The sequence below is a fragment of the Cottoperca gobio genome, chromosome 13 (genome assembly GCF_900634415.1).
Source record: "Cottoperca gobio chromosome 13, fCotGob3.1, whole genome shotgun sequence".
Classification (NCBI taxonomy): Eukaryota; Metazoa; Chordata; class Actinopteri; order Perciformes; family Bovichtidae; genus Cottoperca; species Cottoperca gobio.
In genome coordinates, this window is record NC_041367.1 from 11,347,090 (window position 1) to 11,491,268 (window position 144,179).

The 144,179-nt window shown below is 40.8% G+C and overlaps 8 protein-coding genes across 12 annotated transcripts; 3 read left to right on the forward strand and 5 right to left on the reverse strand.

Annotated features, from left to right (window-relative positions):
• Positions 1–7,990: 7,990 nt before the first annotated feature.
• gvin1l2 (GTPase, very large interferon inducible 1-like 2) lies at positions 7,991–11,769 on the forward strand. Its single transcript, XM_029446782.1, has 2 exons — positions 7,991–10,387; positions 10,521–11,769. The coding sequence occupies exons 1-2, from the start codon at positions 8,127–8,129 to the stop codon at positions 10,660–10,662; spliced, it is 2,403 nt and encodes an 800-aa protein (XP_029302642.1). The 5' UTR covers positions 7,991–8,126; the 3' UTR covers positions 10,663–11,769.
• An 8,691-nt stretch (positions 11,770–20,460) lies between these two features.
• LOC115017906 (prolactin-releasing peptide receptor) lies at positions 20,461–31,984 on the forward strand. 3 transcript variants are annotated; one of them, XM_029446625.1, is made up of 4 exons: positions 20,461–20,590; positions 28,778–29,256; positions 29,494–29,891; positions 30,601–31,984. In XM_029446625.1, exons 2-4 carry the CDS (start codon positions 28,794–28,796, stop codon positions 30,826–30,828), a joined length of 1,089 nt encoding a protein of 362 aa, XP_029302485.1. In that variant the 5' UTR covers positions 20,461–20,590; positions 28,778–28,793; the 3' UTR covers positions 30,829–31,984. The 3 variants fall into 3 exon arrangements, with proteins under 3 accessions (XP_029302485.1, XP_029302487.1, XP_029302486.1); XM_029446627.1 differs by lacking the exon at positions 20,461–20,590 and adding an exon at positions 27,093–27,117; XM_029446626.1 differs by lacking the exon at positions 20,461–20,590 and adding an exon at positions 28,274–28,387.
• Positions 31,985–36,389: 4,405 nt separating this feature from the next.
• Positions 36,390–41,042, reverse strand: gpr184 (G protein-coupled receptor 184). The gene is made up of 2 exons (XM_029447158.1): positions 40,754–41,042; positions 36,390–38,016 (listed from the first exon to the last, which is right to left on the reverse strand). The coding sequence occupies exon 2, from the start codon at positions 37,970–37,972 to the stop codon at positions 36,932–36,934; it is 1,041 nt and encodes a 346-aa protein (XP_029303018.1). The 5' UTR covers positions 37,973–38,016; positions 40,754–41,042; the 3' UTR covers positions 36,390–36,931.
• A 2,776-nt stretch (positions 41,043–43,818) lies between these two features.
• Positions 43,819–75,685, reverse strand: prkd2 (protein kinase D2). 2 transcript variants are annotated; one of them, XM_029447088.1, is made up of 19 exons: positions 74,669–75,685; positions 55,126–55,264; positions 54,642–54,773; positions 54,295–54,494; positions 53,447–53,630; positions 53,260–53,331; positions 53,054–53,071; positions 52,724–52,883; positions 52,518–52,629; positions 51,646–51,723; positions 51,245–51,563; positions 50,803–50,855; positions 50,630–50,702; positions 49,965–50,071; positions 48,586–48,747; positions 48,191–48,289; positions 47,737–48,004; positions 47,319–47,404; positions 43,819–46,600 (listed from the first exon to the last, which is right to left on the reverse strand). In XM_029447088.1, the coding sequence occupies exons 1-19, from the start codon at positions 74,993–74,995 to the stop codon at positions 46,379–46,381; spliced, it is 2,811 nt and encodes a 936-aa protein (XP_029302948.1). In that variant the 5' UTR covers positions 74,996–75,685; the 3' UTR covers positions 43,819–46,378. The 2 variants fall into 2 exon arrangements, with proteins under 2 accessions (XP_029302948.1, XP_029302949.1); XM_029447089.1 differs by lacking the exon at positions 74,669–75,685 and adding an exon at positions 63,694–63,712.
• Positions 75,686–80,040: 4,355 nt separating this feature from the next.
• strn4 (striatin, calmodulin binding protein 4) lies at positions 80,041–94,420 on the reverse strand. The gene is made up of 18 exons (XM_029447090.1): positions 93,955–94,420; positions 87,062–87,165; positions 86,818–86,894; positions 86,618–86,696; positions 86,244–86,429; positions 85,057–85,234; positions 84,766–84,922; positions 84,096–84,191; positions 83,637–83,755; positions 83,352–83,527; positions 83,155–83,202; positions 82,936–83,057; positions 82,654–82,821; positions 82,422–82,562; positions 82,204–82,302; positions 82,024–82,110; positions 81,319–81,507; positions 80,041–80,903 (listed from the first exon to the last, which is right to left on the reverse strand). The coding sequence occupies exons 1-17, from the start codon at positions 94,261–94,263 to the stop codon at positions 81,338–81,340; spliced, it is 2,316 nt and encodes a 771-aa protein (XP_029302950.1). The 5' UTR covers positions 94,264–94,420; the 3' UTR covers positions 80,041–80,903; positions 81,319–81,337.
• A 1,167-nt stretch (positions 94,421–95,587) lies between these two features.
• On the forward strand, positions 95,588–98,923 carry fkrp (fukutin related protein). The gene is made up of 2 exons (XM_029445557.1): positions 95,588–95,995; positions 96,302–98,923. Exon 2 carries the CDS (start codon positions 96,411–96,413, stop codon positions 98,007–98,009), a length of 1,599 nt encoding a protein of 532 aa, XP_029301417.1. The 5' UTR covers positions 95,588–95,995; positions 96,302–96,410; the 3' UTR covers positions 98,010–98,923.
• Positions 98,924–99,768: 845 nt separating this feature from the next.
• Positions 99,769–109,176, reverse strand: slc1a5 (solute carrier family 1 member 5). Its single transcript, XM_029446108.1, has 8 exons — positions 108,514–109,176; positions 104,250–104,292; positions 104,070–104,138; positions 103,784–103,950; positions 103,409–103,642; positions 103,053–103,247; positions 102,778–102,912; positions 99,769–102,317 (listed from the first exon to the last, which is right to left on the reverse strand). The coding sequence occupies exons 1-8, from the start codon at positions 109,047–109,049 to the stop codon at positions 102,083–102,085; spliced, it is 1,614 nt and encodes a 537-aa protein (XP_029301968.1). The 5' UTR covers positions 109,050–109,176; the 3' UTR covers positions 99,769–102,082.
• An 18,502-nt stretch (positions 109,177–127,678) lies between these two features.
• Positions 127,679–140,231, reverse strand: egln2 (egl-9 family hypoxia-inducible factor 2). 2 transcript variants are annotated; one of them, XM_029446412.1, is made up of 6 exons: positions 139,969–140,231; positions 137,935–139,428; positions 131,341–131,460; positions 130,716–130,852; positions 129,501–129,568; positions 127,679–129,331 (listed from the first exon to the last, which is right to left on the reverse strand). In XM_029446412.1, exons 2-6 carry the CDS (start codon positions 139,198–139,200, stop codon positions 129,279–129,281), a joined length of 1,644 nt encoding a protein of 547 aa, XP_029302272.1. In that variant the 5' UTR covers positions 139,201–139,428; positions 139,969–140,231; the 3' UTR covers positions 127,679–129,278. The 2 variants fall into 2 exon arrangements, with proteins under 2 accessions (XP_029302272.1, XP_029302274.1); XM_029446414.1 differs by lacking the exon at positions 139,969–140,231 and adding an exon at positions 139,805–139,916.
• Positions 140,232–144,179: the final 3,948 nt, after the last annotated feature.

Here is a 144,179-nt window from a genome sequence, read left to right on the forward strand (position 1 = left end):
AGCACTTTGAGGAACTCCTGAATCCGACTAACACGCCCTCTATGGTTGAGGCAGAGCTGGAAGCTGATGGGGGATCATCGTCAATTTGCCTGATGGAAGTCACTGAGGTAGTCAAACAACTCCACAGTGGCAAAGCCGCAGGGGTTGATGAGATCCGTCCAGAAATGCTGAAGGCTTTGGGTGTTGAGGGGCTGTCTTGGTTGACACGCCTCGTCAACATTGCGTAGAAGTCTGGGACAGTGCCTAGGGGTTGGCAGACCGGGGTGGTGGTTCCCCTATTTAAAAAGGGGGACCAGAGAGTGTGTGCCAACTACAGGGGTATCACACTTCTCAGCCTCCCTGGTAAAGTCTACTCCAAGGTACTGGAAAGGAGGGTTCGGTCGGTAGTCGAACCTCTGATTGAAGAGGAACAATGCGGATTCCGTCCTGGTCGTGGAACAACAGACCAACTCTTTACTCTTGCAAGGATCCTGGAGGGGGCCTGGGAGTACGCCCATCCGGTCTACATGTGTTTTGTGGATCTGGAGAAGGCGTATGACCGGGTCCCCCGGGTGATACTGTGGGAGGTGCTGCGGGAGTATGGGGTGAGGGGGTCACTTTTGAGGGCCATCCAATCCCTGTACGCCCAAAGCGAGAGTTGTGTCCGGATACTCGGCAGTAAGTCGGACTCGTTTCCCGTGAATGTTGGCCTCCGATAGGGCTGCGCTTTATCACCAATCCTGTTCGTGATTTTCATGGATAGGATATCGAGGTGTAGTCGTGGAGGAGAGGGGTTGCAGTTCGGTGACCTGAGGATCTCATCGCTGCTCTTTGCAGATGATGTGGTCCTTATGGCCTCATCGGTCTGTGACCTTCAACAGTCACTGGATCGGTTCGCAGCCGAGTGTGCAGCAGTTGGGATGAGGATCAGCACCTCCAAATCTGAGGCCATGGCTCTCAGCAGGAAACTGGTGGATTGCCTACTCCGGGTAGGGAATGAGCCATTACCCCAAGTGAAGGAGTTCAAGTACCTCGGGGTCTTGTTCGCGAGTGAGGGGACAATGGAGCGAGAGATTGGCCGGAGAATCGGAGCAGCGGGGGCGGTATTACAGTCACTTTACCAAACCGTTGTGACGAAAAGAGAGCTGAGCCAGAAGGCAAAGCTCTCAATATACCGGTCGATCTTCGTTCCTACCCTCACCTATGGTCATGAAGGCTGGGTCATGACCGAAAGAACGAGATCACGGGTACAAGCGGCCGAAATGGGTTTTCTCAGACGGGTGGCTGGCGTCTCCCTTAGAGATAGGGTGAGAAGCTCAGCCATCCGTGAGAGACTCGGAGTAGAGCCGCTGCTCCTTTACGTTGAAAGGAGCCAGTTGAGGTGGTTCGGGCATCTAGTAAGGATGCCACCTGGGCGCCTCCCTAGGGAGGTGTTCCAGGCACGTCCAGCTGGGAGGAGACCCCGGGGAAGACCCAGGACTCGGTGGAGAGATTATATCTCCTCACTGGCCTGGGAACGCCTCAGGATCCCCCAGTCGGAGCTGGAGGATGTGGCCCGGAGAAGGGAAGATTGGGGTTCCTTACTGGAGCTGCTTCCCCCGCGACCCGATCCCGGATAAGCGGTAGACGATGGATGGATGGATATATGCAATTTCTGTATTTTTGGTATGCCTTTGCCACTGATACCAGAAATAGTTTATACAGTATAAGAAGGGTGGAAAACTTGAAAGAAGGATTTCATCAGGTTTGAATCTATTTACAAACTGAAAACTATCATATCTGCAAAAGCCTTTGAGTTAAATCAAATGTTTCTTTTCACTCCAAATACATAAAAGGACATTTAAAATCATTATTTATTCATTTATTATTTGACATGGCTATCTATTGTAATTCATTGTATTGCCATGAGCTAGGAATAAAAAGGATCATCAGCAGCTGTGCATTGGTAGTAATCAGATAAACCTATATCTGAGAGATCACACATGACTAAAGGTTTGTGTGCGTCATTGTCTGGAGCCTAGCCTCTAACCCCTGCAGACCAATGATAATACCTTGGGCAGATGTCTGTGAATACATTTCACTAGGCCCTGCACTGTGAAAGAGACAGAAACTGCCTGCTGTTATCTGAGTATCATCAAGCCTGTCATGTAAGGACGTTTTACACAATGACCACCGTCACTTGTTTCCTCTTGTCTACGTTTGACTTGAGGAGTGCTGTGAGTCTGTGTGCGTGTGACTGATGTTCATTTTGTTTTTTTGGGATTAGATAGAAGTACAGGAATGTGTCTTATCACTGAACACACAGGTATAAGAGCTCTCCTGACAGAGAAACATAGCAACAGCGCTGGTGACAAAATGCGAAGGATTGCTTTCTTACCAAACAATTGTATGAGGAAGAAATAGGTAAGAACATTATGATTTTAAGTACAAATTCTACCAATGAACACTTAGTTGCAATAATACATTTGTTTTAGAAGAGACATTATAAACTGCATACTTGTTGCATATTTTATGTGCAGAAGGGTAGTTGTGTGCACATCCAACACTTCTGTATATTAAGGTCAAGTTGAGCTGATTCAGAAAGGCAAAGAAGCAGAGCGTACTATTCACACACTCCTGAAATGTACATGCAACTGGACAGGCAAGGTTCTTCTTCTTGCTCTTATTTCAGAAGAAATATAAATTGAACCTATGATTTATGTGCATTGGAAAATACAGGTAACTCTTTATAACAGACTGCGAACACGCGTATAATAATTATTTCCTAGATATATTAGAATGTGAAAACTGAACACTTGTGAATCCTGATGAAAATACAAAATCAGTAATTATTGATTTCTTACTGTGTTAATGAATTAATTAACTATAGTCAGACTAATTAATTATATGTATTACACACTTAGTGTTAATCTTCTTTTAATTCATGAATCACACAAGTCAAAACATTATTCAGATTACATTCACCTGCATGCCACCTTTTATTTAACCACCGGTGGAGAGGAACTACTTACTCTACTTAAGTACACATTTGTACTTGTGCTTTACTTGAGAATTTCAATTGTATGCTACTTTATACTTCTCTACATTTCAGAAATAAATATTTTACATTTAACTTCACTACATCCGTGTGACTGGAGTTACTAGTTACTTTTTACAGAGTCAAACGTTACATTGAGAAACATGATGGGATTATAAAATATGATGCATTAAAGATTAGATCAGTGGTTACCAAAACCTTTTTAATGTGACCTCTTATGACAAAATCAGTGTGTAGTAGTTTCTTCAGATGTCTATGAGTTGTTAGCAGTTTTCCCCTTTAAATTTCTCCCACTGTGTTACTTTAATTAATAGAAATTCAAATATTTCTCAAATATCTGAGAAAAGTCAAATAACATAATACAGTGTTGTGAATCAGAACTTTTCTTTTATCTCCCATTAATCATTGCACAACCATTTCAGATTGATCTTGTTATACTTTCCTGCATCAGTATTAACAATATAATATAGTAATATGTAACACTGTGAGCTGTTAAGTGTTAAAACTAAGAGGTAGTCGCCTAGACTCTAAAGTGGTATGCTTTATCTTTCTGTCTCCTGATCTGAGGAGTCACTTTATCAGCATATCATGTTCAGCCTGTCATGGTTCAGGTTTTATTGTAGTGAAAAAAAAATGAAACGGGGAGGAGAGTCTTGCTTCAGTGAAGCATTTCAGGAAGATAAAAGTCTGGACAAACCAGCCTCCTCCGTACTTTCCACAATGAGCAGTCCCCTCAGACAGCAGGCTATGACATAATCACCTATTGTAAGTAGGACAACAGAGCTTTTCACTTTTGGACAAAAGAAGCTTGCAGTTGCTTTGTGTTGCTTGCAGGTGTTATGCTGCCTTTTGTATGCCACTAATGTTTATTTTATGAATATTCATCACAGGTTTCCATTCAACACTCCAGATTATTTGTGATGTGGCTGACCAGAGAAGAAGTCATTTAAAACGGAGAGGAAAGACACTCAGCTGGATTCATCATGTCAGTCAAGCTTCCTAAACGGCTGAGCATCAAAAAGAAAAGTATGTTTCCTTCATGCTTTTCAGGGGTTGTGGTGTTATATATATATATATATATATATATATATATATATATATATATATATATATATATATATATATATATATATATATATATATATATATATATGCATTTTGAGGACTTTTTAATGTACCCAAATATGCTGTGGATTTATTAATTAAGATGAATTGAAAAAAAACCTAGCTAACAATTTTAAAGGGAGGCCTACAAGCAGAAATAAATGGCAAAACAAATTACTTTCTCATTATTTGACGTGTGGCAGTACAGTACAATTACGTTGAACAAAAGACTAACTATCCTAAGGGGCAATTTAAATCTGCTTTTTTGCCCTATTTTGATTTTAATGTGTGCCAGATTAACCATTTGCACCTTGTAGAGACACTGCCGCAGCAACCCAAGCCATAACATTGTTTTTCCCCTAAACCTCAGCTAATCCACAAATGCTTACATTCTATTGAAGTGAATGCTTTGGGTTAAATGCAAAATGTGTGCACAACAACCATGATATCAAATCATTTGATTAGCTGTAAATATTTTATTTTGGGAGATCTGTTCATGCCATTTAGGAAGGTAACAATGTATTTGGGCTGAACATCTTCCTCCTGTGACTGCTCTGGCTTTGGTAACACAATGAGGTAAAAGCTGCAGACCAGGAGGAGGGCTTTGCTTGGATAAAGTACAACATTGCTGAATGCTTTAATGTGTTTATCCATTAATAATAATTGGGTTGGCAGCAGCAAGTGTAGTAAATGTGGATGTTAATGGCACCACGGGTTGTTGTGTTTAAGGGGAACACTGTTGTTTTGTTTGCAGGTGTAGCTGAAACTCTGAGTTTAAATGTAATGACTAGTTAGCTACAGGGATATTGTGCCTTTTTTGTTTATAAAATGTTAAACACAGCAACTGTTCTCTGTTATATATAAAAGCTTATATGTAACAAATAATATGACAAGTATTATTAGTTTGATCATGAATTTTGAAATATTTTCAAAGTCTCTTGTCACTCTCGATAAAAATTAGTTTGAGCCAACAGCTGACAACTAGTGCACAAAGAACTCAGTACACATTTACATTCAAAGACATGCGTTACACATAATCTATATGCTATCCAAATCTAATTAAAAATATTCACATTTTTACATGTTTTCCACAAACACAAAATCTACTTTGATTAGTATAAAGGAAACATATTTAAATACTTAAACTTTGCTTGAGGATTTTCCACTATGAGCCTATTAAAAATACATTATTTAGCTTTTTTTCCAGATCATATGAAAGTTTATTCTACATTTAACTGAATAAAACTATATTACTATGAATGATTTAATAATGTAGTTTATCCACAGACTAAATTATTGATTCTTTTTTAACCCAGAACCTCTAAAGGACAATGCCCAGACAGAGGTCCTAAATAAGCTGGGTCTGAAGGCCTTCTGGACGACACCACTAGACCCAGCGTCTTTGTTGGACATCAACACTTGGAATCTGGAGAACCAAGCCCCTCTTGAGCCCAAGGATCTACCAAATGTTTTCCTCCAACGCTTGTGGCTGTTTAGCCCAGATGCCCGGAGTCCTTGCTGCAAACCTTTACATGATGTTCTGAACAATGCCAACAAATCACCCGAGGACATTATAAATGGTTTTGAAGGAGAAAACCAGTGTGCCATCAATCCCCTTGATCTAGTTACAGCTGTCTTTATGTCTGCCAACACTTTCCTTCAGCAAGAGATGACTGTGCGCATGTTGCAATGCCAGTTTGCTGTGCCCCTGGTCCTTCCAAACATAGATCCAGAAGAAGCCAGTCGCTTCCTTCTTTGGCCTTTGAGAGGTGCTGTGAGCCAATGGGGGTCTCACTTTCCAGATAATAACAGGAGGTTCCATGAGGGGGATTTGGCAAGTACATACATGCCAGTGGTTTCTTGTGTGAAGCTTGGTCACAGTGGTGTCTCTAAGTCACAGGTGCTAAACAATGTTATAAGTACACTCAGATCTCCGCGTGACACATTTCTCCACAGGGGGATGGATGGAGGACACCTGCCCCGAAGACTTTCCAATGGCCTGGTCGAGATTGGATGGTATCTACCCACTGGAGACAGTGCCAGAGATATTTTTCCTGTCCCTGTGGTCATCTCTAACCTCCGTGGTGACGCCAGTACACATGAGAAATCCCTCAGCCTTCTATGCCAAGCGTCTTCAGCTGTGGTAGTTTTCTGCGGGAATCTTAAGGAGAAAGAAAAACAACTTCTCGCCTCCTGCAAGTATATGGCACACAAGCTCATTTTGATTGACCTATCAGATACTGAGAAGAATGAGAACAGGGTTGTGGGGTTTGCTAGTCAGAACCTTGAAGAATGCATGGCCCTTCCCAGAGGATCAGTGCTGCAAGGGAGAGATTTGAGTGAGGAGGAACTGGCTAATATGCTGTGTTGCACCCTGAAAGATCTGCTACCAGATGAAATGAAACTTGTTAAACTTGAGGCAGCAGCAAAATTAGCAGAGGAGCTAGGCCTTAATGTAGATGAGGGAGCGGTCTGTAAAAAGTCAATGGCCACAGTGGAGAAAGTATTGAAAGGGTTAGATGAGGGATCTGCACAATTCAGGGAGAAACAGCTTCCGTTGCAGGGGCCTTTGTGGAGCAAACTTGCCGAAATAGAAAAGGAGGAGAGTAAACAGAGAAAAGAAGGAAAAGATATTGATCCCCAACTGCAAATAGAAAAGAAAGACATCCTGGTAGAGTTGAGTAGCTACAAAATGACCCCAGCGATGAAGATTTTCACCGATGCGCTTTTCGCAAAAGATAAAGTGGAGAGGACTTATTTCCTCAGTTGGATGAAGCTGAGGCTTCGATTGAATCAAATAAAAAAACTAAACAGTCCACAAGATCTATTCACAAACCTGCAGACAGAAAAGGAAGATGGCATGCCAGAAAATTATGATGACCTCCAGAATGGAGCCAATGACGACCTAGGAGACAGTGATAGTTTCTATACAGATTCAACATTTGAAGAGGAAAACACTGAAGAGCAGCCTGTAAATACTGAACTGCAAGTCTCCGAGGAGAAGTTTGAACCACATTCACAACAGAAAGAACATTTTGAGTCCACACACAATCCACACAGAGAGCAGCAGTTATATGAGACGTCAAATGAAACAGAGATTCAACAAATTTCAATTCCAGTCTTTGAGGACCAAAACCGTAATTGGGGGTATGGAGAAAATGGAACGTTCAACACCAAATGGAAACAGCCAGAGGAACCAGAGCTGGCACAAGCTAAGTCAGATTCAACTTCTTCTGCCGAACAACAAATGTGGCTGGATGTTTCCTTTGAACATCCGGTAGCCTCATGTACACAGTCTTTGGAACCTGATCTGTCCTCGCTGGGGCTTGAGCACTTTTTGCGTGAGATGGGCTTAATTTTTGAGCTAACACACACTAGCCCCGGCAGTGGGGGCCACAACGTGTTGCGTCTCCCTCGCTTAGCTACAGACCTTCTTCTATATGGGATTCCACTTGAACTAATGGATGGAGATGCCTCAAACATCCCCATCCGCTGGCTGAGCTGTGTCTTTGCAGAACTGAAACGCCGCCTACCTCAAGAACAGTGCAGGATGCGAGTGCTGACAAATCTTGCAGTACATCATGCTAGGAATGCTGAGATTCTTTCTGCATTATTTGGGGTTAAATTTCCTGAAGGAAGGAAAAGATCCACTAAAGGGGTGTACATGGTTGCCCTGTGTCTTCCTGATGAGCTCAGAAAGGACATGGAGTGTGATTTTCTGATGTTAATTGATGTAGAAGGTCTCTGCTCAACGTCTCTAGACAACAAAAGAAATTTGCTGATCCACGACAATGAGATGGCCACTGTTGCAATTGGATTGAGTGATGTTTTAATGCAGAACATCTCTTCACAAGTGGGTATTGAGTTTGAAACTAACCTCACTGTCATAGTCAATGCTCTACTGCGCATTAAAGAATGTGGCTCCGTGCCTATTTGTCAACTTCTGACCGAGGATGAAGGAATAAACAGCGTATTACAAGCATCACAGTTAAGACGAGTATCGGATATGGTTCAGAATGAGACTGGAGACAGAGGAACTAATAATACTGATAACCATTATGCAAAGACCACAAGCTGTATCACCTGTGTCAAAGGGCCTTGGTACAATATGTCCCTCTCTGAACCAATTGATACACAGTATAGTAAAACTGTGTTAAAGCTTAAGCAAAACCTGTTTGGGGCATTGAAGAAGTGTGCAGCAAAGTCTGAAACCACAGGTCTGCCTGAATTTATGAGCCGTTTGTGTGCTGTTTGGGATGCAGTGAAAGCAGAATCATTCTCCATTAGTCTGCAAAATACTGACATAGCTTTAGCCTTCTCTTTACTGTGCACAGAGCTATACCAGTGGGAGGGGAGTTTTCTGGAACACATGGAAAGCTGGCTTAAAGGGGCAACAAAGAAAATCTTTGACACAAAGGCAAAGGCTTTAGACCCTGCAATCCAAAATGGCCTTCTGAGCGAGCTGAAGGATGAAGCCAGAGAGGAAGTCAAAACAGAGGTGGACAAACTTAGATCAAAAGTAGAGTCATATTTGATGAAAGACAATGTTCTTAAAATGAACACATTCAAGCCAATCCTTATGAGCAATATGGATAACCTTCAGGAGCAAGTAACCAAAGAGATGGTACAAAGATTGGGGACAGTCAACGAGAGCCATTGTTTTTCAACACAGTTGGAAAGATTTGACACCGTACTGGAAAAAGAACAGGAATCCAAGCTACATGCACTGGTAGAGAACAGCAAGTCAACCAAAGTTCTCCTTCAAGATACAGAACTAGAAGAGGCATTTGAGGGTGAGTGGAGTAAGATATTGTCCAACTTTGACTTCAGGTCGTCAGAAACAGATGATATTACAGCAAGAGTGACCGATATTTTGAAAAACAATCTAATCAACTGTGGTCTCCAGAAACACATGAAAAAACTTGAATACATCAGCCAAAACCAGAAATCTAGCTTCCAAGTTAATGATGAGCACTTTGGATACCGCAGCAGATTAAAGCACATGTTTGAAGACAACAACAGACTGCAGAGGTTAGAAGCTCAACAGGTAGCATGCAATATCATAGAAGGATACAATCAGTTTGTAGCAGATACATCTAGCTTACCAGCAGATTTCTCTGACAGCTACATTACAAAACTGTTAGAAAATGTTGAAAAAGCTTTGAAAGAAAAACCTATGGAAATCAGATCAGCTTTTGAAGTGGATCTGAAAGTTTATCTCTGTAGCGCTGCATGCCAAGACTTCCAAAAGCTACATGACCGCTATGCCAAGGACAGCGAGCTTTTGAAAAATATTACTGCCACCAAGAGTACGTACATGGCAAAGTTTATCTACCAGTTCAGGAAGAGAGACCAGTGCCAGAGGGTTGCTCAAGCTTTTACCTCTATGGTTATCAGACCTACAGTGTTGGACTACATTTACAGACCACTGGGGATGCAGATTGTTAAAAGCATCCAAGATAAAGCCCAGCAGTATCAGTCCCCACATGCCTTTCATCAAAGTTTGCTGGAAGAGCTTGTAAAGGAGGACCACTTTGAAAGCTTCCTGGAATATTTGCTTAACTACGACAACTTCAGAGTGAAGAAGATCCAGGAGACAGTGGTGGATCACCTCTCTGAATCAACCAACTTGGATAAATGGAGGCAACAGAGACTTGGAGAAATAGTAGGGAAGATTGCGGCAGCAGTGAGCCAAACGGCAGAAGGTACTAATGGAGTGCTGAGTGATACAAAGCCGCTGCTGGAGAGAGTTTGCCTCATTTTAGAGAGAGATGGAGATGTGGATGTCCGGGCCAGGGCTTCTCTGGATAGACCTTTCTTCAGCATCACCACAGAATGGGATCGCTTTGTCACATGTCTAATGGAGTTACTGGCTGCAATGCGCTTGGAACTAGCCCAAGAGTTCTCCCAAAATGTGGAGATCACCCAACTTCTTCAGTGCCTTCCCATTCAGCCCCAAGACGCTCTCTTTAATAGAGTGAAAGGCTGTGACCAGCAATGTCCTATCTGCAGAGCCCCTTGTGAGCTGCAGGAGATAGGGCATAAGGTTCACAAGGCTCTGTTCCACAGACCCAAAGACATGTTGCCCCATGACTCCGGTTCTCTGTGCTGTATCAGAAACCCTGAAACCATGACCGAGGGAAACCCAGACATGAGCAAAGACACACAAGACATGTCTGTAGCATGCAGGGGCCTTCATTACCTCTACCCAGACTGGAGCATCTCTTCAGAGGACCCAGACAGCCAGATGCCCAGTGCTTATTGGAGGTACTGTGTGGTTTATTAATGCTTAAATAACATAAATGGATATATTTCTCTAACATAATATGTATGTTATGTACCACTATATATACACAATGCAAATGTTCCTGAAATTAGTTAAATATTCCATAATTTACAGGTATGTGTTGGCGAGGTTCAATGAGAGGTTTGCAAAGGAATACGAGCAGGAGCCATCAAAGATTCCTGAGGAGTGGAAGGAGATTACTGAGGAAGAGGCACTGTACAGTCTGAAGGAGGCCCTCCTCACTGGACAATGCTGATATTTGGAATGATCTGTCCTGTACGTCATTATTATATTATTATGTGACATTTTATTGATAAAGTTCAGTTTTTTTATCTGGTTTAGAAGTCTTTTAGATCCATCAAGGATGTTGATGTTGATGATAATGTGAATAGTGGACAGAAAAGTAATCAAATAGACCATTCATTCAAAAGACAGATTTCTTTTGTTATTTACCTTTACTTTTTTAACATTTCCATAATAAGATAGCGTTTTGTAAAATATGCCTTTAAAATATATTGTAAATGTTGACTCGTTATTATCTCACTTTCCTCCACTGCCTCCTGATCTGAAAAGACATCCTTATTATTGTGAACAATATGATATGGCACACTCTTAATGTAAAAAATGTTAGAATCAAATATGTTGTCTCATCTTTTCGACACTACATATCCAGCAGTGATTTACAGTATGCTAATTCCACATGTTCCGTGTTTTGAGGGTTAGCCTTTTGTTTTGTATACACAGACGACACATGTTCATATAATTGTGATGTGAATACATTATCACAAATGATAAAAAGTGTCTCACCTGCTAACATTTGCTCCACATTTCATACCAAAGCAGGTTATGTCTTTCTTGCTAACAAAGCTGAGGTCATTATGGCATTATAGGATAAAGCATGGACTCCAACAATCACATCAGAACACTAGCCATGATAAACGTTACACATTATAACTCTCCATCTATGAGCACAGACAGGATCCTCTAATGTCCTACATCAAACTGATTACTTGGCCAATCGGGACAAACTTAGCCTTTCCTATGGAACCAGCGCTACACTTTATTGACCCTACTCAGCATCAATGAAATGAAGGAGAAGAATGAGTAAAGTAGAGGGAAAAGTCAAATGCTGAAATCCACAAGAGTGCAATGTTGGATGAAGGAATCCTATGACAGCTCAACACTGAGATTTAAGAACAGGGTTAATTGGTTTCATACCAAACCTGACCTGCTGTACTATATCTATTCATTCATCTGTTCATCTATTCTTCTTGTACAGGAATTAATTAATGTATTAGTTGTTTAACTGTTTAATGTACAACAGCTAAATGTATATATGCTCATGTATATTATTCCTAATAAAACTGCCCTTTGGAAGATACAGTAAAATACATTGATTTACAGTACTGGACAGATCTCTGAAGGTCATAGCCTGGCAGCAAACATGGCGTGACATGGTCCCATTACATTACAATTTTATGTATATTAATTAATACAAACTGGGATTTCAATTTTCTGTCAGATGCATCTATCTATACATGTCTATTTATTAGGGTTGTCGAATTAACGCTCCTAGATGCCCCTGAAGTTTGCTCCGACAGCATGGCAGTGGCGGTTCTGGGGGGGGGGGCAACAGGGGCCCTGTAACCCTGTAACACTGAGCCTGGACCCACCTGTGGCCCCCCCTCCAAACGAAGATCAATTACATGGGAGGACAGACTAGGATCATACCATTATGTGAAAGAAGGAAGGGGGGCAGACGCTCCACACACAGCGAGTGTAGTGGTACAGGCCAGATACACACAGAGCGACAGAGAGACGGGGGATTTAAATGCAACAGGTCGGGAGAAAGTGAAGAAACTTTTAATAATAATAATAATAATAATAATAATAATAATAATAATAATAATAATAATAATAATAATAATAATAATAATAATAATAATAATAATAACTCAAAGACGCTTTTATCTAAAGTGTCATAATGTTAAGACTTTAGCCTTTATTTATTTGATCTGTTTGCTGTGGTTCTGTGTTAAATTGTTAATTTAAAGGATTTGATTAAATGTTAAACAACAGGAACTGTGTATAAAAATAAGGCTTTTATGAAAACACTGAATGAAAAATTGCTTACGAACACACAAACCATTTATAATTGCTAAATTAGGCTAAAATTAGAAGTCTCCGAGTGATACTAAATGAAGAGCCATTTGGGAGCCATAAGAGCCAAAAGAGCGGGACCTCCCATCACTAGTATGAACGGTCTGACTCGTTACCATGGGAACCTAAATAAAAACACACATGCCATGATTGATCACTGGAGAGATGCTGTAATCAGTCAGGAACATACCAATCATGGTATTGTTTTTGTTGTGTGCGATTATTTATACTTAACTAAAAATATTGAAGGCTTGAACACTGCTTCCTCTTTTGTCCCGGGTTGAATGTACCTCGGGTTGAATGTGCCCCTCTGACAAAACACTTGGCCCCAGCCATAATTTAATAAAAGAGCACCTGTTCAATGTGAAAAGTGAGTTGTATGTTCCAAAATGTATCCAAGATATGTTTGTTATTGTGAGTCTGATGGCTAATGTTTTAGTATGTTCTATTTGAATTTAGTATTTAATTCTATGGATATGGACTTGTTTTCAAAGTACCTTATGTATGTTATACCAGGACTACTTACTGTTAATGTGATGAATACTGTTTTACTATATTCATCTTTTTTTCCACATTAGTGGACAAGGACCTGTTGGGGAAACAACTCATGTCTCCTTGGTTTGAAGCCTTGTAGCCATAGCTTTCCTGCTTTTGTGTACGGACTGGTTGCTTTTTGCAATGAATTATGGTGATACAATTAAAGTGAAAAAAAAGTATTCACGTGACTAGTTCATTTCATGTATTAGTAACTATTAACACTTCTGTAAGTAAGAGTAATTTGAAGTGATTCATTGACAACGTATTGTGTGGCCCACAAACCGCCATTGATTTTCCTGTTTGGCTGAACAGCCCTGGTGTAACGCATCGTTTGGTAGAGGATTGTCTTCACTAGCTTTTAGTGGGAACCTCCATTTGTTATTGATATCCAACATACTGTACAATCACCACGGCCCCTGGTAGACCACCACACCAAGAAAAGTCTATTCCAACACTGTGTGCAATTATCAATGCTTGTGCAATATTCACTTTTTATTCACTTTTTTTATTCACTTTTTATAACTTTTGCTGTCAAGTGCAATATTCTCTTTTATAATAATCCTTTATTAATGATTTATTTATAATTGACAAACTTTTTCTGATGTCTTATTAGAAATGGAAAAACTCAAAACCCTTTATTAATAACTTACTAACATTTTTAACTTACTAGAAAGAGACTCATGAGCATTTATAAGATATTAGATTATTCTTATAAACCATTCATTAGGGGTGACTTATCACAAAGTAACTAGATCCCAAAAATGTTTGTTATGCTAATTCTTGTGGACTGAAATGACTGAACTGATGACTACGGATAATTGCTGCTGGTGGAACTGAGATAGGGAGGGTCGCTCTCAGTTTGGAAGAGGAGCAGGAGTTGGTGGTGAACGTGCAGGATGGGGAGGAGGAAGAAGCATCTCTGGTACACAGCTCTTGTAGAAGGAAAGTATCCTGACGGCCCTCGATCATCTTCTGGTAGATCTTAAGTCTGTGAAGTCCAACATGGTGAGGAGGAGGAGGAGGAGGAGGAGGAGAAGAAGAAGAAGAAGAAGAAGAAGAAGAAGAAGAAGAAGAAGAAGAAGAAGAAGAAGAAGAAGAAGAATGTCTGTGTGTGTGTCTGTGTGAGTGTGTGTATCTCCGATCCTCGCTGAGGTCTCCACAGAAGCTGGCCGTGCAAGTTGCCGGGAGAGGCTGTAGGTGGAGGTGCTCGCCAGACACCGCTGACATTCCTCTGCGGCAGCTGCTCCTCTTCCCAGATGGGTACATTTGTTTAAATAATTCTGTCACACTCAGTCACACCCTGCCATACTCTGCCATACTCTGGCACACTCTGCCAGATTCTGTCACACTCAGTCACACTCTGCCATACTCTGTCACACTCTGCCATACTCTGCCAGATTCTGTCAAACTCAGTCACACCCTGTCACACTCTGCCATACTCTGTCACATTCTGCCAGACTCTGTCACACAGAGCCACACAGAGCCATACAGAGCCACACAGAAGTCACACAGAGCCACACAGAGTCCCACAGAGTCCCACAGAGTCACACAGAGCCACACATAGTCCCACAGAGTCCCACAGAGTCCCACAGAGTCACACAGAGCCACACAGAGTCCCACAGAGTCCCACAGAGTCACACAGAGCCACACAGAGTCCCACAGAGTCCCACAGAGTGACACAGAGCCACACAGAGCCAGAGCCACACAAAAGTCACACAGATACGATCGAAGGTGCACACCAGCTCGTCTGCAGTGATACACTGAAGAAGAATTCTCGCACACACTCAGAGACTGTGTGCGAGAATTCTTTTTATGACATCACTTAACATTCTGGAATGGAATTGTGTCCATAGAATTCCATACAAGGCAATATACTTTAAAACTACTGTTTCCTGTTTTATTTTGAAATGTTCCCTTCCCCTTGTGTCATGTCTGGTTTACTTCCTGCCCTTGTGTTTTCTGCCTTTCTCTCCAGGTGTGTCTCGTTCCCTTCGTTAGTTTCCTCCTGTGTATTTGCCTTTCTCTCCCAGCTGTGTCTCGTTCCCTCGTTTCGTGTCCGTGTGTATATATCCCTGTCTGTCCCAGTGTTCCTTGTGAGTTCGTCATCTAAGTGTCAGCCCTGTTGTTGATGTCTCCGCGTGCGCCGCGTGCGCGTGCGCCGCGTGTGCCGCGTGTCTTCCTGGTTTGTGTTTTCAGTTTTATTTGTTGCTCTGTATTTTTACTAGCTTTTTATAAAATAAAGCTCTCTTTTTGTTAGAATCTTGTCCAGTGTACTGCATTTGGGTCCTCACCTTTTCCCCACCGTGACAACTCCATATTTATACGTTTTGTAGTCATTTTGTGTTCTGTTATGCTCCTTTTTCTTGTTATTTTGTGTCTTTTTGCAGTTGCTTTGCTTGTCTTTGTAGTCGTTTTATATTTCTTTAGTGATTTGTAAGTTACTTACTGACTTTAGTGATCCCATCAATTTACCCCTAGTGCCACCACAAGGTTTTTTGGGTTTTAATCAAATGTTGGACTATTATTGGATGGATTGCTATGAAATTGAACACAGTCATGTAATCGATATATGGGCATCCCATATACACTCTGGAGACCACCCCAGATGGTCACAGCATATATATATTGTTATATGCGACTAATCGCGATTAATTAATCACAAAGCTTGTAATTAATTAGATTAATTTTTTTTAAATCGCTTGACAGCCCTACTATTTATCTTTTTATACTCTTTGCTGAATACTGAATACTAATATTCAGCAAAGAGGCTATTAATAGCTGTACAAGTTTCAGTTTACAAACACATGCTGAAACACACTTTGATCTGTGCTTTTACCTGTTTTCTGCTGCAGTGTCACAGTTCAGGTATTGGAGTAAAAAGCCGTTTTAATGGTCAATAAACAGGCTTATAGTTAACAGTCAAATAGATGCAGAAGGGAGGGTTATAGGGCAGGATGCAGGTCAAGCACACAAATAATCAGACAGATAACTGGCAACGGCTTCAGGCGGGTGAGAATGGCTATAACATATACAGCATAATGAAAACAAATACAATCTGACCAAGGGTGACCTAAAGTCGCTCTCGTTTACACGAAGGTTTCATAATGAGAGCAGTGGGCACAGTATTTGCTCGGAATTCTCACCAAATCTACAGGAATCCTGCAGCAAATGAGATTTTCAGGATGTGTGTTGATGTTCCAACACTAAAGATTGTTGTAAGTACTGAAACAAAGACCAAACCTTGTTAATGCTAAAACACAACTGCCATAGAAATACTGATCTCCTTGAAATCCCGTTATTACAGTCCTGCAATAAATCCTTCAAGAATTTTATAATGTTCAGTTTTTGTTGGTTTTAGGGACTTTAGGGACTGATTCAACAGTTTGGTCATGTTTTTGTTTCTGTTTAGGCCATGATTGGTTTTCTGCATCGCTGCAAAGCAAAACACAAGAAAATCATGACACAAGCAATAAAATGAAAAGCAGCAAAGCTTGTCAGTATTGTATTTTGTTTAAATTGGAAGATAGTTGTCACTGGAGCTAATATTTGCTTCAGTAACAACTGTCTCCCATGATATACAGCTACACGTTTTCATCTAGCCAGTAAATACTGATGTTTATTCATTACTGGCAGCTCATTTGACTCATTTTATTATTTTATTGCCTCACACACAAAGACTGACAGGCAATGTACACATGCACAAACACACACAGATAATGGAAGTAGCACTGAGTGTACAATATGAACCACAGAGGAATTAATTCTGTCTAATCTATCATTTGTCTGCCGTGAAATGCACTACGAATTAATCATCTCACGAGTGACGACAATGGGAGAAAAAACAATGTTCATAAATGTGTCATTTGCATTTATGATTTATGTACGTTTAAAAATACACTAAACTGTTTACTGAATGGTTAGCTCTTCATTTATAGATCTCTATTTTATTTTACGATAAGCTGTACAGCATTTTAGTGCTTTTTAAACTCAGCAACAGGCAAGGCGTATCAGTGGAACTGAAAACAATGTTTTTCTGTAGCTTTCTGTAATTTTTTGTAGCAATGTAAAGCATACAGTAAATAATTGTTGTGCAGCTTGTGGCAGTGTGAGTCAGCCTTCTCTAAATGATACTGGTGAGCGGGTATTTATATACTCCAGCTGTGATATGGCCTATGATTTGAAATTGGACCACACTTCCGAACACACATTTTATAGGTTGGGATATTGCTACGATTTCTGCGATATTTTAAGTTGGAGAAAACTTGAAGTGCCTGCTAAACCAATGTTTCACCAGGCAGCAACATCTCCTTTCAACATGACCGACATAATAAGACATTACTTGTAGATGTCATGTAAATCAGAGATCTTCCAGCCAGCAGCTGCCATACCAGACAAGAACAAACCACAGCAAATAGTGCCTGAGCTAATCGATGCATTTGAAACCACAATAGTTCTCTATCACAATCAAACTATGCCCTGCTTCATTATGTCTGACCGGTCCCCGCTCATTGTGTCCCCAGCTGGCTCCAGCACCGACTTGTTGGATAAAAATGAGCAGCAAGTAGCTGCATCAGTTTATAGTGGATAAGCTCTCCGTGAACACAATGACAGGCAACATTCCCATTTGATTCAGTAAAACAACGTTATTATTATCTGTGAAAATCACCTAACAATTATTCAAAAGCATGTTTATTTTAGTCACAGTCAGAGAAATCTGTGCATTGTGAAAGTTGGTCATGGAAGAAATACTTATATATGAGCTAGAAAGCTCCCTCCCTCCCCCCTTTCGTGTTGTCGCCTACATACTGTATGTACTGCTCTGCTGCAATACTGTCATGCTTACCGCAGGGAGTGAAGAGTCACACTTTATTTGAATCAGCCATTTCACATTATCCTTCTGGTTTTTCCTGAGGTGGAAAAAAGTCTGCCAGCTATGGACTTTCACATCACTGAGCTGCTTTAATGAGGAGAGTGGCATCCAAGCATGAAATCAAAATACATTGAAACAGAATATTGACCTCTTGTAAAGCTCACTTTTAACTATAGGTTTGTTAGCTTCTCTTTCTCTCTCCCTCGTCTTTAAAAACATACACGCTTTTTTCAACCAAGTCTCCTGTATACGTATTATTATTATTGACTGCATCTTTTCAGTTCATGCTTTTTGCTAGAATCAATATATTTATCTTTTCTTTTCTACACTAAAAGCCCCACTTCTCTGCTTTCACTTCAACCACTAATCCTCTTAACATGGTCACCTCAGTTCTCCTTTCGCCTCCTTCCCCCGCTTCCATCTTTACAGCGTATATTTTCAAGGAGGGTGGCTTGTGTACGTACATACATGGAGGTCAGAACTAATGTGCCATGACTGCTTGTTACAAAATGTGTCCTTCAGAGGCATCAAATCAAAAATGTAGACGGACTGACATTTAGCAACACAAATTATTTTTTTTGTTACACCCTCAAAACATCAGAGGTCGGTGGTAATCAAACTCAAACATTCACCATGCTGGGAAATAACCTGGTTTAGTTATGCAACTGTAAATGTAAAAAGCAGTTTCCTTATTTACAAGTGCAACAAAGGCAAACACACTCACACCCAGTTATTTAATGCTTCCTTATACTTCTACTCCACTACATTAAATTATCATATTTGTCAAAACTTTTAAGATTGGAAAATTGTTTCACAAACTAAGAAGAATAAATAAAACAAAAATCCAGAGACAATTCCAAATTTAAAGCAGAACTTAGTTTTTCTTGTTTTCTGCCACATTAATCCGCTCAGATTGAGTCCCTTCCGGTAGGTGATCGATAGCTGCTGTGTGTGCGAGTTTACGTAATAGTTTAAATGCTTTTACATTTATTCAAACCTGTAATAACTGACTTTTTTGGCCACTTTGAGCTGCGAAAACAAGTTGTGAACACAACACCTTTTGGTTAATATGATAAACATTTTAGAAAACAGCTGCTTTTTTACATTTTCAGCAGTTATGGGTCACATTTCTGGCCACATGGTGACCGAAATTGACATTCTCTTTTAGTTCTGTTTTTAATTTCTACCGTCTCCTGAGGGAAACATCTGACTCATTTGCTGCTAAATGCTCCACCATGACTCTGTATGTGACTGTGTCTGTTTGCCACTGAGTGTAGTTGCAGCTGCCTGCTGTGGTCGAAAACAACCCCACCAGAGCGATGGGAGTGAACCAACAGTGAATTTGCGTGGCAGGAAACTCTGTAAATGATCATTGAGTGAGTGTGTGTGTGTGTATGTGTGTGTGTGTTTTGTTTTACCATTCAAGAAAGTGTTACTTTAAGTCCTGCAGCTGGAAATCTTCTAAATACCTCTGCCTTTTCAGTCACCTCTTATCTGCAAGCGTTCCACAGCGACAAGACAAACCAATTCAAAACATTCAGTTTTCTTTCAGGCTCCTACAAAAAGACCTGTCTGCTCAGAGCTCTCACGCATTTGGCAGAATGGTGCGTTTCATTGAGTGGTCCGTCTTGTATTGAATTGGGCCCCCAATTGATGTGCTGTAAAATGGTTGTGGTAGAATGGAGTAGATTTCTGAGTGTCAGATCCTCATCATAACATTCAACAATAGCGATACGGAGCAGCCTTTTCCAGAGAGAGAGGGAGAGAGAGATGGAGGAAGAGCTGAGAGTCTGAACATTATTTGTTGCTGCTTTCATTGTAACTGCTGTCGATGTGTCAGCAGGGGTTCCTCTGAGAGAGCATTGCATTACAAAGGGCAGTACAAAGAAACATTAGAAGAGGAGTGACGGCACAAGTGCCTGCTGTAGACACACTCAGAGCATCGTGCGTAAATTATTTTAAAACTGTGCTTGCAGATTTTGAATTTAGTAGATTTTACATAAGCTAATTAGATTAAAAAAAAATATCGATTGGTAAATAAGGGTTATTTGAGCGGAAGTCTTGTTTATTCATATGCGTATGCATCTGCAATTTGTTCTTATTTTCTAGTGTAAATAAAAATAATAACTCCCTCAGTCTTCTTCAGGTGTGGAAGAATCGGCAGGCAATCAAGGCAAAAATAATAGGTTGTCCTCTCCCACAAAGGAAAATAACAGGTTGCTGCACAGGTTCTCACGACATGCAGAAGTGTGCATTTTTGTGTGTTTATACGTGTTAAGTGTGAATGTGGATGCAGGCAAAGTAAAGGAGAATAGGTGGGAGGGGGCACCGTTTATGAGGATTTCTGGGAGAGAGGTTATGTGGGTCCCGTTTTTCAGTCAGTCTCACTCAGTGCAGAGTGAGACAACACCATATCCCTGCCTGCCTCACTCCTCATATCCCTGCATGCTTCTATGTAACCTACAGGAAAGCATTTCTGACCAGACATGTAAGATTTGTGACTAGAAAGTAAAGGAGTGAAGAAAAAAAGGAAAGGAGAAGAATATAAGCTCGTTTGCTGAACTGAGGTGACACACAGGGATATTCTCAGTCTCTCCAATTTTAATCATCTGCACAGGTAAGATACTTAATTTCTATCTGCTGAATTCATTGCATGAATTGACAAATAGATCTGCGTTAGGGGAGGAATTATAGATACACTTGAGTGTCGCGATATGTTTTGTAAAACTGTATAGATTTTCCAAAACTATCAATTTTTATTTAAGAGTTTTTCTAAAATGTGTAGAGTCTAATATATATATATATATATATATATATATATATATATATATATATATATATATATATATATATATATACATATACATACTGTGTATACATATGTTTGCATGTGTAACACTGTCTGTTTATACTGTTTATTTTACTTAATTAGTTTTTTACTGATCAAGGCATATATTAATTCCTTTGCTCAGATTGAGCAACACGATATGATGGTGCATGTTACAGGGACTATGATAAATGTTGTGATTGCATTAAGACAACTTGTTTTACTTAGATGTTATGCATATAGTGGTTTGGTCTTTATACTATAACAGTTTTTCTAAAATTAGATTTTTTTTAATCACAACATGTAATTTAATATGTAATTAAATCATTTTATTTGCAATCAGTTCATTTTTCAGGTCAATTACTCACAAGCATTATTAATGACGCCTTTTATAATCAACATACAGGGGCTGGACACACCTGATTGGTTCATTAGAATGAATGGCAATCAGTAGCATCTGTAGACTTTGAAGGAGGTCAGGCAATCTGCACTTTGATATGCAAGTTTTAAAAGAAGTAGCATTAAGCATTAAACTGCAGCTGTCCAATCAGTCCTGAAAGACAACAGCTTTCTTCAACATATGTTTTGTATGATAAGAAGTAGTTCATTACTTCATACGTGTCATGTATATATGACATATATGCACATACATACTAGAAATATGTGGTACTGCTCTATTTTATAATCATTTAAGACTAAACATAATATCAGGTAGAACGCACATAACATTTTACAACATATAAGACTTTTCTATGAATAATTCATATTTTATATTTTAAGGGAAATCTAGGGAGTACTATGAAAAATATAAACAAATAACAATGACAAACAGCAGTAACTGAATGAAACCAAGTCACAAAGACAGGACATAACATACACAGTGCAGCAGTGCTGGAAGAATTGTAGAAATACTGCAGTGTTAAAATACTCAGTTATAAGTAAAACTCCTGCATTTAAAATATTATATAAGTAAAAGTACTCATTATGCCTAATGGTCTAATTTAGAATCCTATATAATAAATGATTAGATTATAATTAGTATCATTTGGATTACTTTATATACTGCTGGATAGCTTAACCTATAATAATATATCATCATTTATTATTTGATCTAAATATGAATCTAAATATGTAAAGTATCTAGTAACTAAAGCTATAAAAATAAATGTGGAATAAAAATAATATTTGCCTTCAAAATGTTGAAGTAAAAGTATAAAGTAGCATAAAGTGAAAATACTCAAGTAAAGTAGGCCTACAAGTACCTCACATGTGTACTTGAGTAAATGTACTTAGTTACATACCACCACTGCACTGCGGTATCTTCTACATATTGAATGTATTTGGGAAGCTCACCCACTTCTCAAATCTTTTCTAAATGGTGCTTCTCAAAAGAAAAGTGTACTCTGCCAGAAGCACAATTACAGTTTTCTTTGGCATGCTTTGGCATCCTTTGACCCATTTCATACAAGGGATGTCATTTCAACAGTAAAAAGTAAAAAATAATTCTGGTAATCTGTGGCACTAAGCATCTGTGTGCAGCCTGTCAGCGTGAATGAAGACCAAAAGGCAGGGGTGGCAGAGCTGAATGCAACAGCTTGGTATTTATAAGCTCTGTTATTAGAAAATCACATCCAGAAGACAAACAAGAACACAGACATCAAGACAATAATAGCTGAAGCTTAATTAATATGGCAACAAAAATTATCTAGCAATTAGCAAAGCATTATTTTCCTATCGGGAAGGTAACGCATGAATGCACACTCCTACAGGCGTTCAATTTAACACAGCTAACCTTAAACCCTTATGCTTTGTTTCTTCGACTCACTGTGTACCAATCTGTTCCAAATGTGTACGTGTTTGTATGTCTTAAATTGTGATGGGTTGTTCCTTGGCAAAGCAGACGCTATTAGAGTGACTTTGACCTCTCTTAATGAAAGGGTCAGCAGAAGATAATTACATTAAGCCAGCAGTTGATCATTAGCCCTGCAGACTGGGATAAAACAAGCCTTGCTGCAGTGTGAAATGTCCAAAAAGCGCTGAGCATCTGGTTCAGACGGCAGACTGCAAATCATACAAAACATCTCAGTTGTGGAGAGTGTGCTCTACAGAGTGACACAAATGTTCCAATTCTCCAACGTCAAAGAGAACACAAACTATTTTCCGTTGTTATCTACTAAAATATCTGCACCGTCGTACCTTTCAATTCCCATCACTTGAGTATCACGATATTATGTTATTTGATACTATATCGATTCTCAAAAACACTATCGATTCCACCAATGCCATTATCAATTCTGCTCATCGGTCTGATTCCCTTTTTGATTCCTGACACACAAATCAGCTGATTAAATGGGGTTCAGAAGGGTCTCGCTACGCCAACTCGTAGATTTTATCATCTATTCACAAGGTTGATCACCGAAAGAAGGAATACTAAAAGGCGACACCGACCTCTAGCGAGCGTAGTAATTATGACGCGAGCACTGGCGGAATTCAGGTGACAAAGTATAAAGAATGACAAACTCCAAAATGGGCTGAGGTTGGGGCACAAAGCATAGAGCTTTCAACCAGGAGACCCGTGTTTGCGTCCCAAGCTGCCCAATAACATTTGATCTAGGGCCGTACAATAAATGTTTTGTTTTTTTAAATCGCATCACGATATCAACTTGTGGGTTAAACACAACGCGAAAGAGGGATTGTTTTATAGTTCTTTGAAAGTGGAAAACGACACTTTAAAGTGTAACGATCATTCTTTCTTATGTGTTCAGTTCAATGTTTAATTCATCAATGAAAGAATGTTGGAATATTTCCTTTCATGTTTCTTATTCAACAAGCAATGTGCTGTATTCTAGCTGTAGACTGGAAGCAGCAGAAAGGCAGAAATATTACTGTTATATAATAAATCCCACAACGTTATCTCATATTACATATGTTCCTCATATTGTGCAGCCCTAATTCAAACGTTTTAAAAATAGATTACGACCATTTTGTCCTCTTACTTTGTGAAAAGAAGCCACGCTTTGAATAGTTTCTTCCTCGCCGTTTCCAGCAGTGTAGACGCAGACTTTCATGTCATGGTGCTTGAGTTTTTGCAACGAACAACTCTCAGAAAAACATGCCAGCATAGATAAAAGGAATAGAACGAGTGTTTGATTCCCGTCCCTAACCATAATGTCAAATATAATTGAGAGTCAAAAGAAGCAGGTCTCCTACATTCCCAATTCAAATAATGAGGTGCACTATTAAGTCATCTCATCAAAAATACATATGATGAACTTTATTTGTCCATCCTCTGACCCCAGCTCTCTTTTGGATGGCTCAGAAGCCTCATAGTGATGGAAATGCAAAATTGATATAACGTGCTTGGGTTAGGAAATGTTAATGGAGTCAGAGAGAGCAAAAAAATGAACAGATGTAAATAGAGAGCAGAGAAAATAGAGGAGAGAGTCGACACGAGTTGTTCTTCCTGTTTTGCATTTTGAGGGCTCTCAATTCTCATCACGCTTCACAAATTAGTTGCAAGGTCTGGATGATTTCCACAAAGGCCATGGCAACAGCGTTACTAGGCAAAGATGGGTTTCTTCTAAGCTGTCAGATAATGTAGACGCCGTGAGACCAGATGGGATCAGAAAACATATTCCTGCTGTTAATCACGGACCTGTGCATAACAAATAAGAAACCAAAGACGGAATGCAGCCTGCCACTGAGAGAAGCTTTCACTAAAGTAGAGAGTGCTGCTGAGCAAGTAATGGTTACTAAAAGGGTTTGAAGTTCTGATATTGAATCACGGGAGTGGATCCATCTGCTAAAGATTTGATCAACTATGTGAATCATTTATTCACCAAATGACGCGGTGGGAAACCTTAGATGAACTCTCGCCACCAGATTTTTATCATAAGATGGTTTGTCGTGATTGTGGACTATAATTAAAACAACTTCAACTATAGTTTCGATAAACGCAGTCTTATTTCAATCATTAGCCGGCTTTCAGAAGAAAAACAATGTTTGTCAAAGTACCATTCTGAATGAAGGCCTACAAATCGTGTTCAAGAATTTGTCAAAAAACTTTGTTTGGTACAGATTCTCGCATAAAATCGCATCATTCTTATTTTAATATATTTTCAAATGAAAATAAGAACATGAAGAGAATATGAAATGTATGCAGCAGCCCGACTGGTCTTCAATCTATCCAAGTTCTCCTGCACTACACCGCTCCTCCGCTCCCTTCACTGGCTACCAGTGGTGGCCCGAATCTGCTTCAAGACTCTGGTGCTGGCATACCGTGCTGTGAATGGATCAGCCCCTTCCTACATCCAGGCCATGGTCGAATCATACACCCCAGCACGTTCACTTCGCTCTGCGTCGACCAATCGGCTCGCCGCTCCCTCACTGCGAGTGGGACCCAGATTCCCCTCAAATAAAACCCGCCTGTTTGCTATCCTGGCTCCAAAATGGTGGAACGACCTCCCCATTGATGTCAGGACAGTAGAAAGTCTTCACACGTTCCGTCGCAGACTGAAAACTCACCTGTTTCGACTGCACCTCGGCTAATTAATTTTATTTGTATTTTTTTATAAAGTTAAAGGATTGTACCTATTTGAAGCTAATGTACTTGCAAGATTCTTGCATCAGATGTTTAACTTCTACCAGGAGAGTTTGGTCAGGGAAAGATTACTTTGAAAACAAACAAGACAAAACAAATTAAGTTGATCCAGTTGCTTCCTTGCATAAGCAAGCAGGAATATTTATGACTCATTTGGGCTGCTGTTTCTGATTGTTACTGAGGAAAAACAAATCATGTTGTGTCCCTAATTCAAAAGACATAGGGAAGCTGACTCTTTGTCTTTAATGACTGCCCCCCGGGAGACGTTGCACTCAGTGTCCTCACTGAACTATGGAACTGGAACAGGTTATTTGGCTTTCACTCAGGTAACAATGTACGATGCACAGTCTGGGTCAGTTCTTCCTAATGAAGGCATGAAAGATCACAATTGGTGCATGTGCAATTTTCTGTTTTTAGCTTGTCAAATGTCAATGTTGCTTTCCAGTGTGTCTAAAACTATTTGAAAAGGTCTTGTAGGTGCTACTTCACCCAAATATCAAATAACGTGGGTGGAAAAGTTGGTTACCTTCGTACCAGATAACAGTAATGAGCAGTTTAAGTGACAATGATAAGAAAAATAAATAGAAACTTCTCATTGTCATTTCAGAAGAATAATCCACCTTTGTACTTTCCAACAATACTCACATTTACACCAGAGTTTGCTAAAAACGCTGCCTTAGTTTGGAATTATCACTTTCATTCAGAAATATGACATGGTTATAACCTACATTACAGTATGTCCCCGATGCCGTTGGTCAAATCAGCACATAAGTGACATAAGACACATGAGCACACGATCCGTTTCCGACAGTAATAATTGTGGGTTGGTCAACCCAAAGGGTTACAGGTTGCCAGTTGTTCACGTGCTGGTGGAAAGCTGCCACATCTGAGAGTAGAGGGGATGCAACATTACATCCAGGAACATTCTTGATACTGTTCAATCAATATCTACTTTCAACTGCAATTCCACACAGACCTTTAAAATGGAAAACAAATACAACAATCCCTTTAGGGGAGAGCAAATCTATTTGGTCATCTCTTTTTTTCAAAAGAAGGAGAAGTTGACATTAACAAAAAGATTAAAATACATCAGAGGATGGAGGCAGTCGTTTTCAGCATGAACTGCCAAAGCTAAAAGGCCACAGAATGGTGGAAAACAGCTAAATCAAGCCAACTGGATGAGAAGGTGGTTCGCAGGTGGCAGATAGAAAAGACAATTCTGCTCTGTAACAGATCCAACAAGCCAGCTGGGAGGCTGGTATTGTTTTCACCTTGTCAGTACTGTGTGTGTGTGTGTGTGTGTGTGTGTGTGTGTCATCATGGCAAAATGTGCTCCTGGAGACACTTACTGTAGCATGAACGACCACAGAAGCCATTTTGAGTACTTTGCTAAGGGCTTCATATTTCTGTCCGTCTGTGGACATATTTCATCACCGTGATAGCGTCACAACCGTGCAAGATGCAGTCACATAACTTCACAGATGTGTACTTCAGATGCCATTGCCCCCCCTACTTTGTGCCCCCACTTTAAGCCCCTGGCCCAATTTGGCGTCACAAAACTTTACAAATGTGTAGTTGAGATCAAAATGAAGGAGAGCAGGAAGTAGGGGGGGTAGTTGAGATGACATTGGCCCCCCTACTTCATGCCCACACATTTCCTGCTAGGAAGTTGAAATGCATAAAGTGGAAATATTTACCAGCCACGACAGCAACGCAGGTATTGTTTTCACCACACAGTACAACTGTAATAGTTTTAAAGTACTAGAACTTGAATTACCCTCAATTACAGAACAAGATCATTTTAGTGTTTAACATTCTGAGAAAAATATTGCACAAATATTTCATATTCTTGACAATTTAATACAGACCAAATCAGATTAAGAGTTCAAAGTAATCTCTTGGTGATATGTTTATGGCTGTGGACTCCTACCTCATATTTACAGAAAGTGGATTTAACAGCTATTTGAAGGAAAAGCCACCAGGGTGCATGATGGTCCAATGCATGATACATCACCACAAGGCATTGGGGTGCAAAATATGTCCATCATCTCTGATGACTGTTTAGACAAGTCAGTAAAATGTCAAAGCATTTCTCATGAGAAGTCATTTATTCTCAAACTCAGCTTTTCATCACATATTAGAAAACCGCCTGTACGATTCACCCCATCTCACAACAGTTTCACTGAACTAAAATAAGCAGTGACTGCAGAAGAATAAACATGATTCTGATTATATGAAATGAAGATCAGATCAGACATTTATCCTACACACTGAAGTTGTTTCATGGTTAAGTGCCTTAGTGGGTTCAAATCAAAATCAGTCTCTTTCATTGCAGTTTTGTGGTGGCTTTTGGATCAAAACAACATATTGCTGGCTGTGAGATATCATGGCTAGCTAACCGCTGTGAGATAGCTTAAGGGTCCAATGCCTTTTAGAGATTATAGTGATGCCAGTCTAAATCAAATCTGAACACACAGACTCAAACTACAACCTACTGTTAGATTCAGGGTCACTTACACTTCTCGAGGATATCACTATCTCCCATGTCCATCATGTCACGGTGTGATAAGGTGAGGACCCAAAAGCGCACACACACACACACACACACACACACACACACACACACACACACACACACACACACACACACACACACACACACACACACACACACACACACACACAGAGAGCTGGGGAGAAAGGCAGAAACACAAGGGCAGAGTAAATGGAGGAACACAGGAGGAACCAATCAACAATCACAGAAGGAAAACACACAGACAGGAAGTACAACTAGACATGACATAAGGGGGAGTGAACACTTCCAGACTGTGACACATGATGAAGAAACGATCATAAATCAGCTTAGAAATCACCAGAACTCCTTATAACTCCAGAACTTGATTGAGAATCGTCATGTTTTTAAATTTACTTCAGAATCAAAGTAATCCAGTGGTAGCTGTCTGTTCATCTGGGGATATTGCAAACTAGTAAGCTAATTTAACATACATGTGATGCCAATTTACCGAACAAATAAGCTAAACTAAAATCAATCGGGGCTCAAATTGTAGCCCACCGCCAAGTAGACTCAACATGACATCGCCATATTGTTAAATAGTCCTATTAAAAACCCCAGAATTAAGGGAGATTTTTGTGGGAGATTGACATATTGCTCTTGCCAATTAATTGTTGCTGTCCAAATTATTTAGAGCCATTGCACTTTAACGTGGTTGCCCGAGACCTCTTCAAAGTCCCAGTTACTTACCTCTTGTAGTAGGCCTATCAATTTTGTTTTTTAAACACGTTTTGAAATATCAGTCGCTGAGATTTCTTACTTCCTGTAGTACCTATTGATTTATTGTGCTCTCCGTTACTTTAAGGTTGGCCTCCAGCGACATGGATATCTTCACGGATGGGGATTTCAGTGCGTCTGATAACACAAGTTATGAAACAGGACGAGAAAGACTAGAAGGCAGCAAAAGCCAAGGACTCAACCACAGTGACCCCCTGGACATGTTTATAGGCATAGAGCTTCTTCAACGTTTCAAACCTCTCTTCCTGCCTCTCTACTGCCTTGTAGTGGTCGTGGCTGGTGTTGGAAACTCCTTCCTGTTGGCTTGCATCTTGTCTGACAAGAAACTCCACAATGCCACCAACATTTTCATCAGTAACTTAGCAGCTGGAGACCTGCTGATGTGTTTGACTTGTGTTCCACTGACTGTGTCCTATGCCTTCGACAGCCATGGCTGGGCTTTCGGCAGACCCCTCTGCCACCTGGTCCCCTTGCTGCAATGTGCCACAGTGTTTGTATCAGTGCTTTCACTCACTGCCATTGCTGTGGATCGCTATGTTGTTGTAGGTAAGGGACAATACATTCTTTTTTTAAACACACTATGTGTCGTATTTGAAAATGTGTTTCGTTGGAATCATACGGTACAACCCTTCCCCAGACGGACTGCAAATAAAAACTTTCGTCCTCAGAATATTTTGAAAGTTGTTAAAAAAGTTTAAAAAATCTAAACATGGTGGCTTTAATGTGAGCAATAATGTACTGTTCGTTATTTACTGTATGCTGTTCTTTTCCTTTCTGTCACAGCTCACCCAGTACGGAGGAGGATCTCTGTGTGGGGTTGCGGTGCAGTGAGTCTGGGTGTCTGGCTTTTATCTCTGGCGCTGGCTGCACCTCAATCTCTCTACATTCGCTATATGGACCTGCGACCCAATGGCATCGACCTTGTTGTGTGTGAAGAATTCTGGCCACATACTGGTAATCTGCGGCTGCTCTACTCCTGCTTCACTCTCATAGCCTCCTATATGATCCCACTGCTGTCGGTCAGTGTTTCCTATTGTGCCATCACTGTCAGCCTAAAACGCTATTCAGTACCTGGGGAGCCATCCAACAGCCAGCAGCGCTGGAGCCAAAGAAGAAGGAAGACCTTCTCTCTGCTCGTGGCCTCAGTGCTGGCTTTTGCCCTATGCTGGCTGCCCCTGCAGGTGAGTCTTGTATCCAGACAGTTAAATCCTAAAATAAAGCCAAACTGTGAGCCATTCTTAGCTTGTCTATCCTTCTTCCTTACTCCTTATATAACCTGTTTCATGGAATTTGATTATGATCTTGATTTAGGAGTAAGGCTTGGGAGGGAGATCAAGTACATTCTTCTGCAGGTACAGTATCTGCTAGAAAATCATAAACAGGACAGCAGTGAAGGGATAAAAAGAGTGAAGCTTTAACTGACCATGAGATGATTAAATCTCATACATCATCAACCACAGAACCAACATTATGTCCACAATGAGCCATGAAAAAAACTAACACATTAGGATTGCATCATCATATTCACAAATGGTGGCACAGCTGAATGTGTCATGCAAATTGGTGATACATTTGGGAGTCCTACAGAGCTGTAGGAGTGGTGAATACGACAATTGTTGTGATTGGTGAAAGGTGTGAGCTCGAGAAAAATGATCTTAAATGATAAATTGCAGCTTGTATGCTGCAAATTTGGTTTTGAAGGCTAACATGGAAGTCATTAGTATTAGCATATTGGCATTTACCAAAAATGTATTTCGTCTGATATTTTCTGAATTCTACACAACGTAGCTTTAAGTTGAGTATATTTTTTAAGAATTTACAACTGATTCAATGCAATTAACATACAGCCAGGATCGTAACACAGTTTTTCCATGTTACTGTGTTTTCCAGGTGCTGAACCTGCTGCTGGACCTGGACCCAGACTTTTATATCATAGGGAAGCGCTACATTAACGTCTTACAAATCTGCTGTCATTTAGTAGCTATGAGCTCTGCGTGTTACAACCCCTTCATTTACGCCTCACTGCACAGCAAGGTGCGCTTGCACCTAAAAGGCTACCTCTGTCCTTGTCGTAATCGTCAGAGTGAGATGGTGGAGAGGGCGATGTCCAGGAGCTGATTTCCATGCCCGATATGATACAACTGTTGTATAACAGCTCCTGACATCCAGAGTGCTGTTTTTACCCACCTGCACCCCTAACACCGATGTTAACACCTGAGGTGTCCAGGAGAAAAAACCTATTTACATTTAACTATAAAGCAAGGACTTTTTTGTCTGTCTGTCTGTCTGTCTGTCTGTCTGTCTGTCTGTCTGTCTGTCTGTCTGTCTGTCTGTCTTCATATAGCTTAAGAATTTATCTACATGAGAAATGGTAGGTTTATTGTTGGGCACCGAAGGACGTGCAGTGTCGAATCTGGTGCAATTTGAAGACACGAAAAAAATTCTAAACTTTGAAAAAGAAAAACAACAGCGTTCTGTGCAGGGGCGGGGCTTAAGGGCTCTACAGACTGAGTCCAGCATGTTATCCGCAGCGGACTTTAAATGTTGTGGTTAGTTGCCTGCAGTTCACTTTTGCTGCTGACTCACTTCCTTGGAGTCAACGAGTGATGAGCGGTTTCCAACAGCAATACCGATTCCGAAAGGGCGCTGCACTAGTCCATTTAAACCAGATTTCTCCATGCTTTTCCAGCATTTTGTGACTTCAAGACAATTGGTCCTCTCTTGTAAATTGTCACTAGCGGAAGTGCTAAATAAAGCCACTTATGACAAACAGGCGAAGAAGCAGATCCATAGCAGTGTAGTTTAGTACGATGAAAAAGAAGATTAAGGCATCCACAGGGATCCCTGTGTTTTTGTTGGGCGGCCGAGCTGCTGGCATAGACACTAAGCAGACCCTGCAGCTTTATAAAAGCATGTAGAGCTGAGGGGTTCTGTAGCAGACATGCTGGAAGATGAGACCAGGGGTGGCCACACTGGGTGGATGGCCTGGGTTATACTTAAACAGCAAACGCTAGACTTCAGGGAGCCGACCGAACAATGAACTCTTCTCACCAGACATGGATTATTATGGATCATTGTAGACATTGATACCAGATTTTATTATTTTGGCCCTGGTACTAAATATCTGTGCTTCAAAATCAGTTATGTATCTCTTGTACTGCATCACCAACATTATATTAGATTTATTATGTTGAAATACACAATGCCTGCTATTTGTAGTGTAACTATGTAGGAGTTATTCTTTATGGTTTGAGTCCACTCTCTTGCGTCACTTGCTGACAAAGATAATATGTTTAGTGTTTGTGCATGCCTATGTACTGTGCATAGAGCTTTGTACTTTGTATAGAGCTGGGTGGAAAAAATCAATTATGTACAGCGCTGGGAGATGAAAACTGCAGCTTATATGTTACCTTCAAACCTTTGTTTGTAAAATCTAACCAATACCAAATTCATAAATGTTACCTGATGAACAAAGGCTTGTACTATGTCTGGAAAAAATATCAACCTAATATTTAGGACATGAAGTATAAAGACAAGCATCACTGTGCTACCGCAATTTCCGTTGAGTAATGATTTATACTTTCTGTGTTTGTCAAAGACTGGGTATACTTTTGCACATGCTTTCTGTTAAAGGACTCACCTAAGAACTGGCAAATGTCATATAAATTATATTAAAACGGCATTCAATTTCGTTCACTTAGTTACTAAAAGTTCTACAGTTTCCATTATTATTGGTGCTTATCCTTTAAAAATAATGGGAAGGGTTGTAACAATGCATTACACACAATAAAAGTATAGTGAAGGGCAGACCAGCCCACTCAACCCACCCCCACTTCAAAATGCCAAAACACCATTTGTTCGTTCAGACAACTGGCAGGAACTGAAACACACAGTGTAGCTTTAGATCAAGCGAATAATCCCCAGCTCCACAGCCAATGCTGCTGATGCCAACTGTCACGTTTTAACAATCAGATTACTTTGCTGTTAGTTGTTGCCATGGCATTTCTCTCCAAATGAACCTTGAAACTGCTTTCAGCTCTCAATTAGATTTGTTTGCCCTGATGCTCTTTGTGAAAGGGTCTGTAAGCGTTATAGTTTTTTTCTTAAGAAGGGTAGTCAATTGGTTTTAAAGGTGACTGCAAGTTGATTTGAAATCTTTGGTATTTCTGTATGACGTAACAAATCAGTGACTATAAGCAGCTATTAACTCGTCAGGACTTTGTGGGTGCAGATTTGATTGACAGTGGAAGGGAAAACCCAGTGAGAAGAGCGTGTTTCTCCCGCTGGCCCAGCTGGATGATGTCATGCAAATAGAAATAGCTTTTCTAGGCTCTCGTAAAGATTTGCAAATCTAAAACTTCCATGAGTTAAAAAAATGATGATACAAGTGTATGCAGTTTGTTTGCGTTTTTGAAGTGTCCTGTCAGCAGTTTTACAGACATCTCTTTTACATCTCTTTTGGTGGGTTATGGGGCAAATTATTTTTGGGCTACATGGGATTGTTTTCTGTTGCAGTACCACAAGTGGCAGCAATGCATCCAGCTGTTGTTGATGAGAACAACCGAACGTGTGCTGTTTTTAGATTTGTTGAAGCAGTGATTTGATTGTAATGTCATATTGTACTCCAAAACAAGGGGCTAGATCCTCATAATCTTTGTCTATAAGGACACAAATAAAACAAAGAACAATCATCTTTTGCAGTGTAATCAAAACCATATGATTGCACTGTGTATGTAAAAATCCAATAAAACAGTATCATTCTTCTGCCTCTCATAGTCATTAGTCACTAGCAGATGATGCCTTTATACTAAGCTGTCAGCAATCTTGATAATGCAAGGCTATCATAAATGCAGAGTGCAAAAGAAAGAAGAAGATAATGCCCCCAATACACCCGATATAATATTCCCAATGCACCCAAGATATAGAGATGATATTGTTGCCCTATATGGAACTCTCAAGGTGAAAATGCTGACAACTTCTTTTGGCCACTTCAGCTGTTTGGATAAGGCTGAGAGCTGCACTCGCTCATTGTCTTCATATTCATAAACAAAGCTCTTTACAGTGGGGATTTAGACTTGCTTGTTCCCTGTACTACTAGAAAGATTTAAATTAAACTACCTTAAATGATGAGCTGTAGCAAGTTTTAAAAGGGAAGTTAATGAAGTGATAAGGTGTTACATGAAAAAGAAAAAGAAGGTAATTATTCTGAGTAAACTGAACCATGAAATTATCACCATGACTGGAAATTTGACATTGCTGTAATAGTGTAAAGCTATAGTGCAGATATCGTGAAGAGCACATGGTAATCATTTCAAACACTGCATCACAGATATGCTTTCATGTTATTCAAATAAACAAAACTATATATTGTTTTGATAAATGTAAGTGGTTTATGGTAATTTGCTAAATAACTGAGCATGATATACTGCTTGTTTCCCTGCAGTCTTTATGTGCATTTAAACTTGTCAATAAGAAAAACAGAACAAGATAACATTGTGGTTATGTCTGTTGTACTTCACCACATGTACGTGCAAGCACACTGGTGCACAACCGAATGAAAAACCACAGACAGGCAGACAGACAGGCAGACAGGCAGACAGACAGACAGACAGACAGACAGGCAGACAGACAGACAGACAGGCAGACAGACAGACAGACAGACAGACAGACAGACAGACAGACAATTACATATCAAATCTAATGATAAACCACTTTGAGTTTGTGGTACAGAAATTAGGACTTGGACAAATTCTAATTCAAATTCAAGTTTGATGATTAAATATTCCTGCTTTATTAGATACACACTTAATAATGCAGCGAGCAGCAAGAGAGCAGCAGTTCCACACACACAATAACTAATTAGCAGTGATTGCTCATCATGGAAGGGAAAATTAATTTTATATTGAGCGCTGTTTTATATGCGTCACAATACTGAACTCAACGCTAAAATAACTTCAGTCTGGGAGTAGCTTGATTTTGACCAACCCTGCATTATGAGTCAGAACAGCTAATCAATGAATCCACATTGATTTCCCAAGGAGTCCGGCTACAGTCTGAGTTATCTCATTAAAAGCTGAGTCTAGAGAAAATGGATCTGTAATATATTTGGCCTTCTGCCACAGGATGAAGATTTTTCAAAACTGATTCTCAAATATGCTTTCATGTTATTCAAATAAACACAACTATATATTATTTTGTCAAATGTAAGTGATTTATGGCAATTGGCTACATAACTAAAAATGATATACTGTTTGTTTCGTTGTTTCTTTATGTGTATTTGAGAAAAACTGAAAAGAATAATGTTGTGGTTGTGCAAAGCTGCAAAGAAAAACAGACTTTATATTTAGGCAGGTGTAAATGTCATGTCGCGTTTAATTCTGTGTGTAAATTAAAACTGTGGGAAAATGTTTTGTGTCTTTATTTTGTAACTTGTACACTTACACTTAATTAAACATCCTAAATGATAGCCTAAAAACTATTGCAAGTAGAGTTAAAAGAAGAAACCCCGTTTTCCTATTACCTTTAGCAATTTGATCCATTGTTGAAATTAAAATGTTGATTAATGGAGATAGATAGAAGTTCCTTTTGTATTTCCTAAAACCAGTGGGCGTTGTAGTTTCTCACAAATATTTCTCAAACAGAAGTGAAAGTTATTATTGGGACATTTTTTAGCCGGGGACTAACCCATACTATACTCTTGTGAATATATATTTTTACAACAGAGATCTACGGCACAAAATATACATCAGGACTACAATACTTGTAGGTTGGATATTGGAATGGGTTTGGTATTTTTATGGGATTTGTTGATATTAGAAATTTCATATTGTAAGTATTTAACACTGAACAACAATGAGCTTGAGTGGAACTGGGTCTCTTAAAATTATGTTTTGAAAGACAGCTATGCCACCCACCGGATTACGTTTTTATCAACCCAAAAATGAAACATTTTAATGAATAATGTAATATGTTGTTCACTCACAGCATATTTAATTTGTTTTCTTCCAACATCCGCTCATCATCGACTGGAAAAAAACATAGCCAGTGAATATAATGCAGGAAACCGTTACTTTACCATTGATGCGTACTGTATCAACACAAAACATTTTGGAAGTATATGAGTGGCATTTTTTCAGAGCTAGCTGTATATCCTGTCTCCATATACAGACTGATGACTCAGTAGTAAAGGCTTTTAAGAAAGAGAACCTTAACAACCTCAGAGATCATACTGGTTACATGCCAAGCGCTCCATTGGTGATGTATTAATTACGCACCATAGCTCTATTGATGGATGAGAGAGACACTGTCTGAATAATCGACAAAAACAAAACAAAGCAATAACAGCCTTAATGTTGTCGATTCAATTTCTCAATCCTTTCTTTTTCTTTTTTCTTTCTTTTTTTTACCTGTCTTCTGCACCTATTCAGACACAGAATATAAGACTGTCTCTCTTTCACAGACAAACACAGGTCTCCTGATAACAGCATTCGCCCACTTGACATCTGTGCGGCATACAAATGTGCTGGATCTATTATTAACTTCATGTGCGATGAAAATGCCAAAGTGCTTTATTGGGATTATCATTTCCTACGGCGTTCCCTCTCTGTGGATATGTATAAAACCCCAACTGCAAATAGGTTATAACACGTTTTCTGCATAAACAACCCAAAAGCTGAGCGTCTGTTCAAACCACTGGTTTATTTGCATTTACATTCAACATGTTGCGCTAACGGTTAGACAATGAAGGCACACAGTCATGCTAATAAAAGGTTGGTTTTTTTGCATGCTTTAAGAGTTACACTTTGGGTCACACAATCACAATCAACACGTCTTTGTATAGATGGAAGGAAAACACAAGTGCTCTTCAACTCCAGCCAAAAGCCAGAAGTGGCTGGCACTCAAGAACTCTTGGGAGAGCAGAACCGGGGAATAGAATCCAATTACAGAGCTCTGAGATGCATATAATTCAAGCCCCTCCTCTACACTGTGCAGGATATAAGGGAGAAAAAAGATAACTTATATGCACGAAGGGTTGATTAATGGGATGTAAATATTCCTGCTACTTACTCGCTAACTTTAAAAAGTGAAGCCATGAGTTCATGCACACACACATACACACACACACACACACACACACACACACACACACACACACACACACACACACACACACACACACACATGCATATAAATGCACAGGTGCACTTATCCACCAAAGCTTTCATATTAAGTTATTATTCGACTTTCCTCTGCTGTATGACGTTAGAGCACAGTCCCCTGTCTTTGTCCCTCTATGCCTCCTCCAGCACAGTTTCACCTCCTCCTGGACTCCGTTACTGACCAACACATACAGCACAGGGTCCACCACGCAGTTCAGACTGGACAATGCCAGCGTACATGAGAAGAAAAAGTGCATTTTTTGTTCAAACTTGCAGTAACTTCCTTGAGGATCTGTGTTATCAATGTAGTAGAAGACTAGTGAGCGCGTGAGCAGGAGAATGTGATATGGCGCAAAGCAAATTGAGAAGATCCCAATCACCCCGAAGGACAGCAGGCGGACCTTCCTCTTAGCCTGGGCGCTCAGGCCGGGACTCTGGCCCACAGTGGCCAACACCCTCCAGTAGCTCAACGCCAACACCAGCAGGGGCAACAGGAAGCCGATGCCCACTCTGACCAGGTTGAACAGGGCTACCGGCTTCTGCATGGGGTAAGTCTCATAACAGCGGTCATTGTTGTTTACCTCATCATGGGCGTCAGTGAGATTGTCATTGACCAGAACCATGATGTGCATCGTTATCACTACAAGATAAACAGTGGCACACTGTGCCCAGGCGTAGCGGGATGTACGGTGGGTCTTGGAGCGGAGTGGGAAGGTGACCACCAGGCAGCGGTCCACGGAGATACAGCAGAGCAGGTAGAGACTGATGTACATGTTGGAGTAGTAGAAGAAGCCAGCTATACTGCAGGACATAGCACTTAGCTGCCAATGGTGGTTCTGCCGGTAATAATTGATCCAAAGGGGCATAGTGAAGATGAAAAGCATGTCGGATAGGGACAAGTTGAGCAGGAAGATTCCTAGAACGTTTTGCCGCCGCACTTGTTGGCAAATGGGGCCCAAGGTCAGCACATGGAAGATTAAACCAAAGATAAAAGTCAGGATGTAAACAGACATCAGGAGGTCACTGATGGCGCTATCGCCAATTTTAACACACACAGGAGTTGAGTTTGTGCTTGTTGCAGGTTGTGTGGTTGTGAAGTTCATTGTTCTTTAGTTTTCTTTCACTTCCTTTCTGGTTAGAAATTCAACTGTAAAAGAATTAAGAGATTGTTAGTTTAACTGAGTAAAAGTGACACCGGCAACATGAGCTTACTATGATACCATAAAATTCATAGTACAACTTGGACATTTTGTATCCTCCATCCTATTTCGTGGTTCAACAAGCTGAAGAGATAAAGTCATTTGGCCGTCCCCTGATGTTTCTGAATGTGAGGTAGTTTGGCTCTACAATATGCGGTGCTTGGGCAGAGAGTTGAAGTTCCCTTAGAGAAGATACAGGCTTATTCATGCTCTCTGACGATAACAGTTTGCAGTCACGGTTCAAATAGAAACTGAGATTGCCAAAATTGCCCCCTTATTGCTTAAACTGCTCTGTCTGGAGAAAACAAATCATGCATTTTATTTTATAAATGTCCTATTTTTTTATGGAAACGGCGTGCAATTAGGAACCAATCCTGTATATCAAATGAATTAGATGTTCAAACCTCTGCTCCCAATCCCCCCTACCTGTTAACATCTTTTTATGTTCAATGCTGATTTTTTGTAAAACTGTCTATAAATTGCTGCCCTTATTGCTCTAAATCAGAGTGTCAGGCAGGGGCAGCACAGCATTGTATGTTACTGCAATCAGTGCTTAACACAACTTATTTGTCATATTTGTGATTCTGTGTGGACAGAATAACCCACAGTCAGATTCAACCTGTTGCTGCTAATGTAATGTACCCTTAGTCTATTGTCCGATGTAACAGCCATCAGCAGAACTGGGTGGCATAAGCGTCTTTGCCAGACAAGAGGCATTTTAATGTTTACTTTGGCTTGAATAAGTAATGCTAACTTCCTGCCCAATATGAATTAATCAATGAGTTTCTTCCTTGATTTACACTGATTTACAGTTCCAGTCCATCGCAGAGCTGTGGGTGTGATTCCCGTCTGTCAGGCAGACACATTCTTGATTATTTCTCTGTGTTGCTTCCTGTTGAAGATATTCTGGTGCTGACCGGTCAAACAGTTAAATGGAATAATAAAGTCAGTCTCTCCTTAATGTAGATCCCTTGAAACATTTCCTACAAAGACAACATGTGGTTGTTTTTTTATGTAAAAGAGGCCTCAATTATTTAAAAAAGAAAAGAAAGATTTAATACGCAGACTTTATTCTACTCTAGATCAAGCTTTTATGAATTGGAAGAAGGGCCCGATCTACTACTTTAATGAGATGGTTGGAAGCTTTTAAAACAGCCACTAAACGACGGTTTATTCAAATACATTCAAAATGCGTAAATTTGCAAAAACTCACTTCACGTCCTTTCCTGAACTGCCTGAGAAAACTTTGTTAGAGAATATAATGTCGCCCCCAGAATCACGAAACAATATCTCATGAATTTATCATTCTTTATTCACAACCGTATTCTATATTTTGGCTTGAGGAAACATTGTTGTGCCTCGTATTGAAGGCAGGTTTACCAAATACAAGGCTGATGCTTTCCTCATAGTCAAACGTTGTATTTTGTTACATTGGAAAAGTCCAATGTTGTATCTTTGTGCCCTTATTTATGCATCACAGAGTCATTCTTTGATATGTGTTTCCTCTCTACCTTCTGTTCTATCACTTAGGCTTGGCCCCGCCGTGTTCAGGAAGCATCTAATGTCATTAACGTCTGAGCGGGGATAGGCCGTCCCATCCAAACTCAATTATGAAGAAGCCATTTAGAGTCTAAACATTTTTAGAGAATGATAATGTGTGCCTGCGCGAGTGTGTCTTTGTGGGTATATGTGTGTGTTTGTAGAAATGGGTTTGATTTAATGGATCATTCCCCAAATTATAAAACAAAACTGTCAGTAGTATCGGAAATGACTGCTCATACATCAGATACCTTTTCTAAAGATAAAATCGTGGGTTGCTGTTTGGTCATCAGTCTGGTTGCTATGACTAACCACAAATCTTCCGTTCTTACTAACAGCGACCTAAAACTGTGGAAAGTTTGCTCTTTTCACATGCTATCATTTATGTTCTTTTCTTTTCCTTCCAAGCTACAGGTTTTCATCTTTTGGTGTATTTCTTACATGTAAAGCATTGCTTCTTTTCATTTATGACATTATCCTGCTGCATGCCTAGTTTACACAGCTGGTACAAGTTTTAATCCATCCTATCATCCATCTGAGCCAACTATGTGTTTGTTAATATTATAAACTGAACTAAGCCTGGTTGTTATTACACTACTTTGTCACCAGCGAGGCTTTAAAAGAGCAAAAGTGAGCCTCTTCTCTCAAGAGGAGGAATGTGACACGTGCCAAATCTTCTTTTCCAAGAAAAATGGAAAAATATGATTTATGTTTTACAGCTTGCCTCCCTAATACAAAGGCTGTGTTTCAAAGGTTAACAGTCCACCTGTGCAGTATATTCCAGTATTTTTCCACTATTTGTTTTTTTTTAAGCACTTCTCTACTGCACTCTCCAGCCTGTTGAAGTGGCCACCGCAGGGAGAATGGCAGAAAACATTCAACCCTGCAGAGAATCAACATTTCCAAACTAATTATTTTTTCCATGCTGACTCACACAGCCTTGAGCACGCTGTATTTCCACTGACAACAATCCACTGGGGATGGAAAAAACTAAAAAAAGTGAGGTTTCAAATCAAATGAATTCCTTATAAACTCGCTTAAACACCATTAAAAATACCTCACATTTTTAACCTTTTCACTGTTACATTCCGGTACGGTCTAGTATAATTTTAAGACATCCAGAACTGTAATTAATGATGACATTACCTATTGTTTTTGGTGAGAGGTAAGTCTTGATTGTAAAACGAAGCTGTCCAGAGGGTGAAGAGTTTCAGACACATTCCAGAGATGCTTCAAGTTCGGCAGAGTTCAGAGCAGGAGGCTGATAGGACGATCTTCAGAAGACTCTTCAGAGCTGCTGACATGCAGCCAATTACTACAACTACAGGTTGTGTTTCTCTCTGTTTACTCTCTGTGTTTCCTTTTGTTTGAGATTTTGATTGAGGCTGCCGATGACAGCCACAGTTGAAATGTCAGCAAGGAGTGTGTGGAAAGGATGAGACGTGCAAAAATGAGAAGACACTGTGGGAGGGAGGTTTGGTTTTGCACACGTGCACAGAGGAAGTATGCACCAGACAGTAATGGACCACAAGTGATGCAGATGTTAACTCCTGAGAGACAGAAAAAAAACAGGCTTCTATCAGTATATATTGTGAGCACTGTGTTCAATGTAAATTGAAACTCTGTGGACACACAGCCAGTAAACATAACACCTAAACATTGATTTCCCCATTTTACTTTCACAGTGATGAGTCTTTTCGTAGTATAACCAGTGTAAATGTTCAGTATAATAGGGATATTTTCACTTCAAAGCTTTACCCTCAGAATAAATTCCCTTTGACGCAGAGTTAGGCTGAATACCTTCATTATGACTCAGTGTTAGAAATCTAAGGTACTTATCGTTTCATTGCTGAACACAATAAAGCTTCTGAGGGTGATTTACATGTTGTGTGCTCTGTACCAGGCAGGGATATGATCAGTGGTTACCAGCGGTAATTCACCCAGAACAAGCCCGTCAGTGAAATATTCAAGGCTCTTTTTATGTTTAGAAAAAGACTCTGTGGCGGAAGCCTGCTGCCGATCTGTTAATGTGTTCAGTAAACATTTATACCAGCTGTGAATGTAGTGTACTTTCCTATGAGCAAGATTACATACCTAATGTTCACCACAGAAAAAGCTGAGGGGTGTAAAGAGGAAGGTTACAAAGAGGAAATGGTTAATAATATTTGCCGATGAGTATAGCAGATACTCTAGGGGCTTTCTGACCTCACCACAACCTTTTCTTTTGACACGTGGGTGTTTTAGAGTCTGTGTCTGTAAGTAAAAGGCAAAAGAAGGATGTTACTAAATGTGTTCGTCATAATACTAGTTCAGCTGATAGTTCAGCTTAGATATTAGAAGGATTTTTAATCCTAAACATGAAATGTAAAAAAGAAATGTTTTGAATGTTTTTGAAGATAGATAGCCACTCCAGTGGTAGATACTCGCTCTCGCTCTCGCTCTCGCTCTCGCTCTCGCTCTCGCTCTCGCTCTCGCCGCTCAGTATTGGTTTCTTATCTGAGTTTCTCCTGTGGAAAGTTTTTTCGCTGACTTGTTTTCCCTCTGCTTCTAGCATCACATCTGTCTGTGTGCTTTTGGGTCCGATCCAACTCTGATGGTATTAAAAACGACGGCGCTGGTTGTTTGTTAAAACACTTGAACAATCTAAAACAATCTGCTAAGGTTTTTTCTGACCTTTTGCAGTCATGTGCATGCATCTACCAATAAAGACATTACTGAAAAGACTGATTGACTTGTCTTGGAAGCCTACCTTCTTGGTCTATTTCTTTATTTTTGTAAATTTGTAGTGGAAAGAATATTTGTATAACAGACTATAACGTGTCTCTGTATCTTATAACAAACCATTTTGTGAATATGATACATGTTCTTAATTTTGTAACCAAGTATTTAATACCTCCCATTGATGCTTCATAAAGTTACTTTCGTTTTTCCAAAGACAGACTGGTGTGAACTGGTTCTGTTGTACCTTTTGGTTCTGACAACCGGAATAACTCGGCAATTTTCTGTAATTTTGCAAATTGCTTTAAACTGTTGAGTTATTCCTTTTCAAAATGAATTATGCCTGAGTGCAAGGGCAAGCTTTGCAGCTGGCATAGCCTTTTAATGTACTTGATGGCCAAACTGCAGGTCAATGGTTCTGCAGTCACAACGGCTGATGAGAAAAGTGCAATCAGAATTTGCGATCATGTTACACGATTACAGAAAAAACATTTCCAGAGCTTTGTTTTATGTGTTTACTGACAGTGTTGGATGGTTATCCCAGGAAGCAGGAGTATAACGAGTAACGAGTATAAACCCTGAAACCGCTTTAGTTCAGTCCACATTCTAAACTCTATTATTCCAAACGTCCTTTACTTTCCCCTGAAAACAACAACAAAATGTTACACAACACATTTAGTGAATAGAATAAGATTGCGTCATCTGGCAATGGAGAATATTAGTAGCTCTTTCTGTCTGGAAGCCAATAAAACCTTTTGTCTTAATAAATATATTGTGATATTCTATATGTGCATTTTTCTGTCTAAGTATGATTTTCTATAAACCACAGTGCCCTGCTGTTTTTATGATTATTTTTAATGAAACTATATATTTAAAACATGGAAGTTTTCAGTGTGTGATCCCGTGGGCTGAGAGTTAATACAATAGGGAAGTATTAGAGAGACAAACTAACCCAGGGGTGTCAAACTCATTTTAGTTCAGGGGCCACATGCAGCACAATTTGATCTCAAGTGGGCTAGACCAGTAACATCAGAGCAAAATAACCTGTAAATAACAACAACTCCAAATGTTTCCCTTCGTTTTAGTGCAAAGAAGTACAAGTACATTCTGAAAATGTTCAAATTTAATCTTTTTACAAAACATTATGAACAACCTGAAATTTCTTAAGAAAAAAAGGTGCTATTTCAGCAATAGGGTTAGTTTATAACTTACACATGTGCGTTACAATTTACTAATCACAGTGTATCTACAAAGGATTTTACTTTATGATCAAAACAACTAATTTTTACACTTTGCAAAGTCATCCCGCGGGCCGGATTGGACCCTCTGACGGGCCGCATGTTTGACACCCCTGGACTAACCCCTTGTTGTTTAGGGTATTTTCCATGGGATTTGTTGACAATAACAGACACAGATTATTATCGTATTCTTTAACGTGAGGTTGAACTAACCTGGTTCTAAACCTCTGAATCAACACCCACACTTCAGACTTGTTCAGCAATACGATTTATGATTGAAGTGAAACAAAATGGCAATTCAGCCTGATTATCAGGCTTACATTGAAGACGACTGTTCTAATGTGTTGAGTGTACACTCTGAATAAACATCCTTTATGTTTTACATACATCAAAGATACTTCCATCTATGGTAGAAATTCATTAAAAGTCCTGAAGCCATCCACGAAACCTGTTGCGATCGCACCTGAGAGTATACATTATCATTTAAGCACCTTTTCAGAAGTAGAAGAGGGAAAGTCAGATTATCATAGTACTCTTCTGACAACATAAATGAACGTTGCTTTTCGCAGAATTAGATGAAGCTAAATAGAGACTTCGTTGTAGTACCAGGTACTAGTCTCTCTGAGGTTTGGAGCTCTTTTGCTTACTAAGTGGAAGGTCTCCACTGCCACTTGCCCGAGCAGAGACATGAGCATGGAGAAGTGTAGCTGATGGAATAGTGAACACACTATAGACACTTGAAATAAATAAAATGAGACAGTGTATCATTTGTAGTAGTTTGGCAATGATGATTGGTGTAGTGTAGGAGGAACCAAGGGTGCACTTTCACCAGAGTAGCTGGCTGAAGTGCGCGGATCACAGAATGGAAAACAATTCACTACCTTTGCCTGTATAGCCACAGGGTCCCCTTGAGTGCCACTCTGTAATGTGTAATGGGTGTCAAAATTTCAGGTCTTTGTTCTCTGACAGCGGAGTGTTTTTGTGTGTGTGTGGTCAAATGCATACATAAATCTATGCTATCTTAAGTCCATGTTGCAAGCATCCTTGACAAGTTGTATTGACACCATTGTCAGTAGATTTTATATCACAGAAGTTACATCTGTTTTAATCTTCTCTTTGTCAGAAAGGGACAAAAGAGTGCGAGTGGATTTTATTGCTACATACGTGATCATTTTATTTTTTAAAGCATGTCTTTCGCCACAGACAACCTGAGTGACAACAATGGTCTTTGCTTCCAAATAATCTTAGTAGTGAATCTTAATCACATGTCCATGACTCCTCAGTTTGGTGAATATTACAATTTCTAGATGACAGTTAAGTACGGATGAATAAATAACTCATCCAAGACAGAAAAGAACATTTTTCAAAATTTGTATTATCCGTTACCAGCGCTAGGATTATCCTTCAAACATGTAATACACAGTCTACGCATATTTGACAGCTACATAAACTTCAGGTTACACAATATGTATAATAGACCATCATAACTACAGTATGTTTTATATTGTATCTAAATAATTCTACTTCACAGAAACATGCAACATATTGACGTGACACGTAGTCAATCAATCAAACTATATTTACTCTACAAAACCTAGTTTAGTAACCCAAACTGTCCGTTTATGCACTTACAACATAGAGAGAGGTCCGTTCTTCTCAACAACAGTAAACAAAGGAGCTGTGTGGTTTTAAAGAGGCATCCATTTACCTGCTCAGGTGTAAAAATGATGCCTCCATTGGCAGCATTTTAAACTTATGTACACTCCAGATTATATATTATTTACTATTTTCTAATTGAACCTTTACTTATACTGGTAATCTTATACATAAAGGTTCATTAAAACTTTTAAAAGTATTTAAATACACAACTGTTTGACTTCAGAGATGGGTGAAAGTGGGCAACTCAGGGAATGAACAGCCCAAAACTGGAGTTCATTTAAACCCACAAAGACATCTTTAATCAAATGTATTTTCTAAGAGTCTATTGTGGCTCAAAACTAGTGGTAATTGCAGAGCATTTGCTGTCACCAGATCAATACCTCCAGTTTGCACTACAGGGCATGCACTTATGGGGATGCATTTGTGAATGTAGATGGGTTTGACTCCAATGCCTGCACATTAGTAATTACCAGCACAGAGGAAGTCCGTTGTCACTGTAAAGCACCGAAAAGAGATTAAACCGATCCTTACTGAATACATAAAAGGGACGGTAATTCCAGTCAGTCCAATTAAATGACACCAAAAACAAACTTCTCTTTTAATGGAAGGCAATTTCATTTTCAATATTCACTCCTATTTGTTTAGAAAAAACCCTCAATAAAAACATACCTATACCAAATTCATATCTTTATCGCTTGTGGTGAGGTGGAATTTCCTGCTTCACTAAAGCGTCTGACAGTGGCAGCAAAAGAACATGATGGGCGTCATTCGTGTGAGAAATTCTGATTTAAATTTAGACTCGGTCTGTAAAAGCTCCCCAGGTCAGCCGCACAGAGGATGTGAAATAGAGTCGAGCTGTCTTTATTATGAAAATAGTTCAGCGATTCAAAAGAAGAAAGAGGGCAGAGGTGAATGATCAAAAGGAAGCTTTGATGACCTCAGGCTGGGGGAGAGACGTTGGATTTATTGCTGTGAAATTGCACGCTGGCAAACAGATGTTGTGCTGTGAAAGTCTGGAAAGCTGGACGCCAATCTTTTTTAAATCATACAAGTGTATGTCTTTTTCAGGCTATAGGTCGACCATCCCAATCCTCCCTCCTCCTCCCTACTTCTTTTCTCCTTCCTAAATGAGCTTGAGTCCTCTGTCTCTCTCTGGTCAGAGGATGCTGACCCTCTCAGTGAGGCCTTGCACATCTGCATCCTCCACGGCCTCATCGTCAGAGCCCGGCGCAAGAGGAGGAGGCACGAGGTGAGAGGGGTAAGGCAGAGTATGTTGACGGGCAAACATTTGCCAGCGGATGTCATCACTCTCATGGGTGATGTAACGGCCGCCGAGTTTAGTCTCCAGCTCCCGCAGGTCCAACCAAGTCTGATAGTCCTGAGACATGAGAAACGGGAATAAACACAGGGATGAAGTTTCAGCTTCAGGAAACTTTAAATTAGATTAAAATTTAATGGGCTTTTTATGTGTTTAAAGCTCAACATCCAGTAATCGATTTAGACCGCGCGCGCGTGCGTGTGTGTGTGTGTGTGTGTGTGTGTGTGTGTGTGTGTGTGTGTGTGTAGAAACTTGAATGACCCTCGAATGGTCTGACTGCTTCTAAGGAAATTATAAAATAAACTTTCATCCAAGTTAGGGCCAATGTGACACTGAAGCTTAATTAAAGTCAGAACATTCTTGCAACAAAACCGACAGAGATAGCCGTTTTTCTACGGCTAAACAATTTGTTTCGAAGGAGACTCATTTAGTAGACTGTGCAGTTGATGAATATTTTTACAGCCAATAAAGTTCCCAAAATATCAGACTTGAGCTTCTGTCTCGCCGCTTGGTTGCGAGTGCAGACTGTATTATATTTGCTATTTGCTCTAATGGTCACAGATTTATTTGAAGGATTTGCTGAAGACAACAAAGGTGAAGTTATTGTGAGGAACCGCTCTAAAGTTATTGACAGTCACCATATCTGGAAAAAAAAAAGCTGATTCCTGTACTTGAATTTGGGATTAATGTTTGTACTTGAAGCGTCAGACAGACTTTAAACCATGTATTGCATAGTGTGGATGTTCGTGTGTGTATACAAGTAGTTTCTATATGCTACCTGTAAGTATACGTGGCTGAGACTCTTGTCCACGCTGTAGCGTTTCCTCATCTTAACTTGCAGCAGGTTGTTGATCAAGTCAGTTGCTGGAAACACAAAAGTAAACAGATCGGCCTATAAAGTCAAACTGACTAGAGACAGTAAAAAGACACAGAAGTCATTACTATCAACAATTCTATCCATGCAAACTAAAGTTGTGGAAGAAACTAAATGCAATGAACAGGAGCCATGTTTAAGATGACTATCATCATGATGATGCAAAAATAAAACAGTTGTCATTACAACCTAAATAAAGATGGATCTATAGCAGGACTGTTGTATAACACTGCATAAGTTTTTGCTAGGTGTACCTAATAAACTGGCAACTGATGTGCGTAATAATTAAACTCTCCTGTCGTCCCTCCCTCTCTGCGTTTACCATCACTGGAGATCTGTTTCCAGGGGTTGGGAGGGTACATGAAGGCTGCGTTGTGGATCTGGTCGTTGATATCTTCGTCTTCATTAAAGGGGAATGTTCCACTCAGGCTGACGTACATAATGACGCCGACCGACCACATGTCCAGTGAGCGGTTGTAGCCCTGGTTCAGCAGAACCTCCGGGGCCAGGTAGGCCGGGGTGCCGACCACCGAGCGACGGAAAGACTTCTCGCCGATGATACGGGCAAAACCAAAGTCACACAACTTCACCTGAGAGAAGGAAGCCGTGAGGAACAGTAGGTAGGAAGTCAGGTCATCATTCGCATAGGATGAAAACAACAGATACGAGGAAACACGTCAGAGCGACTGCACTACAGGTGCTCTGACGTGTTTATGACGAGGTGTAAAAATCCTAACGAGAATGGGTTTTTAGTATGTGGGTGTTTTTGTGTGTACCTGGGGGAAGGGATCAGCAGAGGCAAGCAGCACATTCTCAGGTTTCAGATCACAGTGAACGATGTTCTTGAAGTGTAGATGTCTCAGAGCTGCAAGAATCTGAGCATACAGACCCACAGACGCACAAACAGGATATGAATAAGATTGAAGTAACTGCCAAGCCCAGTACTAACGCACACTTTCAAAGATAAGTTATTGCGCATTAAATATGTATCAAGGCGCCAGATTGGCAGACCACAAAATGGCACGCAGCAAGACACTGCAGCAACAGGATGTCATTGTCAGTGATAAGTGACACACACATAGACACACACACCAACAGCAACAATTTCCATGAGCCAGCATACCTACTGATACAGACAACAAATCTCTTCTTTTCTGGGGCACATACACACCTGTGTGATCAGGAACTTAGTGAGCCTCTCAGGCAATCTGCCTTTCTCACTGGAGAGGATCATCTCGAGCATGTCACCATGCAGCTTCTCCATCACCACGAACACTTTCTCTGGAGTCTCAAACATACACTCCAGGTTCACAATTCCCAGGTGACGTAAACTCTGAGAGAGGAGGAAGAAGGAGGAGGAGATATAGGATGATATGAACATTTGGGGGTTTTGTTTGAAAAAGAAGGAGGGATGAAAAGGCAAGGGAGGAGCGAGGGGTGAAAGAAGTATACGGAGACAGAATAAGAATTAAAAGGCAGATTAAACAGTGTGAGAGACCGGAACAGAATGACAACGGAAACAGACAGAGACGAACAGAGTCAGCAAAAAGATGGAAAACCAGAGGACGTGAAACACAGCAGGGAGAACAGAACATTGATTATTACGAAGTTTTAATCCAAAAATGCCATAAAATGTTCTTCAGAAAGCATATTTATATGAGTCCGACGGGCAATGTTTTAAAAAGCTATTTTATTATTTATTATAAGTGTGTAACTGGTCTTTAAGTCACAGCACATACACAGACTAATGCACCTCCTGTCGATCTCCTGTCGCCATCTGCTGGTGAACAATACACTATACATTTAAGTATGTAGAAAACTGGCAGTTTAAGAAAGAGACATTTAATTGAATTTCTGTTTTCAAATTATTTCACAAACAACAGGCTTACCAACAAATAATGCAATAACGCAACGTAAAATGTTTGTTCCATTATTTCACTGAACAAATTGTTTTGACAATGATCTCATCCTTTTTTCTCAAACATGCAAATTCATCTAAAGTCGTTTTAAACAACTTAAATACTTTCTCTAAGCAATTTCATTTTGACTTTATACATCACTTGTAAATAACAGTTGTATAAATGAGATGTTTGTTGGTTCTTAACAAGTTGTTTGACTATTCTCAAGGGTTTTGATGTATGAAAAATTCTATATTTTTATATTATATTATATTATATATTCTATATCCTATATTTCTACAGTACAAAAAGATAAGCAAAGAGTATAAAGGGAATAATGAAGCCTGAATTCTTCAGTACTGCAAAGACAATTGAATTATCACTCTATTTTAAGTAGAACATACAGTAAATGTAAATATATATCTAATAATTTAAACATGAACCACACACCACAGATTGGTCGGAGACTGAATCATCTCTTCCTAAGAAGTAAACATAGAGGAAACCTTTTGATGTACTTCCTTTTGAAATATTTCGTAACATGATCTAAGGGGGATATTTGGAATATTGAGACTCGCAGTCAAATGTAGTCGATACAAATCTTATGTCACAATGCAAAACAGTATTGGAATGACTGTCCACGTGTGTTTACCTGCAGTATGGCCACCTCGTTCCTCAGCTGGCTCTCCTGCTTGGTGGGAAAGCGAAGCTTGTCAATGACTTTGATAGCTACATCCCTCCCCGTCTTCCTGTGCTTTCCTGGTGGAGAAATGGAGCGTAAGTAACAGATGTGGATGTGAGCTGAACCTCACATACATGTGGACATACAGTATATTGGGCCGGTCATCCAGAGGTTGTGCTGTACTTAAAATAACCCTCCAATGATTTAACATTCTTATAACATTGTCGGACTCGGACTGTATGAAATCGGTGATGTATTGTCTTATAAGATACGATAAGATAACAACTTTATTTATCCCGAGGGAAATTGCTGTACAGCAGTTGTAATACAAAGTGGGAAGAGTGAACATTTCAAAGTCTATAATAACAATAGCAAATAGGTGCAAATCCAAAATATATACAATATATACAATGCCAAAATTAAGTCAACAGTATGGATCATAAAAATATAAACAGGTTGGGTTAGTGATCAGTCGAAGTGAGTTGCATACAGATATATTTATCTTTTGTGTCTTGTTAGCTTGTAACTTTAGACACTACTATTTCCTACACAGCACTGTCACCTATTTATTTTGACCTTTACAAAATACAGTAATCTATAGTTTAAACAGTGTCACTGGACAGAGATCTACATACCTCCATACACTACTCCAAATTGCCCAGATCCCAGAACTTCATCAGCAAAAATCTGGTACACTGTACAAATATCCTGTTGGAAAGCAATATTTCACACATTCATCATCATCCTCAAAATATAATTCATTTGAAAGGTTGAAGAAAATTGATAGCAAATGTACAAACAGTCATACCACATTCTCTTGGATCTGACTGTTGGACACAGATATGCTGATCGAAGCTTGTCCTGAAAATACAGCACCAGGAACAAAGTAAAGGTTATACAGTATCGTGAGTTCTTAATTGTGTATCACCCTCAGCTCAACATACTAGTCTTGTGTAAGAAAAACTTAGCTCACTGGAAGATTCTGCTCTTTATTTGGCCAATGTGTTTTGGCACAGGCCTTCATCTGGGTGTTTTTGATAAAGAACAGACTCTTCCAGTTAGTCAGCTAGAGTTGGAAAGTTGTTTTTGGTCCATTGTTTCTCAAGCACCCAATTGGCTAGTGACGTAGCAACAGCACACACATTTTTGAGGCATATTAAACTGACATGCCCATCCATAAATGCAATGTGCCAATTAGTAGCTATAATAAACCAAAACACAACACCTTTATTTGGCTGCTCTCAACTTACTGTGAGTTGTGTTCCCCCCGACTGGTGGAGCGTCCTGAAAGATGATTGGCATGAGGGCCAGGCGAATGGCGCTCTCCCATGCCTTGGCCACCTCACGGCCAATGCCGCTGTTGGGAGCTACTTGGCTGGGGGAGGGTGGGGTTGGGGGGAGAGTCTGGGGGTTGCTGGGGGACAGAGGCGGGAGAGTGTTGGGGTCCTCCCCTCCAAAGTAGCACATAGTGCCTGTGATAAGCTCGAAACAGTGAGGATTTGTGCCTGGGGGGACAAGGCTGAAGTTTCCAGCAGGACGCACCTCCAGGATCTCAGACAAAGGGATCTCCTGCAAGAAAATGGACCAGTGAGGTTGCACACTTTAAATTAATTAATTGAGGTCAAAGCTTTTCATGGAGAACTATATTTACCTTGTAGAATTTGTTGGTGGTGTTGTTCTGGAAAAGTATGATGCACTTACAGTCCAGTCGCCAGTAGTGCCTCTTTCTCTGTTTGGGGTTGAAGTAGGGCGAGATTGGGTGAGAGCAATGAAGGTAAAGCAGAACAATGGTGGTATGGGATGGGGAGAGGACAGAGGGTGAGGAAGGGGGCAAGGATCAGGACAAAGTTCAGGGATCAATATGAATGCATTTCAAGTTCTGCGTTGACGTCCAGAGGAAGAGAAGAGATGAGAAGAAGGATGAGCAGGAGCACAAGCTGCAAGATGAGAATGTTGAAAGAAAGAGAAAGAGTGGAGGAAAAAGTGAAAGAAAGAAAAAAAAGGAGGGTGTTAGTGAAGCCAGAGAGGAAAAACTAGCAAGAACAAGGCTAGAGAAGCAGCAAAGTTCCTTTGAGAGCAAACATAGAGAATACGAAAGAATAAAGAACAGCTTGAATTGACCACACATCTGGTGAGTGCCGTTAGGTTTTCCAGGAGACACAGATTCATCATCAATCAAACATTTGTTCTTTTGTTCACACACACACACACACACACACACACACACACACACACACACACACACACACAACACACACACACACACACACACACACACACACACACACACACACACACACACACACACACACACATATATATAGAAGAAAAAGGAGTTATAAGGAATATAGTGTGTAAAGCCACATTGAAACTGTTAAGAACTTGCTGCAGTAAATAAAAGAAAGTGCATTTTGAATAAATTTACTTAAATCGGATCGTTCAATCCCTACAACAATGACAAAGATACTTTTCAGGAGAACTGGGTAGAGAGGATAGCATGGGAATTATGGGTAATGTTTTTACCAGTGTGTCCTTATTGCTGTAGTGAACCATCCACCCTTCCTTGATAGACGTACTGGATCGACGGGTTGTCTGCCTCACCGACTGCACCACCCTCATTAACGGGATGTAAACACTAGAAGAAGAAGGAAATAACTCAGTGGGTAAAATAAGAGTTTTTGTTTCTTTGTGCATAGTGTTATTTTGCTATTCTTTTAGTTTTTCTTTACCTCTGGTCTCCGCTGGTTCCATCCTGGTGGTTGTCCGGAGAAAAGGACCCAGGGATGCTGCAGGCCTCGTCTGAGTCATCGATCGAAGACTTGTCTGAGGCGTCGTACTCACTGCTGTAGTCCATGGGCACCTCAGGGTCAGCACTGGGACTCAACATGTCTAAGGGCAAAAGACGAGGAAGAGAAGGGGTTGAGTGCAACTAGATTTTAAGTAGCTATGCTTAAAAAATGGTGTGAAAAAATACAACTACTTGCTACTGCTGTGACTGTGACCGCTATTAGAAGACTACAGCTTTACATGCATTAACAAAGAGTGCCGGTGATACTTACCGCAGTTACTTCTGTTGTCTGAGAAGATAAAAACATTAGTTCCAGTAAGTTTCAGTGTTGTTAGATAATGTATTATATCATGTATGGTAATTAAAGTAACATTGCTATGACAAAGGAGACATGCAGATATGAAATCACTACTTCCATGCAGGGTTAACAGAGTCATAAAGACATTAGAAAGGTGATAGATTTATAAATTCCTTCACCTCCAATGGTCTCCCCGAGGCAGTCATTAGGAACCTTGTACACACAGCGTTTATGGCAGTTAAACTTGCAGTCTGAGAGAAATAAAACACATTCTGATCAGATTACATGTAATCGAATTAGATTTAGTTTGTATTTTGCATCAACCCTGGACTTCCAGAAATTAATCTCTCTCTTTTCTGTACTCACCTTTGCACTGGAGGCCCTGCCTGAACAGCCCTCGAAGAAGTCTCTTGCAGTACTGGCACACCGTCGGTCGCGTGTACGAGTGGACAGCGAACGTGTGAGGCACCTTCACCTTGCTCATCAGGATCTTGTCCAAATGAACAGGTCGGCCCGTGTAAAAGCGCCGGGCGTCACTAGCGGTCCGTGGCTAGTAGAGTAGAGAGAAAATAAAGATTATTATTAAATTGTGTGTGGGTAAATAAAACAGTAAGAACACTGTTGTCTACTTTTGACAACAAGGTAAATAACTACCAAACTAATTTATTACCAAAGCAATGACATATCATCACCTATTACGAACTTGTTAACAAAGAGAGAAGAAAGAAATAGAAAATTGTTCGGGAAGGAAAGTCTGTGGATAATTAAGAGTAACAAGGACATTGTTTCTGGAAAGTTGGGAGTGGTTTCACTGTCATCCCAATCGTGTCCATCCATCACATATTTTGTTTGAGTCTCAGCATAAAAACCTTCTAAATCAGAGACTAAACTGAGTTAAAGGGAAAACATGTGATAACAAGCTTTCAAATCTGGCTCACCTTTCTATGTCACATGCAGGCTCATTAGAACCCCCCCCCCCCCCCATTTGTAATTTAAAGCATGTAAACATGTTATAGTAGAAACCCAAAAATACAACTATGAACCTAAACATTTACATAATATATTCCCTTTAAAATGGGTTTACCCAGTTTGTGACACCAACTTAAAGCAAAGCAGTTTGAAGTGATTGAATAACTTGTCCACTGGAAAGCCCTCCTTAACTTTAATAGTCTAAACCTGACCAGAGCATTGTGTGTGCATGAATCCACCAGTACCATTTGTGTGTGTGAGCGGATGAGGCTTGCGTCCTCTTGGCAGGTGGAGGTCGTCCCTACACTATACACTGACTCCGTGGTGGAGAGACGCAGGGACTGGCTGCTGCTCAGGGAGGTGGTGGACAGACGCCGTTTACGAGCTCCACTGCAGTTGTTTGGGATGCTGAATGCACATCGCTTGTGGTAGTTTAGTCCACATCCTGCAGGGGGCGGCATGAATCAAAGAACCAGGGGGCAGGAGAGTGGAGGAGATGGAGCATAATTGGTGAGTGTTACAATTCATTTTTTCAGAGACATTTATGGACAACAGCATCTGACCTTTTCACACTTTTCCCTATTTTGCTCACCGTCACACTTGAGCCCTTGTCTAACCAGTCCGAACAGCATCTCTCCACAGTGATCACAGAAGGCTGGGGCTCGGTATGAGTGCACGTTGAGTGCATGGGGCCGGATCTGGAAATCTTCAAACGTGGCCGCCGCTAAAAGAGATAACAGACGTAGAGAGTGGTCACAGTGGGTGTCAAGATACAACTACAATACTAACTGGGCAGAATAAAGAATGATTAAATGAATGAGATGAAAACAGCATGGAAACATAGATGGGTTTTCTTCCTGGCAGGGGAGCATTACAGTTTGAAAGAGCAGTGTAAAACCTCATCTGTAGTAAAATAAGCAGATAAGAACTGATTTCAGGAGTTATGATGCAGAGTGAACATGAAAGGGAGATAGCAAAAGCAAAGGAGAAGGAATTTTATTTAGATTTGAATATGGATATATTGTACCCTAATGGCACAAGATACTCACACAAAGAGAGGAGAGCTGGTTACTTACCAGAGAGCACCACCTCCACCAGATCTCCCTCCTGAATGTCACAGGCAGCTTTAACCAGTTGCAGGATATTGTTGGTGCTTGTGTCATGCTTGAACAGCAAAATCTTGTCATATATGCCATAGAAGCCGCACTCAGGGAACTAGAACATACAAAGAAAACATAATGGAAATGTAAGTTCGTACGATCAACTGTATAAAAGGCAGAATTTAGATTAATGTTGTGATTTAAATCCCAGAAAGGCCATTTGTTGAAAGACTATATATTCCATATAAAGCAATAAAGGGCGATATGTCAAATATCAACAAATAAAAAGCATGTGTGTGGCAGATGTTCCAGTCAAACAGTTCACTAAACTTCTGTTAGTGGCAGAAAATGCTCAGTTCAAATAAAACCAAGAGTAAATAAACAATCAGAACCAACCGGTAACAGCAGAAAACAAACACAAACCTGTTTTTTCTGTTCCACACACAAACCACTAAGCCCCAGCCTACTGTCAAATACCGAATAAACTCAACAGTCCTTTAAATTCAAGCTAGGAGAAAGTACTCATTAAAAGTTTGGACTTTTTAATTAAGAAATACCATTTTCATTAACAACAACCAATTTTGCTGTGACATTTGGAAACATCCCACTACAGTGCTGTGAACGATACAGGAATGTCCATATGATCTCAAACATATGAAGTTACTGCATGTCCTCAACTAATTATATCATACCCTGCTATGTAAAGCCCCTGGAATATATAGCGGCCAACACAAACACACAAGAACCACTGGCTGAATTCCACAAATCAAGCAAGTTGGCCAATGTGAAAAACAAGACAAAGGAGAAACTCTATCCTATCACTCATATACAAGTACACAGACACACGTTTCCATGAAGCTCTTCCAAAGAGATGAGAGATGAGCGTGTCAGTCAGAAGTCAGCAGAGCAAAGGAGGCTGTCATAGGGAAACCCTGCTCTCCTGAATAGTTAATACTGTCTGGTTCACTTCAGTGGCCACACCACACAGGACACCACAGCTACACACACAAAGGGAAACAGAGAAACAGAGAGAGGAAGACATTCACTGAGCTTTAAAATGTGTCTTTGAGCAAGAATACACCGGACACGCTGAGTGAGATCAGAAGCACACACACACACACACACACACACACACACACACCCCTGTCTCTCTTGTTGTTGTTTTTCCTATAGTGGAGTCAAGACTCACCATCTGGCCATGGCTCTAACAACTTACAGGAAGGGGAACCCTGGTCTCCACCTTGGAACCACACAATGACACACATACACCTCCTCCTCACTTACCAACAGACACGCCCTCCTTACAAACAGCCCCCCCATTTCCCTTATTTTCTCCTACACACACACACACACACACACACACACACACACACACACACACACACACACACACACACACACACACACACACCTCTCTCTCAGTTTCCCAACAGGCACTCCACAACACCGCATCTGAAATCCAGGCCTGGCTTGTACCGCTGCCAAGCTACACAGTGAGTCCACCACGCCCCAGCAGTGGGCTACTGCTACTGACCTCACAGTCAACTACAAAACAGGAAAAGCACAGTGGCCTTTTTTCTAAATCTGCATAAGTTGCCAACGTTGGCAATAGACAACATTTTTACTTCAACTTATCATTAGGTAGTGATGGCCTAGTGGTACGGCTTCCAAACAGAACACCAAATTATTGTGAGTTCAATACCAGAGTTGCCAACATTGTACCCCTGAGCAAGGTACTTAACCCCGAGTTGCTCCAGGGGGACTGTCCCTGTAGTTAGTTCACTGTAAGTCGCTCTGGATAAGAGCGTCTGCTAAATGACCTGTAATGTAATGTAATTATAAAGTATATATGTTGAAGTGCAGCCTTTTTAACAGAATTTCTATTATCTGTCGAGCATGACAAAATCATGATTGTTGGCGAGTTTCACTTTCATGTCGCCAACACCTTAAATCATTCAACAACAAGCTTTTTAAATATAGTCTGACGGATCTTTGACCATTTGTGTATCTTGTTTTCCAGGCAACAATACATCCGTGGGGAAAAGAGCCTTGACCGAGAGTGACCTCACCATCCTCGAAGAGGGAGCAGAGCCCCACGGTCGCCTTGCAGTGTAGAGTTTAACCATGGCTTGGTGAAAGGAATTTCATTTCAGTCGGCCAACTGATGTGGAATAGATGGTATGTGACTGCTAATATGTGAAGCATCAATGCTTGACGTCTTGGCTCTGACCTCGTCACCCCCCACAAGGAAGCACCAAGCTGAGCTCAGCCTGGAGTTCATCCTTGTGGAACGTAGGCCTTCAGGTGGATGCCGGGATGAAGGTGGGACTTTTATGTTGCGAGAGAGAGAGAGAGAGAGAGAGAGAGAGAGAGAGAGAGAGAGAGAGAGAGAGAGAGAGAGAGAGAGAGAGAGAGAGAGAGAGAGAGAGAGAGAGAGAGAGAGAGAGAAAGAGAAAGAAGAAAGAAAGAGAGAGAGATGTGATTGAAGCAGCAACTTGAGCCTTACTACCTCCACTACTCTGAAAAATCCATACAAGCTGTTTTCATAGAGACTCTCTGGTAGTAGTTCCAGTTAACACAATTTTGTGAGGGCTGTACGTTATCCAGAGTGACAGGGAGTTTCTATAAAGCTGTTGTTTTATCTGACATTTTTCAATGTTGTGAGCAACACAAATTCCATTCATCTCCATTGTACTGGGGTGGAGGCAGAGATGGACAGATAAAACCAAAACTATCTGCATGCCTAGATACCACTAGCGGTAAAAGCTTTTGGTCAACACACCCTTTAACCACAACAGACGTCTACATAAATGTCTCTGCTTCAGGTCAATTAGATGACACGGATACTAATAAGAAGAGGCTCCAAACTTTACTAAGATCAGTCTTTAAAAACCCACAAGTTCTCTGACAGGAGTGAATCCCGTAATAACTGCATGCATCAGTACCTGGGATTGCCACAAATAAGACCAAGTGCTGCCACTTGTAATTACGAAACACCCACAGAGCCCAGATCAGAGGAGACTCCAAGCTCTGCCTAAATCCACAGACAGCCCTCAGCCGAAGTCATTTGTAAGCCCCACAGCGCTGTTTGATGCCAGACGCTCTGCTATTAACCCCACACTGTTACTCCTCACTTCTTTCCTGAGCAACTCAAGAAACAAGGCAAGTCATACTACCCCGAGCCTTCGGTCCAAAACATACACAATGTACCGACCACAACTGCAGTTGCCACGTCTGTGCAGACCACAAGTCTTTACTGCTCTACTGAAAAGCACAATATCCCAACTCTCCAAAACCACAGTTACCTCAGAGAAAATGACAATTTTCTTCTCTCCCCGTCCCAGTTCTCAGTGAAAGCACAGGGTGGGAAGAGCACAAAAGTTACATTACTTCTGTCTGAAAGTCAACACGGTGGAAAATGACATTATTTGTCTTGTAATTACATAATCACCTCTATATGTTTGTGTGTACACTGTATGGCTGTGAGAGGCAGGCAGAGGTAATGATGCAAGAGATTTGTGTGCGTGCATGTGTGTAAAGTCAGCAGACAAAGAGTTGGCTGTATTATCATACATACTGTAGTACAGTTTGCCTAGAGACAGGGCTGTGTCTCTAGCCGGTTTCTTTGGGTTACCAGGGATCAGGTTGCCCTGCGTTGCCTGCACTATTCCTGCAGCTCTTCGGGCCAACGAAGCCATTATGAGTGAGATGAATTATGGACTAGGTTTTCTTTACCCCAACCCCTCCCTCTTTTTCTCCCATCACTCCTAATTTCCTCCTCAGCGCTTTGTTTTTCCAACCTCTCCTCACTTTTCTTCTGGGCTGTCCGGCTCTTCTTATCAGATATCAATCTCTTTAGTTTAACCAATATATGTTTTATGAGCCTCTCTGAAAAGGAACAACATGCAACAAGGAGAAAATAAAGAAAAGCATTCTGTCATCTTTTCTGAACTTTACTAATATTGCTCTCGGTGTGGTTCACTCCCTCTCTCCCAAGCTGATGTAATGTTACGGTTGGCCAGCTGCGCTTTTCCTCGCCAATGACTTAACTAACTTTTCTTCAATGTTCTGTTTGCGACATAATGAAATATTTCTTTTTCTAGAAGTAGACGTAGCATCGAGCAAAGGAATCTAGAAACCTATACAGTACGAGGAGAGAAAGTCCTACTGAACTATTTCAGTCCCAAGCCCTAAACTGCTTTTGTTCTACTTCCATTTACCGCATTTTAAAATCACTTATCAGCTTTAAATATGGATGTATTTAAAGCCGCCATGATTAGTTGACGAGTCACATATTTTAATATTAATCTTTTCAAATATTAGATGGTTCCAGCCTCTCAGATGTGAGGATTTGCAGGTTTTATTTTATTACATGACAGTAAATTAAACATCTTTGGGTTTTTTTTCGACTGATGGTTGGACGAGGAAATTGTGCACAGTTCCTCATTTTCTAGAAATATTCATTATTGTTTTAAACGATGGATTATACAGTATATACACATTATATAATGTGTAGGATTTAGATGTAACTTGAGAAATACTGGGACAAAATGCATGTTATTGGGAGTATGAAGGTGTCAAGTATAACATGGGTTATTATTTCAATTCTATTACAAGGAAAATGGGACACCAAACTTTGATGTGCAAGTATTGCTTGGATTTCCATTACCGACATGCAATGAGTTATCACCAGGCAAAACAGCTTATTTTGATCGCAAGAAGCAGAGCTAATATATCTTGACCGATCGTAAAAAAAACACCAATGGGTTCATGTGCACTCCTTATTTAAAGAGTAGGAAATTCTCTGGGACTGTCGGGGTTAACAGGAACTTTCTAAATGTACAGCTGACCATGAGCATCACTCTAAACAATGACAGATCTCAGTTTTTGTTGCTGTGGGTCTCTATGTGCCGTTGCTATTGTCCACAACATCAGTAAGGTCAAACATTTGTCCCCGAGTACTCAAATAGTCGTTATTAAAAACACACACTCGCACAAAAGGATCTACACACTCAAAAACATAGAAAACAAGTGACATCACCCAGTGTGTACCCTACACACACAAAAACATCTTTCTCACCATATCAGCGTGATGTGATGATGGAACAAGTCTTTTGTGAGGGAAATGTGAGCTCAAAAATATTGTAATCTCTCTCACACACACACACACACACACACACACACACACGTATAATGTCACAGCGCTGGATGACATTTCCTCTCCTCTGTGCTTGTATACTGTGGGTTTGTTTACTACCACTTTGACCACCTCAACCCCCTGGTCATATGATGTGATCTTTTGCCTGAAGTGCAACAAGTGCAGACAAACTGGAACCTTTAGAATATGAAACGATGACCTAATTCTTCCTTCCTCTTTTAGTTAACTGTGTGTGCAGCGATATGTAGATAGAAGCATTAGATTAACTTCTTGTAATGATGAAGTGCTCTGAGAAGTGAACGAATGGTTCCATTTATTTAAATATAATCAGGTCAAAATGTAAGATATTTGGAAGGAAGGGCAGGAAACAGGAGCGTTCAGCAACAGGTTAGTGTCACCTCACAAACATTGATGCTTACAACACAAACACCAGCATCGATGTCCAGTTGTCTGGGTTTCACCTCGACCTTGAGGGCTTTTCAAACGGCTGTAGAGCACAGCTTCTAAATATAGACCCTCTTTATATAAAGACCCAGCATGTGTGAAAAACACAAAGACTTTTATGTCCTGCTGAGAAAGCCGCTTGCTTCTGTTTTTCATCCTCCCCATCACTTCCCCTCCAGCAGCTCAACATGAGCCACCTTCGACCACCAAGCCGCACAACACACACAAGCACGCACACTCAGGCACGCACACTCACACATTATCAGCTTGAGGCAACAGTTTCAGTGACATCTGTTGAATGACTGACTGCTGGATTTATTCTTACAAAAAGGGCATTTATGAAACCTTCCAGATGTTATTTGCTCATTAGTTTGAAATGAAATGAAATGAAAGCAACTTTTACAACCTGTAACCTGTAACTACTCAACTGCTCTGTCAGCTATTAGGGGATGTTGCAGGGGGTTTTCTTCGACATCAACACGTTGACGAAGAACAAAAAAAAGAAGGCCCCCTGCTCCATTGCCACATTGTTTGAGTTCTGTATCAGTACCATTCTACGCACCGTAAACCATTATTTGCGCTTATGTATTTAGTAAGTGCCAGCAGCATTAGTAGCCTTTACTTAACCTTGAGAATGAGGTTTATAGCTCTTCAAAGGTGTTAAGTACTATACCTATAAACATACAATGTGGGTCTAAGGAGGAAGAGTAACGGCATGCTACATTTAAGGAAGTTACCACAGACACACACACACACACACACACACACACACAGCGCTATTAATTACATGCAGAACATTTCAATGTTTAAGAGACATCCAACCAGTTCATGAAAACGTTGTGATGAATAACTTTAAGTTCAGCTGAACTGAGAGAAACTGAGTGAACTGTGAGTTCTTCCCTGGGGGAAAGTTGTAGTTTAGACTGAAATGGAACAACATATATTCAAACGGTCTTTGCAGTTGTTGCTTTGTTTTTTAGTAGTGCAGTGATGAACTGGGAGATGTTACAGAATGACAGGAGCTGAAGTTGTGTTTACGCTGTGCAGTATGTTACAGAAACAAGTTCTGAAGAATCAATCTGGCCAAACTCCAATGATGACAACACATGATGAACCACGGAGAATCTGCATGGATAAAATACAAAACGTGCTCAGCTCTGTAAACAGTGTGACCTCTATAGCCCTACATGGTCCTCCACGCTGATTTGTTTCTGCAACAGAAGTTGGTTATCACAACAGGAACCTGATCCAGTCATTTCATAGTCACGCTGCGTCCCTTCAAACAACAGACATTATTTAAACATCCACGTCGTACTGTGCAACAAATCATAAAGCCTTAAAAACCATAAAACTCACATTCCTGGGGCATGCTGGGGTGTAGTGATGCACCTGCACTTTACTGAATATCTGTGTGCGCGTGTGCGTGTGCGTGTGCGTGTGCGTGTGTATTCATGCATTTCTATTTGCATCCTTCTCCTTAAGACACAAGCCTTAATTGAAGGACTATAACTCCCTCCGTCATTGTTAACATGTCGGGTACGGGACTCCGATAGAACCACCCTACCTCTCTGAAAGAGATGAAGTGTGTAATGAGGGGTTGCCCTGGCAACGGCCATATAAAGACGTCAATGATCTGCCCTCATTAGCTCCTGACAACAACTTGGCGCAACGCAGGAATTTTTCCTTTTGTGCTGACAGTGTTAGCGATGGAACAAACGTGTTGCTCTATTTTTAACCCCAGTGAGGTCACACGCTGACGAAGAGATGGGGCAGACGACAAAGATTAAAGCCTTCGCTGCCCTCCCTGTGCGCTCAGTCACCTGTACAGTCTGTGCTCATGCTGCCTTTAAGAAAACAAAAAACTAACATGACCTGTTGTGTTTATGACGCTCACACTACGAATTAAAATCACAGCAAGGAATTGGGTAATACCCATGACGTCAGTTGAGCACTGGGCTTGGCATACACAAAGAAGGAAAACTCAATGAGGATGAATCAACACAGAAAGTGTGTACACAAGGAAGGACAACTGACAAATGTGTGACGTGGTGCAGTTCACCACGCTCCCATGATGTCATTGCTTTCTGCAGCACAAAGACACCCATCATCACAGATGAATGTTCTGAGTCTTTGGTCTGTTTATCCTGGTCAACTCTCCTCAGATAGACAAACACACACACACACACACACACACACACACACACACACACACACACACACACACACACACACACACACACACACACACACACACACACACACACACACACACACACACACACACACACACACACACACACACACACACACACACACACACACACACACACACACACACACACACAGAAAGTACCTGTGTGACTACATACGCATGTGGCGAGAGGTTCAAAGCCAGTTGAGAGCTTGTGCAGCAGGATATATGTAGGTTATCAATGGAAATAATGAGAATCCATTCAGTATCATGATCTTTGCAAGAACACATTAAAGGCCACATGCAAAAGCTTCTTTCTTCCTGGATTTAATTTGTTTCCTGTTGAAACCTGATACTGGGGAAAGACGTGAGACAGGGGACCAATGTTTTTATCTCATTTAGGGAGATAAAGGCAATTTGTATTTATTAGATAATGCTAAAGATTCTCAAAAACGATAATGCAGGCCTGTGCGGCTTACCAACTTTTCTTTATTTGCTAGTTTGCACAGTCAAAGCCCAATAACTTTCTTCATAGACCAGCATTGCACGTAACGTAAAATGTATGCATTGGTTGGTGGTAAACATGAGTACTTTGCTACACCATAATGTATACTATGCCTTTATGTTCCCCTGACTCATGTTTTTTCTGTGTGTGTGTGTGTGTGTGTGTGTGTGTGTGTGTGTGTGTGTGTGTGTGTGTGTGTGGAGACATAATCAGGTTTACATTCCTCAACTGCTAGTTTGTACATACCAGAGTGAACTGTGAAAACCTGCGAGACTGGAGAGAGGATTGTGAATCCTGGTTTCACACACACGAAAAGCAAAAAAGACAAAGCAAAGAAAACACACACACGCACACACACACACACACACACACACACATCACCCATAGACACATACATAATCAATACACATTGACACAAAATGCAACAGTGACAATGCAGATATGCATACACAGATGGATTCCTACACAGAACATGCATGAATAATGATTTCACAGTGGAAAAAACCATCAAGTGCATGACCCAAAGAAATACAACCAACCTGGATTGACACACACACACACACACACACACACACACACACACACACACACACACACACACACACACACACACACACACACACACACACACACACACACAGGCACTGTAATAAAACAAACACATGGCACACTTGACATGCTTCGTGCATAACACAAAGAACCTTTGAATCATGCATGCATAAAAATAACTGGTCAAAGGTTCTAACAATAGAGGAAAAATGGTACACAAACAAACGGATGTGTGAGAGAAGAGAGCATGTAGATCAAGTGCAGAGTACATGACAGCGAAAAGACAGATATAAAGCTTTCAGTTGATTGAAATGGACAAAGTTCATAGAAAAGACAGACGTCCAGGGGCTTTGTCCAGGGGTTAAAGAAGTGTGTGTGTGTGTGTGTGTGTGTGTGTGTGTGTGTGTGTGTGTGTGTGTGTGTGTGTGTGTGTGTGTGTGTGTGTGTGTGTGTGTGTGTGTGTGTGTGTCTGTGTGTGTGTGTGTGTGTGTGTGTGTGTGCAGCCAGTAAGTGGAAGAGCCTTAGTCTCAAGCAGGAGCGCAGGGACAAAGCGTCTCATTCTGCTCGTAGCATCAAGGAGGACACGGAGGTAACATGAGAGCCGTGACCAGGCATGAGAGAGGGGTCTGTGGATAAAGAAGACACGCACTGCTATTCTGAACCAACCTTTGTTGGTAGCAGCTCCTGTCTCCATCAGCCCCCACCCATCCTCCTCCACCTCTCGGTCTTTCCTTGGCTCACTAATGAGCAGGTAAGACGATAGGAACCTTGGATTCAGTCCACTCTGTGCAATGAACAAGTCACTGATTCATGACAAGAAGGGGGAAACAGAAAACAGGCCTTCATAAGAGCAGAGACAACAAGTCTGAGTGACGAGTAAAGAAGAAAATAAAGATGGATAGAAACAAAATGAGTAATAAAATGAGAATGCTGAAACTACTTAACTTTATATTATATTCATTTTGTGTCATTAGGTTGAAAAACCCACTTTTTCGGTAAAACTAAATCGTTTCCAAAACACATCACTTTTCACGATAAAATGATGGTAAGATCAAGCCTTGTTCTTTAACGGTTTGTTGCAGTAACACCATGTCATAATAATCCTGTGTGTGTGTGTATGTGTGTGTGTGTGTGTGTGTGTGTGTGTGTGTGTGTGTGTGTGTACAGTGAAGAAGTTACCACAAGACAACGATTCAATAACTGCCTTGCAAGGTGCAATGTTGGCATGCACTGTGGTTGTAATGTAACAATTATTTTCCATCCTTCACTTCTATCACATAAAAATAATAACAATAATAATAAATTGAATTTGTAAAGCGCCTTTCAAAACTAAAAGCAATCTCAAGGCGCTAAATGTTCTCTGTATCAGTTCACCTAACTTTACCACTGTTAAGCAGAACTAACAGTTATCTTACATTGTGTTGTTCTTAAAGTGCAACTTCTTAAACGGTCTCAGGAGATTTTAAGATAGGGTAAAGTCAGAATCCCTTGTAATAGGCCCATAAACTGTTTAGATCTAGCTTGGTACATGTGTGCCTTAATTAATATATTCTTTCCCCAGAACTGACTGAAAATATTGTTTTCATTCGCAATGACAATCATGTTGAATTATGGAGGCAAGAGGTGCGGCTCTCTGCATGACTGCTCATGTGTTATACTGTGACGATCCAGTCACCGCCGAAACATCTGCGTCTGCATTGACATCAGAAAAACAATCCCAACATCGTTCAAATTTAGAGGACCACCAACGACAATAATCAAATGAGTGATGATGATAGAAACTGAGAATGCCACATGTACACACAGGTGCTTCAAACGTCTGTGCTGACATCTTCCTACAGTTTGATATCCTGGCTCCAAAATGGTGGAACGGGCTCCCCATTGATATCAGGTGAGCAGAAAGTCTTCACATCTTCCGTCGCAGACTGAAAACCCATCTGTCTCGACAGCACCTTGGCCAATTCATTAAATTGGTGTTTGGCTTATTTACTGTTCTGAGATTGTCCCCTCATGATTGTTTGCACTCATTGGAAGTCGCTTTGGACAAAAAGCGTCAACTCAATGAAATGTAATGTAAAAAAATGTAAGTTACATACCCGGAGGCTTTATTCCAGTTGACACCAAGGTTAATAATTTAACTACTTTTTCTTTGACGGATTGACAAATCTTTCTGAAGGAGCTCTCCGGAGTGACCATAAAGAAAAACGACACACACGCTGAGCCATGAGAAGCTCATTCTCCATAGACACAAACACTTGAAGCTGCATGCTGAAGGCAATAGGCGCATTACTGCACTCTGTTCCCCTCTCCTCTCCATATGCTGTTCTTTCTCTCCCTCTTTTCACCCATCTCCTCTCTACTATGTGTGGCATGGCTTAAGATCATAATTGAAAGGGGGGGGGGGACGCCACAGGCTATACACTGAACTCTGGTCATACGACAAACATGCGGTTACATTTGTGGAGCAGAGTTGATGTCACTTCAACTACCAAAACCTTGGCTCTCTTGATAATTGTAATTGTAAAATCACTTAACCATACAGTATCTCATGCTTCGCTCTGCACAAATACTGTATGCACACAGACACATGCAGAACAGCCACCATCTCTTTTTCCGTATTCTGCATAACTGCAACCACTTAGAGGTGATAGATGGATTGTGTTAACATTGGACAGGCTCAATGTTTATCCCTGTGCTATAAGCTATAAGTCTTCTGGCTCTAGCTTCATATTTAACAGACAAACATGTCAAGTGTGTCAATCTTCTCTTCTAACTCTTGGCAAGAAAGCATCAAAGTTGTGTATAAAAGTCCATAACAGAAAATTACAGTCATGATGGTGAATATCTGACTCTATGTTGAGAACTGATGGAGAAACACTATTTTACACCAACCAGTCTTCAATATTGATGTCATGTGTTTATCTACTGAGCTAAGAATGTGGTTTTGCTCATTTTCCCTCATAACTGAGCGTCCCCTGCATGCAGACATACACACAGACAGGCACCTCACCATGTGTCGGGGCCACACTAACACACACTGCACTAGTGCCCCAGACCAACCCCACCCACCCTATTAACCCTCACACTGAGCCCATTGTCTGCGGTCTTCTCGAGAACACGCTTTCACACACACATTTCACACACCTGACATTATAGCAGCAAATAGTTTCATGACCTGTAGTGAAGCAGCTCTCCCTGTTTTTCTAGGATACCCTGCCCGATATATTCAGTTCTTTAATATCTGCCTCTGTTGGAATTATTGTCCTCTGCTATCTAAACTAAATTCAGGATCCTTTCCACTTCACTTAACAACGCACCAAAAGTGTGCGCTTAAAACGTTTGGACACTTATAATTCAATCAGTTTTAAGTATTTCAATCGCAGTCACTAACAAGACGGGCCTCACTTTCAGTCTCTCTCTCTGTGTAATGAAAGTATGTGTGTGTGTTTATCTATCCTTGATCTCCAGAGCTCCCCCTCCTCTTAAAGAGCCCTATGTTGTGCTGTTTCTCTGACATGAGAAGAAATTCTCTCTAATTAGTACAAACTCTCCACATGCCACCAAATGCCGCTCAGCTCTGCGGCTCTCAATTGGATTACGGCGCAAAACCGTTTTTACCGATGCTAATCGGCAGATTAGTATCATAAGGTCTCCTTTGCTCAGAACAAGAGAAGGAATGCAGCGGTCCGAGAGGCCGAATGGGCCATAGAAACACATAAATGACACAAAAAATCAGATTGGCTTTAAAGGATAATTCAGCTTTTTTACAACATGGGGATAACATATTGGGAACACAGCAACCTTACTACGATGGAGTCTGATTGGGTAAGACGATTAGAAAGGTTGACTCAAGTGTTGGCTTAGTTACATTTCATTTGAATGTAAATCTGAAAGTTAACGCACCCAATATGTCTGTAACTGTCCCTCATGGCACAGAAAAACCATCTGCCTCTGGCTTTATATTCTGTGTTGGTGTGTTCACGTCGTGCAGCTCATCCAGACAACACTACAGTATGATTTCCTGAAGAAGTGTTTTTCCATTTGTTGAGCTGTTGTTGTCATGCAAGCTGTTTCAGAGCAATGAGACCGGCAATGTGTCTGACTGATGGTGTATTTATAAATCACCTTTCCCTCTCATCTATATTCCTCTTCACCAACCCCTTTTGCACTTTGCACTGCTGCACATTTATGAACCAAAATGGCAGGTCCACTTCGCACTTGTCATGCGCTCGTGTCATTAACATAGAGCCCTTATACTACCAGTGGGGAAAAACTGCAAAAAACCATGAACAGAAAGTCGGTCTCTAAACTGTGATGTTGACCTGTGTTTACGACAAACATTTTAATTAAGTAATAATTATACTTAGCTTCCAAATACGTTTGCCCAAAGTCTGTGAAAAACCTGTTTTAAAAACAGTTTGACGATACAATGTAGAATTGATGGCCAAGTTGTAATCAAAACTTATCCTGTAATATACCAGCCAGTACTACAGATTAGAGTCTCACAAGTGTCTCCATCTATCATCCCACCTCCATCATCTTTCTCCCACTGATACACGTCCCTGTCGCTGGGCTCCAGCCAGAAGTTTGCGCTTTGAATAATCAAATGGCCTTGTGCGGACTAAGCTTCCCCTGCAGCTCACCGCTAACAGCCAGGAGACACCAGGCACGGTCAGTCATGCAAAGCTGTTCCGCTACCATGCAAATAGTAGCAGAGAGAGAGAGAGAGAGAGAGTTATGGGTAAGCAGAACTGATACAAGTTGCTGTGGGTCTATATTTTTGAAAATAGACACCATTTCCTGTAGCAGTAAGGTTTTATCTGTGAGATTTACAGCATTTGGCTAAAGCTGTGTAGTCTTTGCTTAATCATCAAATGTCATGCGGCCTGAGAAAGGTGGGCTTTGTTCTTTCACTTGTATGTCCACCTGCCGGTGTCTTGCTAATTGACCGGCATTTATTCATTGTCCAACAAAGGTTTGGGCTGATAAGCACAGTGTATTTGCCCAGTAGCTCAGACACATACGGGAGGCTTTTTAATCATCCGAGCAGCAAGACATATCCCCCGTGACGTTAGATCAGTGGACGAAAGCGTAGCTGTAGGTTGTAATTCAGACCAAATGAAGTCAGCGTCCTCACCTACAGCGGCGCTGAACATGGAACTGTGTTGTTTTCACAACACAACCTTGTCTGTCACACTGGGCTTTTATCTGGAAAATCAGGACCAACTGTTACGTTACTTTACAATGCGTGCACGCGCGCGTGTGCGTGTGTGTGTGTGTGTGTGTGTGTGTGTAGAGAATACATTTGCATGAGAGTGAGGTAAACAGGAGGTGGTGTGTATGATTCCATTCCCAGGGCCAAACTGCTTCTCCAGGGAGAGAGATAAAGAAACAGACCCTTCCAAAACGGAGGTGGAAACAATAGCCAGGGCAGGGGCTCGCAGCCACAGCTGTGTGTGTGTGTGTGTGTGTGTAGTTGCTGATATTTCTTTTGTGTTTTCAACCATCTGACTAAAGAACAATATAATCTTCTATCCTCATTTATTGACAACAGTCAACAGGATCGGAGTGTTACATCTTACAAGATACATAAATAAACTAAATTATAGGTGGAAGTTGAAAACTGAATGCAATTTCTTGCTCCCTGCGCATCCACTGCTGGATTCGACACAGCTCGCTGGCTGTTAACTGTGTCGTAACTTATCACAGATTAGTCTGCAGACATGTTCACCAATCCAGTAATGTGATGACAGCGAACACTGACAGGACTAAGCAGGTTCTCACATGCCAACACACATACATTGTAACACACCCACTGACGTCATCACCAATGGACGTGCATGTCATTGATGACAACATACAAGTTGTTGGTGTTGAGAGAACAAAACCATTAAGCCGACTCACCTTCTTGCAAAATATGAGTATGTGATACAATACAAAGCAAGACCTGACCATACAGTACGTTAACTGTACCGTTCTGTTTTTATACTGTAAGGCCTGGCTTAACCTGTCACCGATGTCTATAATTTACGGGAAACAATGAATCATTCTAGCGGAGTTAAGGTGGGGAGTAGAAGATTTGTGATTCATCCCTTACTAGAAAAGTATATTTCCTGTATTGTCCTGCTTCGTACTACAACACAGGAGTGTGAAATTCCCCATATTTAGGCCACTCACTTGAAGTGCGTTCAAGAGGGCAATCGACATACAGTAAAAGGTGAGGCCGACAGGGAAGGAAGTGACAGTAGGTGGATGAGTGCAAAGAGAGGAACGTGGACCAACAGGAGGTGGGATGCGAGGAGGAAGAGGACGCAGAGCGTGAGAGGAAGTTGGTGATAAGGCAGGCAGAAGGGGCTGGAGATGAGCAGATAAGGAGAGGAAGTACAGGATCTAAAGGGGAGGTAGAGGCACAAGAGGCGGAAGAGTAGGAGGTAGAGCTCCCAAAGACAGTAAGAGGGAAAAGACATTAGTAGCTTTTTAATCACAGGAAACAAAGAGAAGAGGAGAGGAAGGAAAGGAATGGGGAGGAAAATAGAGAGGATCGGAGAGCGTCGTGTTCTGTTAGCTAACTGAACATTATCATTACTCATTATAATGGAAAATAATCAGTCATCAAAGTCTTATTTTGAAGCTATAGACCATTTCACAGTTGTAAACGTGGGAAAAGAAGGGGGTCAGTGAGGCCTGTCCAACAAAAGAGCAAATACATCAGAGCTGCATCATGGTTGAATGGAGACGGACCTTTGGTTTCCAGGCCACACTATTAGTTCTTGTTCCATCAGGAGTAGGAGGGGGTTGGGGCAGCTGGAGGTAGGCCGGCTAAATGGGATTCTGGCAAGAACTATTGCCAGGTATAAAGCCAAGCCAGGTTTTAGAAAGGTGTGGGAAGTGTGGAGTCTAGATACTTGTGACTAAAGGTTGGTTTTGATTTCTGGCCTGAGAGACTGGGCGTAACGTTCAGATCAGGAGACTATGACAAGAGCTACAGGATGGCCATTAAAGGGGCACTATACACCAATTTCCAAACTACGATGTTATTCCTATGGATTATGAAAGTTTAAAAATATTAGTAGACATGAAAAACTCTCTCCCAAATCCAAAAAGGTTACTTCTCTGGTTTCTGCCTCATGTTCACAAATATTGATTGCACTTTCCTACACCATGGGAATATTATATTGTAATTCTTCATTTAGGTGGTGTTTCCCCCTTAACTCTGGATTGTTGTTGGGAGTTGAAGCCAGGCTAGCATGTCCTCCTTCACAGAGAAGTGAATGGAAAAACGTGTCAATGGAACACAAGGAGGGAACCTGTGAATAAACAGAACCGGTGACTCACCCTTTCTGGGATGGGAGAGATGGGCGGGGGTGTGGGGTACCAAGCTGCCTTCAATACCCCTCTAAACACACCAATGTAGGCATTCATGCGTACACACACACACAGTCCAACTCATGTGTCACACTCAGTTAGCCGGACCAGGACAAGCTGTCTATTGTCCAAATCTCCCACCTAAAGCTGTAGCTCCAAGCAGGGCAGGAATTCTGTATTTAGGGGATTTTGGGGATTGTGTGAGTGTGAGTGTGAGTGTGAGTGTGTGTGTGTGTGTGTGTGTGTGTGTGTGTGTGTGCTCCAACAAGGCTTCCTAAGGTCTTGAAATACACCAGCAATTACTGTACATCCATTATGAAGTTTTGAACAATAGACGTTATAGAAACTGGGCACTTAGTGACAGAAAATTCATCTTATACTTTAACATGAATTTAATCAATGTCAGGAGTATCCTAATACGTATCTTTCACATGTTTGGGGACGAGAGGAAACACAAGGCGAGCATGCAAACTCCACACAGAAAGACTCAATGGAATCTGTGGTGCAGTTATCTTACAATAGACCTCACCCATCGCAAATATATAAACCAGAGAGATGCAAATAAGGCAAATATTAACTATCACGCTTAATGCTTGAATACACATGTGGGTTATTATCAATTAAATCAACCAACAATTCAAATGACTGTTTATCCCTTAAAATTCTGTATTCTTCTTTCATATTACCAAAAATACCAAACTATGAAAGAAAGCCTATTTCTCTTCTTTAGCTGAGAAGGGAGTCTTTCTCTAGATTAGATACTGTGGAGCAGGAACCACAAAATGACCCCAATATATATAATTCTGAAGAGGATTCAACATGCATGTCTAAAAACACAGATAAAGTTAAGGTTAGAACTGCTGTGAGATTGTGGCCATTATATTTATTTGCAATGGTGCCCAGGTGGTATATTAATTACCCTGAGTGTGGCGTTACTGCATGTCAGACTGACCCTTCTACTTCCCGCCCTGCATCCGAGTCTCTCACACACACACACACACACACACACACACACACACACACACACACACACACACACACACACACACACACACACACACACACACACACGTTGTTTACGAATTTAACAAACTCATCCTAATTGTACTAGAAGCCTCACTGTTTGCCATTGTTTTCCAGAGGAGTTATAAAGTTAGTTTCAAAAATGTATACAAAGAAGTCTGAATGTAGAGGCACCTTTGCCTTGCTGGTTAATCATGGTGACCTCCAGTCTCCTTGTCACATGTATTTAATTAGCTTTCCAACTGTGTTTTGGTCCCATCTGATTCTAATGTACAACAAAATGTGAATCTATGCACTCTATACAGCAAATAGGGTTTGTAACATAACAGGCTGGTGGATAAAAGTTTGTAAATCTTTAAGTCAATCAGTTGAAAACACGCCACACTACAGCTGCTGATCTCAGTCTCTGTACAGTGCGGCGGGTGGAGATCCAACACCAGATGCACAGTACAGATGATTTATCTCTCTAAATTATACCAAGTATATGACAGAGAACCACTCATATGAAAAAGGGGAAACAAAGACTGTTGTGCACAAGAACAGATTAGCTGAGTGGGTAAACGGGTTGGACACAGCTATCAATATTTCCTGGAAGATTTGCCAATGTGGAGAGTTTTACAAAGCTACTCTGAGCAGGCAGTGGAAATCTGCTAATCTAAACACCTACCAGCGTAATTGGCGGATCAAAACGCATGGCATGCTCAAACTACCACAACAATGTAATGTTATCTCCTGCATCTGTTTTCTATTGTACATGTATATGGTGAAACGTTGCTGCTCTATATATATTTCAATGACTTAGTGCTGCTGGTGCTCAAACACTGTTAAGACCATATTTGAAATAACACTTGTTGCTTCCTGTTGCAAAGAGGATGTCACTACTGCTTTCTCCTCCCCAACCCTGCACGTGTTGGTGCAGTTTGATAAAGAAGATACATTATAATTGTACTCGTTCAACTAACTATCTCCTCAGAAACTCACATTAAATCTCAGCAGTTGGTGCTGGAAAACCTCTTCGTGTTTTATATTGTGAACCAGTCATGCAAAACACAGTGGAGAGGCTGCAACGCCTTTGGATGAGAGTCTTGTTTGTTTTTGGAAATGACACTAATGTTACGAAATCAAATTGCGATCATTATTTATTAAAGTGATAAATTTTACACATTTTAAATACAGCTGCATCATTGAGTATGAATGCAAAGCTGCTGCAGGCAAAACAAGTGGAAACATTGTAAATGTAGAAGAAAGAAACACTTGTAGAAGACTTAAAATAATGATATGCACTTCATATTACATGCACAAACACAAGTAAATGCCAGGCAGATCTCCAGAAGGACTGAAAAACTGACAATTATTCATATTGTTTAGACAGCAAGAAAAATAATAAGTCCTTATTTATGGCCTTCAAGGTTAAAAGGCCTTTGACATCTCAGGCAATACAAAGCTATAAGTTAAAAGTGATATCCCTGATGTCGCACTGAGAAGTAAAGAAGACGTATGACCATCACAAAGAAAGGTCGCAGGCATGCAGGATTTAAGTCTTCTGACAGAAAGAAGCACATTGGGATGATATATATCAAATTCAGACCCCACTTGATCTCTGTTAGCTCGTGACTGTTCAGTAACTAGCTTCACACTTCTCTCTTTAACTAAAGTGAAGGTGCTCCTCAACATTTGGATATTGACTTTCTTTTGTTTAGCTGCATGTTGAGACATGCAATAAGGTATAAATTCATGTGAAGCGCTGTAATTATTGACCTACATTTCCTGTTTCAAGTACAGCAAACGCATGTACAGCCAGATGAAACTGTCTCAAACACTAAGCCCCTGAAACATCCCTCTGCTAGTCTGTGGTGTTGGATGTGGCATAACGAAGCCTAATTAAAACGCAGCATTCTCTTCCAACTGTGTGAAAGAAAAAATGCTAATTGCTGTAATTAGAGCGGAGCTAAACTGTGACTTTTTGTACATTTTCTCTCAGTCTGGCACAATTGTCTGTTCAAATACTTTGTCTGCTGGCATGTTTAAGCCATTGTATTCACCTATGAGAATGGCACAGTGTATACAAAGGTTTTTTTGTTGGAGAATATGGCACAAAAACAGAGAGTAAAAGAGAAAGAAAGAACCCAAACTGGTCATCTGATAAAAACAGATATGAAAGTGTGGCATGAGAGCCTCATACGTAAACAGCTTTCCACCTGGAGAAAGCATATGCCCAGTTTAACCTGACATGCAACGCTCCCAGGTTTGCATGTATTAACCCCAACATGTACACATTTCCTACCTTGGTGTCAACAATGGAGCAGGCAATTTGTTTCACATAGGCCAGGTCAGCACTCTGGGGCATCAGGACAGATTCTCTGGTCAGGCCAATCTGGATGATGAAGGAAACCCCTGATGGAGTGGGAGGCAGTGAGGGTATCACAGCCCCACCAGGAACCTGCCCTGGTGTCAGGTCCATCATAGGAAAACCAGCCTGAGTGGGAATAGAGGGCAAGGATATAGGGGTGCCCTGCTGCATCACAGCTGAGCCTGGTGGCGAGGAGCCCCCAGGAGGAAAGAAGACCTGAGCCATGGGCCCTGAGGACATACAAGGGCTAGCGTTAGCCATTCAGAGTCCTGTTTGTTCGATGTCTGAAGCTCTCAGACATACACAGTCACACACACACACACACACACACACACACACACACACACACACACACACACAACCAGGTGCAGTCTACAGCTCCCAGAAACCCCACACTCATTTAAAAGTGTCTCAGTGGAGGAGAGAGGGGTACACACACTGACACATGGACACACACACACTGAGCAGAGAGTCCTGGTTCCTCTGTGTCCTGTGTCCACCCCCTCCCAGTGGATCAAGGAAGAAATCCTTATCCAGGAAGTTGTGTTTTTTTCTTCCTTTCTGACACTTCTTTCGCGCTCTCTCGTCTTCAAACTCCTGTTATTGTCCTGGCATGGCAAGCATGAGCAGTGTGTGAGAGAGACTCATCCACCTTCTTCCCTCCTTCACCTCTCTCGTCCAAATGAGTTGCTGCAGGGGAGAAAGTCCAAACTTGATTGTGAAACTCCCGGCTGAGGGAGAGAAAAAACAAAAATAATGCCAAACTTTGTTGTGACTCTCCTCCAGGCTGAGTTACAAAATGGCCTCCTTAAACAGGAAACTGTGAGAATGAAGGAGAGCAAGAGACTGCACTCCTTTTACGAGTCTTGCCCTGTTTCAGTTTCAGCCCCAGTTCAGTATTTTTTGTGAAAAAGCACACAGAGAATGAGCAGTCTGAGGGTACCTCCCACTCCCCCTCCCTCCTGCCCTCTCATCTGTGATCTTGCCACAGCCAGGGAGGAAGTGAAATGACTGACACAGCCTGAAGCCAATAGCCTCTCAGAAAGTCCCACCCTTTGACTCCCTACTCCCCTGCTTCTCCCTCCTCCCTTTTCCTCTCTCTCCCTCCCTTTCTTGCTTTGGGGTTATTGGTCTTGTACGCTCTCTTCCTGAGTCCAGGCCATCAAAGATCCTCTTACACTGCCTGAGGGGGCAGCTCCGCGCTTAAAAACCCTCCCATCTCGTCCTCATCTACTGCTTTAGCCTCTTTCTGTCTCTCTGTGAAACTCTATTTTTTTGCCTTATTGTTCCTTTGTAACACATTTTCTCTTCACATGTTTAGTTGATACATCTATGCCAGACTGCAGAATAGGACCACACCTATTGTAAAGTTGTTTTCATGCACAGTTGACTTTAAATAGAGAACATTCATGGCAAGGGAGGGGTGGTACTTTGCACAAACCAGGATATTCAAAATGCTTAGAAATTAGGGTGGGTTACTACAATCATCAGCATGACTGTGGCTCTGCACCTCTCATCTCATTTTACATTGAAAGCATGCAGATTAAAATACCTTTGGTCATGAAGCCTCCCTGAATAGTAATGCAGAAACTCACTAACCACATTAAATTCATCATCATACTTTCCTCCCAGGGCCATCACATCATTATCAATTAATTAAAACGTATTAACCACGTGCAACTGCACTCTGCGGATGTGACAAGAGACCTTAATAGCTCAGCAGTTGTAAATAATGTTTGCTGTGATGTTACTTTCCACCACAAGAGGGCGCTGTTTGTTACAGATGAATATTGGATTATTAATAATAATAATAATAATAATAATAATAATAATAATAATAATAATAATAATAATAATAATAATAATAATAATAATAGAGATGAGATTCTGCTTTGTTGATTTTTCACTCGGAGATTTGGCCTCGTATTACAAATGGACATATAACCACAGGTACAATGCAAACCAGCAGCAGTGTCGTCATTGCAAAGCATGTTCCAATAAGGGGGAAATGCAGTATTAGCCCAACAGCTAGGTGTACATTGTCTGTGTTTGTAGAAGATAAAGACGTATTTATAATATATAATGACATTATTACGATGATAATACTTACTTATCCAGGTGCTGAATGTATACTGCATTTGCATCGTGAATATTTCATGAAGTGGAGAAAAGGCTTTAAAACAAATAGATAGCATACTTTTATAAGTAGGTTGGATAATTTCATCCTCGATTCTTGGTTCGTAGTTGACAAAACGCACGTGCAGTAATGAAAATGTGAACTCGGCTGCATTTAAAGGGAAACACCGTAAATTATACAAATCAGATTAGTTTACTAAACCTGTGTAAACCGATGTAAGCTGTTATGTGTTCATTATTGACTTTGTAAACGGTAGTTTGACAAAAAAAAAGAAGAATTCAAAACAAAAATATTTTTAGATTTTGGGAGTTTTAGGAATTTTAACACAGTAATTCACTTTTTTCTAGTACAAGTTTATGAAACACATAACTTTTCAAAGCAGAGGATTCCTATAAAAACAGGTCTGGAAGTGATTTTAAGTTATGGCAACTGAGCAAACTCATTTAGATATGTTGTTGAAAGCCACATGAGAAAGAAAAACTAGTACCGTAAATGGACCTTGAGTTAGATTTATTTTTGCAACAGATGCATAATAATCTTTAGTTTCCATGAGGGACCTTTAATAAGTCTGGGATGCCATCAAGGTTATCTTGGCTTGAGCATGAGACTTGAGACTGCAAACTTGTAAAGCCTGTGTTACACACTGGGGGGGGGGGGGGGGGGGGGGCTGGAGTTTGACAGATGTGGACATTCACCAGACATGGAGGAGCTAATGAAACTATCAAATTGTATTATGGGGAGTGCAGCATCCAGCCTTTTTTTTAATCCAGGAAATTCCAGTCGGTGTCTGTTTTAACCTTTTATAAACTCTTAAAAGTCCCTCACATACAATTGCAGTGTATCCCTTTATTAGTAGTATTCTACCAGGGTCCTTCTAAAGTTATTTTCAAACAGGATACATGTGTATCAGTTGTTTTTTCACGTTTTGTATCACTTATAGTAGGCAAGAAAGACAACACAAACACAACTCTCATTTCACTGTACAAAATCTTCATTTTTTTGTTTTTTCTTCCTTAATGACATACAACAGGGGACCCGTAAACAAAAAGAGAAAGTCATTTGATACACGCTAGAATGCAGTTCAAAAATATATAATAAAACAAAATTAATAAAAAGCAGGTCTCTTATCCCTTGTAGTTAGAGGAAATAGTTTGAATACAGCTTAATATGATGTACAAAATATCACACAGTGATAAATTGCTAATAAAAAAATAAAAACAAAGAAATGAGAGTCCTTTACCTTGGCCTCTGACTGGTAACAGATTTGTTTCTTCTTTTTTTTTTTAAACTTCTTTTCTTAATTTTTCATGTTTTTTTAATCGTTTTGCTTTTTTACAAGTTATACATTGTCATTATCAATCACAAGCAAGTTCTATGCCTAGCAAGGAAGAATGATTCACTTATGATACTACAGTATTCTTACATCTTAATAATCATAATCAAAGAAATGCAAGAAAGAAAACAAGGAAATGATGGACATTTACAGCACATAATGGCATCTCTAGTCATCATTTACAACTTCTGTTTCAATTTCTTTTTTTGATGTGTCATACTGATTTGTCTTTATTCTCAGAGAGGGGTCATCAGTAACTCTCACTATCAAATAACTGAGCCACAGCAGGCTCTGCCATTGTAGTATCTACTCCAGATTGTAGAAAAATACAAGAAAAACATTATTTCTGCACCCTGTCTGCAACCTACTTCTCACCAGAAGCGTCCACAATTAGATGTAGTGCAATGTGGAGCCAAAAAGTAGTTTAATGTGATAACAGGGCGTTAAGTCCAGCAGCAGTACAGTAATGTAGTTGCACCCGGATCTGGTCTAATTTCAACGGTCAGCCACCCCATTCCAGGAAAAAGACCCTTAGATCTGACCTCTGACCCGTAGTGTGACCCTGTAATCTTGAAAAAGGTGGAGGGTGCCCCTAAACCAACTGATTTAACACCAGATTTGTATCAGTCTTCTCAAGGTAATAAGATAAAAAATTACCAGCAGTCATCAGTGTAAATGCAGGACAGACAGAGACAGATGTGAGGTGTATTAAAGGGAACAAATCCTCCACCTCAGCCAAATGTTCTCTGGGTTACGCTCAAAATAGCAGAATCAAAACAGATCAGCAAAACAGATTAGGCGCCGAGTCATGTTACTATTATCAACAGACACCTACATATCTTAAAATCAATTCTTTCTTCTTTTTTCCGAAATGACAAAAGTAGGCTGAATTTAAAATGGACTTTCTTTTTTTTCCTTTCTCCCCCCTGAGGCTGTTTCTCCCAGCATGCCTGTTCAGAAAGAGACCAGCTTCACATCACTAGCTCTCCCGATGCTACTGTGCAACGGATGCACGTCAAAAACAAGAAGAGGGAACCTCACCTCAACACACAAGTGAAGGTAATGTCAAACTTTTTTTAATTAAAAAATTTTTCAAAGCCAGAATAAATAACAAGCCAGAACTGAGCACCGCCTACAAACTGGCACCGACTTCAAGGTGAAACGGAAAAGACAGCTCTCATCTGAGGAAACGTTTTCAGTCCAAGTGGTCCTCGCTGTAATAGAATTATCATCAGCGCTGTACACTCCTCAAGCCTGACATGATCGACGCTGACATTACTCGCATCCCTCTAATGAGAGAAATGAACAGTGACCTTCATTCTGAAATGTGACCACTAGTTAATGAAATGATTTAACAATGAAATGTCATTTAAAAAGCAGATTTGCTCTTTAGCCCGATGAGTGAGAAACACAGTCTCTCTTTCACGAAATACGTCCCTGATTCTGACTCGAGACTGACAAGGTCTTTCGTAGCACCGTGATTTAACTAGTGCATATACAAACAAACACACACACACACACACACACAGACACTCTTGTGTACAGTAAAAAGCACCAAATGACACAATCTGCGTCATTTGTTGAGAGCATACAGACTGGCCTCACTACCCCTGTAAGTCTACGGACTTTACCTGCACGCTCATGATATCTATCTTTAGCTGGTCAATGTGGTGCGAGAGCATCAATCTGCAGAGTTTAAACTGTACATCTATAGAAATGGCCCATGATTGTGGAAATATGTTCATTTATCTTGTACAGCAGAGTGACATTGTATCTCTCTCACACACACACACACACACACACACACACACACACACACACACACACACACACACACACACACACACACACACACACACACACACACACACACACACACACACACACACACACACACACACACACAGGCAGAATCATGGGGGCACTATAATACTTGGACATACAATGAGACTTGGCCGTAAAGTTGAAATTAAAGCTATTTGTTCAACACTGGTTAGCAACAGTCTAATTGTTCCTCACATCATACAGCTAGGGTTAACATTCTCCAACCCCGATTACGCCGCCGCCGCCGCCGCCACCACACACACGCACACACGCACACAAACACACACACACACTCTACCTGGAGTCTTTGGAATGTAATGCATTGATTCCCAATAAAGAGGTTGGGCAGGTGTTTTCTGCCGACACTGGGAAAGATAACTGTTATTAGTCATGCCTACATATGTATGTTAGCCACAAGCAATTTGTTAAAAAAAATTAAAATAAAAAAGACCTGACATGTGGGGGTTCATTTGTGCATCGTGTGCGCCGTGTAGTGAGAGCGCATCTCCTTGGTGGTTTCTCTGAAATGCGAGTAGTGTCTCAGCAGTACAAGCACACACTCGCACGCAGGCACGCACAGTGGTTTGTAGTAAGTGTTGGTAGAATGAAAAAAATAAAAAGCAGAACAGAATATTGTAGTGTAGAAAAGTGTTATACCAAACATGATTATTCGAAAAACGGAGCAGCCGGGATTTGATAAAAAAAGCAGTGTGATTAGTATTACAAGAAGTCACTGAGGCATCAAGAGAATAGTGAGGGGAGGTGACGTCCTGTGGCGATGACCCAGCCAGTGGGGTGCAGGACGTGTGTGTGTGTGTGTGTCTGTGTCCACTGTAGTCTTCCGTCTCTTTTAGCCCAGTTGTGTTTGTAGGACTCTAAAAAGGCAGAACCAAACAAAGTTAGACCAACTAAGAACCACTCATGACACGAACATTAAAAAAGGCAAACGACATTAGGCCTCATTGTAATTTAAAAACATTTAACGATTGGGTAATTTAGAGTAGAAGTCACACAACAATAACAAAGAATCTAATTATTATTTGAGGGAAATGTAATGTAATGTTTTATAGTGGGGGGAAAGTAGCCATTTAATACTTCTAAATTCAACAATTTCAAGCCAGAGAAGATTCAACAAAGAACTTTTGTTGAGCTTAATCTTCTGTGCTGCAGATTTACTTAATAATTAAGGCTAACCATATGTGTTATGACATTCAAGAGGCTTGAACAGATTTTTTATACAGGCTTTCTGTCAAATATATGAAGGACAGTAACCCCCCCCCCCCATCTCACCAGAATGCCGACAGTGCTGTCAGACAAAGATCTTGGCAAGTGCATCTGCGCCGGCGCTGGCAATGAAGGGCTGTGAAGAGTGGAAGGCCACGTCATGGATGGCCTCGTCATGCTTCTTCCTGTGAGCCGTGATCTCCTGTACGCACGTCCTGTTGTCCAGCATCCACAGTCGCACCGAGCAGTCGTGGCCTGCAGGGGGCAGAGAGAAGGTGGAAACAGAGACAAGGTTGTTAGGGGCAAAGATCATGTGGAGTGCAATGTAAATACATCTTTTATATTGTTTTACATTGTAGACCTGATGCAGTTTCTTTTGCAATACATAACAGTGTCATTTTAGCCAAGACTGCAGATTGTATTTACACTTTCTGATTGTTTCATTCCATCTAAAACATGAGTATAGGTGGTGTATAACTAACCTTTTTCTTTCTCAATTTATATTTTTTACCCCTTTTTTCTTTTCTTTTTTATATAAATACTAACTAATGTACAGAATGGACACAATATTAAAAGAAACAGTTGATTGAACCTCTCTTGCTCGTTGATACGTTTTATATTATATGTGAAGAGTATGCAGAGAAGGAGAGGAAATAAAATCATAGTTTACAGTATTTTGTATAGAGATTGTCTTTAACCTAGACTAGAGAAAGCTTGATTCCAAGGTGTTCAGCTAAATAAGCACACACAGTAAAGCCTAGTGGTACTCACTGCCAGAGATGAGGTAAGTGCCATTAGGGTCTGTAGTGAGACAGGTGACCGCATCCAGGTGAGCCACCATTGAGTGGACAACTTTGCCTGAACAAACACACAACGCAAGCTTATTAAGACACATTCCATAAAAAAAGGAAATGAACAGATGACCAGTACAGATAAAAGACCTGCAGATACCTGTCTTGTTGTCTAGGAAGCGGATGGTGCGGTTCTCATGTGCAGTGATGGAGACTGGTTCGGACGGGTGACTGACCACGCGGTTGATCAGCTCACTGCCTGCAAAGGAAGAAAAACAATTCCATCTGTTCTGTCCACACTATTTTTAACTCATCTCAAAGCGGGCGATATGACTCGTGGTGGAAAATCAACGGTTACAAATAGGGTCCAGAACATACCATCCTTGGTCTGTGTCTCTAGCGAAATGATGCTCTGCTCTGTGTTGAGGTCGTAGACCAGCGTCTCACCGCCGTCAAAAGACGCCACCACCTGGTTGGGGTCAGTGACCACAAACGCTACTGACGTGGGTGTTCCGTGCTCTGGGAGAAGACGGGAGAAGATGAAGTTGTGAGGCATGGACATAATGCAAAGCTCTAAAAGCACGTCTACACACTCAACCAGGATGTCTACCTCTCTCCTTGTTGAAGACAGACAGGCAGGGAGCCGAGTTCAGAGGGTCCCAGATGCGAATGGTGCCATCGGCTGAGCAGGAGGCAAGACGATGGTGAACTGCTGAGTGAGTTAGACCCCACACGCTGTCCTCGTGGCCGACTAGTACACTGCTCTCAATGCCAGGATCTGGATGGAAATACACACGTATGAAAAAAACTTTTTTTAAAAAAAAAGGGGAAAACACTTCTAAAATTGGAATATTATTATTATTAGTCTGTTGTAAAGTTGAGAATGGCTGACCATAGTTATCATACGGATCCACATTGAGATCCGGCATCTTCCAACATCTGACAGCTCCATCTAGACCCCCGCTGTAGCAGGATTCACCGTCCTCGCTCATGGTCAGCGACAGAGCAGCTCCACTGGACATTAAAGAGAGAGTCTTCAGTGGCTGCGCTGCATCTGTGTGCGTCAGTGACACGGTTTTTGCACAAGGTGTGAATGTGTATTTGTACTCACCTGTGTGCTCTAAATGTGTAGATGGGCTCAACATCCAACGCTGCGTTCCTGTGGAGGGACAGTCTTTTAAATTTGTTTCTTAGGTTTTATTTCTTTGCTGCGTTCGTTTCAACATTTGTACGCTAAAATAAGTGCCGTATGAATTCAACCCTTGTTCCAAGTGTTCTTCGCTCCCTATGGATGTAAGGGGTTCTTACTTTTTAGAGTGCATGGCCTTGTTGAGGTTCCACAGCTTTAGTGTTCCATCCTCAGAGGCTGTGAGCAGCACCGCTTGGCTGGGGTGAAAGGTCAACGCGCGGATGGCATCAAAGTGGCTGCGTAGTGTGAAACGAGGGTTCCATGTCTTCTTAAACTCCTCTCTATTGTCCTGCATCTGAGGGGACACATTTAAATGAAATAAAAAAAGAGTCACAACCTCAGAGTTCTTTTACATGTAGGTTGAATTACATCCCGCGCATTGACCGGAACAAATGTGTAATTACATCCATGGAAAGATCGTTGTCATTGGCTACGGTGAGATCGGCCAGTTCACCCAGGTTCATGTCCCCTCCTCCAACGGCATCCATAATGAACACGTCAGAGGAAAAACCCAGAGGTCCACCTGCAGGTTGGAGGTGGAGAAGTTACTATAAAACATCATGGCCCGATAAATACAGGCTGAAATGTAAAGAATGTAAAATATAGCAATGAATCTTAGATCTCGCTGGCAAGAGTCCACTCATCTCGTTTCCTCCCTCCCACACTGTGTACCACAGGAAAAATGTATAAGTGTAGGAGAGGTTTTGTAAGTTTACCTCTACGCGGGCTTTAAAATGTAACAAGACTGAGACAAGACAGCATCTAAATGTGTGGTTTCAACGTCTAAGCTACAATCATGTGTGTGTGGTAGCAGAGGAGAGTCTATGGTTTTCAAAGTGGCACATACGGTGGGGGAGTCTTACCTTCCCCGGAGCGAGCCTGTCCCGATACAGAGGGGGGCGGGGTGGGTTTAGGGGGGAAGTCCGACATCATGTCTTGTAACTTGTTCCTGCGGTTCTCTGAACCCGGCAAGAGGAGAGAGACACAAAACATCCAGTCATGCAGACAGGCGGAGGAAAGATGGAGAGGCCAGCAGACGGACAGATGACAGACAGACGAATGTGGACAGAGGGCAAAAAAAAAAAAATAGACTTCATTCTTTAAATGCAAACACAGACACTCAAACAATTTTAAAGATTCTTTTCGAGAGAGGATGAATTCAGTAAGAGCACAGAGTTACTGTGTAAATATGACTCAAAGAATGAAATGTGGACCTATAAAAAGAGAGGGCAGCATGCGTGATAACCTTTGAAATGACCCCGCCCCGCACCACAGAAAATACGTCTACAGACAGAGATGACAGCTACACAACTCTAAAGGAGTCACAGACTGACAGCTCGTGAAACAGGACAGAGAGACAGGTGGTTGGGAAAAGAGGTTGGTTTTATTGACAAGAAGAGATGCCAAGACACAATGAGAAGTAAAAGATAAAAAGGTGAGCGGGGAGAGGGAGGGGTCAAAAAAGACAGATACACTGGTGGCAGTGATTCTGGCAGTGCTGGTGCTGATGATGTTGCTATGGCAACAGCGTACCTAACTCCCGGCCGTCCCCCGAGATCCGGGCCTCTCCCGCCCCCTCCCCATCCTCCCCCGAGCCCAGGAAGTCAAATTCACTGAGGGCATCTTCCGAGTCGTCTTCGTCCTCCTCGTCCTCCGGGTCCAGGTCCGTGGTCATGGGCTCCGAACCCATCTGGACATGAGAACAGAGCAGAGACGAGCATTAATGATGCGATTAGTCAGGAATAAAGTTTGCAGTTCATGGTTTGTTTAAGGTCTTTACAGTTTCCTCGTCTGCACAATTGCTTTGGTAATCATCGATCGTACCTTTACACGGGACTTCTTGTTCTTGCGCGGTCCATCGATGCAGTCAGTGGCCATGCCTTGGAAGTCATCTTCCTCGTCACTGTCCTCTTCATCATCATCCTCGCAGCCATGCAGGAAGGGGATCTTATCGAGCACCGAGCCGCCCAGACGTTCCTTTGAGCTTTCCTTGCCCGCATTCCTAAAAGAAATGCACTTACAATTAATCTCTTCATTCAGAGTTAAAAAAAGGACAGAAATATAATTTAGGACCTTGTAGAGGAATGCAGGACGACCTCAATTATACTTAATATTTAATACTGTTTTTATACAAAAGGTTTGGCCACAGCAGTCTACATTTTTTATAATTGTAAAAAAGTTTTATGAGTGCAAAAACTATGAGTTTTATGGGTGCACATGTGCTTTCTTTTTTTCTTTTTTCTTTTACTTTACTACTCGAATATTAAAATTTAGTAAATAGATTTTTGCCGATTTCTTTTATAATCTTACCATGTTCTCATGATGGAGGATGCCCTCCGTTTTAGACATCCTTTCTGCATCTTGTTCTGTTGGCTTTTGAGATTAGGATGTGCTATTGTTTCACTGTCTTCACATATCTGCTACAGACAAATGCTACTCACAAAGCAGCCTTATGATTCAATGATGAATTGTGTCGTGTTAACACTGCAGTAAGTAAGTACTCCTACCTATAATAACCTGAACTTTTAGTCAGCTGCACATTTTCTGTCTGCTAGATCTAACTCTAGTTTCCGTTTAGAACGATATCGCACTCACTAATACATAGATCATAGTAAGGATCACGTGTAAGAAGTCTTTGTCAGATTAAGTTAAGTTACTCTGTACAGAGCGGTATATGCACTACCTTTTGCACTGAAGCACCCCAAATCAGCATACCATAATATTTCAAGGTCATATCTGTTACTAGATAAATCAGATAATGTCATGACGAGTATATTAGGCCATCAATATTTGCAAACAGAAGTTTGACAACAACTGCATGACAAATTATTCTTTGATATGCAGTTTTATAGAACTAGCCGGTGAGATCACAGAAAATGTCAATCTTTTTTTCACTCATGTGAAGTGTCATGATTTGGGCCTCGTGTTGCAAACTGTGAGTGTCTTCACTATTCTGATGAGTGGAGCGACAACAGCATAGAGAGGAAGCTAGTCTGCTTCCACAGTCTCACCTCTTTATTTGTTCCTCTATCTGTCTGACCAACAACGACTCTCCACTTGCCCGGGGCTCAGGCTCTGAACAGGTTTCGATGGGTGCAGGCCCGTTCGCCTCGGGGCTGCTCCGCCCCAGCAGCGAGCGCACACGCTTAGACCGCATGTCCAGGATGGTGTCTGAATAACCCACTTCCTCAAGATATCTACATTCACAGGAAAAAGCAGACATGAATATGAATATGAATATGATATGAATATGATATATATATATATATATATATATATATATATATATATATATATATATATATAAAATCCCACGTATAAGGTCAATGATAAAACTACTACGTTAGTATGAGATCTAAAGAAGCTGATGACGGAGAGGACTTACTTGCGTAGTAGCTGACGTCCCTCCTTCCAGGACATCTGATTGGCTGGCTCAGAGTCAGACTCAGCCGGCCCATTGGGAACTACAGAAAATAGATTGGTGAATAGTGATGCAACTGAGCAGAAAAAGAGGGAAGCAGAATCTTTGAGTTGCTCTGAATAGTAAAAAGGTAACAGAGTGAGTCAGGCCTCGGTTAAACATACGTTGGTCTGCCTCCGTCTCTGGTTTCTTGTCTCCTGGACTCTGGTCGTTTCCTGTCTTAAGCTTCTGGTGCTTAGCCCTGCAACCAATCAAAACACCACATGAGGGCAGTATTACAAGCAAATATAGGAACATCTTTAATGATCAAGTCACTATGCCTAAAGCATGAGAAACATTATGACAGCAGGCTGCGTGGATAACAGACATGAGGGACAGAAGGAAGGAGTTTCCTGGCATTTGTCTTACCTCTCTTGTTTGAGGGCGTACTCCAGCATTTTGATCCGCCTCACCAGGTCCTGTTTCATATTCTCCTGCCCTTTCCTCTCACCCTGTAGGAACGCCACCTGAGCCTGAAACACACACACGCACGCACAAATACAGGATGGTAAGGAACACAAAGCAAACACACACACACACACACACAGTACAACAACCACTCACAAGCATATATCATATCAAAATCAATTTATAATAGACACCATAACTGCAGCTTGCATCGTCTCAATTTCAGCAAGAAAAGCATTTGTTATCAACAGAGATCACAAGCGGAGAGAATGTGAAGGGAAAAGTTTGATGTGACAAGCATAGCAAACATGACTTCTGAGAAGCCAGAGGAATAAGTAGAGGGTTGTGGAACGGGGCTCTTATTTTTAACTTCTCCTAACCGAGGCCTCGGTGCGCATCTGCAGAAGAAGAAAAACAAGACACACGCCGGCCAAATTCAAATGCCCTCTTTTAAAAAGACACATCCTTCCTTTGTGTGCTTCCCCTCTCATTTTCCGTCCGTTTCCTTCCTCACTGAGCTGATACAATTCTTACCTTGAGGAAAGAGATGTTCAATGCCCAAACAATTAAAAAAGGGTTTTGTGAGAAGAAGAAAATATTTGATGAGAGAACGCAAGGTGATGAAACTGACGATTTGAGGAGGACTATCTTTAGACAGGGGCTTCCTCTGGGTAAGGCATCATATGGCGAGAATTGACAAAAATGGGTGAAAGGGCTGGAGGACAAAGATTTATTAACACAAGTTTTCAAGCGTGCTGTGTTTTGCACCAGAACTGCAGTTCACGTCATGCAACAAACATCATGCCCAGGATATCGCAGTATTAAAATGGATAATGTTTCATCATACCGTGCACATTTGCTTATCTACGGTTTTGAAAAAAACTGACATAAGTGAGCGATGTAAAGCTCCATGTATATGTTAATTATTAATGGTCATAGGACATTTCAAAAGCTCTCAGCTGACTCAATTCTACATACTTTAGTGCACTAACATGCTTTAGATATTTAACATGTTATATTGCTACATGCTATTTTTGATAATCTCTTTAGGGTCATTGTAAGATAATAAATAATACAAAAATAATAATGATAGTGCATCTCATACGGTTACAACCCTCGTTAGACGAAGGTTAAAAAGAGCTACCCCTGTTTCTACTCTCAGGATTTGCATACAGGTGATTGTGGACACAACCGTTTTGCATTGTCACCCTCTCTCCCTCTCCGTTTCTCTCTTGGCCAGCCTAACATTGCTGGAGCAATAATACCGATTGTTTTACAGTCCATTTCTCCTCTGCCCGTCCCTGTCTGTGTCCACGAGTCTGCTCCCACGCGCATACGCAGCTCTGTAAAACTAGAACAGTCTAAAAACACTATCTCATGGGGCAGGCACTCCGTCTACTTGAGAGGGTAGTCGATCACCCGGGAAAGTGCGCACACACACACACAGTCATGTAACTGGCTGGGGGGGGGGGGGGGGGGGGGGCAAGTGGAACACAGCATAATCTGCCAAGCAAACATTACAACTGCTACTGCCGAGTAATCCTGATTAGTGCACAGTGATTGTATATGCTTATCTGAGAATTTGGAGATAATGTCAGCATGTCAACCCTGCAGGCATGATTAAAGAGGTTGTGAAATATAGACAACTTTATGCGGTTTAAACTTGGACAAACCTAGGAGGAGCAGTTCAGTACTTAGAATAAATAAAACAACAAATGAATTAAAAAGGCGCTTATAAATACAGAGTACTTGAAAGGTCAGCTTGAAAAAGAACTGCATTCATTTACCAAACCATGAAGACGAGTGAAACTCACAACTCTGCTCAGCTTTACGTCAATAAAACAGCGGTGTAATCACATATCATTTGCTCTTATGTGGTATGTTATGTTCCAGCTGCAAACAATTAGTGTTGGCTAGTTGTTGTGTTTTGTAATAGCAGATGCAATACTGTATTTTTTACAATTCCCACAAACAGAAACTCTTGTTCCAGTGCAACATAATCAGATTTAAATGCTCGGCGACCATTTTTTCTGTCGATCGATTAGAACAGGTTAGATTAGATTGTTGCAGCTCTACTAAATTCTAACATGCTAAAATACAAGCCGAGCACGGCTGTTTTGCTAGCTGGGCAGTGTCATAACAGTGATGGAGGTGAAGATATCAGAAATCAGCATGTAAATGATACACTGTAAGTGGTTTAAAACAGACGGCACGCGCTCCAAACTCGTCCGGGCCTCCACAATAGGACAAACAACTGTTGGGATACTTTGGCCTGGACGTGGCTCAAGTAGAGCAAAACCAGTCAAATTCAAGAGTGGGCCGAGTGGAATACGAGTTCCTCTGCACACACACACACACACACACACACACACACACACACACACACACACACACACACACACACACACAATGACCTAAAATCATGATGTGACAACAAGCTGCAATTCGATGCTAGACGCTGAGCACTTGACCTTGTTAACAGATCTTATGGAGGTCTAATTTACTGAACTGAATCACAGAGCTTGAATCGACGGCAGCTTACGGCACCCTAATATGAACAATGACCTTAGCTCGTGCTAACAAAGTCAATAGTTACAAAACTTTAAACTAAATTATTCGAATCAGCAAAGAGCTTCGTAACTTCCACCTCTAAAAGGAATGTGTCTACTTCAGCTTTTCAACACCTACTCACACGGACAAGCTACAACCTGCTCTCACACACACACAGAGAGAGAGATAACCATCACACCCCTGTGCGCCTGTGTCCCACTGTGTTCCTAGAAGGACAGGTTCACACACACACACACACACACACACACACACACACACACACACACACACACACACACACACACACAATAAAAAGGTAACCAAAACACCAGGATTACTGTGTCAAAGGGTTTATTGCTGTCACTCTTTATCTCTTACTTAACCACTCAGTCTTTGGCTCTGACCTGGTTTCACTTGCTTTTCCCTTCCACAGTATTTCTCTTTGAAAGCGGAAGGGTAATGGGGTTCAGCGGAGAAATCATGATGTTAAGAGTAGATACATTTACCACAGCACACATTGGCTGTTATAGGGACAAGACCAAATGCCCTTATCAACAAGATTAGCTTGTGGGGAGAATATGATCCCAAAACTAAAAGCTCCCATCAAGGTGTGTGAATACATGAACAGTTTTTGAATACACATTTCTATAGTTTTTAGCCTTCACTGGTGTGTATTGTTCCGGGCTTTGTCTGGTTCAGATTGGGACATGCTTGTTTTTACTCGCATGCGGGACCTGGGCCAACAGAAGTGAGACAAGGCACTCTATTCATCAGCTATTAAAAGTGTTCATATTGAACCTTTATATAAAAAGAGCCAAAATGGAGCAGGTCATCGCAGTATTTATAAAGAAAGTTACACTGAAGTAAAATATCGTTCCGTGTTTAAAACCAACTCATGTCGAGGAGTAACAAGACCATTAGTTAGTATTTTTGCCGTCATGTTATATAGTCCTGCCTAACATACACTGTGGTTATTTCCTCTGTATTATGTTGGTAAACTAACCAAAATCACTGAGTACAAAGAAACCTTGCTGCGGGCAAACCTGTCGTGCCATCTGATCTCTCTTTCCCCCGTGTAGCCAACTGCTGCTGACCTTTCCAGAGTTTGTTGTAGCTTGGAGAGCTGACACATTTAGCCTTTTCTGTCAGTCCCCCTTTACTTGCTGCGGAACAGGGTCAAGGGCAGCTTTCCTCCTCCACTGGCCACCCTCCATCGTCTCATCCCTTCATCCCCATGAGAGACTCCATGAGCCAACAAGTAGAGCAATGAACTTTTCTGGGACAGTGTGCTTTGATGGAGCGTGTCAGCGTGTGCGGTATTTAGCTAGAGAATGACATCCGAAAAAAGTCGGGCCCGCTGCCTAAGTTTGCTTAGAAGACGATTCATAAGTCTTGGGAAGCAACAACAAAAAAACTGCATGTCATGAATTTATTTCAATAAGAGAGGGGAAACAATCGAATCCTGATTTTTAAGATTTCAGGGGAAGGATAACTTACAGAAAAAAAGAAAGGGAAAATCAAACACATCAACGCGTATGAAACAGGAGCACCGCAAGTGAACGTGGGTGGGAGGCACACTCTGTAATAATGCCGTACATATGGATGTCATATGTGTGTCATGGCTGAGAGCACAGAGCTATTAATTAGAGATGTGTACCCAGGGCCCCCCCTGGCCCACACTCAACAGGAAGTGATGTCAACTGGGTCACCAGTAATCTATTCTGCACAACTCCTGATGCGGTTAATACAATTAAGTAGCTGAAAATTTGAATAATACAAAGAGAAATAAACAGGTAAGAGGTCTGCCCTCTTCCCTGTAAGAAAAGTGACTGGGTTGGATGTCTGAAGCTTGTTCAGACAGTGCAGTAGCAGTGTAATTTGATAGAATGCACTGCTAAAAGCTTCTTGTGTGTCTGAAGGACAGAGAGACAAGGCCACTGCCACCTGTCCCCAGTGCTGCTGTCCCATGGTCGTGCTGAGACGTCCCACCTGGCCCAGGGTGGGGAGGGCCTTCATTCCTGGCATGTCACTGGAGACACGAAAGCACAGGTGGCCTTTCACACCGAAAACCCACTCAGGGAGACGGCCCATGTGTTACAGTCACACAGAGCCACGCTTAAGTTACAAACACAGACGTCCATGCGGTCGCACAAAGAGGCACATGGTCATAAAATGATCGTGTTGATCTCAAATATTGGTGATGGTCTTGCTGCTGGAGGCAAGATTATGCATGCCACTTCCTTGCTAGCCTTACACATGCCATAAAAGCTCAAAATGCCATGTGTAGTCTTCATGCGAGTAGGACGCATGTACAGTATGGTGCTAACTGCAAAAGGATATTGCCAGCGGGGTGTGCTAACTGGCATGTTGAGATCCCTGCCAGCGTGTTGGCATCAAAAGCCAGAGGCCTGTGGGTGTTAAAATGTAAGCTAGGTCAATGTTTCAGCCTGGCACTCCACCGATCCGCTCTTTCTCACAGCACAGGACGTGGTGCTAATTGTACCCGTGAAACCAGACCATGTGCAGCAAATATGCACATGCAAACAAAGTTCCATAACAAACACTAATGGCTTGTCGGACATAGCGATGTCCCTCTTCTGACTTCCATTCCCACTCTTTCCCACACACGACTACAAAAGCATCGAGTTTGTTATGGTTCATCAATATTGTATCACGGCTCCTATTTATAACTACATGGGTTTGAGTCGGGGGCAAAGTGAGAAGCAGAGTGATAGAAAAGAGGCAATGATGGGTTTTTCTGTGGTTTTGCTTGTGAACTCCAAAAGATACATCATCCTAATTACAAGCAAAGTGTGGCTACAGGAGGAAGACCACACATTGGTTTAGGAATGAAAAGATCAACTGTTCATCCCTTCATTCCAAACGCAGGGTGAACACATCTTTGAATGTGTGCATGTTTTCCTAACCTGCCTTAATCCTGGAACTATTTGATGAGTAAGCACAATCTTGCCCAGCAATGAGCTGCCTCACACAGTTACACACAAGTGCAGGAATGTTGCATAGTACAACCTCTGTCTTCGTCTGGCAGTCTCTGAATAACTGGGACCATTAGTGGACCCATGCCTTGCTCAGGGGCATTTCTATGGCATTGACTATCACATTCACATTTGTCTTGCCATATCAGAGACTTAAACTGATGACCTTTAATGACACAAGCTCACTACTCTAGCCTTAAAGGCCGCCAGCACATGTGTGTGTTTGTAAGTGGCAGGTCATCATTGTTTTACATGAAGTCTGCATTTACAAGTTTAGTTGTAGATAAAATGGAACTTAACTGACGATAATCTAAGACGATGATTTACTGACAAATACAACTTCATTACATAATTCTAAATGTGGATTTCCTTTCAATGCCACCAGATATACAGAAATACTTTTACTCTAAACCACTATCTGTTAAGATTATAGTCTCAATCTGAGGAGATGTTGTAGTAAAATATGATTTAATACAAAAACTGCAAGCCGTTTATAATGTCAACCTGATAACTTTTATTTTCTTTTGTTAAGAAAATAATCCTGCATTAAACTATTCCACATTTTAATGGAGAATTTCTTTGGCAATGGATGCTCAAATTACTATGATTGTCAAATTCAGTGATTTCAAAAAGGGACCTCACAGCTGTGTGACGGTCATCATCTTTTAAACTCAACACAACAGCCACAGATCACTAAATGTGTCCCTGTAGGATATGAAAACCTGCTAATTGCTGAGGTACAGACTTTGTTTTCCACACAGACATGCCAAAATACAGTCCATTCTGAAAAGGAGTTTGCTACAGACATGTTTGTTAATGTGCACCTGCATTAATAACAAGGAGACACTGCAAGGTAGCCACACCTAAACTCTGTTTACCTACCTTTTATATTTAATAGCTTGCTATTGTAGGCTGACCTTTATCGTCTAACTTCGTGGTGTATATATTTGTGAGTGTACTGTAACTTAACTGATTATATGGACATCTGAAGGCCAAAAGGCATATATTATTGCTTTCTGAAAATACAGTTTATTTTATGTTTAAAGCTGTTTGGCTTTAGGTGATCATCAGTTGGAGGTCATAAGAGTCCCTTCATTGCCATGTACTATCTAGTAATAATACATCCTGGTCAACACAATATGATAGGGTGTAATGTTAGCCCGTTAGCATTGTGGCATCCCGAAACTGATTGATTGTAGGGCATGTGTACTGTCACAAAGCAACACTAAAGCAGCTCTTGCGATATCTTTTCTGGCCTTCACTCGGCTTTAACGTTGCAATCGCAGGCTTAATGATAAACAAATTTACCCTGAGTTCGTCTCTCTCAGCCTCCCAGCGGTATTTCTCGGCCTGGAAGCGTCCCCACTCGTACTGGATGAAGTGAAGGATCCCAGGAAGCGTCATGCCCGAGTCCCCGTCTTGTAGCTCCCGAGCCTGCGACGATCCGGGCATGGCCCCGGCTGCTGCTGCCGCTGCTGCTGCTGCTGCCATCACTCCGGCCGCCGCAGCTGATGTCGCCTGGCCGGGTGCTGCTTTGGGCCCGTTTGGGTTGCGCCCCGCTCCGCTGCTGCCTCCGGAGTTCGGGTTTGGTCCTCCGCCGGATCTATCCGCCTCCATTTTAACCGTTCAACCTTTCGCCAGGATAAGGAGGTGGAAACGGGCAAAGTGTACCTACAATAATAATTTTAAAAAAGTACCTCGTACCCTTCTTCCAACCCAGCAGCACTCCGCTATAAGCGACCCTCTTTTCTTCCCTTTTTTCACACGCACAGAGCAAAATTACTATTCAGTTAGCAAAATACTACACTTCCGCTTTCAAACCTTCAAAATAAAACAACATAATCAAGCAACATATGTGTAACATTGTGGCCTGTTTAGTCACCAATTATCCATATTTAAGATGAATTCATAATTGAGAATGTTTGCTAAATTAACTTCAAAATATGGCTATGAAATGCATATCACTCGAAACAAATGTTAAAAGGTAGTTTGCGACTCTTATTTTGTAAATCTCGGATTTGTTTCCTCCTCCTTGTGTTTGCTATTGGAAATACTCGATGTGGGTAACAAATAGGGGGCCATGTTTGTAGTAATACACAATGAACATGTCACTAGGGGAGTTCATTTCCTGCCATTTTGTGAGCAGGAATGTTTGAAGACTGTAAAGTTAGCCAACATTATCCACAACTTTGTTTCCGGTTTGACATTAACAGTAACATTAAAATATCTCCACGACACCATGCACGTGTGCCAAACTAGGTCCGATCCTCCGTATGTGCATAATGATTCACAGTTTTATTGCATCTCTATAATCAATTGGACTTGAATACAACAATCTTGTATTTAATTATACAGAAACATTTGGTTATTAACATATTGCAATATTTATTTTATAATGTAACCTGATGAAAATAAAGATATATAGGCCTGCATGTATATACAGGTGTGTACAGAATAATTACATAATATATAATTAATTAATTAATTAATGTAGGGGCAAGGTAGAAAAAACAGCTTTACTGGTTGAAGATTTCTGCATCAGGACCCTTGGCATCCCTGCGCTCTAAAGTAAAAACACAAGCAGAGACATTTATAGGTAGGTTCTCAAAGATAACAAATAAATGTCACATGCGTCCTCCTCATTTCATTTCCTATATTAGGAACATATTGCTTTTTACAAATATTTTTCAAATATAATTTGTGCAATAACAGAGAGAGAAATATTCAGTGTACATATTTAAAAAATGACAATTGTATACTGTGTCTAGCTTTATTTTTTAAACAGTAGATATTAAATGATGGTGTGAGAATACATTTCAGCCCAGAAATAGTATTTTGATATATAACTGGTGCACTTTTTGTCCAAAATGTCTTTTTACATTTTACAAGATATAGAAGGCAATTTTATTCTGAAGGATTTGAGCCGGAAGTATGTCTTTTGTTGTTGCGGGCATTGGGCAACACATACGGCAAGCGTGATTCGTGCAGTTAGGTGTCATGGTTGAGCTTGGGTTAAGCTACAAAGTAATGACATATTCTGATGCGATTTGTGTGCACATAGTTGTGCATTTACTTTTAAAATGTTGGAGACTCAATTTCGACCACAGCCGCACAAATATTAGTTAACAATAAAAATGAACCTCTGTGTTTGCTGCTACCGATTCTGCCTGGTTTGCTCCTATGCTACCAGAGCTGGCTGAGATGGACCATCATGAAAACCAAATATAGTGCAACAAGGTTAATGGGCTTAACGTTAATAATACTTACCACATATCATGGCTAATGCATGATGTGATGCTCTACAAATGATTTGCCTTGTAAATAATAAAATAGATGCATCCAAATTAAGGTGAGTTGTAGTCATGACATTTACCACACTGTTCATTGATTGGTGATGCAGCTAGTCACATTTTATATATAAACGTAAACCTTGCATGAAGCTTTGGCTGTTCTAATTTTACATTTAAAGTAACTGATTATGGCTAGGATAATTCAGTGCACTGCTAGCTATTTCAAATCAAAGTAGTCCTCTGTGATTTTAAAGAAGCATGAGATTGTATCAGACAGTCTTCATACAGTTGTTATGTACATATCAGCCTGTGGTATTAAAGCCAAACCCAATCACTGACTATATATTTTTTTTTGTCTGTCACAGGTTTATTCAACTCTATTCCTCTACTATTACAATAATGGGGACCTAAGGTCACTGGATTTCTTAACTTACACTTCTCTTGAGAGAAACTGGAAAGTAAACATCAGTTGCCATGCGTGTCAGTCTCTGCCAGGGCCTGTTAACTGGCGCCATTGTCCTCAACCTCCTCATTCTCTACTATGTGTCCCGGGCCCAGCAGCAAATGATGGAGAAGAGGAAGGAGCTTGGCAGGGGCACGAGGAGGTCTGCACTACCAGCCTCTGGTCTGGGGGGAGGCCTAGGGATACTTGTAGGAGCTGGAGGTGAGCCTGGAGTTATTGGAGGTGAGGGACACAGTCGTGGCCCACGTGTGACTGTTCTTCTTCGGGAATTTGAAAACTTTGAGAATTATGTTGGGGATGTGGCTAACTCCTTCCTCCGCCAGAGACCTGAGCTTCCCTTCCTGGCTGTGGCTGACACGGCTCCGTACCCTCCCCTAGTGTTTCCAGAGGGGGCACGCCTTCTAGTGCTCTCCCCCAGCCCGGACCAGCCACCGCAAGCTCACAGGCCTGAGTTCCACATCCAGACAGAGTTTGTGCTGCTGGTGCCTGATGGGGTGGAGTTGGAACAACCTCGGTCTATCGAGAGGCTGATCAGGGAGTTGGAAGGTGAGGGTGGGGGGCCTGTGAGGTTGGTGGCTGCGCCCGTGCTGTCTCGATCTGCTGTGCAGTGTGTCCACTTGCGGGTGAACCTCAGAGAGTGGACAGCCACCTACTCGCCAGCTGCGTCTGGGAGCAGCGGGAGTGTGTGTACGGCTTTACAGGGAGATGCCGTTGTCCTTATTCGCACTGAGGATCTTTTTAACCTCTCTGTCCCTATGGGAAGGCCCCTCTTCCCCTCGCTCTTCGTCCAGACGGCCTTGAGAGGCTGGAAGGTCAAGCTGCTGGAGAGCCCCTGTTTCGCCACAAACCACCGGCCCCTCTTCAGCTCCGCTCACAATCAGTGGAAGGCCGACACACGACTGAAGGAGACCACCGGGAAGCTCATGAGGAGCTTTGGTTTGAAGCGTCTCCTGCTGGCTGATGGGAAGGAACAGTGGTACGGCTGCAGTAAAGAGACGCCTCGCTGCTTTGGCACTGTGCAGGATGACACTCCAGACTACCTTTATCTGGACCGCTGGACACCTCCCTGCTGTCTGCGGGCTCTCAGGGAAACTACCAAGTATGTAATCAACATCCTGGAGACCTCGGGTGTGCGCTACTGGCTAGAAGGGGGAACTCTTCTGGGCGCTGTCCGCCATCAGGACATCATCCCATGGGATTATGACGTGGACCTGGGCATCTACTTGGAGGATATACCCAACTGTGATCACTTGAAGAACCTGGACTCCGGCTCTCTTGTGGATGCGAACGGCTATGTGTGGGAGCGTGCAGTGGAAGGAGACTTCTACAGGGTCCAGTACAGCGAGGCCAACCACCTGCATGTTGACCTGTGGCCGTTCTATCCACGTAATGGCGTCATGACCAAAGACACATGGACAGAGCACAAGCAAGACGTGGAGTTCCCAGAGCACTTTCTGCAGCCACTGGTGCCCTTGTCCTTTGCAGGCATCACTGCCTACAGCCCCAACAACCCCCGAGCTTTCTTGGAGCTCAAGTTCGGAGAGGGTGTTATTGAGAACCCCCAGTATCCCAACCCCGCAAGAAAGAGGCTGGACAGAAGCAAATTATGAGAGATAGAGACTCGAAAGCCCATTTTAGTCGTACTGTATTTGTTTACCTAACAACACAGAGCATTGTGCCTCAATTTATTTTATTCAAAAACAATAGATCATGCCTGTAAACTAATAATGTACCAAAATGACTGCATTTGCTGTCATTCTTACCACAGCTCTATCACCGGTGTTATCTCAAGCCTGGTAAAATGTTCTCCATCATCAGTATTTGGATGTAAAATCTAACATTGGACTGCCTTTTTAATTAATACATTAGTGCATTTACACCAGGCATATCGTGAAGAGTTTTAATACATGGTGCACTAAAGCTGTGTGTTGTACAGTTAAGTATAAATATGACTGCAGTAAATGCTACAGTGTACACTATCTTAAGCAGGATTTAAGGTTTTGTACAGAAATGTTTGTGGTAAAGAAGTTGTTTTGCCCCAACAGGTGTTTTATGAATTTATTGACTGCGTTGCATTGATTTGCACGGGTTCTTTCAGTTTTGCACAGTTTGTGAATGAATGTTACTGTATATCGATGCCATTTGGTACCTGACAGCTGTAGCGTGGGGACTACATTTCCATGTGGTGAAACAAACAGTCATTAATCCCATCATTGTTGGCATATGGAGAGGATTAAATGTTGCTCTCAGGTCTTAGTATTCAGTAAAAAAAACCTAAAACTTTGACTGAATTTCTAAATAATTGTTAAGCCCTAGCTCAATTATGTGTTACTACTGAGCGCCCATTATGTATTCACTGAAATGGAATTGCAATTCAGTAGATTAATCAAAGGAAATATTTTAAAAGTTGACCATAAAAACTCAGCTTCTCTGGGTACGACATGTTTCCTGTAGTGTTGTTACTTGTGTGATATATCAAGGTGTCCAATTCATGAACTGGGAAAATAAAAGGAGTTGTAACATTGATGGTATTTTAGTCATTTTCTTTTAGAGGATTGTTTGCAAATCCATTGTAAATACAATATATGGGCAATATTGGTTGCAATTCCTTTTGAACACTAGGTGGCACAACGCACCTAATTATTCTAAGGCTCTAGCTCCTCTAAGCTTCTGCACTAAGTTGTGTTCACCATATTGTTAACGGCATTAAGGAAGTTCTTCAGCCATATGGCAGGAGCCCAGGGGTGGAGGATTTTATGACAGGGCAATCAGGAATGTAACTCGCTTGTTCTCAGACTGGTCCAGTGATGTAGACCAGCATTCCTAGTCATACTCAAGAGAAACCTTTCTGTATTGAACAATAGCTGTCTTTTTGTCAATGCTGCACATATTGTATTCAAAGGTGTGTTTGCATTCCTCTTACTTACCATTGGAGAACTAACATTATTCATATATGGCCCTGTAATTAGATCATGTGTGGTGATTTCTTTGGATGTAAAAACAAAAAAGGATTTTAGTGCATTTTAAAGGTTTCCCCTCTTGCATGCTGCTACAGTATGGCATCTGGACATGACAGCAACATAATTAAGCTATGGCGTTCGTCAGGCAGCCACAACTGTCTTTTGCAGACTGTAGGGCCCGTTATAAGTCACTCCAGAAAGAGGTTTAAACACAGTTGCACCATCTCGCAATGTTAATGAGAGTAAAAAAAAAAACAAATGCGTGTATCCACCCCCGTGATTCAGATCTGCGCCAAAATAAAAAAAGAAGGGGTATGGGTTCTTCCTTAGCCAATGCTACACCCAACGAGTTGTCAAAAATCGGGCCAGTAGTCTTTCCCTTGATGAACAAATCCAGGAGACAATCAAATAAGAAAAAGAACCTTTATTGTGTAAACCCTAAAGACATTAAATTCAGACTGTAACCGGGAAACTTTTTTTTTTTTTTTTAAGCGCGGCCACGCTGATAAAATCATTACAAGTACATGTAGACACACAAATACTATGCTCAGACCAGACAGCCATATGGTGAAAGATCTCAGAACAGAATGACAACATCTTTACAACCTTCCACCAAATGGTTAACATTTTAGACATTCGGCTGTAGTAATAATGAGGCCACAGGCCCACAGTGATTTCATAGAGGACCATCACGACAACAATATAAAGCTGATAAAGAAAACCGACGTGAGAAACTTTGTATAGAACATTAGTAGCATATACTGCTGTCATTTGGTAGAGCTTTCAACAGTCAAAGGTGATATGGATGAAGATAAACATTCAATAGTGCAACAGCAGTTAATCATACATTGCATATGTTGCACACATAATTGCATATGCATGTTGCATTTGAAAATAGACTCAAGTGTGCAGCCAAAACAATTCATACCGGCACCAGAGTCTGAAGTTTCCTAAATGCACACTGCAAAATTGCAAGAGAAAACTCCAAATGGAAGCATCTTGTACATAGGTCTAAACTCACCCACAACATGTATAAAAACAAAATCTACCACCAACCACTTTTTACAAGAAGACTTGGAAGCTGGCAGACAATCAAAATTTGGAGTTACTGACATGTCAAAACATCGGCTTAAAAAAAATAAAACAGTCTTTGGATTTTGATTAGGGAAATAAATAGGCATAATTATCTGACTCAATAACATACGAGAAAGCCTAACACCGATATAACTAGTATTTCATGTTTATGGCCATCATAAGCAAAACAAAGTTTTAATGGAGACTTACAACTCATACAGGTTCCGGGCTTAACGGTCAACACAAACCAGCAGTCCACTGCTGCTATTCCATCAACGTAGAGACAACCTTGTTGTGGAAGGACTTTGTTTTTACTTGCATCACATGAAGTCACACTACGCTTTATAAAACATCAAACAAATGTCCTCATTACAGTCTGTGCTTTAAAATGCATTTGTGCCTTGCCAAGATGCTGGTGACTACACAGTGCAACATCATGAGTAAAATGTCAGCTTTAGTAAAAAAAATTAAATATACATCTCCTTGAAAATGTCGTTCAATGATATCAGGAATTCAACAGTGTCCTTCATGTTTGCTGAGTTGGAGTGATTTTGGTCTCAGAATATAAGACAGTCTTCAAGCCATAGTTAAACCTGAGGTTGTGTTGCCTGCCTTCACACTGGTGTCCATTAGAAGAGGCAGGAGTGCCCTGAGGTCACTCTGTGGCCATACATGTTGACATCATTAGAGTTCTTGGGGAAAAGTTCCTTCATTTAGTTTAGGGACATTGAGAATATCTTTTCCATTTCCTTTTAGTGCTATTTCTTTATAGCGTGAGAAAGGCATCGTACATGAGAACCATTGGCATGGAATAACCACAGACTAAACTATAAGAAAAATAAAAATAAAATGTTTGTGCCTTTTGTTATACAGACATTATGGGCCATTTACATGCAGAGTCTATGGAATATAGCCTAGTTACACTAGTATTTTATATGCTGTGACAAATTGAACAAGATATATATAGTTATAATACATAAGAACTCTGCATGAAAGTGGCCATAATCATGCATAATAAAATTACACATTTCTTTAATTATTAAGATATTAGACTCCAGATGGAACATATGAAAACAGACTGCAAGCTGTGTGGTGGTCTTTAGTCAACTTTTAAAGACAGACATTTTCATGTTTTCCACCACAAAGCTGACCTCATGGTAAATATGAGCAGTGTACACATTGGTTACAGGGGGCCCAATTGGTAACTACATCCACATAACTTCCGTTTCCTAATCATACATTAGTGTAACATTTCTCCTTATTTATAAAATTAAATGTCAGAGGGGCACTGGAAGAGCCTCTTGACATCCCATTGGATGTACAGTGTAATAATAAACACCTGGTTTATACAACTTGGTCACATGATAAAATGCTGTCTTTATAAATTGAAGAGGACAAACCCAATGCAACATTAGTAACCAGCCTAATGCATGTACTGTCCCACAACAAGGAAACAAAAGTCACTGCCATAATATGGACCAGATTAGTGTTGAGGACAGGGAAGGTTTCATTGCATCACAGTGTGCATGTCCATCCTCGCTTGTCTTCTGGGCAGACAAAATAAAAGGATAATGGGCGTTTGAACCTCAGGTTTTGGTTTTGTAGTAGTGTGAAATAAGTGAGTGTCATTGAGAGTGTCATCAGCTGGATTACATGAAAGACTCAGTTTCACCAGCCTTCTTGGCACCTTCTACACTGTCCCTCCCACCTCGCTTCTCAATGAGCGGCGAGTGCTCGGGCGCAGGTGTTGATGGGTCTCCTTCCAGCCTGACCTCGCTCAGCTCTGCTCCCTGCTCTTGTTTGGAAGTGCGGTCCACAAAGTGCTGCAAGAGCCCAGCGCCAAAAGCATCGCCCTCTACATTCAGCACTGTGCAGGTACGGTCACTGAAGAAAAGACAGAATGGATGGCAAGACATTTTAATATCATGATGTTTAAATACAGGGATTCCACAAGTTAAAAAAAATCTATAATACATTTAGGACTTTTTAAAGACCATAAATAATAATCATTTGTATTTTGTGGTCATACTAGCAGAAGTATGAATGAAAAATAAATCACACACGCGCACGTATACATGTATAGATATATAGATATAGAACAGAAAAAGTCTGAAATCTTAAGAAACCGGTAGGGCAGCATGACAATCACCATGGAGATAGATTCATGAATGTGCTGCAGTAAACTCTGGGATGGAAAACTAGCTGAGCAAAGCAGGAATAAATTCAGACGACCATCTTGATTATTTGCAATTAACAAAACGTACGAGTATGTCATAACTGTTGCTTGGCTGTCATTATACGTGTTTATACAAAATAAAAATAATATAAGAGGTTTTGAACTTACACAAGCCAGTCAACGGCCAGGATGAGAGAGATGTCGTGGGTGGGCAGTCCTACTGCCTCCAGGATGATGGCTAGGGTCAGCACACCACCAGCAGGTATACCAGCTGCTCCAACACTGGATGCTGTAGCTGTCACACTAACGCATTGAAGAGGATCAGTTAGAGCAGATTCAATTTAACACCGCATTTTCACACATTAAAAATTCTATAGCGACCATATTTGCATTGAAGTACCTGATAAGGGAGGTACTTGTGTTTCATTGGCTTTAGGACTTACAGGATGGTGATGATCTGGATGAAGTTAAGGGAAGTGTCGTTCAGTTGAGCGATGAAAACAGCAGCCACACACTGGAAGAGAGCAGCACCGTCCATGTTGACCGTCGCTCCGATGGGCAGGATGAAACGGCTGATGTGCTTGGAGACGCCGTTATTTTCCTCCACACACTTCATCATCAGGGGCAGAGTGGCAGAGCTAAGAAACAAGGAATGTGTGAGCGTGACAGGTACATGCATGCGTTTGTAGGGAGAGGAAAGTGAGTGTGTTTTAAAACAGGAGATCTTAATAATAACAACCAGATTGAACAAATGAGTGTGTGCGGGAGTCACAGAAGTGAGCTGCAGTGAGTTCATTACCTGGAGCTTGTCCCAAAGGCCGTTGCCAGCGCTGTGAATATCCCCCAGAGGAAGGTGTATGGGTTCTTTCTTGTAATGACAAAGTAAATGGCGGGCAGAACGAGAAGGCCATGAATGGCATGTCCGATGATACAACAGGCTATATATTTTCCCAGACTGGCAAATAGTGTGGCAACATCCTCCATCTCAACAATCTTGCCAGCTACAAGGAACATGATACCAAGAGGGGCATACCTGTAAAAACAATTGAAAGAAAGGGACAGGTCATTAGATAATTATAGTTCTGGAACATGGCACAAAAGGAAAAGCCTCTAGTATTCAATGACCAAAACATATTGAACAGAAAGCTTCAAGAAACATGCAGGCATTTCTTACCACATGATCCAGGAGACCAGCACCATGGTGGCCTCGTTGAAGGAGTTGAAGAACTTGATGAGGATCTCGCCTTCCTCTCCCAGCTTCCTCAAAGCCACACCAAACACAATGGCAAACACTACCAGACCAAGAATATTCATGCCATCCTGGTCTGTTCCAAAGGGTACCTAGAGACACATGAAAACACACCTCAGGACACAGATCCCCACCAGACACAACAAGATGGTGTCCTTAGTGTAGTTGTGGTCTATTTTATGTGGACAACAAGTCCATTCACGTCGCTCACCTTCTCCACTGTGAAATTGAGGTTTCCATCAGTGCCATTTTTGGTTACTAGCTTGTAGCTGGTTGCATACTGGATGGGAAAGACAGTTTTGTTAGTTCAGTACACTCAGTCAGCTTATCAAAATATTTTCGTTACGCAACTTTTAAATCGTAATTATAGAAATCGAGATGCGGTACTTACTGATTGAAAGGCAGCAGACACCAAGTTGGAGGGAAATATGTTTCTGTGGAGTGAGAAAAAAAACCAATTCAAAAATAATTCCAGTCCTCAGTGTGTGCCAGATGCCTTGGTGGAAATCCAATGAATGAAAAAAAATAAAAAATGTGGCTGTAATTGGAGGGAGAGAAATTGCATGTTTGGGTACTGAAGAGCAGAACACAAGTGCTTGGGCCTTGTTTGTTTGTTTCCCAACCCCCCCCCCCCCCCCCATCTGCACACACAACATAAACAACCCTGACCACTTATATGAATGGACACAGAGTAAGGACACATTTCCTCCAAGGCAAACACATTGTGAAGCCATAAACTGGCCTGTGTTGAGTTCATAGCGGTTTCTGATGAAGTCTGAAATGTTTGCACACCACAGGAGTTTAAAGCAAACAGTCCTACATTCTTTTTGGTGCCGAGACAGCGGCTATCAGTGATAGTCCGAACAATGGATCACAAGATTGATCATGTGGAAACAGCTGAGAGAATTTAACTATTAAGCCACTTTTTTTCCCCCCCACTCTGCCCCCACTTCCAATTGCTATTGTGTTAGGCTATTCATTCTTTGCAAACAAGTGCACACACACACGTTGGTACATAGGTCCAACTGTATATTAAATCTCTAAATAACTCATGAAACACGTGTTCCTGATATCCCTACATGTAATGGATTTAGAATATAATTAAGTCCTTAACTTCACAAGCTCTTTCTAACCATTCATTCCTTTCATTGGGACCATAATGCGTTAGAATTAAACATCATGCGACTGTATGCCATGGAAGCATGAAACAAGATCACAGGCTGAATTCTGGTTGTGCTGCAAAGAGTCATGAAAAAACAAAAACTAAGCTACCAGCCTTTTAAGCCATTATTAGAATATTCAAACTGATTTGTATTACTCAATTTAATCAACCGACTGTTAATTTGGGGTATCACGATTTGATTTAAAATTTTTAGAAAATAAAAGGTCACAATTCGGCAACATTTTTTTCAAGCACTGACGGCCGTTGTTCAGAGTCTGGATTCATAAAGATCATTGGTGTATTGCCCTGACAACTATCATTTCTATTTAACAAGATAGGCTACGTGGCATCAAGCGGATATATCCACCATACGTTTTAGGGAATAAACCACACTAAGGACTTCGCCGTGAGTCATGTACACAACAAACGGGCCATGGACAGAAACTACAGTTCAGGATATGGTGGCTTTTTGCAGGTAAACACAAGCCGTTACCCTTCTGCCAGATGTTAGAACAACTTCACATGATAAAACAATACTGTTTTAGTCCAACTGCTTGACTGGAGCCTAATTACACACACTACAAACAAAAGGCCTCAAATCCATGTTGTGTCCAGACTGATTAAGATCATTTTAGTGTGTGTAAGACCTTGAAGTTTGGAAACGACAGCACAATGTTGCTTTGCATTGTGCATTTTCATTGACTCAAACTTTGCATAAGAGTTGATAAAGCAGAGCCAAACCCTAAATGGAACCTTGTGGCTACTTAATTTCCTTGTACAGGTACAAAACCCAATTCTAATGAAAGAACATATACATGACACTCTTGTGGGAATGCAACGGTTTTTCGAACACATCACTTTCTAAAGACACACCTATTACAAGTTATGAAAAACTCACTTTTTCCACATACACTCAAATGCATCCGGCACTCCAGATAAGACAACCCGGTTATTTGTTGTGGGTTGCCTTATTCAGAAAACATGACTCAAGCTTTTGACATTTGGTTCCCCATGCAGGCTCATTAGAATATACCGTCCCGCTCAGAGTATCTCCACTCACTGCTGAGACAGGCTCCATGTAAATAAACTTGACTAATCGCATAACAAAAGATGAAAGGAGTGGTATGACAACAATCCACAAGGTGGGTGCGTTTCTTTTATGGCGGGCTACTGTTTGAGGAAAGTTGCGCGGACGTCTTTCCAACATCTTGTTACACCAGGATATGGCAACAAGCCGGGAACACGTCATACAGGTCTACATGGAATAGTTAATATTTAGTTTCCTACCAAACAACAAATGATTCAAGGTTCATACTTCCTTTTAGCTGAGCTGGGAATCAACTTGACAATACATTATCTAGCCTGTGTTGAACTTGGATCCACAGGATGTAAAAAAAGAAAGAAAAGATAATACAGTCTACCAAGCTATACAATACCACAAGTACTTTGAATAAAAGCAGACGATTTCTGAACCACTATTGAGCAAAAAAAAAAAAAAAACACATACATCCCAGGGTGACCTTTTACTGTACTGTGTGGACAATGACAGATAAGTTAATAGTGTGTGCGTTTGTGAACAATGACCAGAGCATTTTTTACGCTTTGATGAGCAGCTCCTCAGACAAAGTCTTTCTGTCTTTGTTGTCAAAACTAACTAGGACGCCAACTGAGAGGGATCGTTGTAATGAGAGGCACGGGTCCTGTTATCCTAATAGGATAATGTGTAAGTGTGTTTGTGCGTGTGTGTGGTGGTGGCTTGTGTCCTGCACGAGATGAACATTACTTCACGAACAGCCATCTACAGTAAATCACTTTGAACAAAAAAGGTGCATAAGGGATATTGTATTCAGGAACATCAGTTAACAATAAACTGGATCGCTATACAGATTCTAGAAGTAAATCCCTTTTCATGCTAGCAATGAAACTTGAACGGAGTCAGAGAAAATGCTAAATAGCCCATCTGAGTTGTGTAAACCAGATCATTGTGTTGTAACTTAGATACTGTTAATCTACGAGCGATACGTTTTGCCCGGTTACTCTGGCATGACTAATCTGACTGTGGGCAGCCTTAAAATGGTTTTAGGAGGTGTTGCCAGGGCAGGGTCACACTGCTGGAGGAGAGAGGTTGGAAAATTGTGACTTTTTAAAGAGTACACAATACCATAACTCATGGAAAGCAGCACTGAATTATCCAATTAAACCAGACAAAAGTATGCAATAGAGCGTCAAGTATATAAAGACTGCATGTGAACAATGACTGTTGATTTAAAACATCAAGTCAAGTTTATTTCTCAATAAAAACAGATGTTTTTTTCTGTTTGAAAGCATCAAAGATTATAAATCAACTGTTGAGGAGAGCACATCACAGCCTATAAAGCAAGAGTTTTTACTAAATAAATACAGTCCAATGTCTTATCTTCGTAGGGAAAACATGCATTTAGACAAAGGTTGGAGGTTCAATACACTTAAACCTTTGAGTACACTAATCTACTGCGAAATAGCCGTTGGTTCAGATAAGCAATGCCATCTGGGAAGCTACCCGTTTTGTGGTAATACATAATACATAAATGTTGAAATCTCACTATTTCAGTCTCTGAGTCAACCGTTTGTCCACTGCTGCTTCCCTTTATTCCTTAATAGATGAAGTGTCACGTCTCATGATGCAGCTTCTGATTCCCAAATAGACAGGTTTAAAAGCAGTTTTGTGAATAATGGATACATTCTTGCAAAAAAAGTAAACAAAGTGGGGAAAGAAAAAAAAAAGGCGCAGAGCCAGACTTCTGGCAGATAGCCGTTAGACCACATTCCTCTTTAGCACGTGTCTGTATATTGGTTTTGGTCTTTAAAATATTCTGAACAAAACCATAGCCTACTTCATACGTGTGGTAGTTAGTTGGAACACACTCTGAAATAATCGTAAACTCATCTCTTAAGAGTAAAATTAGAAGAGCAGAGTCGTGCCGATTATATTTTAATGAAGGGAGTTCTCACGACAGAGTTTCACACAGCGACACTCGAGTGGTTAAAAAGGTGTCACGCACGTGAAGCTAGAAAGTCAGTGTGAAAGTGTGAAAACAAAAAACATTATGAAGTCAAGTTTAGTTCTACTGATAACAACGTAAAATAGGACCGTGGTGGTGTCATTGAACAGTCCGGGACAGCAGCCCCTCTGCCCCGGGGAGTTAACGCTCTGAGATGATGCAACTGCAGGTTGACGTTACAGAACAGCACACCCAGCTATGGATACACGTTTAATTTGGCTACTATCAAGTGGTTCGTGCTTCTTTTCACTTTGGGTGTCGTAAAACCAAGACTGGACAGAAGGTAAAGAGAGTCCTGTACTTTACTGAAAGCTAACGTCGATTTACGTTGTGTAACTTATTAGGTTTGACATCTAACTTAGCTCAGGCGTTGATAACCTCATTCATTCATACACAATTATACATCATAAGAGTGTGTGGGTTCAGCAGGTGAGTGTTGGGGATTCACTTACCTGATCAAATCTAAGAAGGAGTCTATCACTTCTTTAGCGACAGGCACCCCTCCATCCATGCCTTGTACCTTGGGTTTGGCTATTGAACCTACCCCAGGGGTTAAAATTAAGCACATCACAACCCCAATAGCAGATGCAATTAAGGTGGTGACCAGGAAGAAGAGCATAGCCCAGCCGCCGAGTTTGCCCAAGGCTTTAGGGTCAATGCTGGCAGACCCGGACACTAAACTGCACACCACGAGGGGAATGATGATCATTTTTAGCAACCGGATAAGAATCTCGCCGGGGAAGCCGATGTAGATGATTTGGGTCCTGGACAGAGCCACGTTGCGTACACCAAGTCCAATACAAACACCGATGAGGACACCAGCAACCGTGAGAATAACCAGCAAGTTGGCCATCACTATCCTCTTCACCCGCTGGGCCAGCGGCTCTTTGCCCTTATTGAGGCTCTTCGTGCCGTTGGCCAGCGCCTCATCGAGGTATGGCTCGCCGTTGGATTTCTTCCCTTCCTCCATGTCCATCTTCTCAGCCATTGTGCGCGTTGAGGTGAGAGTAACTTTAATATTACGAGCACAAACTGCCGGCTGCCCTCGCGCTGACGCTGTTGACGCTGCTGACGCTACTGCTCCACAGAGTGCCGGCTACTTATCTAACCCTAATGTCAAGCCCCCACTGTGACGTAGAGCTGGGCGTGTTTAAATACAGAAACTACCAGCTGTCAATTACTAATCAAACGCGTGATCAAATGTTCCATGACATTCATTCAAACAAATTAAAATAACTATTGGGCGTGTTTCTTTTAAGTCGTTGTATGTATGTGGTATTTGAGGTGGCATTCATATCTAAATCGTTTATTTTGTATTATTTAATGTTTGTAATGTAATTAATGTAATAAAAAATGTTGTCATATAAAATACAATTTCAAGGGAAATGCAATCTCGTCAGTTCCATCAATATATGCATAAGGCTAAAAAGAGAGTTTAAATGGGGGGGGGGGGGGGGCAATGTAAACAGGTCCATTGGTTAGGCTGTAGCCTATGGTTTTGTTTAGACTGGAGGCGTTGTCCATATTATATTTGATTCCTCATGAAACATATTTCAGTGGTGTTCTTTTTAATAAATTGTCCTTAGTCTGTGATGACTTCTTCTGGTTGGATGATTATAAAAAACTTTGTGTTTTACCCATTTTTTGTCACATTTTATTTGTAAAGTTTAAAGGAGAGAAGACAATCCTCTTTGTTTGCAATATCAGGCAAGATGTTCTTTTCTGACACATTTGTTCTATAACAAAGATTTCTTATGTCTGGAAGTCCTGGTGGATTAGAATTTACTTATTTGTGCATGACACAAAAACAGCTTAGTTGTCTCGTGTTGGCTGTGGTAATAATTGCAATTTCCCACAAATAAAATACAGTTGTATACATTCACATTCAGTTTATTGATGGCAAAATGTTTGTCAAAGGACACTTTTATTCTCTGAGACTACAGATTGCATTACAATACAGTTCATTTAGCTGACGCTTTTGTCCAAAGTGACTTACAATAAGTGCAAACAATCATGAGGATACAACTCCGAACAGCAAGAATCTTGCAAGTACATTAGCTTCAAATAGGTACAATCCTTTAAGTGCAATAGCTTAAAATAAGCCAAACAAACAGAAACAATAGAATACAAATTCAACCACTAGCTACAAATAAACCAAACCAATGTAAGTGCAACATACAAGGAACATAATGGATATATATATATATGTTTTTCTTTTCTATTGTGTAAAAAGGTTTTTACAAAGTAATGTTATACTGCATCAGCCTATGATCATTTATGTTTTGTTTATTTCTTATAACAGTAGTTTTACTGGTAGAATAGAACAAATATAGTGTAGTTTGAGACTTTGCAGACAAAAGTAGAGTTTTGCCTTCCAGCAAGCTAGGGATGAAAATAACATTTTCCTGTTTAGATGGGGTATATATATATATATATATATATATGCATGTCTAGGCAGAAAAACTGTAAACTACCTGAAACTAGCTATAAACTAAGTATTGCACCATGCAGTGAAAGCAGCACTGCATGCAAGTTCCCTTGAACACAAATATGCAAATCATGGAGCTGAATGAGAATTTAGAATGTGAGGAAAACATATTGAAAAAAATCACAGCCAATGTAAAATCTAAAATTGTATATCTATGACTCCCTTTTATTAGAGTAGCAGTTAAACTGGGTTGCATTAGCTGAGGAGCAGAGGCAGAGACTTTGCCTATACAGCTGTGGAAATTGCCACTGGACTTTGATGAGACCTCCCTCCTTTGCGTGTTTATTTGCTCTCCTCCCCTACCATTTCAACAAAGAATACCATTATTGTTGTAGTTATATCATCAAAGGCTAATGCATGTGTAACCACAAGCACAGCAATAAAATAATCAAATGAATCATTATGTATGTTTTAATGACAAATAAAGATAATTGAGGAGCAGGGCTTCCTCATTAATTTCTACTTCACTGTGTCTTACCCAATCATTCGAGAGGGGGAAACATACTGCATCCTTCTCCTTTCTTTAGGATATTGTTCAGGGACGAGTGGTGACAAAAAAGAAGGAAAGTGAGAAGGAAAGTTTGGGATGGAAACAGTCAAAGAACGGTTTCAATTTCTTTTTTTGAAATTGTGGTTTCCTGGCTTCCACCCTGCAGTTTTTTGCAATGTTTTTGTCAAACTGTAACAAGAGACAGACTCTCATTGTCTGAAATACTGAGGACTGCAGTCTGATAGCTTCAAATGTGTGTGTAGGGGTCCAAGAAATCCTGGGGTTAGCTTACACTCAAACAACAAATCAAAGCCCCTTTTAAACAGGGTCCCACTGGTAGACATTTGTGGGAAAACACCTTTAACAGCAAAGAAAACCCACAGGACCAGAACCCAGGCTGATAGGAAGCCATCCTCTCAGTGCTCAGTTTGTTTTTTCAAGCTTGTTCTTTGTTCCCTCTGACTGTGTGAATGATTGGAAGAATTGCTGTGATTCTGTGAAATAGTGCATTATTCTGTGAGAAAGGACAACTTCAATGGCTAAACCCGCAGGCACATGAGAGCCGAGAGAGTTTTTCTAGAGTAGGCCCCATCTATGAAAACACACTGTACACACACAAGCTGCACATGCTGACGAGATGAGTTTTTGTTGTTATTTCACATCTCAAAATGTGACTGGTCTTCTAAATGCAGATCTCTTACAACAAGAACCACAAAGCAATACAGACAAGAGTCTTCAATCAATTATATTGACAACCTAGAGCATGATGTGGACATGAACACATCCCTGGCAACAGCTTTGATTTTTGGTTTAAATATTCTACTAATACAGTAACCGTGAAGCCTGTGCCTGAGTCTAGCTGACAACTTCATTTCTGTACACAGCTTGTGCAGCTTCACATTTTTGGTTTTAATTGATATGTCTATTAAACTGTCACAAAAGTTGTTACAAATGTTAATGTCGCCGTCCGATGACTTATTAACTTTAGTGATCCCCTGACTTTTCATTTGTCCCATACTTTGTTTTATGACCAAATATTACATTAACCTTAGCTGCACTTTGTGTTTAGTGCTAATGTTAGTAAGCTAACACGCTATTATGAAATGGTTAACATAATAAACATTATACCTGCTTAACATCAGCATGTTAGCATTGCTATTGTATTGTTAACGTGCTAGCATGTTGACGTTAGCATAAGTAAAAAACATAGCTCAAAGAAGAGCTAGTGAGGCTGTCATCTCTTGTTATGATATAACTCATATCAGTTTTTTTACCGAAAGCTTGACCAATGGTTAATCACAAAACCAAAGGTGTTTATTTTATCTAACTGTGAAGATACTGCTTGACAATGTACCTGAACAAGAGCACGCGTCACAAGCATCATCTGAGCTCTTATCAGGGACACAGAAAATAGAACATGTCGGACCACAAAAACAAACAGTTGTCTCAGGTATCGTGAGAACAACAGGTGAAGGACAATAAAGAAATTAGAAAGGTGGAGACAGAAAGGAAACTTAATACCACATCTTAATGTGCCATCCAGTAACCCAATTCTACTGTTGTCATGTAGCAGCACCAAGGTAGCCTACAGTACAAAAAAGCTTTCATTAAACTCACCTCCACGGGACAATGTATTTTGTAGGAACTCTACAAATCCTCCGCAGAAGATAAAATCATAAGAATGTGTATTCTCAAACCACATGTTAGGCAAGGAATGTGCTGACTCACGAAAACACAGCAAGTCTAGATTCAGTACCATCCCCGTAGTCCAGAAGTGAAGGGACGGCCCCTAAATCCTGTCTGTAGAGCCTTTTGTGAACAGGATGGGCCCCCCGAAATTATGTACGGATTTATACTGTGTAATAAGACTCACATGCACTGCCTGCAACTATCCTCCTCTGTCTGTTACAGTCTGCCTTTCATAACCAGACTGACTACATGTATAGAGGCACTTGGATTTCAATGTAAATAAACTACAGTACTTATCTAGATTACTTACTGCATTATTAATCTAGTATCATTTAGTATTGTTTGCCCTCATAGAACATGCTTGTTTTGGGAACTCTACTGTGGGATAAGTATTATTACAACATACCAATATTAATCATATCAATCACATGAACAGAAAACAGTTTCAAGTGATCTCATTGAATGCTTTTAAATCAAAAATGAAATAATTAGAGGATGATTACTTTAGCATCAATGTTTTTAAATTTAACTGGTTTTAATTTCTCTTTTAAAATGTGGGTTCCCTATGCTTGATTTGCCTCTTTTGTGATTTCTGCGTGTAACTATGTGTTGTTGTTTATGCTGCTGCCTGTCTTGGCCAGGTCTTCCTTGAAAAAGAGATTCTTAGTCGCAATGGGAAAAGAATATTCTGCACCACAGGGGCCCATTGTTGATCTCATACTTTTAAAATATGGCACTGATAGTTTAAAACATTTACAAGAATGGTGTGCCAATGTTATTTTATACTATTTTAATTCTGCTATTTTTATAATGGTACTTCAGACACATTTACATCAACACTGTGATTATTGTACTGTAAATGCTCTTATTCTGTCTAATCTTGTACTAATTGTTATGTTTTTGCTGTGAAGCACTTTGGGCTGCAATTCTTGTATGAAAGGTGCTATACAAATAAAAATTCTACAGGAACGGGATCAAAAGATCAAGCCAAAGCAAAACGCAGACAAAAGTTTCCCACACTGCATTAAAAGCTGCCAGCAATTTCAATAGTGCTCGACAATCTCTGTTAGGTCAAGGCATTGCACAATTTAAAGGGATAAGTAACACCTAAATATGTTGACTTTTGCTATGTACAGAGCTTCATATAGCTGCACATCTTTTATAATCTTCCCCACGGCCGACACGTTTTCTTCCTCACACGACCCTCCCCCATTCACAAACACTTTGGGTTAATTATTTGCACGCTGTGTACATCCGCACGAGGCATCTATTTAAGAGAAACCTGTGTAAACTGCACCATGTGTTGGAAAGCTCTTTTTGGCCCCACATGTTCTAGCTCTAAATGTTTAACCCTGCACCGCTCCTCCCCTTCTCCCTTTCCACCACATCACTATTTTCCTTTGGCTTGTTTTTGCTCGAAGGCTCGCTTACTGCGAAATGCTGACGAAGGGTTTTATACCCTTAGATAATGCATTTAATGTGTCTGGCAGATGTTGGTTACTCTCTGTAGTCCCTTATCTGTTTTACATTTTGGCAGCTGACACTGCTTACACACAGAAATAATGAGATCTAAAATACATTTTGCATTGTTAACTTTTGAATGAATTATCATATCTACAGAAAATCCTCCCCACCTTCGTCAGTCTTGAATGCTTCTGGTAAACCAGTGCAATACAGAAATTATTCTTCCTTTCCCCTGCCTCTCTCCACTGTTAGTCATTTGATATATCTGCGTGTTCCCTGTCTGTCTATCTATCTGTAATAGGCGCAGTGAGTTACCTAGTGGAGGTCAAAGATGTCTGGATAGTCAAGGCTGACCAAACACACCCTGCCACTGCTTTGCTCTGCTTTGCTTTGCTCTGTGCCGCTGTAAACGGAGAACAATTAACAATACATGCACATCATGTGCCTGCATGTCATTACCACACTGTGTAAATGTGTACTGTACATGTGCTGATGTTTGTGACACAGTGTGTATTTGAATAAATGACCTACATTAGACTGAGGTCGATCAATAACACTCCGAGAGGAGAGCAATCTGCTGGCTCTTGTTTTCCCTACTGCTTTACTGCATAGTCATGTGCACTGCTAAGTCTAATAACAAGACTTTACTGCTCTTTGTTTTTATTCTTTCCATAATTCAGCCAACCCAGGGGCGGCAATTTGGATGTATTCTGAAAATGGAAATTGAAATGATTTGTTTGTCCCCTCCCTGTGAGTCAAATATTTCCATATGTTCACACTAAAGGTCTGACACTTAAAATTCCTCTAATGCATCGGACTCAAGGAAACAAGCAATGCATCGATTCCAGGTCGGGTATTGTCATCTGTTCCTCGGCAGGCTGCTGATTAAACAGTACTTTGCTACTGTCATGAAATCCTTTATTCACACCCTGGAACACCTCTCCAGTCATTCTGTTCAGTTATGTAGGTCTCTTACCCAGTTGATGTCCAGTATGGTAACAACTCTAAAACATTTTAGCCTGGTATTTCCAATATTTCATCCTTTTAATTACATTTTTGGCTTTCTTTTGTATATATCTTAATGTATGTCTTACTTCTGCTCTGTATTTAACATGGAAATAGATCACCTCTTCAAAAAGAACACAACCTTCCCCTCAGAAATCTGCAGGGAACATTCAGGCCTAGGCAGGACAAGCCAGACGGAGCGAGTGAGGGCTCTGATTTGCTGATATCAACACGCCCTTCTTACCACACTCCCCCTTTCCCGGCTCCTTTACCCGCAGTCCTGCTTTGAAAGTCATATGATACTGTATGGCATAGAGGAGCTCAGAATTTCTTCTTTTCACCAGCCCACCCTCTCTCTCTCTCTCTCTCTCTTTCTTGTTTTCCACCTACTACTCTCTTCTCGTTCACTGGCTTTCATTGTGTAGATAAGGACTGGGCCCAAAGAACAAAAAGAGGAGGAAAAAGGCATGATTGTTCCATTTCTCATGGCACTTTTTCTGACTTCTTTTAAGTCTTAAATGTCAAGAAAGTCTCATAAAAACAGTTCTGTTCTGAGAGAGTCACAACTTTTACGGTTTTAAATGTTTGATGCTATGGATCAAGCCCTCTATGAGCTTGTGTTTGCCATTTGTGATGAATGCAACAATGACAACCTACAGTTGTAATGCTGAGTCACTGTGAGAGAGACTGATATTTCTCTGCTCTCTTCATGTGCAGAGTGCACATGCCCCAGCAAGTCATGAATAGTGTTTAGTGTGCAGAACAGGTTGCAGAACACAGAGATATGTGTTCTCTGCAGATCCTGCTTCAGTTTGCTCATAAAATTGGGGGCTACTAGAGGGCAACCAAAATATTTGGAACATGTCGGGGGAAAGACCAGGCTCTGCCCGATCACAAACGAAAATGAAGCATTATCGGTATCAAAATGCATTCAGTGAAAACAATTTACAATCCAATAGGTTTGCATGAGAATAAGATTCAGTTAACTAGTTTCCCTGCATGTACATGCAGCTGTATATGAACGACATGTGTACAGTGTGTGCCTGCGTATGTATGCTGTATGAACACAATGTGTACTGTATTAATGTTTCTCAGTACATGAGCATGTAATGTTTGTATTCATAGCTCTGTTTCCATGAGAAATAGCTGGCTATATCTCATCCTGTCCAGAGTAGAGGTCGCTCAAAGGTTTACTCAAGATTTGAAAGAGAGTTGGAGGTGTGAACACCTTGTTTACTCTTCCTATCAAAAGGGTTACTGCTTCTGAGTTTGGCCGCACTGTTGTCTTTCACCTGGCCTTCACAAAGGTAGTGTCTCCACAAATAGAGGGATATAAATAAGTACATAAGAGCTAAAGTGAGCTATACCTAACAACAAATTCTGCTAAATAAGCTAAATGGAATTGGCGGAATGGAGTGATGACGATTTAAGAAACTGGTTTAATCAGTTGACTATTAATTAAATTATTCAGCATCAAAGTGCAAATAAAAGGAGGTGATTGACCCCGAGGTAAAAATGTCAGTGCTTCCATGGCAATGATGTTGTCTTCATCGCCTGGAGGGAGAGCTGCTGGTTGCAGGGAAAGTTTGTATGTTGCCATTGCAACAGGATTCTGCAGGTGTGTCGATAACATCACCTTAAAAATGTATTGTATTGCATTGCATTGCATAGTGTAAGCCATGGTCTGGGTCAGTCAGGTTTTATATTTGATTGCCCCAGGAACACTAATAATGGGAAAATGTTCTCATTCTTGCTTATTTCCTTTATAATCCCTCAGTATATCCACAGATACATTTCTCATAAAGATCATAAGCATCTTAGTCCTTCAATATTGAGGATGGAATGCTGCAAACCAATACCCTGATGGTGACTGCTGAGTCGGTTTAATATAATTTCAGAAGTCAGCGCTATTAAAAGATTCAGCTCTAAATGAAAACACAGTTCTCCAACTGTGTTTTCATTTAGAGCTGAATCTTTTAATAGGTATTTAATAGGTATTTATGCCTATTTGCTACACAAACACTAGCTATCATTTTCCCAGTAATCAACTGAAAGCTGAATTCACATAATGCTTGTTTTCCCTAGGATTGTATTATTATGGAGAGCACAGTGAGCATGCAAAAGGAAAAAAAATCTCTTAATCTCTACTCCCTCAATCTCTAGATTTACCGCTGTTCCTCCCCCATACATTTCCCTACCTTACTGCTCTCCCTCTCAGCGCACACCCACATGGCAGCCTAATCCCCTCACTGTAGCCGATAATGCCTGCTGGCTCTGGCTGTTAGCTGCAATAGCAGATTGGATGAAGCACAGTAGCCTACTGCTCCTAGATAAACTGCTCCTACTACCACTGACACAAAATACCACTGTCACTCGTGTTTCTGCCTGACCTGAAGATCTTGCCCGAAAATGCTTGTAGGCCTACTAGCCTTTAGATTTAATAGCCACTGTGTAGGTAATCACCGTGTCTGCATTATGTTCCACCTCTGTCCCAGTTTCTTACTGCCTTAATCCTCCTATTTTGCGTGCCATAGGCCTACACAGCAAACTGCTCCCTAATCAAACATTAGCCTGACCTAAGAGGAACCATAAGCTGATGCAGTAGGAATTTAATGGAGTTATATGTCATGAACTTGGATAATTTATTCTGCAGTAGTTTTATAGCCATGCTAGTGGCTTAGTAAAACTATAGGCTACATGCTAATGTGAGCTTGCTAACATGTTATGCTCACAGTGACAATGCTAATATAATGATGCAAATCTGGTATAATGTTTACCATGTTCACTGTTTTAGTTTAGCTTGTATGCTAATATTTTCTCTTAACCCTAAACACAAAGTAGTCTACAGCTGAGGCAGTTTTCTATTTAGTGATGAACTAAAGCACAATTGAAATGTAGGACTAAGAGAGCACCACAGTTTTTACATTTACAAATGCAGCACACCAGACAAGAGGGTTTAACAAAGAGAGCTTTATTCATAAAGCTTAAAAACAACAAAACAAGGTACAAAATAAAACTAAACAGAACAGACACGTGAAGACACGCCAGGTAACACCAATGACGATCCGACATGGAACAATGAAGCAGGCAGGGATATATACACACAGAAACTAATCAAGGGAACGAGACACAGCTGGAGGAGAAAGGCAAAGACACAAGGGCAGATTGAATGGACAGGAGGATCAAATCAACAATCACAGAAATATGGAAAACACACAGACAGGAAGTACAACTAGACATGACACAAGGGGAGTGAACTTTACAAAATAAAACAGGAAACACAAAGCCAGAATCGTGACATGATTGTTTGCACTTATTGTAAGTGGCTTTGGACAAAAGCGTAAGCTAAATGAACTGTAATGTAATGTCATGTGCAAGACACCAGCAAATTCTTACATTCGAGAACCTGAAACTATCAAACTAATCAAATTACTTTAAATAGTTTAGAATTAATACATTTTCTGTCTATGAATTGACTAAGCATTGCAGCTCTAGTTGAGACATTTCAGTCTGAACCAAAGTGGTTCTTTAAAGATTGACATTGCTGGAGTCATGCTGCTAGCAAGGCTAAAAAGTGATGCATTTGTCTTTGATTGTCGCAGCGTGTACAAAATGGTAAACCAAACTCGTTGCTCACAACTTGTTAAAAATGCCGTGCGACTTGCTTAATGTCAGGCCACATTTTCACAGCAACCATTTTGATATGTCATTGCAGGGTAAACATAGGTATAATTAATACCGTTAATTATGCCCCTGTTCCATTTAGGTGGGTCAGTACCCTGGTATTGTGACCATATTTCATTTTATGAATTACATCTGTGTTGACCGTGCGATGACATGTCAAAATGGCTGCTATGAAAAGGGCCTATACTTTAGTTTGAGTATAACTCTCTGCTTCTACTGTGCAAGTTTATCCATCTGCTGTTCACACAGTTAATTGCACACACCTGAATTAGTTTACAAGTTGTGACACAGGGAGCTCTGTTACACATCTGTCTCAGACTACACCCACTGGGATTTAGTTTGGCAGCTGTACTGTATTGCTCAGCTGATATTGCAATCTTTCAGGTATTGGTGTACATGTGACATAACCATCTCCCACTGCATTTTTATAAACCAGACCTGAAAGAATATTGCTAAGGGGCTTGAACAGACAGACGCCAGCAGAGGCATGGCTGCAGGGGCCCGGTGGAGGACTGGGCAGAGGTCAGACAGAGGGGTCAGACAGTCTAAGCCTTCCCCTGTGTTGGAGATGCCCCTGGGATAGGTGCTCAGACACATCCCATCCCGTGAGAACAGTCACACTGTGTGACTCCCCTGGGACACGGAGACACATACATGTCTATGTATAACGTCTGACTAGCCAAACATCCTTAATTGAAGTCATTAAAGTCGTTAATTCAATTATTTAAGTTTAACCATACGGCCTTAGTGTTGTATGTTCTCAAAGAAATATGACCGTGGATACCATCTATTAAAAGAAGAATTTGAAAATGTAAATAACAGTTGTCAGGGCATAATACCAATGATTTGTTGATCTTTATGAATCAAGACTCCATAGTCTAACAATGGCATAGCCGTCAGTACTGGAAAAATAAAATCATATCGAATAGTGACTGCAAAAGCAAGTCGAATCATGGATTTTGGAGAATTGTGACAACACTTACCCATTTTAAATTCCTTTACTTTGAGTATTTCTGTTTTCAGTTTGAACCATCAGTGGCAAGAGACAGTTTAATTGTGTTTTTCTTTGCTCTGCTTTTTGTACCAAAGGAACACTGTGTCCTTCTGGCCAGATAGCACATGTAATTATGGCCGACTCTTATCATAAACAAAAGATATAATCATATCCTTCTGTAGATAGACAAACAAATTGTCGGTAAATCAAGGCATACAAAATATTCATAAACCTGCAACAATGTCAAATGGCTATTCCTCCCACGTCCAAGCTGGAATACCAATTATTAGAATATAATAGAATACACAGCACTGCCTTTAACATGTCCTCTACACCTCAAAGGTCACATCTGTAGTCATGGTGATGGATCTCCTACCCAGCATACCTCAGAATAATTAAGTGATTTCTGATGGTTGTTACCGTCTCTCCTAGGCTGCATATCCGTTATAGTTTAATCAATAATGTGTCTCTTCCTTCCTTATATGTGGAGCAGGCACAATATGGCTGTATCTACTAAGATTTTATTTACTAGAGCAGGGGTCACTAACACTAAATATACTGGAAGAATCGTAGATATAGATAGTACCATATAGCATAGAACACAATGAACTTACTAAAAACCCAATTTCACATTTTTCAAATACATACTCATATAGCCACAACAATCATGGAGTCACAAACCCCCGCTAACTAAGACTAGACCAACACGAACTGTCTAAACTCAAGTTTAGCCTTAAAAGTACTGCACAAGGTATTTAATCACAAAAACCACCGGGACTGAAAAGCACCTACTATGCAGCCACTACCGCAAACCCACAGACACAAACCTGAGTTTATATAGCTATACCCACTTTTATCGCCACATAAAAGTTGCCATCATAGACTCCCCAAGTAGAACCCATGGAATAACACCAGGGGGAAGGGACTCCTCCGAACAAAGGCTAAACTAAAGACCTAAAAGGTATTTGGAAACTAACACAGAGCAACACACTCTCCCCCCTAAATTAACACCAACAGACAACCAACCAATGTGTTATTCTCCCAACAAAACAATAACTACAAAAACCTTCCAAATTTCGCTTCCAAGATTTACACAGACATTATTCCTTTCATTACCTGAATGGACGAGCACCCCATTCTTTCATGAACTGGCTCCTGGTTCAGTCAAAAAGAGGGAAAACACACAAAAGGTTGGAGGTCAAAAATAAAATAATTGAATTATAGAATGTAATTTAACAGACAAATAATCAGATGTGACCAATCACTATATCAGTGGCGTCTGCAAGAGTTGGGGTTAGTGAAAATGAGTGTCTAGCTAAAAACAACACAAACCAAACAAACCAAACTGAGAGAGTGAAGCAGCCTGAGTACGCCATCTTTGTAAGCTTCCTCTTATCAACCAAGGTGAGCCAGCTTGGTAACAACCTGCAAGAGGAAGAGGAAGCAAAAACAGACCATGCTAAGCAGAAACACACTCCTTTGGTCTCTTTAGAGTATACACAGACACAGAACACAGAACTTTCATGGCAAAGCTGCCAGAAGAAACATCTTCACCTTGTTGTCCAACTCTGTGATCTCAATACAGTTTATCTTCTACGACTGGATGATTTAAAATGATGTGTCTCCTTCATTTACTCCTTCATTTAATATGGCTGACATCTTGACATAACATTTTTTGACATCAAGGAACCAATGTCCAGGAACTTTGACTACGTTTGAGCAGTAAGCATCACAGATGCATTGCAAACACAGAGTCCGCCGCTCTCGACACACCGGAATCCTGTTGATTCATCTGCCAAATATTTTGAATGAAGAAAAATGCTGATTTCTCATAGTCCAAGATAATGTCTTCATGTTCCAAGACCTGAAGATATTCAGATTGTTATTGTGTAAGACAAGGCAAAGAATAATATTTGACTGGGAAGAGGAATGGAAGTGTTTTGAGAACACAGAGTTCCTTGGCACAAAGTCCAGTTGTCAGTGGACAGGAACGGGAATAAGGAAGAGGAATAAAAGACACATGGTTTACATCAACTGGTGTCTCAACGTTAAACCTAAATGGTGATTGGAAGTCATGGAAGAGGTTCAAGAATATTTAATTACAGAAAGTCTGTCCAAAACTATGTTGCTTCATTTTTTTTGCCTTAATTCGGTTTACTTTGATTAAATATAGATTATTTTGTTAAACTTGGACGTGTTCTGTCTCCATTTTCTTGTGGCCACTTGAGCTATGTCATAACATAGCAATGTAGAAATGTAGCAATGATGTTTCATAATAGTCTGATGAAATGAATTACAGAGACCCGGCTTCAGATAAATGTCGACTGAAGCATACCGGCAAAGGCACGCACTCATACACCAAGATTATCAAAGTGAAGTTGAAGCCAGACATCAAATTTCCTGAACAAGTGGTTAGCTTTCATGATAACGTCTGTGTGTGTGTGTGTGTGTGTGTGTGTGTGTGTGTGTGTGTGTGTGTGTGTGTGTGTGTGTGTGTGTGTGTGTGTGCGTGAGTGTGTGTGTGTGTGTGTGTGTGCGTGAGTGAGTGCATGCGTGTGTGTGTGTTTGAGTTCACTTAGAAAGGTTCACTTGGATATTTCTTGTCGTGGCCCAAAGCTAAAACACAAATATTTGACATAAATATGGTAAACAAGAATGACCCGCAAGCCCTTTTTTTCTGAGTTGTGTGTGGAGAGACTGTAGGTTGTTACCAATAATAATGCTGCGTTCATATGGCACGATGGTAGAGATGGGGAAGATTCCCATGTTAAGAACTGGCGAGCGGTCACAGCAAGACGGTTGTACGATTACAGAGTTGGTGATGTGAGAACAACATTTGGGTTTTTGTCACATTATAACTACAGTCTGTGGCTGATCTGAATCATCCATATTTATTTGGTCTTCAGGTACTTCAATTCAAATTCAATTCAATTAAAAAACTATTTATTTGTACCCAGGGGAAATTTGTAGATGCACGTAGAGTAGAACATTAAAAAGCAACATAGTATAAGACAAACTAAACATTATGATAATGATATGAAATAATCCTAGTCATTATACAATCTTTTGATGAAGCCCCTTGATGATGATCATGGTCTCTCTGAGTCAGATGGAAAGTGACTGGACCCAAAAGCAGCATGTTTTTTTACATAGAGAAAAATAAAAGTACAGCCAAATAATGAAGACCAACCAAAACAAGACATATCGAAACCTAAAATACGGAGGAACATTTGGGAAAATAGTGGGTAAGAGTATTGGAACTAAATTAAATTGACATTTTGAAACTTATAAAACAGGAAGAATGGAGGAGTCATGCAAAACCTGTATTAGCGATCAGAGCTCAGAGTTGGAGGGAGAGGTACACGCACTTAACCAACAGTCTCTATTTGCACACCCAAGGAACAGAATAGCATCGTCATATAACTATTTATAGTGAGAGTAATAGGTTGGAAGGATTGCATAATTGTAAGTAGAGTGCAAACAAATATATAAGTAAGATAAAATAATTGCAGAAGTTGTTACCTTTTTAAATGTTGCGTGTTGTGCCTGCAGTGTGACCCCTTCTTCTGCGTCTTGGGAAGATTTGGTGGGCTAATGGACCTTTTCTTTATAGGAACCTTTGGGTGTAATATTTTGGTGTAGCGCTCACATGTTACAGTAATTCCAGTTTTGTATGTGATATCTTGAGTTTTGTGAAGACAGATCATTTTGTTGCTTTGTCTAGCTGCACACCACATATTGTCAGACACTTGTGATGAGCTTTGGCGCACATTTTGAGCTCAACATAGTGTGTACTTTGGGTGGAGACGTAGGGCCTATACTTATACTGACCATACTCCTCCTTTCCTGTATTTATTTACCTAAGGTCCATTGTCTATTTGCATGAAAAAAAAAGTGTATGACATGTCAAAATATTCAGAAAATATGGACAAAAACAAGACACGACATATTGAAACTTGGAAGGAAATTTGTTTTTGGGGAAAATAGTGTGTCAGAGTATCTGGAACAGTCAATAGATGACATTTTGAAACCTACACAAGCGGAAGAAAAACACAGATTTGAAGTAACTTTGGTGCAGAAGGATGAAGGAGTCATGCAAAACCTGTTTTATAATGATTAATTATAAAGTGACAAGCAGTGAATAGTATGGTCATGGTCCACTATTTATAGTAAGAGTAACCGTTTGGAAGGATTGCATCATTGTGACCCCAGTGAAAACTTCCAAGTGATGTCATGCGTGTTGAGTGCGGAGGCAGGATGCCAAAAATATCATATACTGTAGGGTTATAGGACGCCTGTGTTTCCATTATGTGAGTGCACATGCTTTCGACTGCACCTGCTAACAACTCACAAGCTGTGTGCGTGTGTGTGTGAGTGCGTGTGTGTGTGTGTGTGTGTGTGTGTGTGTGTGTGTGTGTGTGTGTGTGTGTGTGTGTGTGTGTGTGTGATCCATACAGTCATGGAGGCAGAGAGGGGGAGACATTGCGTTCAAAGTTTACATTCAGCCAAGCTCCACAAAGAACACCATTCACAAAGAGTATTTCACACATGAAGACTTTCCATGTCATGCTCTGCCCTCTGGTGGTTACACGAGACACTACAGGACGAATTAGAAACTGCTATGAAGGAAATAGACCAAAAGGTGGGGTGAGATGACAGCAACAGATATAGATGTAGATGTCTGAAAAACACCGGCTCTAGTCAGATACAAATCCTTTAAAAAAATAATGAAGGGTTTTATAGTTAACGCTCCTGAAAAGGTACTAAAGTAGTAAATGTATAGTAGTAAAGTATATATTATAGCCTAGTAAAGGCTCTTCATCTTACATCTTACTCATTACTAGAGAGTCTGGGCATTGGCAGAACAGCAGCCAGGGTTTTGTACTATGCTGACCTTGCTGTTTATATAAAGGACAAAGCAGTAAAGCACTCATATTCTAAGAAGTCAAGGGCATAATCATTATGATGTTTATTTAGCACACGTACATTTTCCTCAGTTGACCTGGTACATTTTGACTGCAAAAAAAAGATAAGGAAGCAGCCATGTTTAGGGCTGGCTATTGGACCTGAATTGTTTTTTTAGTAGACACAGAAATGTGTTCATAAAAAATGAGTAACTAAAACTGTCACGCACTGAAAGATGTTGATTAATTATTCAATGGAGAGAGAAAAGCAGAACATCTTGTTTATATTTCTAGGTATAAGTAAGGTATTGATATGTTAATGTTTTAATATGGATACTAACACTCAGGTATCATATCAGAACTAATATAATATAATAATATGACTGTACTGTATTTGAACAAACCAAATCACACAAATGACCAGGTTCCATAGGAACTGCAACTGAGCATTAAACAGAAGCATATTAGTCTCCCAGCTGACATTTGAATTCCCCTTGGACGATGACAAAGCGTCTTGTAAAGTTCATATTACAATATTATTTCCGGTCAGACTCCAGAAGTGTGCAAAGAAGAGGAGGAAGCTGGAAGAGTACAGCCAAAACAATGGGACTGTACAACCAGAATATGTTGTTTGTTTATGTGTGTGTGTGTGTAAATACACTAATGAACACCATCTGTGCTCCTGTGCCGGGGGCAGTGTGTTCTGAGGGACCTTGTATTTTAGCAGAGTCCTAAAAGCTTCAATTAGTTTGATAGGATATTAACATTAAACGATGTAACTATAGGACTGAAATTCAATTTCTCTTATTGATTAATTTGTTAATTATTATTTTTGATTATTTTAATAATTGCTCAATCAGTAAAATGAGGCAATAATGTGAAGCAGCCTATTGCAATTTCCTCACAGCCTCAAAGTTAATTGATTTGTCTGACAGACGGTCCAAAAGCCAAAGACATTCAATTCAAAATGATATGATACAGAGAAAAGGCAGCAAATCCTCGTATTCTTGCATTTTGCTTAGTAAATGAATCAAACATTTAATCAATTATTTTAGGTTAATTGTTGATAATTCATTTCCTGTTGACTGACTAACCACTTAACTGACTGTTTCAGGCCATTAGGAGACAAAAGGGTGAATGTAACTATATCTTTTGGGAAATATTGCAGTCCCATGCAGATGCTATCTGTGTTTAAGTTCTCTAGAAAACTACTACGCAGACTTGTCATGTCTCGTCGAGTTTGTTGAGTTTTTCATGTCACTTCCTGTTTTATTTTGTACCTACCTCTTGTTTCTCAACCCAGATCCCTTTACTTCCTGTCCTTGTGTGGTTTCTCTCCAGTCAGCGTCTGCCCCGCCCCTGATTGTTTCCACCTGTTCCCACTCACCTCTTGTGTAAATTGTCCTGTCTCCCCGTGTCTTGTGCCAGTTTGTCTGGTCCAGGGGCGTAGCTAGGTTTTCAAGTTTCTTGGGCTTAGCACAGAGGTGAGGTGGAGCTGTGTGCACCTGCATGGTAGTACAATTACCATTAAAGGAACTCAGATGGCATGATGGAGAAATAAGTCTGGGAGTTTTGCACTGAACAAAGCCACTACACACCCATAGTGTTTTGTGCTGGTGCATCGTCAATATATTAGTCATGTTAACCAGGTCCATGTTACCTGGCCTTAGTCATGTTGACATGTCTTAGGAGTAGGGCGGACTTCACATCCTCTAGGAGGGTCCGGGGGCATGCTCCCCTGGGCAGAATTCTTTATAACATTTTAAAGTGAATTGTATGCATCTGGTGCACTTTGACAGCAACATTAAGATGCTAGATCTAATAGAACTTTGTGGTCTTGGTAAGGGGAGGGGGCACAACTCTCAACACTAATATGAAAAATATATCTGCCTCTCCTTCTGCATGACCCTTTAAAATAAGTTTAAACAATGATTTATTAACTGATCGAGACACGATCAGTAAATTTCATGACATCCAAACGTCATGTTCAAAATGCAAACTGGTGACATGTCTGGTGTAAGTGTGTTCACTGCCGTGTGTGTTATACAAATGCCTTATTCTCTGGAACTTCGGGCTATGTGTTTTCATTAATGATTTATTTACAGTACTGTGGCCTATTACAGGAATTTAATCCAAAAATTGCTCATTTACTCCTCGACCTGAACTAACCTCCATCACACTGTCACTGTCAATCACTTGTTCTTTGCTGCTGCTTCCCTGTGGCAGAGCTGCCACCTTTCCTTAGGACTCTTCTTATATCCATCTGATCAATGAACATTGGCAGATTATGATCGTTAGAATAGCTATTCACCCTTTCTTGCTTACAATTGTTTTCCATAGTGAACAAACGTTAGCTGTTCTGTAGCTAGCTGGTTACTATTGACTACTGACAGTACACCAACACACATAGAAGACCTAATGTTACTACACTGTTCCCTCTCCTAGAGTTATTAAAAGTTAAGGAGCTAACACATATTAATAACCTCTTACAATTTCACACAGTGCATCTTCCAAAATGTCAACCTCTCGTCTCCAGCATGACTCGTCAGAAGTTACAGATATCATGATATCAAAGCTGTGCTAAACACGTTTGTAACAAGACTCCCCGTTGAATGTTCATAAGAGTTGTTTTTTACCTTTCAACATGTTGGATATGTACACGAAAGAATGTGCCAAAAGAATACACGATAACGGTGTTATCACTATATCTATAAAAAACTTGAAAAGGAAAAATCAATGGTGTTATCAGTGAACTTCGTCTTTAACTTTATTGTGTTTTGTCTATTGTAAAATGAATTGCACTCCTAATACGAGCGTAGGGAGGTGGAGATATAGTCTGTCACCATGACTGTACAAAAAGAAAGAAGCAGAAATGATTTAAAAGACACTATCATATGTGTATGATTAACATGATTTTTAATTAGCACGGTTATCCTCAATACTGGTATATCGCAACACCCTTAGTGCTGAATAAACCTGGGATTCAGCTGACAAATCAATAAATCAATAACAAAGTCTTTGTGTACAAAAACAGGCTTAATTTAATTAAATATTTCAAAATAAAAACAAAAAACAATTTCCATTTGTTCTCATTGTTTTAGTTTCTATTGCATTTGAAAGACCATATTATCCACAGCATAAAGGCATTAATCTACATTTTTATTATACTTTTTCTATCATTCACGCATGGCATTTCAAACTAAGTGCTTTATTTTATTTTATAAATAACCTTCTCTTTAACCAACCGAAAATACACTGAGACAACATCAGCCATCCTCTTCGATAGTAGTAATTGCCACATACGTACATGTGCAAGTACATTTTAACACACAAAATCCCACACATGAGCAGGCAGTAGTTTGACCCTGCAGTTCACATACAGTGTATGCTTAACTCTGTGCTTTATACTGTTGATGGTTTTATTTATTTATACGACATGTGACCACACTGCTGATACGTACTGTTTCTATCTTGTTACGAACAAGAAATAGTCAAGCCGGAAGTGCATTCAGGCTCATACTAATGCACACATGCACACATGCACACACGCACACACGCACACACACACACACACACACACACAGTTTTATCAAACCCTATTATTTTTACTGGAAAGCTTGCCTCTTGTCTCAAGTGTTAGCTTTGTCATACAGTTAGCATTGCACATTTAAAAAGCTTTATTTAGTTTAGGTGCAATCTTCAAAATTAGCTTCACACATTGCAAAAAAAAAAAGGAAACGTCCATGCTGGGTTATTCAGTGATTTTGTCGCACTAACATTTTAAGGCCGTTGCAAGAGATTCTTTAGCCTGATATTTGAATAAAATCCAGAAATACATTAACTCTACTAAGTGTGCTATATAGAGTAAAACTACAGTGTAGAGTTGTCCTCATGCAAGTTTTAAGTGCATCCCTGTCATTTTTAGGGTAAGTGCTTTAGCCTGGTCTGACTGAATGAGTGGCAAAGGGCAACTTTCTGCAGTTTTCTCTTTTCTATACCTGTTTTTACACTCACATACACACCACATCATGAGACGACTCCTTACGCCCCTTTTCCCCCACTGTCTGTCTTTTGATTCATCATTTATGCTCCTTGTGTTTTATGAAAATGACAGTAGAGCAGAGTAAAACAATGATTTATCATTTCTCTGATTTATGTTTTTTTTTTCTTCCAGTTTATTGTCTTCATACATATACATAGTATTTTCTTCTTCTTTTGCCTCAACGCGCAATTCTGATTTCACCTTTGCCCAACAATCGAGTCTTTTGTGCTTCATATCTGCCGCGTCTTTGATCGGCAGCCCGATCACATGGCAGGGAAACATCACATCGCAGCCCGCGTCCTCAATCTGACAGCTGACACTGTGAGACTGGCATGGAGCAGCATTAATGACTGTCACGTTAACGGTTCCTCCCTTTTTGATCGCAACTTCCACTTCCACACGGCAGTTCAAGAAGGCACAAATACTGTCAGAGTGCTCTCCAGTGATTAGATGAGATTTAAGTTCTGCTGTTTTGGGTGACAGGCACTTGAACACCTTTCTGTCCTGTTGCTACACGAGAGAGAGAGAGAGAGAGAGAGAGAGAGAGAGAGAGAGAGAGAGAGAGAGAGAGAGAGAGAGAGAGAGAGAGAGCGCATGTTAGTCACATACAATATTAAGTTGCACCAAATATAGGTGGTGATATAGTGCATAAAACAGCTACAACTGAAAAGACGCTTACCCAATCTGTACTTCTCTTTAGCTTCAGCTCTCTCTTTGGCATCAAAGTACCAGACTGTGATGGCATAGCTGTAAAACACAAGACGTACAAAGAGATCTTAATAACACTAAGAGCTAATCTACCTGATCAGTTCAATAGAAAATTAGCTGTTTTATGGTGTATGAACTGGGCTTAAGTTTAAGCAAAACTGCCTATAAAAAGAAAGAAATTCCCCATAATGCCCTAAAATAATATATATATATATTTTTTTTTTTTGCAGTTCAAAATGCTCAAATGTTTCTTTTTAAGGGTTGTATATTCACACAGAACTAGATCAGTGATAAAGACCAAATTGCCCTTTGAAAGTCAAATCAAGAGAAAACATTGGTCTTTGAAATGCCATTTTTGACCCAGCTAGAGACGACAGATTACAAAAGAAATATCTTGTATGACAGTGAACAGCAGACTGCAGCAGATGTCCAGGGCAGCGGAGGGTTAATTCTAGTCTCTCCGGTGGGGCTGTGTTGTTTATTCCTGTCTCTCATGTCTGTGCCTCTCCAGCACGAGTCCTGCAATCGAACCTTCCTCCCCTCTCCCTCCCACCGACCCCCTCAGGAAACACATACTTCCTGCCTCCGGCTCCGCCTCGCCCCCCCAGCAGTCAGATGGAGAGGAGAGGAAATGCAGGAGTAAAAGAGTATGTGTCAAGTGCCCTTGATGGACGCACTTGGTGCTACGATTTAAATAACAGAATGTGTGCAAGTGCTTACAAGATTGTGTCAATTGAAGTCAATATCATTTATTTAAGTCACTTTTTAATTGATTTTAATTCATTACAAAAACAAACCTCCCATTGCAAAGGAAATAATAATAATAATAATAATAATAATAATAATAATAATAATAATAATAATAATAATAATAATAATGATAATACCAATGCCTTGTGCAATATTCACTTTTTATAACTTTTGCAATTACACTATCATGTGCAATATTCACTCCTACACTTTTTTTCTCTGCAATGACTGTACTTATATTACTGTTACTGTATTTTTATTCTATTTAATTGTTACTTGTCATTTTACTCTCTTTGCTGTAACAACGTAAATTTCCCCGTCGTGGGACAAATAAAGGATTTCTGATTCTGATTCTGAATAATAATAATAGAATAACTTTATATGAGTTTGTGTTCGTGCATCTGTTGTACAAACAAGACTTCAACGTGTTACTGACCGAGTGGCGTATGCTGGCTTGACTTCGTGAGGGTTCCTGCGGTCAGACCAGAAGATGAGCAGCCGGTCAAACAGAGGTTTGATGTTGGCGACCACATTTTTGCCTTCAGGGTAGATCTGCAGCAACCCTCCTTGTTTCTACAAAAAAACACACAAGTTACAGACATTTCAGCATTGACCAGGGCTGGACAAAACATTGTTTTTGTAATGATCCTCATTTATTCTTACATGCACATGTTTTTAAAAATATAATCATTTTATAAACTAAACTAATATTGATCTTATGAATTAGGGCTGCAACTAATGATTTTTAAATTCTTGATTAATCAGTTTTTCTTGATTTCTTGATTATTTGTTTGATCTATAAAATGTCAGAAAATAGTGAGAAATGTTGAGTGTCTCCCAAATCCGCAGATGACATCCTCAAATGTCTTTTTTTTTTCACAACTAAAAGATATTCGATTTACTCGTCATAGAGGAGTAAAGAAACTATAAAGTATTCACGTTTAGGAAGCTTTTTTTTTTTACTCAAACTGATTAATCGATTATCCAAACGGCGATTAATTTAATAAGTTAACAACTAATCGCTTAATTGATTCATCTTTGCAGCTCTATTATGAATGTACCTTGACATCCCAGTCCTTGTTGAGATAGTAGATGCACGTGATGCAGCGTCCGTCACCGTTTGGGTTGTCAACATGGCGGACGTACCCCGCCCCATTCCCTGGGTAACAAGCAACCATCGCCTAAAACAGAAGCAATGGCATTGTTAGCTGTGCTTTTGACATGTGTTCCCAGCTACAAAATGATCTGCAGATAGATTATCTACGCTCAAACAATGGTCTCATGCTGGTATTTCCCCTGCTTGACGTCTATGTGTTGGAGGCTGTGAAGCAGGAGAGCGCTGCTTTCTCTGGGGATTCTGAAGGAACCGAGACCTGCGTGAGAGCTCTTCAGTCAATGTGCATTCCAGACCAGGGCCACTACAGGACCATAGGGTTGTAAATGCACTGCACTGAAGCTGAACTGACCCTGTGTCACTATGACATATCATCAGCTCATGTTTCAGTGCGTATAAAAACTTTCCAAATCGCCTCCAGTGGCGGTAACCCTAACCCTTTTCCTGCCCTGCTGAGAGGGAGAAGGAAAAGTCTACAGCTGATTCACTCACTGACATCAGCCTGTGCTCGCTGAGAGAGATTCTATGTGATGATAGTTGGCGGTGTGTAGAGTAATAACTTCTCTTTTATCGCTCTTTATCTGACTACAATGAAGATACTGTCACCGTCTTGACTTATAGAGCAAACGTTACAATATCAGGAGTCACTGCATCACTCCAGCTCTGTTCTGGTTGAAGTGGTATCATTCACGACTATCAGGCTCTGCACTGCTGCAGTATCGATTCAATTCGCCTCACGCTATCATTTAAGCTCTCGTACCACAGTGTGAGTCTTAACCCCGAGGAAACAGCGCTCACACAGATTTCTAAGACAAACGCACCAGTTCTTGTGTTGTTTGTACGACTCAAGTAAAAGTGACGCTTTGTATATTTCTGTTAGAGAACACACTGCCCTCCCCTCTCCTCCACTTGTGGCGTTTTCTTCCTACTTCACAGTCAAGTGAGTCGACTCTCATTACTGACCAACCCTCACAGTCAGAGCACATTAACCTTTTGCTTCGGGGCTCAAACTGACAAGCAGACCTGCTGCGTTAAAATGAGCATCAAACAAATATAAATCATTTAGTTTCTAATGATCATTAAAAACATGAATTCATGTGATTATGTGAATGCATTAATATATATGATCAGCTGATTACATCATGCATGATGGGTTTTTTAATGATGAGAAAAAATGTGGCGTTCCTTTAATACATTTCTGTGTGTGTGTTTTTCATATGGTAGCAACAGTACAGTTAAAGGTGCCCTGCGGAGCTTTTGAACAGTTTTTGATTGGTTTCTTGTTTCTTTGTATGTCCTGCATGTGAGACAGGAACGCACATGCACGCACGCGCATAATTTCACGCATCATGCATGAAATTTAATTAAAAATATACTGTGTTCAAGGATGGATTTGTTCTATACACATATGAGGATGAGAGTATTTTTTTTGGGTGTGCATGTAACTCAAGGAAGTGTGTTTTCCCAGTACACAGCTTTTTTATTAAAGTCTTAACAACTCTAATTAACATTTAACATGTTAATAATATGCCACACCAGACAGCTCAGTCCTAGCCTGTAGCATGTACACATCACACACACACACACACACACACACACACACACACACACACACACACACACACACACAATGTCTATATCAAAGCTTGCTCAAGACAGCCATATAATTTAGGAGGACGGTTATGTTATTTATTCCAAACTAACCACAGGCATCAAAAACACATCGCTAGTATTCAAACCAGTTTTACATACATCTGCAAGGTGTCAATCTCATTCTGTCAGTAATTTACACACACACACACACACACACACACACACACACACACAGACACACACACACACACACACACACACACACAATTTATTCATACAGCATGACACAGCACGTCTCGATCCTTCATCTCTGCCAAGATCTGTGCCCACAGTGAGTTAAAGTCTAATTGGTCACCAACCACCTGTCTGCCAGACTCCACCATTAATGGCCCAATGACATCACAGGGTAGATACCCGGGCCTTCAAGGTGACGGGACAGGAACTAAAATAAATGCTGCACGCATATTCTGATAAGAGAAGTGATGGTGTAGAGAGGGCGGAGGGGATAGATGGGCTTGAACAAACACTGTGAGTACTGCTCAGTCAAGGAGAAAAAGGTATGTTTGAGAGGCTGGCAGAAGGGATTACAACAGAGAGACGGACGCTGCAGGTACACTGTGATGATCCGAACACACATTGTGTTGAACCCATTGGGACCATTTGTATATGCATGAAGCCAGGGATTGCCATGACTTAATTAATGTGACTGATAGCTAAAAACAATAAATGTTGTAATGACATTGAGGAATAAACTATATTTAATGTAAATCATGTGTGCTACTCTTTTTTTCAATATAATAACCGATACATAATATTGTTTGATCAAATCAGATGAAAAATAATCAGCATGATCATGCCAGGTTCTTGCTCAACGGCACAACAGATATTTTCCACATCCGGGGTTGAAACACTTGACTCACTAACTGTCAAACAGCACTGCCATCTTGCCTAATTTCCACAGCAGATTACTCACACACAGTCTGGATGACACAGTGCATGATGCAAATCAGGATCAGCTATTATTAATAGTTTCTACCAGATTGGATTTAGAAGTGAAGGATATATAAATGTGGGTAGATATAACTGAATTATGATGAAGTGCTTGGTCACTCCTGGCTGAGATCTGTGCTGTGTTTCCTCGTGTCATGGCTTCCATAGCCTGGATAAAGGTTTCTGAGGACATAATGACCGTTGATCCAAGTGAGTGCCACTCTGACACTTAACATCTACTAATGTCTGATAATGCACCCAGGCTCTTAACAGATTTATGGATTTTACTGCAACATGCATACATATACAACAACGCTGGACGGGTTTCATCTTTCAAAAGAAAACTGGTCTGTGTGTGGGTGTTTTGAAGGATGTACTTTTTATTATTAGAGGGATTTCTCACTAAGGTTACTAAGTATCAGCCTCTAGTTAGTGCTGAGTCACATCAACACTGCACCAACTAGAGTGACATCTACTTTGTATGTGTAGTGGGGGGGCTTGTAAGTTTTTATGTGAACACATAAAACAAACCAAAAAAAGTTGGGAAAATGTGCTGCGCCTTTAAGAATCAATTCTGATATGTTCCCGATGGCACTCATTATGCATGAGTCACCTCTGAATGTTTGGATGGAGACACACAGTGTGTGTGAGAGAGAGTTTCTGTGAGTGTGAGCTTATACTAGTTAGTTGTCTTTGATTATTTTAACTGGACAAGTTATCACAAGGAGGTGCAACAGCTTAGAACAGCAGGTATGCTGCTACATTGATTTGCATATAAAGTAATAGGTTGGTGCTGCAGCAAGGGAATAGCCAAATAAACACAAATCATGTCATTAATATGATCTTGTCATCAACCAAATATAGACTAACTTAACACCAAAAGGGCAAATGTATCAGTCAGTCTATCCATCATCCAAACAAGCTAGCACGACGGTCTGTAGCTGCATTGTGTATGCTATATTATTTATTATTACATCTACACTGTGATTATTGTACTGTAAATGCTCTTATTCTGTCCTTGTACTAATTGTTATGTTTTTGCTGTGAAGCACTTTGGGCTGCAATTCTTGTATGAAAGGTGCTATACAAATAAAGCTTATTATTATTATTATTATTATTATTATTATTATTATTATTATTATTATTATTATTATTATTATTATTATATGACTTCAAGCTCCTGCCTGCATGGTGGCACTGCTGAGCTCTAGGAGGGGCATCTGAGGACACGCTGCTGCAGCAGACATTTTCATTATGCCGAAGCTTCTGCTGCATCGCCCCTTCTTACTTGCTCAACGCTATCCTCCCACTCCTTGCTCCCTTTCCCCCTGCTCCTTCCACGCTCACTTCCAGTCTATCCCCTCCCCCTTCATGAGGTTTGTACAAGTTTTTTTTTTGCCTATTCCCCACAATACAAGATTTCCCCACCTTCACCCGTCACTGTTTATAACTGAATTGCCATTCCATTGGTAACACTGTATGTCTCACCGGCAGCACCGGCTGACTAACAGGAGTCAGGGTACGGAGATATTACCCGCTGCTGGTGAGGCGTTCTTATCTCTCCCTCTCTCTATATCTCTTTCATACACAATGCAGAGCTCTACTCTGTATGGGCCGGTTACCAATGGTAACGGCTGGGAAATATTTTTGTCCAAGTGGCTAACCAGGGGGTTAAAGGAGAGGGAGTGAAGCAAAGGACAAGGGAAAGGAAAAAGAGGTCAGAATTAAAGACAAGAAGGAAAGTGGGAAAGAAAATGAAGGAACAGGTTGAAAATAAAAAGGCTTTTTGTGACAAGGAGGAAGGAAAAGACGCTGTGACCTTCTATCTGGATATACTCCTCCCTGATCCTCCGCTTCTCTTTTCCTATCACTTCCTCTCATTCTCGTGCACAGTCCATCATTGTATTTATCGCTACAGGAACATCCAGCAGGGACATTTTGTACTATGCACCATTGAACTTTTTTTGTTTTACTGTACCTAGGGTAAACAGAGAAGTCTGTCCAGGGTATAGTTGGCGTTTGGCAATTTGTCACCTGGGAATCACTGAATTAGTTATCACCGTGCCACATAAGAGAAAGTGAATAACTAAATGAGCAATTGGTTAACACAGCATTACATCCTAATAATCTTCTGGAGGTATTGACACACATGAAATCATAGCAAATCTAATTTCGTAACCCCAGAATAACTCATCTTGTTCTATAATCCTGTTTCACTTCTCTTTCTAAACCTCACACAAGTGCCAATCTGAGTGATACAATGAAAGAAACATGCCAATTAATACATTTTAGATTCAGTTCATAAAAGTATGCACTGATGAATAGCATAACTGCAATCAAATGGAGCTGCAACCCTCAAGTGTTTTATCAAATGAAATGAAGCTGCCTCCTCTTCAGAGCAGGCAGGTGAATCGATGCGACAGCTTACAAGCGTTGTTGATTTCACCGATTAAATCCACTTCAGTCATGGAGGTTGCAGCTTGAAATGCCGAGAGATAAAGAGCGTTTTTAAATGTGTTGCTAACTGAGACAGTGTTTGCACAGTAGGCAGAAGTTCCAAGTATTTTACACTATAAACTGCAGATCTTAAAAATGTGAAATATGTTAGCTCGCATGTTCTGTTATAGTCACTTTACTTTCTTGTATTGCCATCATTTTGTCGTAGACTACAGACTTTGAGTTTGTCAGCCCATATTTAAGAGAGCAAAATCTGCTGGGCTGCGAGGTAGGCCCAACCAGTTGCTGTTTAAACACTACCTCGAGCTTATGTAAATGACTAAATGGCACAGAGGGCAAGGTGCTATGTGTGGTGTTGCACGGGTGGGGTGAACGAGGTTGTGGGGCCAATGCATTGGGAAGATAGGAGGAAATACTGATGAGTATATCCAACATAGGGATGGGAACACAGAAAGACACGGATGGAGCTGGTTTAAGACAAATTCTCACATCTGTGTGTTCATTAAATCGTTTAATATGAATAATTGTCCCCTTACTATAAAAAGGCTGTATATATATATATATACATATATATATATATATATATATATTTCGAAACATTTACTCATCAGTCTTGTTTGTAGCTGTATTATGTACAGAAGAAGCAGATGTTAACCTGGGGTTGCCAGCTTGCAGCTTTTTAACCTAATTTTCCCATTCCACTCTACAGATCAGACGTAGTATTCATCAGAGCCTTCTTGGATTTATTTTCCACATGGGACATAACCCCAGTTTAACCTGTGTAAAATTAAACTTTGCAACTACTTAACATTTATTAAGACCGGATTCTGACCGAATTAAAATAGTTATCGGCTGCTGTTTAGTCCTTTAGAACACTATCTACACAAGTGTTGTGCGGTGGTAAATGTGCGTGGCATTTGAAAAATATCAATGGAAAAGAGAAGCTGAGGCATGCAAGTGTAGTCACAGTACAATGAAGAGAAAACATGCAGCTCACTTGGCACGAGATTTGGAACATTATGGAAACCGACAGAAAAACTCTCCTACGACCTCAGCGGTGTGTTCGCATGGGTGAAAGTGGTGATAGAAAAAGTTGACTTCAAAGGCAGCGGTATAGTGATGGCAGAGGAGATACAGAGTGTTTTCTTTCTTTCTGGGTATCAATGGTATGAAGGCAGGGATAGTGGCAAACGTATGCAGGATCTAGACCCAGGCGCAGGGCCACACAGGGCAAAGCCCCTTATCAGGCTCACTTGTGCCAGAAACATAGCAGGACTCATCCTGACATCTACCTCACGCTGTTTGCCTGCCTGCATGTCGGCATTAGAGGAGCAAAGATAGAGCAGAGCAGACGTGACACAACCGACCACTTGCTCAAAATGTTATGATGTCACCAGACTGACTGGCTTGTTTGTCGCCTGTGTTTTCTCTGACATGTAGATGGAAAACAAACCCCTGCCTAACTCACTCTCGTCTGACCCCACCCTGTTCCTCCTCTCACCTTAGTGCGTCCATTGATGACACAGTCCCCCAGCTGTCCATTGGCAGCGCTGTGCATGACGGCCTCATCAATGTAAGCCATCAGCGTCCCAATGCTCTCGCACCCGGGCTCTCGTCCCTCAACCCAGGCGATCTGGTCGCCCCGGATGCTCCGAGAGGGAATGCTCTTCTGGCTCACCAGCTGCCCGCCCCGAAATTTCCCGCTGCGGTTTAGGACCTCCACTTCCTCCAGGACCCTGTCTCCCAGCTGAAGGCCCAGGAAGTTGTCCTTCACACAGATGCCATAGTATTTCATACAGGGGACAATGCACTGCTGGGCTATGTGCTCTGCAGACCAGCCAGCCCCTGCAGGAGGTGCTAGGGTTGGGATGCAGTTAGCCATGACGGGGGAGGTCTGGCAGGGTGCATTTGGCAGGCCTGAGGAGGCCATTTTAAGTCCATTGTGCTGGTTAGTATGAGGGGTGAAGGGCGATTGGGCAGTGACACAGTGCAAATTATTGATAGTCATTTGGTTGCTATGGGAACTGTTGCTGCAGTTAACTGTGACCGTGAGTGGGGCGACTGCTCGTGCCACTCTGGAGGCCTCGGAAGATTTGTGAGCAACACTTCCATCGGCCAGCCTTCTCCGCTTAAAGTCTGAGTCCCCCGGAGCAAAAAGCGGGTCCACAGAACTTCCTAACCCCGGTGACCCTGTTATGAGACCATTTAGGGTTCCTGACCCCATGCCCCGATTCTCCCCACCTCTCCGTTTCTGTTGTTGCACCTGTCTGGCTCTCAGGTCACAATTGATCCTCCTCATCACGAAAGTGCACTTCTCATGAGCTGCCCAGTCCCCGTTCTCCACCAGACAGGCTCTGCTGATGAGGGGGTGTATAGGTCCGCCTGTTACCCCCGCCACCCCCTTCATTTGTGCCGGGTAACCGTTTGGTGTGTGAGCCAAAACGCCAGCGTGGCTCCCCTCCACCGTGGCAGATGGAGACACCACCCCGCCATTGTAAAGGGGAACGCCGGTTTTGGACTGCTTCGTCGGGGTTGTGATTGCAGAGGAGTCTGTCTGAGAGGAAAGACCCGCGAGTAACTCCGCGGCCGTTGGACTCCCGACCGGCGCCGCGCAGAAGCCGTTAAGCCCCATGTCCGCTCGGTACGAGTGGTGAATCTCTGCCGCGCCAAAGACCAGCTGCTGGCCGCTCGTCCTTCTCTCCTGCGAGCCAGCGACAGATCCGCGGGAAGAGCTTTTTAAAAGGTCCGTGTGTCCCAAGCTCTCCATTTCACCTCGTCATCTGCTGGATGCGCACGTAGCTCACGTCCTCGCTTCATTTTCTAGCTGAGCCGCTGCTTTCTCTGACGGAGAGGATCTTTGCCACAGCCACTAGAAGTTTCATGTCCAAGTCCTCTTTTACTGGCGTTTCTTTAACCAATCACTCTCATTTATCACTCTGGAGCTGCGTTCTTGTTTGTATCCATCTTATAAACATGTTGAGACTGTGCAGGATATCTGTGGAGATTTAAATAAAACACTTTAGGCCTATTAATAGCACAGTGCATACTTAGCTGAAGTAACCTAAATAAATCTACAGTATTTATATATGCTGCACCATTTATAAAACCTTAGCATTTAAAAGTAGGGCAAGAAAACAGTGCAACAAAATAACATAATAAAGTGTCTCGTCAAGGACATGGTCGATATTTAGCTGAGTTTTAATCATGAAACATAATTTAAAAATGCTGAGGAACGAAGGATAACAAAAACTCTCTTTTGAATGAAATTTGAAACGTGTCACCAAAAACAAACTATATTTTGTGAATAGCCTACATGCTTCTACAACTAGAAGAATATTCGGCTGATGTGAAACACCCATTCAAATACTTACAGGCTATATCATCGTTATTAATCCGCTATTGATTACATATTTCGCAGCCTAGTGATCAGGTCCCATCTTTTAAAAAATAGCCACGTATTTCATTGTGTAAAATACATTAAATATACTGTAAAAAAAAAACATGTACAATTTCCCTCTAGGAGTCCACTACTTACCCACGGCAGCATACAGCAATGCAAAGCCACAGTGAGCGTACGTGACGGGCTGCGAGTACGCATGTTATTTCCGGGATTGTCTTGCCAGTGTGTGCATCCCATCCAATGTTCTTGTCGGTTATAAATAAAATGCAGATGACAACCAACAAAACCGGTCTGATACAACCGAGGGACGGAGGGAGATGCTCGGTGTCACACGAGGTCCCCTGAACCTCCCAAAAAGTTACCTCTCTCTCTCTCTCTCTCTCTCTCTCTCTGTTTCTCTCTCTCTCTCTCTCCCTCTCTCTCTGTTCTCTCTCTGTTTCTCTCTCTCTCTCTCTCTCTCTCTCTCTCTCTCTCTCTCTCTCTCTCTATCCCCCTCTCTCTCTCTCTCTCTCTCTCTCTCTCTCTCTCTCTCTCTCTAAGACCATGGCATCATTTTATCCATGTGTTTGTACGATGTATATACATTTAATATTTTTGTATCTGTGTCATTCCTTACCAAACTAATACATATATAAGTATATACAGTGTACATTGCATTTACTTTGGGAAAGTTGGACTGATAACTCATTGAATGCCTGACAAATCAACATAATTCCTCACACTAAAGCAAAAACCCTGTTAATCCAATTTTGCAATAAATCTTTCCTGCTCATTAAAATGTTCAGCACTGCCCACACTGGCCTACACAACTGAATACATTACAATGATAACTACCTTGTAGGAACAGTTAAGCAAAATCTCTACCAGTTTGTAACATTTATATCAGTATTGGGACTGAGTGAGTTTCAATATGTCTGTTGCTGAACCAATGACGTAAGACTTTCTCTGACCTCAGCACTAAACTCCAGGCTTGCTTAACTTTGCTTATATTTGGTATTATTGTCCACCTATATGTTTGTGTAGCAGGTGTAGGTTAGGGTGGTGGATTTAGCTCCTCACCCTGAAGGATTAGGGGCTGCCACAGGACTGCCACAGGACGGCACAGGACTGCCACAGGACTGCCACAGGACTGCACAGGACTGCCACAGGACTGCCACAGGACTGCCACAGGACGGCACAGGACTGCCACAGGACTGCCACAGGACTGCACAGGACTGCCACAGGACTGCCACAGGACTGCCACAGGACTGTCACAGGTGACTTTGGTGAAGGCTGAAATCACCATTCAGTTCTACCAGCGTATAATAATAATAATAATAATAATAATAATAATAATAATAAGCTTTATTTGTATAGCACCTTTCATACAAGAATTGCAGCCCAAAGTGCTTCACAGCAAAAACATAACAGAATAAGAGCATTCACAGTACAATAATCACAGTGTAATCCAGATAAAACCGTTATTAAACACGCTGGTTTAACCTTTTCAGTCTAAGGCGATATCTGACTACTAGTCTTCTCTGCTGTGACTCGTATGTATAGATTTTATAAGATTTTATTGGTTATATGTTTTTAATTGCCAATAGCTGCGACCACATACGTTCATGCATCCACACATACACATACACAACCTCACAAATGCTCTCTGCTGAAACCAATGATGCGTCCTACAAGAGCATATGAAAATGGTTCATGAGTTATGAAAGGGAGCAGGGCTAAAGTGTAAGGGGAGGGGAACACCCCGTTTGTCAGTTTGGCCGTGATACTGTACGTGAATCCGTTCAGAAGTTTTGTGTCTTTTTGCTATAGGCCAATCTCACTGCCACACCCTCATTTTTGTGCAAATGGACTATAACACAAACACACATCTTCACACCCAGACGGTTGACCTCCATGCCACATTTCAGCATCCTTGGGCGAAAACCATGGCTGCCAAAGGGTGGGGACATTTTTGTGACGACCGACTGACCTTTAGCGCTGCTCTAAAAGCAAGATGTGAAAAGGAAGTTCAGCGTCACTCTGAGAAGATCACAACTGGCCAAAGGTTGGCTTCTAATTAAGGGCGAAAAATTAAGAAAGGTAGTGTACCCAAAGAAAAACAAGAACATTTTTACCACCTATAGTTTGCCAGAATGAGTCTCAAGTCATACAGCTAACACAAGTGAGTTGACTGACAAGGAATAACCCGATCCCTCCAAGTTTTGCCACTGCCAAGCAAACCAGAGCGGTCGGATATCACTGTAAGAATGATACCATTGTTTTGATAGCAGTAAGAGATGAATGATGATTCATTGTTTGGCTTTGACTGCAGTGGACAATATGTACCAAGTTCCCACATTGCCGCAGGTAAACACCCACAACAAAACAACTGGCTTATAATTTAACATGATTACAGCAGACGTATGTGGGGATATAACACAAGCATACACATGTGGAAACCATTAGCCCACGATGTACTGTATGTTCCAACAATGTAATGGACATGAGAGGTATAGTCAGAGAAAACAAGTCGCCTCAAAATTAATCAGGGTTCCCTCTTACCAGGAGATCAAAACAAAAGCTGTACCATAATGAAAGGAAAAAACAAGCTTGGAAACAAACACATTCACGACGCACCTGCAACATTAAATAAACCCCGACAGCTTTCCATCCTGTATCCTGTAGTGGTCGTACATTATGCTATTTTCCCTCAAAATAACTTACAATGCACAGTTTGCGTAATGAAATATGACATCATTTATATATTTTTTTAAAAAGTAGATCTGTGTGTTCATAAAACATATATTTAATTGGTTTTAAATGAGTATTTTTGTATTCATGCAGTTTACTAACATAGCGGTAACGTCTCTCCTTTAATTAAAGTCAGCAAATCATTTGTCTGCTGAGCAGTTGACACGTGTATTCAACACTTGTTTGTCTCACAGACTGAAAAACAGTGTACTCTTTGCCAAGGTCAACGCTCCCAACACAGCTGGCTGGGATCCCCCAGACTGTGTAACACAGACTAGTGCAGCTCTGCACGTATACAGATCTCCTCCTCTGTCCCTCTCTCTATCTGCTTCTCTCTCTTTCCTCTTTTCTGTTGACGTTGCAGGAATCAAGCAGAAAGAGCAACGAAGAGTTAACAGACAGTTGAGGACTATAAGTAGACTTGCTTGCTTTGTTTTTTTTTTGCTATGCTAAGGTCAATATGGCTTAAAAACATTCAACAATTCTGGTCTAAATGTACATTTATTCATGACACTGTTAATGTAAACAAAACATGACCGATGACCACTTTAAAAATAGATAGCAGCACTTGGGCATGTTTATTTTTATCTAAGAGCAATGGGCAAAATGGGATGTACGGACAGACAGAGAGAGAGAGGAAAGAGAGAGATTTTTTGTAAAAGGAGGTTGCAAGACAGATCATAAAAATAGACATAGGGATGGAGTAAAACTATAAACTGTGTGGAAGCAAAAAGAAAAGAAAGGATGAGGTTATGGCCTTAACAATGGAGTTGATCTCAAAAAGGTGGATTTGCAAAACAATAGAAGCTGATATTGGAAAAGGTGAGACAGGAATTATTATAAAAGATCGGAAAAACTGTTTAAAACCAGAATTATATCACCATGCCGATACAAGTGAATTAAAGAAACACAATCACACAAAAATACATTAAAAGCTTTTTTTTTTTTTTTAAAAGCTGTAAAACTCAGGAAATGATAGCAAAGGGAAAATAAAGGAAGTATTGTGAGGACAGAGAGTGATTAGTGGTTAGGCGGGGGCATTTGAAGATCAACTGTGATGCTCTTCTTCCTTAAAATAGCTCACAGAAATATACAGTAAAGGAATTCTCTGTCTGCAGTGAAAACGCCTTCACAGTTCTGCACAAAATACACTTTATTTGAGCATCAGAAGTGACCCTGAAGTACAGCTAGTCCATGAAACAATATCCATATCGGCACAATCTTAAAGCGTCTGTATAACAGAAGGTAAAATCAATAAAACTCATCGTACATATCTGTCATATTTGTAGAAATGTTTATAGGCTGTCATTTTGCCAAACTAAGTTTCTAAATTAAGTTAGTTTCTGTTTAGCAATGCAACAAACTAAGCACTAAGTTGCTACTCTGTGCAGGCCTTGTACAAATGCAAAGTCCAGCCAAAAGCTGATAGCAGCTAATATCTATCTTTTTCTCCAGGGTTGAGATGGGACAAGCAATGTCTCCGTATGAAGATCTCTGTCAGGCTAAATGTCTTCTGAGAACTCAGAAGTTAACAAACTAATATAATATAATGGAGAAAACCAGGACAAGAGAACTGAACATCTGCTTATCTTTAAGTGTTGCTACGGTCGTTTATA

Bases quoted from the DNA above. Each gene is read 5' to 3' on its own strand.
- gvin1l2 (XM_029446782.1), top strand. From the start codon at position 8,127: ATGGTTCAGAATGAGACTGGAGACAGAGGAACTAATAATACTGATAAC. The intron at 10,388-10,520 runs GTACTGTGTGGT...CATAATTTACAG, and splicing joins ATGCCCAGTGCTTATTGGAG to GTATGTGTTGGCGAGGTTCA.
- LOC115017906 (XM_029446625.1), top strand. From the start codon at position 28,794: ATGGATATCTTCACGGATGGGGATTTCAGTGCGTCTGATAACACAAGT. The intron at 29,257-29,493 runs GTAAGGGACAAT...TTTCTGTCACAG, and splicing joins GGATCGCTATGTTGTTGTAG to CTCACCCAGTACGGAGGAGG. The intron at 29,892-30,600 runs GTGAGTCTTGTA...TGTGTTTTCCAG, and splicing joins TATGCTGGCTGCCCCTGCAG to GTGCTGAACCTGCTGCTGGA.
- gpr184 (XM_029447158.1), bottom strand. From the start codon at position 37,972: ATGAACTTCACAACCACACAACCTGCAACAAGCACAAACTCAACTCCT.
- prkd2 (XM_029447088.1), bottom strand. From the start codon at position 74,995: ATGGCTAACGCTAGCCCTTGTATGTCCTCAGGGCCCATGGCTCAGGTC. The intron at 52,630-52,723 runs GTAAAGAAAAAC...TTCTTCTTCTAG, and splicing joins GGAACCAGCGGAGACCAGAG to TGTTTACATCCCGTTAATGA. The intron at 50,072-50,629 runs GTATGTAGATCT...TTTCTCCACCAG, and splicing joins ATTTGGAGTAGTGTATGGAG to GAAAGCACAGGAAGACGGGG.
- strn4 (XM_029447090.1), bottom strand. From the start codon at position 94,263: ATGGAGGCGGATAGATCCGGCGGAGGACCAAACCCGAACTCCGGAGGC. The intron at 84,923-85,056 runs GTACGATCGATG...TCTCATGTCCAG, and splicing joins ACAAGAAGTCCCGTGTAAAG to ATGGGTTCGGAGCCCATGAC. The intron at 84,192-84,765 runs GTACGCTGTTGC...TGCCGGGTTCAG, and splicing joins GGGGGACGGCCGGGAGTTAG to AGAACCGCAGGAACAAGTTA.
- fkrp (XM_029445557.1), top strand. From the start codon at position 96,411: ATGCGTGTCAGTCTCTGCCAGGGCCTGTTAACTGGCGCCATTGTCCTC.
- slc1a5 (XM_029446108.1), bottom strand. From the start codon at position 109,049: ATGGCTGAGAAGATGGACATGGAGGAAGGGAAGAAATCCAACGGCGAG. The intron at 104,139-104,249 runs GTAAGTACCGCA...TTTCCCATCCAG, and splicing joins TGTCTGCTGCCTTTCAATCA to TATGCAACCAGCTACAAGCT. The intron at 103,248-103,408 runs GTAATGAACTCA...CTTGTTTCTTAG, and splicing joins GCCTTTGGGACAAGCTCCAG to CTCTGCCACTCTGCCCCTGA.
- egln2 (XM_029446412.1), bottom strand. From the start codon at position 139,200: ATGGAGAGCTTGGGACACACGGACCTTTTAAAAAGCTCTTCCCGCGGA. The intron at 130,853-131,340 runs GTACATTCATAA...GTTTTTTTGTAG, and splicing joins ACAAGGACTGGGATGTCAAG to AAACAAGGAGGGTTGCTGCA. The intron at 129,332-129,500 runs GTAAGCGTCTTT...TCTCTCGTGTAG, and splicing joins TAAAGAGAAGTACAGATTGG to CAACAGGACAGAAAGGTGTT.